Genomic DNA, 144,179 nt, shown 5'->3' with positions numbered 1-144,179 from the left:
TCTCCTAAATGATGGGATTACAAGTGTATGCCACCAAGCCCGGCTCAAAATTACATTATCTTACAGGTGAAGAAACAAAAACATTTTAGGTTGAATTGTGTCCCTCCCAAAAATTGTTAACCTTCAGTACCTCTGCATGTAATTGCTTGGAGATAAGTCTTTTTTAAAAGGTAATCGAATCCCGGGCTAGGGGTGGGCGGCCCTGCCTGCTCCCGGGAAGGCCAGCCCGCTCCTGGGATGGCCGGAGCTGGCTGGGGGCGAGCGGCCCTACCCGCTCCCAGGAAGGCCCAGTACAGGGCCGGGGGCAGGCGGCCGGTCCGCTCCTGGGAAGGCCCGGTGCCAGGCGGGAGGCTGAGCTCCGGGTATCAAGAAACTCAGCGCTGCTGTGCTGCGCAGGGTAGTGATGTGCTTAGAACAGCAGATCCTGCTCTGCTTGGTGAGGCTGTGGGTCTCCGCTCTTGGAAGGGAGAAAAATTCACTGCTACCGAGTGCCTGATCCCACAACCTCTTCAAAGCACACACACTGTCTTCTCTTATTCAAAATGAAAAAAGAAAAGAAAAAATATTGGAGAGGGGTCAAGATGGCCGCCGCAGCAGCCAGGATTCTGGAGATGCAGACGAAAACATATCTAACTGACCTGGAACTTTTGGATAAATTCCCAGTGAAGGGGGACTGCTTCTTCCTTACATACTTAAGAACCCTGGACATCATCTGTAAGGAGGGAACTCATCGGAGACCTGGGAGGAAGGCAGTGTTGGCAGCGGTGGCAGCGGTGGCGGTGGAGACCTGTATTTGGGAGAAGCAGAGATCTGATCCAACCCACCCTGATCTTCTGAAGAAATTGTCCCAAAGGTGGAATGCTACCATCGTGCATGCTCAGGAATGCTGGACAACATACAGTATGGGAAAATACTTTGGGAAAGAATTGAGATGGTGGAGGCAGCGGCAACAGCAGTGACCAGTACTTAGGAGAGGCAGAGATCTGATGCAACACACCTGGATCTTTTGAAGAAATAACCCCAGAGACAGAACGCTACCACCGTGCACGCTTGGGAACTTGGGACAACATGCTCTGTGTGATGAAAGTGCTCAGATAGAAGCCTGCTGAGGGGTAAGGCCAGTATCTGGGACAGCAAGGCCATAATCGGAGCCTGCCGTGAGGCAAGGCCAGTGCAGGGGCCTCCGAGACCGGGATCAGAGCCTGCCGAGGGGATAGGCCGGTACCAGGGCCAGCGATGCCGGGATCGGAGGCTGCCGTGAGGCAAGGCCGGTGCTGGGGCCTCCAAGGCCCGGATCGGAGCCTGCCGAGGAGTGAAGCTGGTGCCAGGGCCAGTGAGGCCGGGATCGGAGCCCGCCATGAGGCAGGCCAGTGCTGGGGCCAGTGAGGCCGGGATCGGAGCCTGCCGTGAAGCTAGGTCAGTGCTGGGACCTCCGAGGCCAGGATCAGAGCCTTCCGAGGGTTAGGTGTGTGCTGGAACCAGCAAGGCTGGGATCGAAGCCTGCCGTGAGGCAAGGCCAGTGTGGGGGCCTCTGAGGCTGGGATCGGAGCCTGCTGAGGGGTGAGGCCAGTGCTGGGGCCAGCAAGACCTGGATTGGAGCCCGCCATGAGGCAAGGCCGGTACTGGGGCTTCCAAGGCTGGGATCAGAGCCTGCTGATGGGTTAGGCCGGTGCTGGGGCCAACGAGGTTGAGATCAGACCGGGCTGTGAGGCAGGGCTGGTGCTGGGGCCTCCGAGGTCGGGATCAGAGCCTGCCGAGGGGTTAGGCTGGTGCCGGGCCCAGCGAGGCCAGGATTGGAGCCTACCTTGAGGCAAGGCAGGTGCTGGGGCCTCTGAGGCCAGGATTGGAGCCTGCTGACAGGTGAGGCTGGTGTCAGGGCCAGGAGGCTGGGATCAGGGCCTGCCATGAGGCATGGCCGGTGCTGGAGCCAGCGAGGTCGGGATCAGAGTCTGCTGGGTGGCCAGGCCAGTGCCAGGGCCATCAAGAGTGGGATTGGAACTTGCAATGGGACATACACAGAGAAATATCACAGAAAATAAAAAACCAGATGCTTTCCCTAATATTCAAAGTAGGAAGAAATAGGTAATAGGAGGAGATCTAGTTGAAGAAAGGGCCCTAGAGAGGAGCAATTAAAGTGACCAATCAGAGGGGGTGGGATGGGGGAGGATGGAATCTCTTTAAAACTCATGATGTACGTAAACAAATGTATCAAAGTTAATCACCAATCAAGCATGGGATTGAAGGAGGGGGAAGGAATGGTATGGAGATTGGATAAGGGCTAATTGGATGCTGTGTGCTTATATATTCTCACAAGCCTTGTATTCTATTGTGATGTATGACTACAGTGCATATATATATAATAAAAAGGTCATGGAGGCTGAGCATGGCGGCACATGCTTGTAAACCCCACAAGACAGTAGGATCGCACAGGTTCGAAGCCAGCCTCAGCTACTTCGTGAGGCTCTCAGGAACTCAGTAAGACTCTGTGTCCAAATAAAATAAAAAAATAAGTCTGGGAGTATAGCCCGGAGGTAGAAAGCCCCTGGGTTCCACCCTCAGTACCACTATGTGTGTGTGTGTGTGTGTGTGTGTGTGTGTGTGTGTGTGTGTAATGGAGAGGAAGGAAAGGGATAGAGACATGAAAAAGCTAACAGTTGAAATAAAGCTATGTACATCTATTAAATTACCAATGTAAATCTTAAAGACAAATACAGTGAAGGGAAGGAAAAGGGAGTGAGACCCAGAGAGAAATACTCCATGAACTATATGTATGCATATTCCTATTGCTCTATACAATTACAATGCACCAATAAAAGTATAAAAATAATTAATCCCAGCTGGGCGTGATGGCACACACTTGTAATCCCAGCATTTGGGAGGCTGAGACCAGAGGTCTACTAAGTGAGGCCCTCCGCAACTTAGTGAGACACTGTCTCAAAATAAAGAATAAAAAATAGAGCAGGGGCTGTAGCTTGAAGGTCAAATGCCCCTGGATTCCATTCCCAGACTCAATAAAAAAAAAATTAATCCCAAGCTATTTTAGTACACATAAGTGTTTGACTCATAAGCATTTTTTAAATGATTTTTTAAATTTCCAAATAAATGGCTTTACATTTTTAAAAAGAGGCAATTAAGTTAAACTGAAGTCATTAGGATGAATCCTAATCCAAATTGACTGGTATTCTTATTTATTTATTTATTGCGGTATTGAGGTTGGAACTCAAGGGCATTCTAGCTCTGAGCTATACCAGCAGCCCTATATTTATTCTTTATTTTGAAACAGGGTCTCACTGAGTTGCAAAGCACCTCGAACGGCCATCCTCCTGTCTCAGCCTCCCAAATGCTGAGATTACATGTGTGTGCCAGATGCCCAGCATTGTATTTATATTTAAATAAGGACATCTGGACAAATACAGACAGATGATATTAAGATAAAGTGAGATGAAAGAGATCTACAAACCAAGAAGGGCCTGCAACAGACTTTTCATGGAATTCAAAAAAAGACAACCCTGCTACTACTTTGTTTTTTTTGTTGTTGTTTTGTTTTTGTTTTGTTTTGTTTGTGGTACTGGAGGTGGAACCCAGGGACTTTTCTACCTCTGAGCTATACTCCCAGACCTATTTGTATTTTATTTGGAAATAGGGTCTCACTAAGTTGCTGAGAGCCTCACTAAGTAGCTGAGGATGACTTTGAACCTGTGTGATCCTCCTGTCTTAGCCTCCCAAGTGCGGGGACTACAAGTGTGGGCCACCACTCCCAGCTCTGCTGTTTTGATCTAGGATTTCTACCCTCCAGAACTGTGAGAAAAGGAATGTCTGGTTTTTAGGTCCTCCAGTCTTTGGTACTTTGTTATGGCAGCTGTGGAAAACTAATACAACCAGAAAGAGGCATATCTATCTTTGAGTTGTTTATGATAGAATGCAAGACTCTGAGGCACAGGTTTCTAGACAGAAATAAAGATGGCAAAACTACTCTTCATAGCATCAGAAACAAAACAACAACAATAAAAAACATCCCTCAAGAGGAGAAGGAAAATATCTATAAGGATTTTTGTGTGTTTGTATATGTGCTGCTGGGGATTGACAGGGAAATTCTACCTCCAAGCTACATCTCATTTTATCTTTATTTTGAAACAGAGTCTCATTAGGTTGTGGAGGACCTCACCAAGTCGCTGAACTGGCTGGGAACCTGCGATTCCCCTGTCTCAGCCTCCCAAGTAGTGGGCTTACAAGCGTGCACCACCACACCCAGCTATCATGCAGTTTTTTTAAACTGATAATTATGCAAACCAGAACTATCTCATATAGACCTTTACTCTTGGAAGTACCATAAAATAGTATTACAAAAATAAATCTTTCTAGAGCTCAAAATCTGTTATAATCATATACAGAAAAGTAGTTACCTGGGCTTTTCTTTTCTTTTTTTATTTTGTATAGCTAAAATAAAACTCAAAATAATTGGTAGAATATTTTAGATATTTCAAATAATTGAAAAACAATTCTCCTTCTTGAGGGACCTAACTGAGGGAGATGGGAGGAAGGGAGAAGAGTTGAAAAGGAAAACACCTCAATGGACATGATGTACATACACAAAATCATCTACGACCATCACTGTGCTGAGCACCAGAGGAGGGGAAGAGAGAAGGAATGGGATAGAAACTGGGGAGGCTCAACGAATATGTGCACATATGCCTCTACCATCCTGAACTGCATCAAGATTTAAAATGTACCAATATAAGAGGGGGAAAATTCTATTTACTTACTTACTTACTTACTTACTTACTTACTTACTTACTTACTTATCTGCCCTAATGGACATGTAGGGGTATCTTATTATGGTTTTCATTTAGATACCCCTAATGATTAAGCAGTTGCAGGATCTCTGCATGTGCTAACTTGTCATCAGGTGATCAGATGTCTTATTTGATGATATGTCTATTAAAATAAGTTGCCTAAGCCAGGTTTGGTGGCACATGCCTGTAATCCCAGTACTTGGGAGGCTGAGACAGAAGGATCACAGGTTCTCGAGCAGTTTCAGCTAATTGGTAAAGCCCTCTGCAACTTAGTGAGACCTGTTTCAAGATAAAGAATAAGATATAGGGCTGGGGGTGTAGCTCAGAGGTAGAATGCCCCTGGGTTAAATCCCTGGTACTGAAAAAAAAAAAAAAAGTTTCTATATTTGCCGGAGCCAGCCGGCAAAAATATGGGTTCTGAAGAGAGGCATGAGGATGAAGAATTCAACTCTTAGAATTTGATTCAAAGAATATTTAATTCTAACGTGGGGGAAGCACCAGCCTACTATCTCTACTGGCCAACCCTTGCTCCTGGGTCAATATCTCTACTGGTCAATGACTACTCCTGGGTCAGTATTCTATATTGGGCCGACAATGGGTTTATTTTTCTAGAGGTATTTATACAGTTACAGGTCAATCAATATCCTTGTGCTATCACCACCAGAACACAATAAAGACCAATCCAAAACACATACATTACAGGTAGGTCAATCAATACCCTCATGCCATCACCACCTGATCTTCCCTCAGACCTTTTACTGTGAACATCACCACCTGACCTTCTCTCAGACCTTTTACTTTAAACTTTCCATAACCCCAAACCTTTTTGACTCTGGGAAAAGGACAGTCAGCTGAGTCAGAAATATTCTTTTAGGGGAAAACCTTAATGGCTTCCCACATATATTTATTGGGTTGATTGTTTTGTTTTGTTTTTATGTGGTACTGGGTGCTGAAACCCAGGGGCTTTCTACCTCTGGGCTACACTCCCAGACCTATTTTATATTTTATTTGGAAACAGGGTCTCACTAAGTTGCTGAAAGCCTCACTAAGTAGCTGAGGCTGGCTTAGAACCTGCATGCTCCTCCTGTCTCAGCCTCCCAAGTGCAGGGATTACAAGCGTGCGCCACCAAGCCTGGCTCGGGTTGATTGTTTTATTAGTGAGTTTTAAGTTTATTTTACTGATCCAAGTCCTTCATCTGATATATGATTTGCAAATATTTTCTTCCAGTTTATGGTTTATCTTTTCATTTTCTTAACAATATCCTTTGAAGATGATAAATTCTCCACTTCAGTAAAGTCAAACTTATGAATCTTTTTCTCTTTTAGACCATACTTTTGGTATCATACCTAAGGACTCTTATTGTAACTCCAGGCCACAAAGATTATTTTTCTGTTTCCTCTCAAATTTTTAAAGTTTTATATTTTTATATAAAAATGTGATATACTTAATTTAATATTCATATGATATATAAATTATACTTTTAAAATATGGATATTCAATACTTATACACATTATAGAAGATTCTTCTTCCTCCATTGAATTATCTTCACACTTTGGTCAAAAATCTAATTGTCATAATATAGAGTCTTTTTTATTAGCTCTTTGTTCATTTTGACTTAATTTTTATTGTCTAACTTTATTCCCATACAGCATCATATGATTACTGTAGGTTTATAATAAATTATAAAAGTGGTATGATAAGCTGTGCATGGTGGCACACGCTTGTAATCCCAGTAATTGGGAGGCTGAGACAGGAGGATCACACAGGTTCAAAGCCAGCCTCAGCTACTTAGTGAGGCTCTTAACAACTTAGTGAGACCCTGTTTCCAAATAAAATATAAAATATGTCCTGGGGGTATAGACCAGAGATAGAAAGCCCCTGGGTTCCATCCCCAGTACCACACACACACACACAAAGAGGTGGTATGATAAAGCCAGCCTGCATCCATTTACAAGAGATGGTCATGTGCATCTCTTCCCAATTCCATGTTCAGTGATGTCATTTTTAGTATCTTGACAGTTGTGGTGTATTTATACCAAAATATTTCCAGAGAGCTGGTTGCTAAACATTTATTTTATTTTATTTTTTATTTTTATGTGGATCATATTGAAAATGGCATACATTCAGACTATGCTAGGTGCACTCCCCCCTACTTCCCCTTTCCCCCTTCCAACAATGAGTGTCCAGGTTAACCATGCCACATTCATACTTTTACACATATTTGAATGTAGCTTATCCATTAATTAACCTTACCCTTCTTCATCTCCTACGCTTCCATTTCAGCTTTGCTGAGGTTTTCCCTCCATTATCTGGAGGCCCTCTGGTATTACTAATACTACCTAGTTTGGGCATATTAGAGAAAACATATGTCCCTTCTCTTTCTGTGCTTGGCTTATCTCACTTAACATAATGTTCTCCAGATCTTTCCATCTTCTTGCAAATGACATGATTTTGTTCTTCTTTATTGCTGAGGTAGAATTCTATTGTGTGTATTTCCCATATTTTTGCAATTGATTCATCTCTTGATGGAGATCTAGGTTGGGACCATATTTTGGCTATTACAAATTGTGCTGCTATGAACATGGGTATGGATATGTTACTGTGGTTCTCTGATTTCAACCCCTTTGGAAATATACCCAGGAGTGGTATAGCTGGATCATATGGTGGATCCATTTCCAGTTTTCTAAGAAATCTCGACACTGATCTCCACAGCAGCTGAACTAGTTTGCACTCCCACCAACAGTGTAAAAAAGTTCCTCTTTCCCCAAATCCTCACCAGCATTTGTTGTTATTTGATTTCTTTATGGAATCTCAGCGTAGTTTTGATTTGCATCTCCCTGATGGCTAATGATGTTGAACATCTTTTCATGTACCTATTGGCCATTCGTATCTCTTCTTTTGTGAAGTGTCTATTCAATTCAGTTGCCCATTTCTTGATTAGGTTATTTGTTTTGCTAGTGTAGAGTCTTTTGAGCTTTTTGTATGTTCTGGATATTAGCCTTCTATCAGAATGATGGATGGTAAAGATCTTCTTCCATTCTGTAGGCTCTTTAGGTTCTTGATAGTTTCCTTTGATGAGAATAAATTTTTTAGTTTGATGCCATCCTACTTGTTAAATCTTGCTTTAATTTCCTGTGCTTTGGAGTTCTTGTTGAGAGAATTATTTCCTGTGCCTATATGTTGGAGTGTTGAACCTATGCCCTCCTCTAATAACTTCAGAATCTCTGGTCTAATTTCTAAGTCTTTGATCCATCTCAAGTCGATTCCTGTGGGTAAGGATTTAGTTCCATCTTTCTACAAATGGATAGCCAGTTCTCCCAGCACCATTTGTTGAAAAGGTTGTCTTTTCTCCAGGATGTGAGTTTGGCCCCTTTGTCAAAGATTAATTGACTATAGGTGTGTGGATTTGTTTCTGTATCTTCTATTCTGTTCCACTGGTCTGTATGCCTGTTGTTGTGCCAATACCACACTGTTTTTACTACCATTGCTCTATAGTATACCTTGAAGTCAGGGATTATGATGCCTCCTGCATGGTTCTTATTGCTGAGGATTGCTTTGGGTATTCTGGGTCTTTTTTTTCTCCATATAAAATTCATGACTGATTTTTCTAGGTCTATGAAGAATGTCATTGGCATTTTGATAGGAATTGCATTGAATTTGTAGATCACTTTTGGCAGAATGGCCATTTTGATTATATTTATTCTGCCTATCCATGAGCATGGGAGATCTTTCCATCTTCCAAGATCTTCTTCAATTTCTTTCTTTAATGTTTTATAGTTTTCAGTGTAGAGGTCTTTTATATCTTTGGTTAGGTTGATTCCTAGGTATTTTATTGGTTTTGAGATTATAGTGAATGGAATTGTTTTCTTTATTTCATTCATTGTGGATTCATTGTTGGCATATAGAAAAGCAACCGATTGATTTAGTATCCTGCCATTTTGATGAATTGGATAATCAACTTTAGTAGTCTTTTGGTTGAATTCTTTGGGTTTATTGTATATTACCTTAATGATGTTGAAATACATTCCTTCTATTTCAATTTTCTGCAGTGTTTTTAAAATGAATGAGTGTTGAATTTTGTCAAATGCTTTTTCACCATCTGTTAATATGATCATGTGGTTTTTGTTCTTAGTTCTATTTATGTGGTGAATAATGTGTATTGATTTGCATATGTTGAGCTAGCCTTGATTTTCTGGGATAAAGTCAATTTGGTCATGGTATGCAATTCTCTTGATATGGTTTTGAGTGCATTTGGCTAGTATTTTGTTTAGAATATTTGCTTCTATGTTCATCAAGAATATTGGTCTTTAATTTTCCTTTCTTGAGGTATCTTTTTTTGGCTTGGGGATTAATGTGATACTGGCCTCATAGAAGGAATTTAGGAGAATTCTATCTCTTTCAATTTCCTGGAGCAAGTTGTAAAGTACTGAGATTAGTTCTTCACTGAAGGTTTTGTAGAATTCAGCTGGAAACCCATCAGGGCCTGGGCTTTTCTTGATGGCAAAATTTTTATTGTTGTTTCTATTTCTTTGCTTGCTATTGGTTGGTTTAGGCTTACTATGTCCTCTTGGTTCAATTTAGGTAGGTTATATGTGCTTAGAAATCTATTGATTTCTTCCATGTTTTCCAGTCTACTGGAGTTTAAATTTTCAAAATAGTTTCTGATATCCTTTCAATTTCCCCACTGTCTGTAGTGATGTCTCCTTTTTCATTTCTATTTTAATAATTTGAGTTGATCCTCTCTTTCTTTTGGTTAGGTTGGCCAGCAGTTTGTCAATCTTATTAATCTTTTCAAAGAACCAGCTTTTTGTTTTGTTGATTCTTTGAATTTTTTTTGTTCCCTATTTCATTTATTTCTGCTCTGATCTTAATAATTTCCTGCCTTCTGCTGGCTTTAGGATTAGACTGTTGCAGTCCTTCTAGATCCTTGAGATGTGTAATTAGGTTCTTTACTTGGAAACTCTCTGTTCTTCTTATGTGGGCACTCAATGCTGTAAACTTTTAACACCACCTTCAAAGTGTCCCATAGATTTTGGTAAGTTGTGTCTCTATTTTCATTTAATTCCAGAAATTTCTTTATTTCTCTCCTAATTTCCAATCTTACCCACTCATCATTCAATAATGTATCATTTAATCTCCATGTGTTTAAATAGTTTCTTTTGGTCTTCCTGTTGTTGATTTTTACTTTAATTCCATTGAGGTCTGAAAAGATGCAGGGAATTATATTACATCTTTTTAATCTGCTGGTGCTTGCTTTGTGGCCCAGGATGTGATCTTTTTTTTTTGAAAAGGTTCCGTGGGCTGCTGAGAAGAATGTGTATTCTGCTGTTCCTAGTTGAAATATTCTGTATATCTATTAGGTCCATTTGGTTTATAGTCCTCTTTAGTTCTGAAGAGTCTTTACTCATCTTTTACCCTGAATATTGATCTAGTGGCATGAGAGATGCGTTTAAGTCTCCCAATATTATTGTATTTGGGTCTATTTGAGATCTGATGTCCTGGAGGGTTTATTTCACAAATGTAGCTGCACCCACATTTGGGGCATAAACATTTACTATCACTATACATTCTTTGGTGGATTGTTCCTTTTAATAAAAGGAAGTGCCCTGCTTTGTCTTTTCTGATGTGTTTTAGCTTAAAGTCTGTTTTGTTAGATATCAGTGTTGCTACTCCTGACCATTTTTGGTCTCCATTAGCATGATATATCTTTTGCCATCCTTTCACTTTCAGTCTGTGAATGTCTTTGGCTGTAGGGTGAGTTTCTTGCAAACAGCATATATTTGGGTTATGTTTTTCAATCCACATTGCCAGTCTATGTCTTTTGATTGGTGAGTTAAAGTCCTTTGACATTCAGTGTTATTAGTGTAATATCATTTTTGTTTCCTGTTATTTTCTATTCTATCTTCTGTTTGGTATAATGTTATTTCTTCTTTACTTAGATGCCCCGCTGATCAACTTCATCTCTTCTCTGGTTCTGAAATTTGCTTCTTTTTTCTTCTTTATGGTTTATTTCTTTAAGTATTGTCTCTAGTGTTGGCTTTGTATTCTCGAGTTTTCTGAGATTCTGCTTATCTTGAAACACTTTTGTTTCTCCGTCAATTTTGAATAATAACTTTGCTGGATATAGCAATTTTGGGGATTATGAGTGTGCGCCACCACACCTGGCACAGAGATATACTTCTAATGTTAAGGAAGGTAGTTACACTTCCTCTTTATCTACTTACCATTCATCATCATTCCTTATTTCAAAAATTTATGGACATCTGTTGTATATTTCCTATTTAATTCTTTTGTTCCTCAACACTGTTTTGGTGGAGTTTTTTTCTGTCATTTAAGAGGATCTCAAAAAAAATAACAGGAATAAACATCTATCTACTATGTTTAATCATGTTTAATTTTAGCTGATATTTTATAAGGGTTCTAACAGTACATTAAATTTTCAGATAAATCTTCATGTAAATCATGTTATTGAGTCTTATAATAACTCTCAGAGAAGTATTATTGTTTTAATCACCAATTTATAATTTTCTAAATAATATTAATACTTAATTTGGGTTACAAAGCTAGTATGGATAAAACCAGTACTTTTCTGACTCTGGGATAAAACCTATGTCATTTTTATTCAAAAGCCCATTTTTCAAATCAATTATGCAATCTTGCTAGTTTTCACAATGCTGAGCAAACTTTGGCCAAAATCTGGTCGGCTACTTGTTTTATAAAGTTTTATTCAACACAGCAATACCCATTCACTGACTATTATCTAAGTCTACTTTTGTGCTACAATGTTACAAATGTGTAGTTGAAGACAATCTAGCCCACAAACTCTAAAATATTCTGTCTCTGATCCTTCACAGAAAAATGAGGTGACCCCTGCCCTAGAAAATAACCTAATTACCAAATGTTGAGTACTGGTATCCTCAGATACTTAACTCTTTTATTGGTCAAAAAGAAGTCTCTAAACCAACTCCTTTGTGAAGTTTTCCCCTTATTTATAGTTATGCTTGCTCCCTTTTCTGGTCTTCTACCTCAGTTATTTTAATTATAGCATTTAATGAAGTTTGATTCACATAATAGTTACTAGTTGTGGTTCCCTGAGATCTAGTTAAGTGCTGACTCTAATTATATATTCACTTAAGAAGCAGCTCTTATTAAATACTTTCTAAGTGCCAGTGTTCTAGACACTGAAGATTAAAAGGTGAAGGTGGTAACTTTTGGTTCAGGTGTTTACTATTACTCAAGTATAGAAACAGAATGGAACCCGAGCATGGACTCTCAAGCTAATATCCCAGCAATAATTACAGCAGAATCACAGAAAGTGCTTGGGCAATGTCCCAGCCAGCTCTTCAGATAACTCTTACACAGAAGAGCTAGAGACCACATAGGAAAGACTGTTTCTACATGTGCAAATGTTTGAGAGTAAAAATAAACCTCACTTGAACCCCCTTAATATAAGCCAATTTCTATCAAAATGTAATCTTTGTGTTGCTCATTTCTTCATTCCAAGAGCTTAGTGGACACGCTTAACTGGAAACTGACATCACTCCTATCTCTTATTATATGTATCTTTTTTTTTTTTTTTACCACTGTGACTGCTATAGTTGGCACAGTTCCTGAACACAACAGATACCAATGATTTCTGTTGAACTGTTGAATATCCAGAGTAAAACCTCTCTAAATTGTCCCAAGTATGTAGAAATAGTTTTTCCAGTTTTAAACTGGAATGGTATGAGAATCATTTGAGAACAAGGAAAATAACACACCCAGGCAAATGTTTGGTCAACCTACACCTTGTTTCTCTCCCTCTAGAAATGCTTCCTTTTAGCTCTCAGGGCAACTACCCTTGTGAGGCATATTAATCTCTCCCCTCAAGGCTAAGCTAGAACAAGCAAGGCCAAAGGGACTAGTGTAAAAGGTCAGGTATTTTGGGATTCTTCTTCATGGTAGATCATCTATTTCTAGAATCTTCAGTCAGCACAGAGCCCTGGAATGGATTTTAAAAATGATAACCTACCTCTGAGGATAACAGACCACTTACTTACCTGTATCTACCAAGGGAGGCTTAACACAATGGACTCCTGCTATACCTGACATGGATCTACCCCTCCCACTAGAACTCTGAATTATTTTGCTGGAGGCTACAACATTCCTAGTAGTTTGTAGGGAGTTGACGGAAGGTGGGGTTAACTCACCCAGTACAAGCTTAGCAGAGTTGAGCAGCTGCTGCATGTTGGGCTAGCCTTTGATGCAGACTGGTAGGACGGGTTCTGGATCTACAGAAGAACCGGTTTGACTGGCCTGTTATGCCAACACATTCTGGTTTGATTCCATGTTCCACAGACGTAGAAACCTGCCCAGCCAGTTAAATGAAAGGCATATTAGGTTATCCATTGCACACAGTATATAGCTTAGATGCAGCAGAACTCTTCCACAAAGCAGTAGTGTCCAGCAAACTCTAGTGTGGTCCAGAGAGGTGGTGTCCACTGCTTTAAGTTCATAGCCTTAGGGAAAATAGGGAAAATAAGGAGTGAGACACCTTCTGCTTTTGACCAAGAGCAGAGGTTTTTCTAAATATATTGAAGGGTAAGTTAATAATTCTTTTATATTTCTCAACTTTCTAAGCAGTTTTGGAAGGTTAAATTAAATGATGTTTAAGAAGATATCTATTTTTAATATGGTAATACCTGCATTATACCTTTTCTATAAAGCTGGTTAGATATTGTTTTATAAAATTTGCATACATGGTCACTGATTTGTTTGGATAAAGTTATTTGGTATGCAACATGCTTGGGTTGTACTTTTTGTAAATTGGTTCTGGCTATACTCATATAAAAAGCTGGGTTGAATGATTTTGCTAAATATATTTTAAATATAAATGATTCATCTTAAGCTACCTACTTCTTTGATAATATCCTCTTATGTTTTATAGGCTATTACTATATGATAAGTCTTATGTAGTAAATATAATTGTAGATAAAAGAATAATTGCCTTTTTAGGTAAAAGAAAAAAGTATTGGCCTGCTTGGTGATCCTAGGTACATTAGAAGAACAACTCACAGCAAGAATTGAGGAGTGTGAAAACAAAGATTATGGACTCTGGTAACTGATTAACTCTCGGGGCTCACAAGCACTTGCTGAGCTGAATAGAAAGGAATGAAGACAGGTTTTGTCATGCCTATTAGGTCTGAAAAACTTTTTAGGTTAAAGAATACTTGGATCTTCCTTTCATTTATATTTTTAATTATATCTTTTGCCTCTCTCATTGATCTGCTTAATTTATTTTAGTAGTCTATGTCATTTAAAATGAAAGTTACTAGTCTCTTTAGACCGATTTTGGCTTAACAAATTATCCCTCAGTTATCAACATTAGAATGAATTGAATGTTCATGTCTCCTGGGGAATTTAACTTAATAGCGGACATGAATTTTTCTGAAATCGTCAGCTATCTAAGCAGATCTGCACTGAATGCTTCCTGACAGGAACTGTCTGAGGTCTCAGTGGTCCTCTACCTTGAAATGAGCACGGCTGAGGCTCTCTTCTCTGTGCCTAGTGTCATCCCTTAACCTGCGTGTTCAAGCTGGCAGGCTATATGAGCTTCTTTAGGATGTCAACAAAGAAACATTCAAATAAATGTTCAGATGAGATTTTATTTTTTGCAGGGAATCCTCTCGGATGCTTCTTGGTCCTTCTAGGCAGTTCTGCATAAAATTTTTGAAAATCAGCTAAACTTCTGAAAAGAAACATAGCTGCAAAAGGAATGTGCTGATTCAGCAAAACATAATTAATTTTATTCAGAGTGAACTGTATTCTGACAAGTTTTAGGTAATATGGGTTAAAACTTTCAGTTGGTTAAGTTTTCCTCTTTTCAATTAGTTTTCAAGTAAGATCTAGCTGTATATCAAGGAGGTATATTGTTGATGTTTCTGTTAAATATATTCCATTAGTAATTAATATTTTATACCATACTATGTTTAAAATGCTCAGCTTACTGTTTAAAGATAAACTTAATTTATTGAAACCTCTTTATATTTATGGTTTTGAGGAAAGTTATTTGGGAACTAGATACATGGATTTCATACAAAATCCATGGGTAAAATTTCAAACATAACCAGATTTTGGAAGGGGATTCTGTTCATTTTATATATATCTATATCTATATCAATATATAGATATAGATATACTATATATACTAAAATTAATATGACATATGTTTTCTTTAAATTGATTTCTTTAAAGTATTGTGGCATTATGAATATATTAATTTATTAGCCAAATTAAGATACATTCCTGGCCAGGCATGGTGGCACACATCTGTAACCCCAATACTTAGGAAGCTGAGACAGGAGGATCAGAGCCAGCCTCAACAACTTAGCAAGGCCCTCTGCAACTTAATGAGACCATTTTACAAAATAAAAAAAATATATATTCTCAGAAGTTGAATGCCTCTGGCAGGTTCAATCTCCAGTAACACACACACACACACACACACACACACACACACACACACACAGGGTGCATTCCTTTCTCTCTGTTCCTAGCCACATGATTTCACACGATTCTTTTTATCACCAATGCTAGCTTTCTTAACAAGTGCTCCTCCTTTTTTGCTAAACATCTACATATGTTTCAAACTACATGCACTTAAAATGGCATGTTTGAGTTATAAGGACTATTAAGAAATAACTAATAAATCTAACTTTTCATTTTTGAGTTTAGGAATGAAAAGCCCCAAAATGTAGATACACTACTGTATAATCTCAGGGTAGAGCTGGGGCCAAAATATCCAGGTTTCCTGAATACTAGCCCAGACTAATAGGTTTTTCACTACCCTTCATTCACTACTCTCTCCTGATTATTACATGAAATCCAACTTGTATTTTCTAAAGTATTTTTAAAAAGGTAAAATTGTATTGTATAGTCATTTTAATTAAACTTTGTTGAATAAGAAATTATTTGCTTTAGCAAGGTATGGTGGCACATGCCTGTAATCCCAGTACTTGGAAGGCTGAGACAGGGGATTGCTAGTTCAAGGCTAGCCTCAGCAATTTAGCGAGACCCTGTTTCAAAATAAAATATATAAAATAAGGGCTGGAGGTATAGCTCAGAGGTAGAATGTGCCTGGACTCAATCCAAGTATGGAAAAAAAAATCTTTTTTAGGAGAGGAGGAGGAAGAGGAGGAGGAAGAAAAGAAAAAAGGGAGGGAGGGAGGGAAAGAAGGAAGGAAGGAGAAAAAAAAGGAAGGTTGGTTTGCTTTAATATATTGATCTATAACATTATTGTCACTAAGCATTTTGGGACACAGTGGGGTTGCCATTAATAAAAGGTGACCCTGGTCTCTTAATGACATTATAAAATGTTTTTCTCAAACTTACAGGAGGACCTCATATTCTTACATATTTTCCCAGATTGTGAATCCTGCAATCATTTTTGGACTTAATATTGCTTTAAACTATCTCAGCTATTTATTTTCTTGGTATGTGTTATACATTTTTGTATTGCTTTAATCATTTTTATATAGATAGAGTGTAGGATTTGCCTAAGAGGTTAGAATTCCTGAAATTTGATGGAACTGATGGAAAAATTTCAACAAGATGTGAAGACCAGAACCGGAGGATTCAAAACTCATTTTAGAGATGACAGAACCTGTTAGTTAAGGGGTAAACACTTTAAAAGTGCTTTATTTGCAGAGCCAGGAATGGTGGTGCATGCCTGGAATCCTAGCTACTTGAAAAGCTGAAGCAGAAGGATCCTGAGTTCAAGGCCAGCCTAGAGAACTTAGCAAAGACACTGTCTCAAAATAAAAAAATTAAGAAAAGGACTGGGGATGTAACTCAGTGGTTGAGTGCCCCTGGGTTCAATTCCCAGTAATGCAAAATAATAATAATTATTAATAATAATAATAACGAAAAAGTAATAATAGAATAGAAGAAAAGGAGGAGAAGGAAGAGGAAGAGTGAAAGAGAAAGAAAAGTACTTAGCATACAAGTCCTCAAAAAAACGTTTTAAAACCTGGCACAGTGGCATATGCCTATAATCCCAGTACATGGGAGGCTGAGTCAGGAAGATCACAAATTCAACCAGCCTGAGCAACTTAATGAAATACTGTTTTAAAAACAAAACAAACAAACAACCAAAAAAATCCAGCACACCCCCCCACACACAATGCTTTGAACATTTTTAACTTGAGGAATTATTAGAAACTGAGATTATGGGAGGCTGAGACCAAAGGATCTCAGCTCCTTAGGGAGGCCCTCCACAACTAGTGAGACTCTGTTTCAAAATAAAGAATAAAAAATAGGGCAGGGGGTGTAGCTCGGAGGCGGAATGCTCCTGGGTTCCATCTCCAGTACAGAAAGAAAGAAAGAAAGAAAGAAAGAAAGAAAGAAAGAAAGAAAGAAAGAAGGGAGGGAGGGAGGGAGGGAGGGAAGGAAGGAAGGAAAAAAGAAGAAAGAAAGAAAAGAAAAAAGAAAAAAAGAAACAGATTACAGAAAGTTTGAGAGTCAAAGGCTCATGTTTTTTTTCTGATGTCAACTGTTAAATGTTAATCCTCCTAATCCCCATATCTTTTTGAGTAAATCCTACCCAAGCAATGCTTCTAAGTCTGGTAATTTTTGTCCTGTTCATGTGGGCTCCAAAAAATAAACACTTTTGTTTCTTACTTTACAACCAAGACAGAGGAGAATGTATTTAAAAAGTGGGTGTTTGAGCCATACTGGCTTAGGTTTGAATGTTGACTTTGCTACAAAATAGTTTACACTTGGAAATTATTTGACCTTTTTGGTTCTCCTTTCTCCATCTGTAAATTAAGAAAACTAAGTGTTGTTAGATTAGGGGTAGAGATGTAATTCAGTAGAAGAGTGTATGCTTACATGTATGAGGCCCTGGATTTGATTTGATTCCCAGCACATACATCACACACACAGAGAGAGCAAAAAATTGTTGTTGGATTGAGTGATACACCACAAGTAAAACACTTAATACCACTTCTAGAACAGAGTAGGTACTTAGCAAATGCCAGTAACCTTTTCACCCTTTTAAAAATATAATATATTTCAACAGGTACTTTCATAAGAAAAGCCAAACATTTCCTTAGAACATGCATTTTATTTTTGTCAGAAAGACAAAAAATTAAATCAGTAATCTTGGAAGGCATTAAGATTTAAAATTGGAGGACACTTTAACCATCTTAAATTTTAAGAACCAGAAGCCCATACCGTCTAATTCAATTAAAATCTCATGAAAAAAGACTGTCATAAAAGTATATTCACAGCAGTATACCAAACATGACTAAAAGGTTTAAATACTTTTTAATTATTTAAATTTCAATAATCTATACTAATATAAGGAAGTATAGCATGGATTATTCAAATACACTATATGTGCCTAGTATCTAAGGTTTTTGTTTTGGGGGGGTGGTACTGGGGTTCCTGGAAGCCCTTCTACCTCCGGGCTACACTCCCAGACCTATCTTTACCTTTTTTTTTTTTGGAAACAGGGTCTCCTAAGCCAGCGTGCATGGCTGGCGCGATCCTCCTGTCTCTGCCTCCCAAGCGCGGGGATTACAAGTATGCGCCACCACGTCCGGCTGAGTTTTTCGAAGGTTATTTCTATCTATTATCTCATATGAAGTCAAATTAGCTGGCCAAGGGTTTCTAGATTCTCTAAGGATTGTATTCTATCTACTACCAATTGAATTATTAATTCAGGGCTCTAGAGAGTCCCTTCTGAATTAAATTTATTACAGTTTAATACTAAATATATTGCATTCTCTTGATAGTAAAAATAATAAAGAGAGTCAGTTCAAAATGTATTCGGTATGAAAAGCAATGTAGGATAAGATTTGAAGCCAGGTATGGTAGTGTATACCTGTAATTCTAGTACTTGGGAGGTTTAGACAGGAAGATTGCAGGTTTGTGCAGATTGTGGTCAATCACTAGTAACACACACACACACACACACACACACACACACACACACACACACACACACACGGGGGGGGAGTTCAGAATAAGTTTTTGGGTTTTTTTTGTTTTTTGTTTTTTGTTTTGCTTTTGTTGGCATTTTACCTCTGAGCTACATTCCTAGCTCTATTTTATTTTTTATTTTGAAACAGGGTCTTGCTAAGTTGCTCAGGGTCTCGCTAAATTCCTGAGGCTGACCTTAAACCTACAGTACTCCTGTCAGTCTTCCAATAACTGGGATTATAGACATGTACCACTACATCTGGCTGACACTTGGCTTTTATGTGTGTGTGTGTGTGTGGTACTGGGGGTGGAACCCAGGGGCTTTTCTACCTCCAGCTATACTCCCAGACCTATTTTATAATTTACTTGGAAACAGGGTCACTGTGTTGCTGAGAGTTTCCCTAAGTAGCTGAGGCTGGCTTTGGACCTGTGCGATTCTCTTGTCTCAGCCTTCTAAGTGCTGGGATTACAAGTGTGAGCCGCCACGCCCAGCAACACCTGGCTTTCAATGAATGAAGGATAGGAAATAAATTATATAGGGATTAATGTTAGGATATTGATAAATATTAATATTATATACCACAAACTGATCTTACTGAGCTCTTATAATCGACTTTAGTTTCCTGAAAAATGTTTGCTATACATATAAGATTTCTGCTGATGCTATAATTTGAATTTATATCCATGATAAATGAACTTTGTTTTTCTCTTAAGTTGTAAGGTTTGTATGTAGCTGCTGTACTGAAAGACAAAAGTACTACTTCACTCATATAGCCCATATATTCTTATTAAACTACTTTATTAAACATAAAAGCAATTTAGCCTATATGACTAGTCATTACATCACTATTTGCTTTGCATTTCTTTCCATCATGTAGAGTGGATAGTACTATAAACATCTGAAAAGAAGGCAGAGAAGTAACAAAAATGTATGTTTTTTAAAATGTTCCCATATAAATAGCTTGTTTGGATAATCCAGGACTAACAACTGAACTTTCTATGAATCAAAACTAACTAGGAAATAGAGAACAATATAGTTTGTAGTATTAAAGATACATAGCCTTAAAAGTAACCAGAGCTGATCACCTAAAATCCCAAGACTTGAGAGGCTGAGATGTATCGCACAGTGTGCAGTAACTTAGCAAGACCCTGTTTCAAATTTTAAAAATTATAATAAAAATGGCTAGAAGTGTAGCTCAGTGGTAGAACTCCTCTTGGTTCAATCCTAGTACTATGCACACACATGTACAAACATACATACACACACACATATACAGTAACCAGATCCTGGCATGGTAGCATACACCTGTAGTCCCAGTGACTTAAGAGGCTGAGGCAGGAGCAGTACAAATTTGAGGCCAGCCTCATTGATTTAGGGAGATCCTGTCTCAAAATAATAATAAAAAAAAATCTGGGATGTAGCTTAGTGGCAGAGTGCCCCTGAGTTCAATCCACAATACCATAAACAACAACAAAAAAAAACCAAACAAATGAAACAAAAATTACCCAAAAATCTCTATTTTGGAAGTTATATACTAGTGACAACAAGACCCTTCAAACCCAACCCAAGCCCAACATGATAAAAAAATAATAATAATAACTTCAAATGCACGTGTTCAACCCATCTAGGGCCCAAATTACCATCCTTACAAATGAAGGCATATAATAGGCATGGAGGCATTTGCCTGTAATTCCAGCCCCACAAGAGGCTGAGGCAGGAGGATCACAAACTCAAGGCCAGCCTGGGCAACTTGGTGAGGTGCTATTAAAAAAAGTTCTGCCCCACTGAGTTTAATTCTTGGCACCCAAACAAACAAACAACAGCATACAATCATCTGCCTGTACTATCCTTACGTATGCAAACTTTCAAAATTTAAATTTTCTACCCAAACTAAAATATAGCTACATGGAAATCTTGTTCTCCCTCTTATCTCTTAGTGTAGGTTCTCCAAAGCAAGTAGAACCTGTACCCTTTGGCATATGCACAAGTTCTTCATTTGGAAAGTCATCCCAGCAACAAGAATGAGGAATTAGGGAAAGAGAGAAAGCCAATACAAAGATGCATGCAGTTTCATTTTCATTTGATTTGGTTTTTTGGCAGTACAGGGGTTTGAATCCTGGGCCTAGTGCTCAACCACTGAATCATACCCAGTACCAAGAGTGCATTCTTGAGTTTATCCCCTACTACAAGCAAATAAATGACCCAGCCCAATACAAGAGCCTTGAAACAACTCAGAACTGCCCGAGGACACAAGAGAGAGGAGCATTTACCTACTAGTTCTGACTACCTTCGGTTAAGGTTTCCTCTTGGATTGTTAATTTCTTACATTTTCAAGTCGTGCACTAGTTTCCACTAGCTTCCGAAGTCAGGTGAAGGGCTGTCAGGTTCCATTAGTACACGTCTGGGAGCCACCAAAATGGCTGGGACGAGTAAGGCCCAGTAAGTGTCCAGTACACCCATTTCACGAGGCAAGTAGGGTACAACTGCTTTTTCTTTAGGCTTACCATGATAATTTTAATATAAAGCAACTCAAAAGGATTCTCTGAGAAATAAGGAAAGCAATTTCAAATGGAAAGTGAGGAACTTTAGCCTATTTTTTTCTAATGGATTTGATCCATTCCCACAAAACCTGAGAGGCACTGAAATCTTATCTTCTGTGAGAAAGGCATTTTCTAATAAACTACAATTCATTTCCTGAATTTTGTTGCCAATTTTAAAGGGACAAACAGCAGCAAAATGAACAATTAATATATATTATATAAAAAACTATTATGCCCAGCATTGACCCAATGGCTTTATTATTTAAGTTTACATTAGTAAAACTGTATTAAAAACAAGTTGACTACATTAGAACCTCAAGAGACACTTCTCATTATAGTGAAACACTGAATTTTGAATAGTACAAGCTTGTCTTGGACAGTGTCCAAGAGGGTCTGGTTACAAGAAGTAATTCATTATAACCTATAATGGGATCCTGGAGCTTGGTTCTGAAGAATCCTTTATATGAAGGCTCCAGTCAAGCGGACTGAAAATAAAAAAACTGAAGATCAAGTCATGTGCTTTAATTAAGTAAATATCATAGGTGTATAACGCATAAACTTAGTTTGGGAAAAGTAAAGAAGAAATAGGTGCAAATAAAAAAAGAAATCTCATATAGCATATTTTTTTCATTTAACTTGAATTCTGATGGAATTAAGCATCTCATTTTTATAAGATAACTTACATGAATAAAGTAGTTAATGTATTGAATAAGGATAAGACAATCGAACTGAAAAGTATACAGCAATAAAAAAAGTGGTAACACACTGCTGAAAAAGCCCAATAATAACATAGTATTTTCAAAAGGAGAAATAAAATATACTCAGATCTCTATTACTACATTAGTTCAGGTCACAATATGTCAACATTTATGCCACTATTCCCTTTTTTGGGGCTTGAAGTTGGAAAGATCATACATTATTAAATGAAGAATTTCTTACAAACACTAATGAAAAAATGAATTAATTAGTTTATCCTTTCTAATAATTTTATGTTGGGCTAGATGATTTTTTAATTCTTTGGTATATAATGAAAATATATACTCATAATACTACCTGTCTTATCTAAACCTAATTATGTAAATCAAGTGAGATAATATATGTAAAATCACTTAAAATATAATTTAACCCCTTCCATTATGATAAATTTCTCACAATTTTCATATCATTTCAACAATTTCACTATAATTATATAATTTTAGTAACTGGGGAGATTAATCTGTCTCTGATTATCTGTAGGGGTGTGTGTGTGTGTGTGTGTGTGTGTGTGTGTGTGTGTGTTTTGCTGGGGATTGAGCCCAGGAACATTCTACCTCTGAACTATACCCCACACCCCTTTCATTTTTTTATTCTGAAACAGGATCTCACTAGGTTTCTGAGAGTCTTGCTAATTTGCTGAGACTGGCCTTAAACCTGCAGTCTTCTCATCTTAGGTGTGTGCCATCAGGCCCAGTTTAGCTGTAGCTCTTAAAGATATATACTAAACAATAGTTTCTGATGTTATTTGGGCACATATGTATGCCTCATTGAATCCTAGCAACAATTCTGTCAAGATCCATCACTACATATTTGCAGCTTCCTGAGCTCACGATGACTGCCCTCCCCCTCTTCCAGTAGAACTGCACACGCCTCTGCCACGCTGCTTTCAATAGGCAAACTTCAAACTTCTCTGGTCTTCTTTAAAAACTTCAATATATTATTTTATTCATACAAAAACCCCCTTGGGTAAATAAGCATTAATACTGCATCTTTCAGTGGGGGAGGACTTGTCTAGGAAGCATGCAGATAATCAGAGATAAGGCCAGAAGTTGTTTACCTCCATCCCCAATGTCATAAGGCTGAGGCTGTGGCTGTATGCGGACATTGACTGTAGATCATGATCACAGTACTTTGGAGCACTTTCTGCTCTTGTCCCTTCTGAGGTTGCAACATAATTCAAGGCTCTTTAAGCTATTAAATTTTAAACTTTGACACAAAAGAATCCACAACTCAGGGCTGGGAAAGCTAGTATAAACATTTTTGTTAATTCCATTAGGAGTCAATTTATAGTCATCTCATAAATGTACATTCATACTGAAAGGCAAGCAAAAGAGTATGTGTGCCAAAATTACTAATAAACAAATTGTCAATGAAAGAAAATCTAAAAAATTGAACTGGGATAGATCAAAATAAGTGCTTTACTCAAACCCTGAATGAAAGAGCCCAGATCATTTTTTCCTCTCCCATGAGACTAATTAAGTTGTTATTAAATATAAAAGTCATTAATCTCTTACAATGTAGAGCTTTCTGAAGTAAATAGGAAAATACACTTAGGCTGCAAATTAACCTTCCTGTAATAATTTCTGTCAAATTTAAAAACATTATTTTCTCAAAATATTTTCTAAATTAAAAATGGAAAAACACAGAATAAACTTTACATAGACTGCATCATTTTAAAATAGCATGGTGTACTGATTTATGGCCAGAAAACAGACAGTAGAGTCTCAGGTCTACGTATCTACTAGTTTATACATATAATGCTAGTTAAGCCACCTAATTTCTCAACCTCTGTGAAAAGATGAAAACTGTACCTGTTCTGCCTTTATGACAGCTATTTTTAAGTTCAAAAGAGATATACAGGAATACAGGAAAAGTACTTTATATTTATTTTTATCATTGTTAATTTTTTTTTGTTTTAGTTGTTGTCTTGTTTCACTTTTGTTTCTTTAACTAGGGATTGAATCTAGGAGCATTCTACCTCTGAGTTACACCTTCAGCCCAATTTTGAAACAGGGACTTGCTAAGCTGCTGAGGCTAGCCTCAAACCTATGATCCTCTTGCCTCAGACTACTTACGTACTGGGATTACAGGAGTGTGCCCAGTTTGTTAACTGTTCTTTTTTTTTTTTTTTTTTTTTTTCCAGTACTGGGGATGAAACTCAGGAGCATTGTACCTCCAAGATACACTCCCAGTCCTAGTTTTTTTGTTTTTTGTTTTTAAAACAGGGTCTCACTGAGTTGCCAAGGGCCTGCTAAGTAGCTGAACCTGTCCATAAACGGTGATCCTCCAGTCTTAGTCTCCCGAATGCTGGGATTACAAGCATGTGCTTAAATTAATATTTTATGGGTATTAAACAAATCACTTCTCAACTCGTAGGAATTTCAGAGTACTATGAATAAATCAAAAGGCATAATTTATGGCTTATATATGCAATAATCAAAAGAGAATTTAGGTTGGTCTGTATATAGGCGAGAAGGAAAAATTCCTAACTACAGAAGAGCATTTAAATCTTCACTTCATTATTAGTTTATATTTCTGAGTCCTAATAGCTTCGGAACATAGATTCATCACCCAAACCAGGGCATTATTTGAAAGCAAAAGTGAGACCTATTAATAATTAAAGTAGAAAACAGGCATTAAGCAGGACTGTTGCTTGGTATGCCAGGGCTTATGGTCACCTTGCATAAGAAGACTACTAGATAGGGGAAGAAAAAGCCTGTTTCAGCATTAGGATCCTAAATAGTCCACAAAAACAGTCACCAAGAGTATGAAAAAAATTAATACCTAATTTCAGTATAGATTTTTTATACAACTGATTAATACTTGAATAAAATTGAAAAAGTACTGGCTAAAATTCAGGGTCTCCATTAGAGGAGATTAAAATTTTGAGGCTATTTTTAATATTACATACATTATGGGATACAATATCATAAGTTAACATATGTATACAATGTATAACAATCACATCAGAATAACTGCCATTTCTATCTCCTTAAACATTTATCCTTTACACTGGGGACTCTTCTCTTCTGGTCTCTCTTCTAGTTCTTTCAGGAATAGGGGAGGATTGAATCCAGGGCTTCACACATGCCAGGCAAGCATTCCACCGCTGAGCTATATTCCCAGCCCATAAGGTCCTCTACAATCTCTTCGGTAGTCCTTCTAAGTGCCAGTGTTGGAAGGCCTTAGGCAAACTAACTACCTAACAATATCCTGGGCTTCATAAATCCATAGAATACACATAGTTATAAAATATTGCTAAAACATTCTCTGCATTATAAACGACTTAGAAGACCTATAATGTTCCTGTTCATTAATGGTACTTTTTTCAATTAACAGATTAGTAATATTCTTAGTCATCCCATTATTACTTAAATCTAGACAATTATGAATAAACTGCATAGGAACCTTCATTATAAAGCATAAAGAGATATACTAAATTGAGCAATTTATATATCCAGTAAAATTGCTCATTACTAATGGAAAATGAAACATCTCAGTGAATGATGTTTAAAACCAAAACTACTTTAATGCCTCATAGAGGAAAATGAAGAGGAAAATTAGGTCCAATGTAGCTATGGTTATATATTTTATTTTATTAAAATAAAGTTTGTTTATCTAAAGTTACAAACTGACCAGACTACATGAGATTATTCTAATAGAAAAGCTTTGTATAATCTTTAATGTTGGTAAGAGGCACTTATATGAACACCTAAGACAGTGTCAAAATAGAAACTCTGATATTGACACTCTCCATTAATGCTAAATAAGCCTTCTAAAACAATTATAAAACTGCTCAACCTAACTCAAATCTTGACTTTATCAAATCATAAACCAATCTTTTGGCATCTGAAACAAGATCACTGACTGATGTATACTCCCAACCATAAACACCATATACTAATAACTATAACAAGTTCAAACAAATCAAAGTGTTCACTCATATTGATACAAATATGGATAATTAACATAATTTTCTTTTGTCTTAAGGCTTTTCCTCCCTCCTGTCTCTCAAACAACCTTTTATCCTGTTCCTAAGATAGTTCTGACCACAGGTATGATAGCTCACTCCAATTTACCAGTGTTGTGTGTTCATGTTACAAGTGCTAGAAAGTATTATGTAAATAATCATAATGGATTTAATCTCTTACAGTTTTTTTAATCACTTAAGTTTTGAGTCTGAAGAAACAGGCACTTGATGTTGGGAAAAGAGGAAATAATGTGGGAAGTGAAGATGGGAAATGCTCAGAATAGTGGAAATAGCATTAGACTGAGACTCAGATACTATGTCCTACACCCAGCTCCATCTTTGTTCTTTAGGAAAATCATAAAGCCTCATTTGTTCACTCAACATTCATTTGTTCATTATATCACAGCTAGTCCAAACTGAGATGTGCCATAAGGATAAAATATATATTGGACTTAAAAGACTTATGATGAAAAATAATGTAAGAAGTCTCATTAATTTTTGTTACATGTTGAAATAGTCTAGATAAATTGGGTTAAACAAAATATATTGTTAATTTCACCTGTTTCTTTTTACTTTATAAAATATGGTTACTAGAAATTTTTTAATTGTGTAAATGATTCTATGGGATAGCACTGTACTAAGACTCTCTGGTAAGAACTAGGACAACTGAGACAAATAAAGAAAGTATAGTCTCTGACATCAAGGAGCCTATAGCCTAGAGAATATAAACACTTATGAAAATAATTGCAATATGATGGCATTAAGTGCACTGATAAACATGTACATGTATATATACATATATATATCTATGTATGTATTTAGTGGTATAGAAGAATAAGGAGGGCCATTTGTCAAAATGGGTAGGATGGAAGGGTGAATGAAGAGAGATATTAGGTTAATCTACTCAAGTATAGATTCCCAAACTTACTGGTTTAATTCTCCCTTTTCAGAAAAAGAAAAAAAAAACTCTCTGGGCACTTCCATCAGTCTTAGTTTTTATTCAATGCCTCCCACCATTTTTACTGGCGACTACTACCCCCCCCCCATGTTGGTCCAGCATCTCCCCAGGGTGGTATGGACTTGGGGATTTATGGGCTGAGTGGTATTATCTAAGCTAGTCTTAAAGGATAAGTAGTAACCTCCTGAAGAAATGATTGGATGAACTAAGACAAAGAAATAGCAAAAAAAAAAAAAAAAAAAAAAAAAAAAAAAAGAGAAGAAGAAGAAAGAAGAATTAAAAAAAACCTTTTTGTTGATAAACGGAAAGGGTAAAGTATGTGGTAGAGAATGTTCAGGGCCAAGAAAAGTTTCCGTGACATCTTAAAAGGGATTGAATTCTAACCTATAGGCAATAGACAGTTACTGAGTGGTTTTAAGCAGTTATAAGATCAGAAATAAGGATTTAGATCTCAGGCAGCTATGTGGAGACTCAAGGTGAAGATTGGAAACAGACAGGCTGTAGCTAGCTGAGAGACAGGGCCCAAGACAGGGTGGAAAGAAAAGCACTAACTCAGCTATATTTAGGAGGTAACAGGAGACTATAATGGCTGACTTGTCCTGACTCAATGGAAAGTAGTTTGGATCTCCTTCTAAGGTGATGAGAAGACACTGGGATATTCTGAGCAGGGGACTATGATGTTCCAGCAAGGTGTATTTTATTTTTGTCGTGGTGCTGGGGATTAGACCCAGGAGCATTCTACCTCTGAACTATACTCCCAGCCCTATTTTGTTATTTTGAAGCAGGGTCTTGCTAACTTGTGGAGGGCCTTGCTAAGTTGCTGAGGCTAGCCAAGAACCTGTGATTTTTTTCTGTCTCAGCCTCCCAAGTACCTAGATTACAAGTATGTACCACCATGTCTGGCTTAAAAAAAAAAAAAAAAAGTGTGTTCTTGATTTTCTTTGTTTTATGGCACTGGGGGTTGTCCCCAGAGGCATTCTACCTCCGAGCTCTACCTCCAAACCTATTTTATTTTTATTTTGAGACAGGGTCTCGCTAGGTTGATGAGTCTCACTACTTCTGAAGGTTGCCTCAAACTTGTGACCCTCCTATCTCAGCCTCTCAAGTACTGTTATTACGAGTCACCTGGCTTTTGGCAGGTTTTATTTATTTTATTTTTGGTACTGGGGATGGAACCCAGGGGGCATTCTACCTCTGAGATACACCCGAAGCCCTATTTTTTTTTTATTTTTATTTTTTGGTGGTACTAGGGATGGAACCCTTTTACCTCCGGGCTACACTCCTAGACCTATTTTATATTTTTTATTTGGAACCAGGGTCTCTTAAGCCAGAGAGGCTGGCTTAGAACCTGCAAATCCCCCAGTCTCAGCCTCCCAAATGGTGAGATTACAAGTGTGTACCACCATCCTTGGCTTCTGGCAGGTTTTAAATGGCTACTCTTACTGTTGTTGGAGAACACAGTGTAAGGGAAAATGAATTAAAAAAGAAATATAATTGGTTTAATTTTAAAATGTAATCCCAGTACTTGGGAGGCTGAGGCCAGGAAGACTGAAAGTTCAAAATTAGCCTTTGCAATGTAGTGAGACTTTTCAGTAACCTAGGAAGTCTTGTTTTAAAAACAAAAAATAAAATAGGGCTGGGGGTATAGCTCAGAGACAGAATGAACCTGGGTTCAAGCCCTAGTACCCCTCCCCCAAAAAAGTTAAATTGGTACCTATTGCTGTAAAAGAGGTTGATGGTGGTTTAGACCAAGGTAGACACAAAAGAGGGGTGAGAAACAACTGACGATAGGAAACGAAGCTTAAGAATGCCACACCAGCCAAATCCATTTGTCTAGTTTAATCTGGACTAGGTTTTCAGCTAGAAGTGAAAATACTGTACAGAAAGGCTTGAAGAAAATAGTTAAGGATTAGAAGACATCAAAGAAAATAGAAAGAGCTTTTTAAAAAAGCTTATTTTAAGCTTTTAGCTAATAGCTATCTCTATACAAGGCTTAAAACTGTTTAGTTTTAGTGTGCTCAGCCTAACCTGAGACATGATTTTCTCTTCACAACCTTCAGCTACCCAGCTGTAGGAGTTAAGCATGAACTTCAGAATCATCAGAGTTTCATTTGTAAAGTGATTTTAAAGTCAACATGAATTCCAAAATTCTTATTTTAGGCATCTTAGTCTTACTGCTGCCACACAATTTCTCTTTTTAAAAATTGCAAAATAAATATACATAACATAGAGTTTACCATTTTAACCATTTCACCACACAATTTTTCAACTGGCATCCTAACGCAGGGCCTTTAATAGGTTTTAGGTGTGCTGAGACAGCAAGTGCCAGCCCTGAAGGTGGCAGCCTGGGCCTGGAAGAGCTGGTATCCCAACTTCCTGTTCTCTCTGGATAGTAGCATTTTTATTCTGTAGGCCTGGTATGTAGGCAAGTGCAGATGCTTCTTGACATGAAAAGCCTATTATAAATTGAAAATATAAGTAAAAAATGCATCTAAAACACTCAATCTACCTAACATCCCAGCTCAGCCACAGTGCACCCTATAATGTCACTTGTTTTCCCTCATGATCACATGGCTGATTTGGAGCTGTGGTTCACTACTGCTGCCCAGCTTCACGAGAGATATAATAGGATACTTCAGATAGCTAGCCCAGGAAAAGATCAAAATTCGAGATAAGCATGGTTACTACAGAATCCATACCACTTTCATATCAGTGTAAAGTTGAAAAATCATAAACTGAACCATAGTTAAGTTGGGGGTTGTCTGTATTCATTTTCTAAGTAAGCCCAAATTGAAAATATTCGGAAAGTACGTTTTAAGCAATAAAATATGAAAAACCTAATATAATGAGTTCAAAGCAACTGCTTCTCTGAAAAAGATGTTTTCTCAGCACATAACTTTTGAAACTTTAAAATTTATTACACCATAGTTGGTCTTAAAGCTCCTTCTTGGAGAGGATGGTTAAATACTTATGAGTATGCCCAACATCCCCATAATGAAACTGACCATTATATAATCTCATAAAGAAAATCGAAGTGGGAGCAGTGGTATTTGGGAAGCGGAGACAGGAGGAATGCGGTTTGAAGCTACCCTCAGCAACTTAGTGAGACCCTGTTTCAAAATAAAAATTAAAAAGTGCTACAAGTATAGCTTAGAGAAGAATGCCCCTGGGTTCAATCCCCAGTGCAAAATTTAAAAGAGAAAGAAAAAAGGAAAGAAAAAAGATAGGAAATCTAACTTTTTTTGTATCCAAAGGTTTCACTTGGATGAAAAATAGGACTAGGAATCCATCAGGGATGCCCATTTGGTTCATTTATCCAGAGTACTGACTCTGACAGTGACTGGGTTAGTTTTTGGAGATAAAAAGGTGAACAAGATGTGGTTCTTAACCTCAAAAAAACTTAGTCTAGTGGAGGAAAGAAAAACTTAAGTTGGGCATGGTGGCACATGTCTGTAATCCCAATACTTGGGAAGCTGAGGCAGGAGGAAGGAGGATTACAGAGTTGAAGTCAACATGTAAAATTTAGCAAGAGGCTATTTCAAAATAAAAAAATAAAATAGGGCTGGGGTTTTATTTATTTATTTATTTTGCAGAAGTGCGTATGGAACTCAGGGGCATTCCACCTCTGAGCTACAACCCCAGCCCTTTTTTTTATTCTTTATTTTGAAACAAGGTCTCACTAAGTAGCAGAGGCTGTCTGAGAACTGCTGTCCTACTGTCTTAGCCTCCCAAGTACTGGGATTACAAACGTGCGCTACTACACCTGGCTAGGGTATGGATTTAAATGATGTTTTAGTAAGTAAAATTGACAAGGCTTGATGATGGACTGGCTATGGGGGTTAAAGAATGGGAAAGGGTCAAGGATTCTGGAATTTAGATTCTGATTTGCATAAATGGATTAGATTGTGAGCCATAAGAACAGGTTAGGCTGTCCGCTCAGATTTTCTTTGGAGCTCAAGTACTCTGTTCTTCCCATATACTGTTAAATGACAACCGATCCTGACAGTCCTTTCCATACACTACATATCTCCACTTAATCATAAACATTTATACAAGCTTTGCTTTGCCAATTATGCTTCATATGTTATACTAAAATATGACATAGTCAATTTTTCATCCGTTTTCTTTAAAGTGCTATGAATTAAGTCTTATAAAACTGGGAAATTAGTAAGTTTTGTTAACTTATGAAATGAAGTAATGAATTACTCATTATGTAATGAGTAATGAAGTTTCAACAGCTCTCTTCGAAAGACAAAAACATACCAATTCTTCTAAGTAGTACTAGGATAGAACAAAAAAAACCTGGTATGTCTAAACCCAGAGTAAATTATAATATTTACTCATCCTTTAACATCTGAAATGGGTGGAAATTACCTTTATACTTTATATTTATAATTTTCTACTGGGGACTGAGCCCAGGGGCATTCTACCTCTGAGGTACACCCCCAGTCTTAATTACTGAGGCTGGTTGTGAACCTGCAATCCTCCTGTTTCAGCCTCCCAAGTGTTGTGATTACAAGTGTGGGCTACCATGCTGGGCTGCTATTTAATTTTTAATTGTTTATTAAATTTATTAAATTGTTCCCTCTCCTCCTCCCAAGCCTTAGAAATATTGTAGAAAAGTACTGGGCTGATATAAAAGATAATGTCATTCTAGTTTTTCTTCAACTTTATTTGTAAAATTCCTAATGGTTGAAAAATCCTTCAGAAATCAAGATGAATAGGAAAACTCTCGATCTGAATATCCAGCCACAGCCATAGGAAAATGTGACTTTAAAAACAATTACCCTAAGGGCCAGTTGCCTCAACAATAGTCCTGTCGATTCTGATTCTTTCTCATTACCGCAGGTAACAGCTCTGAGGCCGAACACCGGCTGGACGGGTCCCTGCCCACTCCCCATCAGTTCCTCTGAACCCCGCGCGCGGTACAGGCCACGCCCAGAAGCTTCCCCGACGCGCGCCGGGTCGCCCGCGCTTTCCCGCGCTCTCGGGCCGCGGGCGCTCCTCCGCCCCGCCCCCAGGCCCGGCGGGGGAGGGCGGCCCGCTCGCGTGACGTCACGCGACGCCGCGGGGCTCCGGGCGGCCCTCGGGCCTCCCCCGCGCCTGGGCCGGCGGGAGGCGCGCGCCCTCGCCGCGGCTCGGCGGCCTGGTGAGGGAGCGGGGCGAACGAGGCGGAGGCCGAGCTGCCGTCCGCTCCGGCCCCTCCGGGCGGCCCGGAACGCTGTGAGTAAGGCCCCTCCTTCCCCGCCGGAGCGCGGCGTCCCGCGGCTACTTCCGGCGCGGGGCTGCGCGCGGGGCGCGGCGTCTGGGGAGCCCCGGGGCGCGGCCGGCCCGCGGAGACGCGCCCCCTGCGCCGCGCACGCCCCGCGCATGCGCCGAGCTGCGGCTCGACTTTCCCGCGCCGTCTTTGAAGCGCTCTTCTCCGACCGGCGCGGGCGGGCGCGGTGCTGAGGGTGCTGACCCGGTGGAGAGGGAGGGAGCCGCCGCCGCGCGAGTACGTGGGTGCGGCTAAGCGATGGCCGGGGACGGGTGCCCTCCAGCCTTCGACCCCCCAGCGCAACTTGGGAGGCGAGGTGTGCGTTGGGCGCCGAGGGAGGCAGGCTCCCGGCCTGCAGCGCCCAACGGATCGGTGCCCAGAGCCGCCGGCAGAGTGCGGGGCTGCGGGGCGGTGCCTGCCCCCCTCCCGGGCCAGAATCTGCGAACTGGATTTGATAAGGGGTCTTAGTGCTTTCTTTAAAAAAAAAAAAAAAAAGTTGTAAGTAGTTATAAAATGCAACTTAAAATTTGTCATTAAAGTAATTAAACCTTTAAAGATCTAGTGGGAAAAAATTATCTTTTTTCTCCAGAGAAGTATTTTTTTGCACCCATGACTTGAATCCTAATCCTGGCATAACTCAGTGACCGTGGGCAAGTCATTTCATCTCTTACACCTGTGTTCCCATCTCTCGAGTAATTTATAATTGTAGCTGTTTGATAAAGTTGCCATGAATATTAAGCATAATGATAAATATAAAGTAGTCCTATTATTGTTATTAGAAACCTAGTAACTTTTATTGGCAATAATATAGGCCCATTAATTAAGTTTTTTGTACTGGGGGTTGAACACAGGGGCATTCTACCTCTGAGCTATACCCCCAGCCCTTTCTGTTGTTTTACTTTTGAACTAGGGTCTTGGCACAAGCATGGTTGTGCAAGTCTATAATCTTCAGTACTTGGCAGCCAGAGACTGGAGAATTGCAGATTTGAGGTCCACCTCAGCAACTCAGTGAAGCCCTCCACAATTTAAATGTAAAATAAAAAATAAAATAGGGCTGGGAGTGTAGCCCAGCAGAGGGAGTGTACCTGGCAGAGGTAGAATGCCCCTGGGTTCCATCCCAGTACCACAAACAAAACAGAAATCCAAAACAGGGTCTTGTTAAAATTGCTGAAGCTGCCTCTAACCTGTGATTCTCCTGTCTCAGCCTCCCAAGTATTGAGATTATAGGTGTGTGTCTCCATGCCAAACTAATTTATCTTTCAAGTTAAAAAGTAGTAAAATCCAAGCTTCTTTGGAAACAAAACTATTAAAGTAGTGCTGCTAGTCTCATTTCTAAAATCTTTAATATGGAAATGAAAACACAAGAGAGACACCAGAAACCACTCACGTACACATCACACATCCATCAATTATGAACCCCCTCATATCCATCACTCAGCTTTAATAATTGCCCAAGTAAAACCCTTGTTTCATTTCCCCACCCTGCACTCATTTTTTATTTGTTTTAACTAAAGTATTTTCAAGCTAATGCCAGATAATATGTTAGTGTATATCACTTTGACAGAGAAGGTCCTTTAAAAAGAATTTAACAACTCTCTAATATCTGAAATCAGTACATGTTCAGTTTTTGCCAATTATTTGAAAGTCTAATTTCATTTGCTAAAAAGCTTAATAAAAGTATATATTTGTTTTGTGGTGCTTTACAGATTACAAAGTGGTTTCACACGTACTGTCACTCCCTTAGAAATTTTATTGTTTATTTTAGCTCCTTCATCAAATACCTCAATAAATGGTTAATAAGAGATATTTAAATCAGTTTGGGCCTTAGCAATGATTCAGCATTGACTCAGGAACCAGATGTGAGTTTAGTAAACTGGCTAATCATTTTACCTTTTTATTGATAGCTAACAAATGGTTTCAGTTTAGGGACATTAAAATATTTGTAATCCACTTGAATTTCTTAGAGTCTTTTAATTCTTTTCAGAGACTACATAAGTAATAAACTGAATCCTTTCCTTTCATTCTGAGACACAAAGTAGTTTAACCCTAATTTTCTGATACCTCTAAGTATATTTGTATCTAAATATGTCTTTCTGTATCTTACTGACTTCTCTTGATCTCAAGAAGATACACACATCTTTATGTGTTTTAATCTGTCACTCATCTGTATTGCTCTTCTGTAACATGTCTCTCTGTGTATGGATGTGTCCATGCTTGTTAACTCAGGGATATTTCAGAATGTTTTCCAGTTTCTGGTTCAGCATAATATTGCAGGTAAATAAGGAAAACTAAAACAGCTGGCCTTGTGTTTTGTCCTTATTTAAAATTACATAATGATAAATGCTAAGTTTATTTATGTTGTAATCTGTCATTTTAGGTGTTTCATTTGTCCAAAGACCTATATAATGTAACAGAAAAGGTCAGAAAACATTAAGCAAATACAAGTGTGGAGCTGATAAAGCAAGATGAACATCTCTGGAAGCAGTTGTGGAAGCCCTACTTCTACAGATACATCTAATGACTTTAAGGAACTCTGGACAAAACTAAAAGAGTGTCATGATAAAGAAGTTCAAGGTAAAATATTTTCTTAAATACGCATAGCAATATCTTATTGCAACTGTAATAGTAATAACTAACTTTGTATAACAGTTACATATTTATAGAAAGAAAAAATGATTTTTAGGTTCAAATTCCATGTTTCATTTATTATTGTAATTTTTGTGCTTTATTTTTATGGATAAATTGTTATGATTCCTTAAATAGCTTCTACTATAAATATCTACTATAGGACATAGTTTTTATGCAACTTATAGTTACATGTAATATGTAACAGGGTGGTTTAAAAAAAAGTGGTACGCCGGGCGTGGTGGCGCACGCTTGTAATCCCCGCGCTTGGGAGGCAGAGACAGGAGGATCGCGCAGGTTCGAAGCCAGCCGCGCGCGCTGGCTTAGGAGACCCTGTTTCCAAAATGAAAATGTAAAAATAGGTCTGGGAGTGTAGCCCAGAGGTAGAAGGGCTTCCAGGAACCCTAGTACCATAAAAAAAAAAAAAGTGGTAGATTTTATTTACTGAAGACCTGGATTTGAATTCTAATTTCATTTGTCTACTTGCTTTGTGATCTCAACCAAGTTATATAACCTCTTAACTTAATTTTTGACTATAAAGTTATTTGCAGGATTACTTGTAGATATAAAAACACTGCTTAAAGTCATTTGACAAACCTTTGTAATCTTGTTTGCTCTTAAGCACTGAGGTACATAAGTGGATGTCAGTTTGCCTTTGAAGATACTGTAGTCTAGTAGAGAGAGTCATGTAAACAGTTTATAGTACAGTTAAAATAAGAGCTAAAAAGGTTTATATGAACTACAGTGAGTATTGAGTAAGTATAGTGAGAGGACTGAGCATTTGTGGCTAGGATGAGTATATAAATATTTGTGTTAAAATGTACTCAATTTAAGTCAGGCATGGTGGTACATGCTTGTAATCCCAGTACATGAGAGGCTGAGACAGGAGGATCCGGGTTCTCGGCCAGCCCCAGCTACTTAGTGAGGCCCTTTGCAACTTAGTGAGACCGTGTTTCAAAAATAAAGAATAAGCCAGGTGTGGTGGCGCACGCTTGTAATCCCCGCGCTTGGGAGGCAGAGACAGGAGGATTGCGCGGGTTCAAAGTCAGCCGCTCTGGCTTAAGAGACCCTTTATCTAAATAAAAAGTATAAAATAGGTCTGGGAGTGTAGCCCCAAGGTAGAAGGGTTTCCAGGAACCCCAGTACCAACAAAAACAAAAACAACAACAAGAAAAGAATAAAACATTGGGGCTGAGGGTGTAGCTCAGAGGTAAAATGTCCCTGGGTTTCAATCCCCAGAACCACACATGCCAAAAAAAAAATGTAATCTATTTAAGAAATTTTCTTTTTTGGGAGGGATGGTCTGGGGATAGAACCCAGGGGCATTTGACCTGAGCTACACCCCCTGCCCTGTTTTTTATTCTTTATTTTGAAACAGGGTCTCACTAAGTTGCGGAGGTACTCACTAAGTAGCCGAGGCTGTTCGTAAACCGCAATAGTCAGGTCTCAGCCTCCCAAATGCTGGGATTACAAGTGTTCGCTACCACGCCCAGCTAGAAATTTTCTACTAAAGCTAGGTTCAAGGTTTGCTACTAAGTTTTTAAATAGTTTACCTAATTCCAGAATGTGAATGTTTGATACACTTTCCTTGTGTATGAGAAGTGCTTCATATTGCAAATCTTTTTCTTCTTTTTTTTTTTTTTTGGTGTGTGTGTATGTGAGAGAGAGACAGACTTACTGACCAGACCAATCCCAGAAATTGAACCAAGAACTCCTTGTGAATGTTATATTAGGCAAGTGCTTTATCATTGAGCCCCATCTCCAGCCCTTTTTATTTTTTATTTTGAGACAGGATCTTGCTGAGTTACCCAGAAGGGGTTCATACTTAAAATCTTTCTACCATAGCCTCTGCCCAAAGTAGAGGCTAGGATTACAAACATGTAGTATACCTGGCTACAGTTCTTTCTTAATCACTGTTGCAATAATTGATTTAATATTACAGAGATATATAGCTTTAACATTACACTGGAGTGCCGTTAAAACATAATCTGTGCAGGGTATGGTGATATACACCTGTAATCCCAGTATTTTTAGGTTTAAGGCCAGCCTCAGTATCTTAGACCCTGTTTCAAAATAAAAAACAAATCTTTTAAAAAGGGTGTCTAGGGATGTAGCTTGGAACTAGAATGCCCCTGGGTTCAATCCCTAGTATAAAAAAATATAATAAAGCTGGGTGTGGTGGTATATTCTTGTAATCCCAGCACTTGGGAGGCTGAGACAGGAGAATGGCACAGATTTGAAGCCAGCCTGAACTACTTAGTGAGGCTCTCAGCAACTTGGTGAGACCTTGTTTCCAAATAAAGTATAAAATAGGTCTGGAAGTATAGCTTGGAGGTAGAAAAGCCCCTGGGTTCCACCCTCAGAAACACACACACACACACACACTATACATACATACATATATATATATACACACACATATATATGTATACATACATATATATATAATAAAATGTAATACACCTTAATTTCAAGTATAGTCTGTAAGGCTGTCTTAGAGCTTTCCCATGCCAGGTGTAGTTTATGACATAACATAATATAGCCCCATTATTAATTAATAGGTTCTGAAATATGAGCCCCAAAAGTAATCTTGCTAGTGCCAGTGCTGGGAGACACTTGATTAAGAAATGAATATTGGGAAGCTGGGCCTGGTGGCGCACGCTTGTAATCCCAGCATTGGGGAGGCTGAGACCTGGAGGATCGCGTTTCTTGGACAGCCTCAGCTACTTAGTGAGGCTCTCTGCAACTCAGTGAGACCTGGTTTCAAAATAAAGAATAAAAAATAGGGCAGGGGGTGTAGCTCGGAGGTCAAATGCTCCTGGGTTCCATCCCCAGACCTTGAAAAAAAAAAAAAAGAAATGAATATTGGGTACCTACTGTATGCTGAACCTCATGAATAAGAACGAATCCTGAATAGTCCTAGTTTTAAGGGAACTTCTAACTTAAAAATTTAATGTAGTGTACTATGTTATATGTGAACATAAAGAATCACGGTGTGTGACTGTGGTTTACTGTTAGATCAGCCTTTACAATTGGCCTGGCAATAAAGATAGTAGTAGTAGGAGGAGAGGGAATTTTCTGAGAAAACAACAGTTGCAAAAGTCAGGAGATACAAACTTGATTTTATTCAAGGAATTATAGGCAGGTTGGTATAGCTCTAAGAGGAAATGGGGTGAGAGATGGGAGTAGATAGGATTTGATGCTAGAAGGGTAGACAGGTCCAGGTTAGTAGCATGTGCTATGCTGAAGAGATTGCCATCATGCCAGATTTTAGGATTAACTCTAAAACTTTCATCTTGAGTGCCTGTCTTTGTTGATTATGAGTGGATTTAGTACTATGTTGAGAAGAAGGTATAAGATACAGTAGTCAAGTCCATGAATTCTAGATATGAACTGCCAGTGTTTAAAAGCCAACTCTGTTATCTAATTTGAACAGAGATGGTGACTTTGGGTGGTTTATTTAACTATAGTATGTCAGAGTCCTATATAAAATAAAGATACTAATAATACCTACCTCATATGTAGAGCATTTGGAAGAATACGTAGCTCACATAAGCAACAAATGTTTGCCATTGCTTTCATTCTGAAGCAGCAACTATAATGTTTTCATCAGTTCCTGCTGTGGACTGTCTAAACTAAAGATAATGGAATACTACAAAAAAAATCCTTTTTTGTGTGTGGTACTGGGGATTCTACCTAGGGACATTCTACCTCTGAGCTACACTCTCAGCCTTATTTTTTATACTTTATTTTGAAACAGTAAGTTGCAAAGGGCCTCACTAAATTGCTGAGGCTGACTGTGAACCTGTGATCTTCCTGTCTCAGCCCCTTAGTACTGGGATTACAAGTGTGTGCCACCACGCCTGGCTCTTTATGTTTTTTTTTTTTTTTTTTTTGAACAGTTGGTCTTTAAAGAAATGGCAGTGACCAGTATAGCAAACAGAAAATTAAAATGGTTATGATATCCAGCAAAATTCTTAGTTTCCGTCTGTCTCAGTATCACACTTGTTTTTGGTACTGGGGTTTGAACCTAGGGGTGTTCTATCACAGAGATATACCTCTAGCTTTTTATTTTTGAACTTGAAACAGGATTTTGCTAAATTGGTGAAGATCTTGGTAAGTTGCTGAGACTGGCCTCAAACTTGCCATCCTCCTGTCTCAGTCTCCCAAGTACTGGGATTACAGTAAGGTGCCACTGTACCTGGCATCACCACATTGTTTTTATTAACTGTAGCTTTGTAGTAAGTTTTGAAACCAATCAGTTTTAAAATCCAGTTTTATTATTTTTCAAATTGCTTTGGCTATTCACATTCCTTGAGATTAAGTATGAATTTTAGGACAGATTTTCCTATTTCTGCAAAAAGTATGTTTGGGATTTTGATAGGAGTTACATTGAATCTGTAGATCACTTTGACAAACATTGACATCCTAACAATATTTAGTCTTTCATTCCATGAACATAGGATATCTTTCCATTCATTAGTGTCTTTTGTTTCTTTCAGCAACATTTTGTAGTTTTTAGTGTCCTTTTTCTCCTTTAGTGTGAAGCTTAATCATAAGCATTTTATTTTTAATGCTATAATAAATAGAATTCTTTGATTTCCTTTCAGATTGTTCATTGTTAGTTTATAGAGGCACAATTGATTTTTACAAGGTGCTTCTGTATTCTGCAACTTTTTATTACTATTATTTCTTAATTGTACTTTTTAGTTTATAGTTGACATAAATGTTAGCAATTATTTTTATTATGGATTGGAGTTTAGTTACCTTTCTTACTTCGCTTGCACATTTTACTGCTCTGTTATGCTTTTCATAATTGATTATATTGACCCATGTTCCTATTATAGCATATAGAATCACCGATGCAGCCAGTAGTATGAATAATAGTATTCATTTAGAAACTGGGTATTGATGGAATGGGGCTACTATTGTTTTTTTTCATTAAGTTTTTAATATTTGGAGTTTTTTCCTAAAATATCAAAGCACAAAGTAAACTGTCAAATGGTATCCCCCTCCACACAAATAACGACTTTTTTTGATAACAGAGGAAGTAACATTCTACCATCTTCAAGCATAATGTTAAATTCTTTATTCTTCATATATTTACTTTCTGATGTTTTTTGTTTGTTTGTTTGTTTTTTGGTTATTTTTTTTTTTTTTTGGTGGTACTGGGGTTCATGGAAGCCCTTCTACCTCAGGCTACACTCCCAGACCTATTTTTACATTTTTATTTGGAAACAGGGTCTCCTAAGCTAGCGTGCGAAGCCAGCACACGCCTGGCTTTGAATCTGCGCGATCCTCCTGTCTCTGCCTCCCAAGTGCAGGGATTACAAGCGTGCACCACCACGCCTGGCCTTTCTGATGTTTTATAACTGACTTTAAGAAGATTATTAAATTTTCATTATTCAGGGTTCTTATTCTCTGGAAAAGTGCTTGGCACATATAGTAAAAAAAAATCAGTAAATAGTATCTAAATGAGTAACAGTTCATAGCTAGATCAATGGAACATATTTTTGAACTTAATAAATTTTATTACATAAAAATATCAAACTCTGGGTATAAAATACATTCCTACTCATTTACCTGAATTTTTTTAAATTTTTAGGTATTTTCCAAAGTTGAGAAAGGGAAAATAAATCATCACAAAAGTGACATTTGTGTTTTTTGTTTCCTAGTCTTGTTTGTTTCTTTTGCAGTGCTGGCACATGCAAGGCAAGCACTCACTGACCTACACCACTAGGCCCCTCTTTCCAAATACTAAAGGAAATGCATGTGAATTTTTGTATTGTTGTGGTCCTTGTATATATCATTTTTTGATATTTCATTATCTAGATTTTACTTATTGCTTTATGTTCATAATTGTTACTTTACAATTTTTATACATTCCATTTTTATGGTTTTGGTACTTATCCCCAAGAACTTCACATTAAATGATTAGTTAACAAGATGATACTGGAGGCATGCCCTTGAAGGGGACTGTGGGACCCCGACCCCTCCTTTCTTTCGTGGTCTTGAAGTAAGCAGTTCACTCTGCCAAGTGCTCCCTGCCATTGCCTGAATGCCCACCAGAGGTCCACAACAATGGGTTCGCTCCATATGGGATGAGAACCTTCAAAACTGTGAGTCAAAATCCACCTTTTCACAGGTATATCATTATAAGTGGTAGAACACTAACACACATTTTAAAAACTAGACCAATCTTGTCGTTCTTTCTGTATTCATTTGTTTGTTTTATTTATGTTGTACTGAGAATGGTACCCAGGGGTACTCTACCATTGAGCTACATCTCCAGCCCTTTTTATTTTTATTTTTTATTTTGAGATAGAATCTCACTAAGTTGTCCTCAAACTTGCAATCCTCTTGCCTCAGCCTCTCAAGTGTCAGGGGTTACAGGCATGTGCCACCACGCCTGGCTCAGATCTTAATTTAACAAGAGCAAAATATTTGGCAGTTTTTTTAAATTTTTCTTCACTATCACAGGGCTTCACCAGATCTCTATTTATGATAAGGAAGCATCAAGAAAATAATATACTCTTTAATACAAATATGCCATATTCATCAAATTATGAATAAATACTGTATAGTAGATGATTCACAAATGTTACATAGTAGATAATTCTTTAAGTTGTATATTCATTGTGGCTATGCTGTAACAGTTATCTGCTGCCAGGAAAATTAATTTGTGTACTCTGGAAAGCTATAAGGGAGAAAGATAGTAGCAATTGTTGGCCTACATATGGTTAATATCCACTTGTTTTATGAAAGGTATGTGTTGGGTATGTATTTGACCTGATAGGAGAAGGTAATCTTTGGTAGAATAGAATATATTGATCAGGTTAATTCCCCAATTTCAGTTCACTTATAAATTCTTGAAGTTTTTAAATGAATATCCACAATTTTTTAAGAAGATTGTTATGTTATTTTCAAACTTTTTGGTTAGGCCATTGTAAATTTGCTGAACACAGGGCTTTTTAAAAATATTAATCCTTTGTCAATGTGTTTCACATAATTCCATATAAAATTAGATCCTCTAACTGTGATAACATCAAAGGCATGCCTGAAAGGTACTTACTTTTTTTAAAAAAAAGTGGGGGATCCACTTGGAAAAACCAGTATTAGACTATTTGCAAGACATCAAACATAGACTTGTCTGGACATTGCTGGTTTTGAAGTATATATAGGAATCACAATTGACTCATTGCTTTCAAAGCTTCATGTCAGTACAGACAAAGGAGAAATGTTATGAATGGTAGTACCTGAGATACATTGTTTTTACTTATATAGCCAAGGGAATCTACCTATAGAAACTTACATGCATTTAAATAACTATATGTAGAATTCTGGTGATTGTTTTTTTTTTTTTTCTTCTTCTTTGCTTCATTTGACCAACACATAATAAAATGATAGCAAAAACATGCCATATTAAAGTCAGTATGAGCACTTATTGCAATATAGTAAACTACATGCATTTCTTTGAATACTAGGAAAGAATAAAGTTTCCCATCGTCTGTTGAATAACAGCAATATGCAAACCAGATCATTTTGGGGGAAAATTCTGGAGACATTTGTGATCAAGTTTTTATATCTTTTATTTTTAAGATAACCGTTTCATTTCATGATTATTTGTTCTAATATCTTAAGTTCCCTTTATGACGAATGCTGCTAGTATCAGGGTTAAACAAATTGTTACTGATAATGTACAATCTTTATGCTTTGTATTCAGAATTAGCAGGTTGTTTTAGTAGAATTTAATAGGAATTTCAGAATATATTAAATTTTAAGTGTATTTATTTGGGTATAAATTTTTTTGGCCTTTTAAAGTCTCTTTCAGTACTAGATTTATTATTAAAAGCACAGTTAATAAAATAAAATAAAAAAGAATATTTACTTTTAAAAACATCATTTTGAGAAAGTTCTGGTGTCAGTATCTCAGCTAATACAGTTTATGAATCTGGTAAATGTAATTATGTTTACAGAACACTAGACATATTTTGGGAGGGGCAGAATTAGAACCCCCTTAAAGAAATAAAGTATAGGGCCTCTAATATAACAGGATACATATTTCTTAATTTGTTTTTGGATTGCTTCATTTATTTTCTCAGATATTTTACCAAAATTCCACATAGAGAACATTCACAGTAAGACAACACATAGTAGCAGTGAAAAGAATTATATATAATTTTTATCTCTAATAATCGGTGTCCTGTTTGTTATTAAGAATATTCTCAGTAGCTCTCACATCTGTTAATTTTTAATTTGCATTCATATCTGTAAATTCAATAAAGCCACAGAAATAAGTTTACCCATTTTGTGATAATTAAATATTAAGCAAAGTTAGCCTACCTTAAATATGGCAGGTTCATAAAGGTAGAGTTTCCACTTTGGAATTGAAATAATTTATTAGACAGTTATACTAGTAGTATTTTTGGTAGAAGTAAAATTATTTGATCTGTATATAAGCTATAATTTGTCCAAAAGGTTGATATTAGTTTTAATTCAAAACCAGGACACTGCACATTATTATAAATGATTTGTTTGGGGTAGAGAAGTAAAATGAGAAGTAACATTAGGAGTGATTTTTATTAATGTATAAGAAATTGAACTCTTGCTTCATTTCTGAACTTTTACTTAAACTTGTTTGGTGAATCATAACTAAATGTATGTGACCCTGATTATTTAATTTTCTCTAAAATTTATATTTGAGTAGGTGTAGGGTTAATTATAATACAGTGCTTGTCTTTTGAGCAGTTTCCTCAATAGGTAGCTCAGGTTGCCAGTGTTACAATCCCAAATACTTTGTTGAACAGCCTGCCTGTTCATACAGGAGCTGCATTGTTGTATCGCCTCATTCCTTCCGATGGGTGTGGAGCAGGATTAAAGTACACTTTATAGGGGTTCTAATTGTAGATGCCTAATTGACTTGATGAATAGCATATGCTAAAATTTAAACACACACACAGGCGCACACACAAACCTGTTTTGGAACTGATCTGCATGACAGAACAAATGCCTCCCAGGTGTTGAATGCTTACAAGATAAAAGGGTGGCCTTTCCTTATTTCCCAGCAATTCTCTTTTGAAGTTTATATGGATTTTCTATCTTACTGTTTCTTTTCTTAAAATGGTTGGTGGCAAGAATCCATTTCATCTTCAGCCACACATTTCACTTCTAAAGGCAGACCCAAGTTTTATAAGTCAGCTAAATTTATAAACAAAAAAATCTGTCAACAAGTAAAATTTCCCACATTTTGAGAAGGGAAGACAGAAAAACTGCTGACCTCTAGTATTTGGTTGAGTAGAGTCCCAGATTCTTCCTAATTCTATAAGAACGATTGGATGGTTTGCTGAGAACTTTCAAGTCTAATGAGTGTCATCAGTAGTAACTAAAAGAGAAGAAAGAATCAGACAGATGGAAAAGACTTTTTCAAAGATTGCACCAGTTTTACTTTTAACATTTTTGAAAGCTAAACTTTCCCATCATTTATATGTTGTATTAACAATTTTCCAGATCTTTTAAGGCAGATAAATTTCTTTTACGACAAATAAACTTCTTTTAAGGAAAATAAATTTCCTCAGAAATTGAGATGGTTACATTCTACTAGATTGCCCCAGTTTACATTACTAATTTGTGTATGTGTGTTTATTTAATTCTGTGCAACCCAGTAAGATGTGGATTCCTGTATCTACCACCAGAAATTGTTCGTGCTGGTTTTTAAAATTCCCAGCTACCTTCCTCCCACCCTATCCTTCCAACCTCTTGCCTTTCATAATCTTTTCCACATCTCTGTATAACTGTCATTTCAAGTTATATAAGTAAAATTATACAAAATGTAACCTTTTGAGATTGGCTGGTCTTATTCAGCACAATTCCCTTGAGATCTGGCCACATTGTAGGTATCAATAGTTTAGTCCTTTTCATTGCCCAGTATTACATGTGATGTATGGATGCACCACAGGTGTTTTGTTGTGTTTCTGTTTAACACATTATTTCTTGGAGGACATTTGGGTTGTTTCTAATGTTTGGCTATTGCAAATAAAGCAGTGGTATACTCTTTTGTGTCAGACTTAATTAAAACTAACAGTACATATATATAACATATCTTAAGGTAAAAAAGCCCCAGTACCCTTTAAGTGCTTTTCTGTGAGCCAGTTTGCTCCTAGTCCCGGACTTCCTGCCACAATCTAGTTTAATCCCAGAAAACGTGAACTTACATAAGTACTGTTGCTGTTAGCGAATACATAGGCTATGTCAGAACCTGGACCTTCATTTATAGTGAACTTTTAATTGTATGTTTGCCCTTGCTATTACAAAGGAAATAGCTCACTTTATTTGAGGAAATTTTCATTTATTTGGCTGTTATATAATAGACTAAAAGCAACAATGTTGTAAATATGCTTTTGTGACCAAAGGGCAATCAACTAAGGGGAATCCACTTACTCTCTACAAACAAATGGGACCTGGTCCATTATTGACAGCCAGAAGTGTAACATTTGATTCATAAAGGAACTTAGATAACTGTCTTAGAAATTGTAAAAATAAAATAAATAAAATCTGTGCTTTTTTAATTTTTCTTTTTACTTTTCAGGTTTACAAGTAAAAGTAACCAAACTTAAAAAGGAAAGAATTTTGTAAGTATCAGTATGTAACACTGATGTCTTATTTAAACATTGATGTCTTATTTATAAAGTACTTGATAATGATAGCCTATCTGTCCTTGGTATCTTATTTTAAAAATGTTTAGCTTTATCTAGGCTGGTTGACAGTGATTTTTTTTTAAGTTTTAACAGAAAAAGGATAATTATGATTTTAAGTATAGACTTTGTTAACATGTATGTTTACATTTTAATATGTCTTATGTATAATCTTTTTTTCATAGAATACTAAGATGAGAACTGATCTGTAAACTTATTTTGATTTGTTAACAACACTCCCCACAGCTGTGTTAACATCTGGAATTCATATTACTACAAAAGAGGGAGAAGAAGAATACTGAAATTGTCTCCAATTCAGTAGGCTCTCTCTTCACACTCTCTGGATTCCTTTGCTGTGCAGAAGCTTTTCAGTTTGATAGTATTCAGTTTGGGTTTTTTTGTTGGGTTTTTTTTTTTTTTTTTCAGCACTAGTGATGGACCCCAGGGGCATTCTACCTCTGAGCTACATCCCCAAGCCCTATTTTTTATTTTTTATTTTGAAACGGGGTTTCTCATTAAGTAGCTGAGGCTCTCCGCAAACCTATGATCCTTCTGTCTCAGCCTCCCAAGTGCTGGGATTACAAGTGTATGCCACCACGCCCAGCTTGATTCTCAGTTTTATTTTCTGAGCTGTGAGAATCTTATTGAGAAAGTCTCTACCAATGCCTATGTGTAGGAGAGTTCGCCCTATGTTTGTTTGTTTATTTGTTTGTTTGTTTTCAATAATTGCAGAGTGCCTGGTCTGATTTCTAGCCCTTTAATCCATCTTGAGTTAACACTTGTGCAGGGTAAGAGATTGGGACCTAGGTTCATTCTTCTACTTATGGATAACCAGTTTTCCCAGCACTGTTTGTTGAAAGGCTTTTTTTTCAGGGTATGTTTTATACTCCTTGTTAAAACTTGACTTCGTGAGGATTTATGTTTGTATTTTCTATTCCATTGGTCTGTCTGTTTTTATGCCAATACTCTTGCTGTTTTTGTTCCTTGTAGCTCTATAATATGATTTAAAAATCAGATATTTTGATGCCTCCAGTATGGTTCTTTTTGCTCAGGATTGCTTTGGCTAATTTGGGCCTTTGTTCTTCCATATGAATTGTAGGATTGTTTTTTCTAGCTCTGAAGAATAACATTGGTATTTTGATAGGCATTGCACTGAATCTGTAGATTGTTTCTGGTAGTATGGCCATTTTGATGATATTTGTTCTCTCTTATGTAAGAGAGATGTTTTTAAAAATATGCATTTATTGGTGCATTGTAATTATATGTCATAGTGAGGTTCAAAGTGTTAAAAACATCATGTAATAGCACTTGGTGTGATTTTTAAATTATGGTTTTAACTTATTCTTTCATTACCATTTTTATTTTTGTTATAGGCCAGCTAAGGATGGTGTGTTCTATCTGTCTGTGTGTCTGTTTTTATGATACTAAGGATGGAACCCAGGGGCCTTTTACCACTGAAATATATCCCCCGTTCTTTTTATTCTTTATTTTGAGACAGGGTCTCACTAAGCTGCTTAGGCTGGCCTCAAACTTGTAATCTTTTTGCCTTAGTTTAGCAAATGGCCAGGATTACATGTATGCAGCACTATATCAACTTAGTAATGGTTTTTTACAAATACTGTTAATCAGAAGATAAGCACTTGGTATGGTGATTTAATACATGCCAAACAAAACAGCTAAATTATAGAGGTTGGGGTTATTCTACAAATGACCCTTTGTATGTCTAGCAACAAAATATAGGAATTCTCCTTGCTTTGATCTTTTCTAATACCCAAAGTTTAATATTTCAGAGTTGATTTGTAACTATTCGACAGTGTTTAGTGTTGGAGCTAATGATCTTGTAAACAATAGATTAACAACTATTGATGAGAATGATATCCTTTAGAGTCAAAATGTTGTTGTTTCTAAAAAGCAGTACTAAAATCTAAGTGTGATATTTGATTTTACATTTTTAGACTATGCTTACTAAATGTTTTTGAAGGAAATTAGTTTTATTAAAGTAGTATGTAAGCCTAGTAATTTTCTTTTCTTTCTTTCTTTCTTTCTTTTTTTTTTTTTTTTTTTTTTTTGTGTGTGTGTTACTGGGGGTGGAACCCAGGGACTTTTCTATCTCCAGGCTATAATCCCAGACCTATTTTATATTTTATTTGGGAACAGGGTCTCACTAAGTTGCTGAGAGCCTCACTAAGTAGCTGAGGCTGGCTTCGAACCTGTGCAATCCTCCTGTCTCAGTTTCCCAAGCGCTGGGATTACAAGCATGCGCCATCATGCCCGGCATTAGTAATTTTATTTTCTTAAACATAACTTTTTTTTTTTTTTTTTTTTTTTTTTTGCGGGTCTGGGGATGGAACCCAGGGGCATTCGACCTCCGAGCTACACCTCCTGCCCTATTTTTTTATTCTTTATTTTGAAACAGGGTCTCACTAAGTTGCAGAGGACCTCACTAAGTAGCTGAGGTTGTCCATGAACTGTGATCCTCCAGTCTCAGCCTCCCAAATGCTGGGATTACAAGTGTGCGCCACCACGCCTGGCTTTAAAACATAACTATTTTAAATAGTAGTTTTATAGATATGAAATAGTATTTTGTATTAGTTTGTGTCAGAATCCTTTTCCTGCAGACTGAATGATCTGGCATCCTTAGAAATGATCTAGATTTTCTTATAGATGTAATTTGTATAGTAGATTTTTTATATAGAATGTGTTATTATATACCTATACACAACCACATTGAAGGCTTCTTAAATTTATAAATGAATGTTGATTATTTCTCAAAAATCTTTTATAGTATCTCTGAATATAAAAAAATAGAAACATAACTGGTTATACATTGATAATAATGACTTCATTATATATAAAGTAATTTGAACCCAGGGTCATTCTATTTCTGAGCTATATTCCCAACTTCTTTTATTTTTTAGCAAGACAGGGTCTTGGCTAAGTTATTGAACCTCACTAGGCTGCTAAAGCTGTCCTCAAACCACTATCCTTCTATCTCAGCCTCCCAAGCACTGGGAATATAGGCATGCACCACCACGCTGGGGATTAGCAATCTTTTAACATATAATTACTATATACCTGTGTGCTTCAGGTAGGTTATGGAGATTTTTTTTTATTTATATTAACAAGTGCTGTTAAATAACATAAACCAGTAAGTACATTTTGATAGCCATTTTGACAAAGTCAGTGGGCAACATCAGAATCCATTCCTTCCTCTGTTTTAGCATTGTGTATGCCTAGTACTTAGGATAACATTTCTATAACACTTAAAAATTATGTAAAACAAATTATAATTAAAATTTTAACTAACAAGATACTTAAACCTTGCCTTTTAAGTTATTGTGTTTTGATACAATAAGAGTGTGTGTGTGTGTGTGTGTGTGTGTGTGTGTGTGTGTGTGTGTTTTCATGTGTTCACATATAGGACCAAACTTTGAGGTTCTAATATTAGAATTATCTTTTTAGAGTACTTTTCCCCCAAAAAATATTTATTTCTTGACTTTTAGAGATGCACAAAGACTAGAAGAATTCTTCACCAAAAATCAACAGCTGAGGGAACAACAAAAAGTCCTTCATGAAACCATTAAAGTTTTAGAAGATCGGTGAGTCTGTTAAAATTTTAGAAGATTGGTGATTCCCCCTTAAAAGAGAGTACATTGGCTTTAGTTTGTAATCAGTTCTGGGATTGAAAATGATTTTTCCTCCAGCATTCTTTTACCTTTGAATTATTTATGACTCTAGGATATCTTCTTACAAGTTTTTTTTATTAATTATAACAATAACATCAATGTAACCTTTAAATGATATCTTTATTTAGTGTTTGATGTAAGATGAGTTTAAGGGTATCGGTGTTCTCATTTGTTTTGTTTTGTTTTGCGGTACTGGGGATGGAACCAAGGGGCATTCTACCTCCGAGCGACACCCCCAGCCCTATTTTTTATTCTTTATTTTGGAACAGGGTCTCACTGAGTTGCAAAGGGCCACACTAAGTAGCTGAAGCTGTCCACGAACCTTGATCCTCCTGTCTCAGCCTCCCAAATGCTGGGATTACAAGCATGTGCCACCACACCTGTCGTTCTAATTCATTTGAAGCTTTAATTCCATTTTTACTTCCAAGTAGGTGAAACTGCTTCACAATTCTCTTCTTGCTTTTTAAAAAATTCCTGCCATATTTTTTCTTTCTTACATATTTATTTGCTTCCAGGAAGTATTAAAAATTCTTCTTTCTGAATATTACTGAGATAATGCAGTCACTTAACTGCCATACACAGACTTGTTTTGCTGCAGATCACTTCTTAGTAGCCACAAACAATTTAGGATTATTATGTCCTTACATGTAGACTCTTAGTCATAAATGAAATCGAACTTATTTATTTATGTATTATTTAGTTATTTATGAGGCAGCTGGAGAGAAAAACAGAGCTTTTACTACTTCTCTGCTACATCTTCAAGTCTCCTCACAGAAGTTTTTTTTATTGATAAGTCTGAACAAAGCATATGTTAATGCCAAGCTCAGGATATACAGAAAGCAACTTGCAATATAGAGAAAAAAGGCTATTCTCAGCATACATCTAGGACAGACATAGTATAAAGAGGGAATGCCCATGTCTGATATCATGTCTGATATCGGGACCTTGAGACAGCCCTCTGTGCAGGAATCCCCTCTCCATAGCTCACTGAGTGTGTGCTGTTGAAACATGATTAACCTCAGGAGCTTTAATCTTTGATGGTCTGCAACATTGTTCCTTTTTTGTTTTGTTTTGTTTTGTTTTTTGAGTACTGAGGATTGAATCTAGATTTACCACTGAGCTATATCTCTAGCCCTGTTTATATTTTATTTGAAACAGGGTCTCACTGAGTTGCCAAGACTGGACTCAAACTTAAGATCCTCTTGTCTCAGCCTCCTGATTGCTGGGATTATAGATGAGTGCCACTGTACCTGGCCACAGACTTCTTTCTTTCCCATTACTATGAGGCTAATGCCCAGAATTAGAGAAGTCTCGAGAATTTGCTGTAATCCTTGGTGTGAACTATTAAGTGCTATTTAGGACTTTGAACTATATCTTACAGCAAACAATAACATCACTTTTTTTCTTTATTTTTTCTTATTATTTTCATATATGTTAAAGAAGGACTGACTGGTTTGAATTTGTCATTTTCCCTTTAAATAGTAAAATGATGTAATATTTTGCACATATGCAAACTGAAGGAGAGTACCATTATCTTCAACGACTGGCTTAGTGGATGCACACACACACACACACACACACACACACACACACACACACGTACATATATATGTATATTCAAATATATATTTATATATATTTGAATTTCAGTTTTATACTGGGTCCTTAATTCAGATTCAGCAACAAATATTGCAGTTCTTATTACATCCTACATGTTACTCTAGGAGGTAGAGATAACACTGTCAATATGTCATGGACCTTATTGTTAAAGGTTGGGAGTGAACTATACAACAAACAAGTAAGGTGAAGAAAATGAAATTGAGTGATGTAACTGAGTGACCACAGGTGGTGGGAAGTGGAAGGATATTGATGGATGGTCAGGGGTAGCCTTTCTGAGGCAGTGTTACTAAGTTTGACCTGAATGACAAGAAAGAACAAGTTATCTGAGGAACTAGAGACAAAAGGAGATAGAGCAGACAAATATAGAAGCCTCTTAAGTTTAAATTGCTTCTAGGTTAATGAGTAAAGGAGATAAGATTGCAAAGTTAGGCAATAACTAAATTATGCAAAGACCTAAGCAACAAGTTTAGATTTTAATTGTGATGGAAGCCATTGGGGGATTAAGCAGGAAAATGGCAAATGATATAATTGAATGCCAGTAGCATCCACATATCCAAATGGATATGTTAAATAGACTTGTATGTGAGTTCGAAGCTCAGTGGGCCTCCAAAGCACATCTTACGTATAGAGAGAATAGAAGAGGTCTCAGAGCTGAGTGCTTGGGCATACTAATTAAGGTTTAATGAAGAATGAGAACCTAGCTAGCAAAAAAGATTGAGAAAGACAGACTGTTGAAGTGGAGAAAAACCAGAAATATAGGATATGATGCTAACAGTATCTTCTTTGCAGGACTATTTTGATGCTTAAATGAGAAAATACAAGTAACAGTTTGTAATAGAAGTTTAATAATATTTATAGTATTTCTCTTTATTGGTGAATATGATTCCAACCTTCAGTACTCTGTCCTGTAGTATCTCGAGCTGAGATATAAGAAGCAGGAAGGCCATATTTCCTTCTTACCCTTCCCAGTCCAGCACTGAAGAAGAAATCATTAATTACTCTTCTACTATTGTGGTGAGAACTTTCCCTTCTCTTTTCTCTTGATAACATGTAGTTAGAGGACCGAGGAGGTAGAGTGGGGATTTTGTCTTTCACAGCCTCTAGTTCTCTAAGTGATTCAAGTGCTTCCTTTTCTTACTTTACCATCTTTTAATTTTTTTTCATCTCTACCTCTTCATCACGTTCCATAAGCACTGAAGTCTTCTTTCCTATAACAGAGGAAGTAATGGCAACAGATTAGAAAGTCTTTCTGTTCTGTAATTCCTATGTAAAGAAAAATTTAATGTCAGCATTAATAATTAAATATGGAGTTCTCTGAGAAACAGACACCAAGATGGATTTGGACATTGAAGAAATGTATTGGGAGAAAGACCTATAAATGAGGTGGAGTGTGAGGAGACTGAGAGAACTACCTGACCTCTGTGGATTTAGCCCTGTAAAGAAGAGAGGGAAGAGAGCAGGTCATGGACTGGTATGTGTGTGTGTGTTGCTATTCCTCTAAAATTATACCCCATCCCTATTTTATTTTTAATTGGGGAACAAGTTCTCACTAAGTTCTTGAGACTTAGTTACTGAGACTGGCTTCAAACCTGTGATCCTCCCGCCACAGCCTCCCGTATACTGGTATTAGAGGCATGCACCACCGTGCCCAGCTGTGCTTTATACTTTAAGAGCACTCTGGCTAGACTGATGGTGAGTCCTAGAGCCATAGTATTCTTGTGCTGTGCTCATTCATCAGCTGGGACCTGACCTTAGTATCTCTGTTGTGTTCACCTGTGTGAAACAAGTAGAGGATTTCAAAGCACAGAAGGTGAAGGTGGAGCTAGTGACTTCATTCCTCACAATAGGAGACATTGAGATAATTTTTTGGCTGACACACTCAAAGATTGATTGTATTCACTTCTAGTACCCTTCCTGTATAGTTGATCATTAGCAAGTTGTTTCCAGCCCAAAGTTAATACTCTGGAAAACATTTTAAGATAAAGTTTTCTTTAGTTGGGCTCAGTAGCACATACTTCTAATCCCAGTACTTGGGAGACTGAGACAGGAGGGTCGCAGATCAGAGACCAGCCTCAGCAACTTAGCAAGACCCTGTTTCAAAATAAAATATAAAAAGGACTGAGGTGCCCTGCCTCCGAGTTCAGTCCCCAGTACCATAGTTTTCTTTATGTTTTGCTGAAAGTGGCTTAATACAGTTGGCTCTCCATTTCTTCTTTAGGAGAAAATGTTCTTCTTAGCCCTTGAAGACCTTCTTTTTCCAAAATTTTCAAATGCCACACTCAGAGCTGGGCGTGGTGGTGCACGCTTGTAATTCTAGTGCTTGGGAGGCTGAGACAGGAGGATCATGCAGGTTCGAAGCCAGCCTCGGCTACTTAGTGAGGCTCTCAGCAACTTAGTGAGACCCTGTTTCCAAATAAAATATAAAATAGGTCTGGGAGCATAGCCCAGAGGTAGAAAGCCTCTGGGTTCCACCCTGGTACCACCAAAAAAAAAAAAAAAAAAAGAAAAAGAAAAAGAAAAAAAAGCCACACTCAGCTATGTCTATGTTTTTTTTAAAAATAGTGCTATAAATATTATATAGATAACCATGTCACTTTTTGTATTTTTCTTGTATTTCAAAATAGTTTTTTATTTTATAGTTTAGTTTGAGCTTTCAGTTCAGTTATCTTTTGAATCTTGAATTCCCTAAGTGAGTTTTTTTCTGTGGGCCCTTTCTAGGAAAAAATATGCCAATAAATAAGAGCCCCACCCTTTCTTTTGAAGTCTTTTCTAACTTATTATTCTTTAATATTAAATTTTTTAATTCTCTGATTTTTTAGAACTAGCTTTTTTATGATCTGTTCTACCTCTAATACAGGTCATGGTTCTGGAGCATCTAAGTCAAGATCGTATGTGCTTATTGTTCTGGGACTTTGAGGGTGGCACATAACAAAGAGTACATGGCAGCTGGGCATGATATTGTCACACCTTTAATCCCAGCTGCTGGGGAGGCTGAGGCAGGAGGCTTGCAAGTTAAAAGCCAGCCTTGGCTACTTAGTAAGACCCTCTCTCAAAGGAAAAACTAAAATGGGGAATGTAGCCTGGTAAATGCCCCTGGTCTCAGTTCCTCCTAGTAGGTCCCTTCTGTTCTCTCGGGCTCTCCTGGATGGTTCAGTCTCTTACCAGGAGGATGAGAGTGGCGGGAGCACATGGCAGAGTGAACTGCCTACGTGATGAGCAAGGATGACAAGAGAGGAGGCCTGTGGGCCCCACATTCTCTTTCAAGGGCACAGTTGCAATGATCTAAGTACCTCCCATGAATCCTTGTAAAGATCACAGCAACAATCAATAATGCCACCTGAGACCAAACTTTATAACACACGGACCTTTGGGAGAGATATTCAAACCATTGTAATACAGTAACATGGTTTTCCATTTTAGCTGTTTATAAACAGTTCGGTGCCATTACTTATATCTTACTGTTTTTCATTACTCAACAGAAACACTTTAACCATTAAGCAATAACTCCATTCTCCTTCCCCCTAGTTCCTGGTACTTTCTAGTCTACTTTTATCTTTATGAATTTGCCTATTCTAGTTTGTTTGTTTGTTGTGGTTCTGGTGATGGAACCCAAGGGTATTCTGCCTCAGAGCTACACTCCAGCCCTATTTTATTTTTTAATTTGAAAAAGAGTCTTAAGTTGCTGGGGGCCTTACTAAGTTGCTGAGGCTGGCCTTGAGCCTGCAGTCCTCCTCTTTGATCCTCCCAAGTACTGGGATTACAAGCATGCACCACCATGCCAGGCTAGATAGTTGTTATAAATGAAACTATATATGTGTTGTTTTATGTGTGATTTATTTCACTTAGCAGAATGTCTTCAGTATTGATCTATGTTGAAGCTTTTTTCAGAACTTCTTTCCTTTTTATGGCTGAATAATATTTCACTGTATGTATATACCACATCAGTTTATCAATGTACTTTTGGTTGGCACTTGAGTTGCTTCTAACTAGTTGGCTGTTTATAAAACGTTGAAGCCAGGCGTGGTGGCACACACTTGTAATCCCAATGGTTCGTGGACAGCCTCGCTACTTAGTGAGGCCCTCTGCAACTTACTGTTTCAAAATAAAGAATAAAAAATAGGGTAAGGGGTATAGCTCAGAGGCCAAATACCCCTGCTTTCCATCTCCAGACCCGCAAAATAAAGTAAAATAAAATAAAATGATGTTGAAATGAATATTGGTATAAAGTCTCTATTCAAGTCGCTGCTTTCAGTTCCTATAAATATATATGAGTTCAAGTGCAAATTATATGGTAGTTGTCATTTGTTCATTTGTTTTTCTTGTCATACTTTTGATGAAACCCAGGGGCCTTCTACCTCTAGGCTACCCCAAGCCCTGTTTTATTTTTTATTTGGAAACAGGGTCTTTCTAAGTTGCTGAGGCTGGCTTTGAACATGCAATTCCCCTGTCTCATCCTCCAAAGTACTGGGGTTATAAGTATGCTCTACCATACACAACTATTGTAGGCTTAGTTTTTTCCCCCCAAACATTCCATAATTTGCTTATTCAGCTGTTGATGGACATTTCAGTTGTTTAAAAAATTTTTAAATATATTTTTATTGGTGCATAGCAGTCAAATATCTTAATGGAATAACAAACTTGTGGAGATATACATGCACACATCACCCAATTAGCCCTTATCCAGTCCCTATACCATTCCCTCCCCCTCCCTTGTTCCCATGCTTGATTTAGTGATTGACTTTGATATGTTTAAGTACATCATGTGCTTTAAAGAGTTTCCATCTTCCCCCCTCCCATCCCCTCAGATATGTCACCTTAATTGCTCCTCTATAGGACCCCTTTTTCAACTAGAGTTCCTCCTATTACCCATTTCTCCCTAGCTTTCGCATATTAGGGAAAGCATCTCATTTCTTATTTTTTTGTGATATTTCCCTGTAGATGCCATAATTTTCTTTCTTTTTTTTTTTTGTTGTTGGTACTGGTGGTGGACCCAGAGGCTTTCTACCTCTGGGCTATACTCCCAGACCTATTTTATATTTTATTTGGAATCAGGGTCTCACTAAGTTGCTGAGAGCCTCACCAAGTAGCTGAGGCTGGCTTCAAACCTGTGCAATACTCCTGTCTCCGCCTCCCAAGCACAGGGATTGCAAGTGTGCGCTACCATGCATGGCTAGATGCCATAATTTTGCTCTTCTTTATGGCTGGGTAAAATTCCATTGTGTACATATCCCATAGTTTTGTAATCCACTTATCTGTTGATGGACATCTTGGTTGGTTCCATAGTTTGGGAACGATGAATTGTGCTTCTGTGAACATATGTACTCATGTGTTGGTTTGGTAGTTTGGTTTTCATTTTTTGGGTAGATACCCATAGTTGGTATTGCTGGGTCATATGGTACGTTCGTTTTCATTTTTTTGAGGATCTCCCATGTCGTCTTTCAAAGTGGTTGCATTACTTTGCAATCCCACCAAAAGTGCACTAGAGTTTTCACCTCTCCAAACCCAATCAATTACAGTTTATCTCTTCCTTGGAAGTTCTACTTTTATTTTCCACACTATTTCCCATTTGCTGAAATCATGGTAGTGAGTGGCTTTGACAAGATTATCCACTCACACCCAATTTTTTCATGGAGGTCACTTGGATCTGGAGATCCGCTGAGAGATGGGGTGAGACAGAGGCATCTTCAAGTCCTTCCTGACCGTACGATTGCAGGGACCCACTGGCCCTTTGCTGTGCAGCAGGCCACATTCCTGGCCTCGCTGCATGGCATGCTTCTATCCCTGCCTTGAAGGCCCCGGCACTGGCCTCTCCACATGGCAGGCTACGATCCCAGCCTCACAGGCCCCGACACTGGCCTTGCCGCATGGCAGGCTGCGATCCGGGCCTCACAGGCCCCAGCACCAGCCTTACCGCTTGGCATCCCGGCCTTGCAGTCCCCAGCACTGGCCTCACTATGTGGTATGCCCTGGTCTCTGTCACTGTGGGCAGGTTGTCTTAAGAAGATCCCATTTTTTCTTCCATATTTCTTTTTTTAAGTAGGAGAAAACAGTATGTGTCTTTTGCAATAGCTGGGAGCCCAAATACCTAGTAGCAATGAATTTTTGTCTCTCTCCAGAAGGCAGAGGTCCACAACTTCACCACGTAGAGCCAGTTCTGCTGCTCTGAGCACGCCCCGGCCCCCAGTGCTGTGCAGAGGAGCAGGCAGCCAGGAGTGCCGTTGTCTTCCAGGAAACATGGTGTGCTGGCCGACCTGGCTATGCAGGGCTCCCTCTGACGCGCCTCGAACATTTTTCTTACATAGTATGATTTCTTCAAAAGTTCAAGGTGGATTAGATTGGATCTGTCTGCCTCTCCCAAATGCTGGCTGCCGCCATCTTGGTTCTCCTCCCAAACATTTTTCTTACATATTATGTTGTCCAGAATCTCTGAGCACATGGGGCAGGAGTAGTCTACTTTCGGGGAGATTCTTTAACAGTTCAAGGTGGGTTGGATTGGATCTGTCAGCCTCCCAAATACTGGCCGCCACCACCATCTTGGTTTGTCTCCTTTCTCTCTTATTTTAAATAGGAAGTCATGACTGGAAATGTCTCTGTATGTTGTCCCAATCAGATATTAAACCAGAATCTGTTGTCCAGGGTTTCTTAGAGGAATACATGTCCTATTTAGCCGCTGCCAACTGTCACCGCTGCGGCCTTGGCTGCCGCCATCTTAAGTTTAGGTTTTTGAGCAATCACCGTACCATTTTCCATAGTGGCTTCACCCATTAGCAATGTACAAGGTTCCTATTTATATATCCTTACCAACATTTTTTTAAAATAACCATTCTAATGTATAAAATGTTATCTCATCGTGGCTTTTATTTGCTTTTCTCTGGTGATTAATGGTGTTGAGCATCTTTTCATGTTATTGACTACTTGTATATTTCTTTGGTGAAATGTCTATTAACTCTTGCCTATTTAAAAATTAGAATTTTTTTATTTTAAGTTATATTAGTTCTTTATTTAGCCTGGATATTAACTTCTTATCTGATACATGATTTGCAAATATTTTCTCCTATTCTTAGTCACTTGTCACTCTTATTTTGTGTTCTTCAGTATAAAAGGGTTTTTCATTTTAGTGAAGCTCAGATAATTATTGTTTCTTTTGTTGCCTATGCTTTGGTATTGTACCCAAAAAAATCATTGCTGCAATCAGTGTCATGAAATCTTTCCTGTGTTTTCTTTTAGAATTTTAGATTTTATTTATTTTTTTTTATGGTACTGGGGGTAGAATCCAGGGACTTTCCTACCTCCAGGCTATCCTCCCAGACCTAGTTTTATACTATATTTGGGAACAGGGTCTCACTAAGTTGCTGAGAGCCTCACTAAGTTGCTGAGGCTGGCTTTGTACCTGTGCAATCCTCCTGTCTCAGTCTCTGAAGCACTGGGATTACAAGCGTGCGCCACCACACCCAGATAAGGGTTTTAGATTTTACATTTAGGTCCATTTTAAGTTCAAGTTTGGATATAGAAAAACATAAGGATCCAACTTCATTCTTCTTTTAAATTATTTCTATTTCTTTTTTCTTGGTTCTCATAATATACTTTAAATTTGTAAAATTATAGACTCTCAAACTAAATATATTTTAAAGTCTCATTTAATTTGTGGATTACTGCACATGTGTGACCACCAGAATTTTCTGAATAACTTTTGTAAATAATTTATATGATAGGCTAGGAATGTGGCTCATGGTAGAGCTATGTGCTTTGCATATATTAGGCCCTGAATTTGATCCCCAGTACCACAAAAGAAAAGAAAACAACAACAAAAATCCTTATATGCTTTTCTAAATATGAAGTTTAGTTTTCTGAGTTTTGATGGGATTTAACATGCTACAATTCAAAACAAAACTTTTATCACTTTTTCTACTGCCAAAAGATGGCCCTGTGAGTGGAGCCTAGTCTTGATTTTAAACTAATGATTCTGAATCCTCAAATTGCAGGCCCTTTTATAAAAAATATTTTAGAATGTTTTTCTTAGAATTTTCAAATGAAGTTAATAAATACTATAATTTACCTACATACATAATTGCTTAGGAAAATTGTAATAATAATATATAGAGGAAAAATGGTTTTTAAGATGTATTTCAGAATGTAGAAAATTACCGATATATCTATTTTGAAAGATGAACTGACAAGATACTGCTTTATATACAAAATCATGAATATGACGGTCACCAGTATGTTCCTTGATGATCAAAGTAACATGAACTATAGTTTCATCATTTATATTATTTTCCAAAATTGTAAAGTTTCTTGGTAAATGGGAAGAATTCTGAAAAGGTAATAACTTTTTGTTTGTTTAATCAAAATTGCATACGCGTCTTATTTAGCTGGTAAAAGCACTGTATGTCTATGACCAGTAATTAACAAGAAAAGAAATAAGAAAAAATGATTGCTAAAAATTAAAAATTGAATTGTAGGCTGGAGGAAGAGCATCAATATCAGATGCCTTTTAGCCTTATGTCAACTCTTCTAAGTTGTAGTTTAAGTCAATTAAAATTGTGTTTGGGTATAGCAGAGCTGTACACCAGGCTGTGTAGATTCAGGTGGGAGAGCTAAGTGTGTCTCAAGTGCCCTTGAAAAAATGTCACTACAAGCCATGGATAGTTTTCATAATGTACTCCATAGTGAGTAGCTGGGCAAGTATAGATGTTGTAAATACTGAGGAATTTTCTGTAGCATTTACAGACAAAGGAGGGGAGTATAATCCATCTTAATAGATTTCCATTGTTATCAAAACTCAATTTAAGAATAAAACATGGAAAGAACATAGGGAGGGAAAGATGAGGATGCCTTGTTCTATATCTGTGAAGAAAATGTGGAGAGGAGATTCTGAGCAGCTCCTGGGATCCATCTTTGCAGATTAAAAATTCAGTAGGTCATGGTGGGACTTAGGAATCTTTTTCCTCCTTTTCTTTTAAAGCTGCGTAGATGGTTTTGAGAAATAGCAAGACTTGTGGACAATTGATCTTACTATTTTTCATGTGTTTTAATTACCTCCCAATTCCTGGGCAATCATCTTTTTATGTTTAAACCTGTCCAGTGACAAGTGAAATCACTACCTGCTTAGGAAGCACATTCCATCCTTAAATAGTTGGAAAGTTTGTTTTTTTTTAATCTGAGATGGAGATCTGTCCATATAATCTTTGCCCCTTGATCCTACTTTTTCCCCCTTAAATCATAAATCTCTTCCACAATATTGACATTTCAGATTATTTGAAGACAACTGCCAATTGCCCCGAAGTTTTCTTTTCTATTCTTGTTTTTGGCAAATATTTTGGTTTGTTTAAAGTTGTACAGACGTTTTCTGGGGTTGGTGGTGCATGCCTGTAATCCTAGTATTTGTATAGCTGAGGTAGAAGGATTGCGGGTTGGAGACCAGCTCCTACAACTTAGTAAGACTCTCAGCAACCCAGTGAAACTCTGTTTCAAAGCAAAAAAAAAAAAAAAAAAAGTGTTTGGCATGTAGCTCCAGGTAGAATGCCCCCTAAGTTCAATTCCCAGGTCAAAAAAAATTTTTGTACAAATCCATACTTTAAAGATTTAAATAGTTTTTTCAAGGTAAAGGTAAAAGAACAAACCAACTGTTCTCTTTCTCTCTAGTTTCCCCTTCTTTAAGTCTACATATTATTTTGTTCTTTACCACAAGATCTCTTTTTAAAATGCTTATATTACTATTTAAAAACTGTCTTTGGCTCAAGTATTTTTCTTTCCCTGCAATCTACATATATTGTTCCTATTCCTCCTAATATAGTTGATAATATTTTTATTAGATTACTATTTGTTTTTGTCTTATTATGATTATGTAAATATATTTCAGGTCTGAGACATGTTGCAAATGGTGATTACTTTCTATTCCTATCTACATTTTTATTGTCCATGTTTATACTAGATTTTTTCCATATGATTGGGCTTTTGCATACCAACCACTAATTCACCTGCAACTTTCCACCAGTTATCTAAATTTATCATGCTGTTCAGATGGATCAGATGTTTGTCGTTTCACTTTTCCGAAAGAAATCTGCCCTCGAGCCTCTGTTTGCTCCAGTTTGGACTCTGTCCTCTCTGCCTGGCACATAGTAATCATCTGAGGCTACTTTTATTGCCTTCCTGTTTCATCAATCTTGTAACTTCTCTTTCTTGATTTATTTTTCTGTATTTTGGGAAAAGTACCTTCTCTAGTAGATTTCTGAGACAGAGGTGTGGAAAACAAAATTTAGTTTAGGAGATTAAGCATATATAAAAAGTAGACATAATAAAACCAACTCTAATGTACCATCACTCAGCTTTAGCAATTACCAAGCATGGTCATATTCAGTTCATTTGTATTCTTTCCAGTCCCCTTATTACTCAGTATTTGAAAGACATTCCAAACATAAGATCTTTTCATCTAAATATTTCAATATGCATCTCTGAAAGATTGAGATTCTTTCACACACATATCAACAATGCCATTATTGTGCTTTTAAAAATTAATGATAAGGAGGCAAAATATTTGAGATTTTTATGTCTGGGAATTATTTGCTGCACCGATAATGAAGAAATACTGAAGTTAGTTTAATTTTCCTACAGAATTCTAAGTTTCTAGCTTCCTTGCTATTTAAATCCTGCATTATTTTGACTTCCACCCTTTCTAGATCTTTTTTTAAAAAAATATTTTCCTTCTAAAAGCTTTGTACTCTTTGTTCCTAGCATTCAGAAGTTTCATGTTTTTAGTATGGATCTGATAATAACCATTGTACTGAGAGCTTGGGTCTTTTTTTTTTTTCCTAGTCATTTAAGTACTAGGCAATTTTCTAAAATTCCTGATTGTTTTTTTCTCCAATCCTCTAACTTTATCTGAAACTCTATTTATATGAAGGACCCTCTAGGATAACCTAGTTTTTTTTTTCTTTGCATTTTTATACTACTTTTGGTAGAGATTTTATCAAATTTGTTCTCTCACATTCTACTTACAGAGTTTTGTTTTTCATGCTAATATTTTAATTTAAAAGATCTGCTTTTTCTCATAATATTTTTTATGGCATTTCTGTTTTGTTTTGTTTTGCGGGTCTGGGAATGAAACCCAGGGGCATTTGACCTCCGAGCTACACCCCTTGCCCTATTTTTTATTCTTTATTTTGAAACAGGGTCTCACTGAGTTGCAGAGGGCCTCACTAAGTAGCTGAGGCTGACCATGAACCGCGATCCTCCGGTATCAGCCTCCCGAATGCTGGGATGACAAGCGTGCGCCACCACGCCCGGCTGGCAATTCTGTTAATATATTCTAGTTTCAATACTTGCCTCTCTAGAGTATTCTGTTTGGTGATAGTGATGTTGGTGTTTTTGTTTTTATTTTTTCTTGTCTCTGCATAGCTTAGGTTTCTCTCAATTTTCTTCTTTTTTAATGCCCCATTTGTTTTGGTTTCTTTTATTTTGTTAGCCTTTCTCAGATGTCTGTTGATACTTTGTTGTTTATATTAAAGAGAAGGAGACAAAAGTTGACTGAAAACTGTGAGTTGATGGGTAGAGCTGCAGACTCTGAGCTTCACCATGGGGCGATCTGGACAGTCTTTTGTACTGATGATATCCTAATATTCCTATATTTTTAGATCTTTTTGATAGACTAGACAGATTATCTAAAGAAAAATCCTTAACTCTATTTTCTAGAATGTATTATAGGGCTAGCTATCAGTATTTTAGACACCAAATTGATAAGGAAGGCCTAGGCTGGAGTTTGAGAATTTGGTTGCAAATGCATTAATTTCATTGGTGTGCATCTACCCTTAATTGCACCTTATATTCCCCAGATCATACACTCTCTGTTTTAGATTCTAGAGATGAAGCCTCTGTTCTGCTACTATCATGTAAAAGAGATGAGATAATCACTGTTCAAAATATCAGAAAGAATGTGTTGGTGTGATAATTTCTTAAAACGTGCTTTAAATTTTGTTACCTGTGTTTGAACCTTTAGGGAATTGTACAGTATAAATCAGTTTGGGTCTAAATCAGTGTGCTGTCCAATAGAATTTTCTGTGATGATGAAAATGTACTATATCTGTATTCTGCAGTATGGTGGTAACTAAATACATATGGCTATTGAGCACTTGAGTGTGACTGAGGAGGCCAATTTTAATTTTAACTTACTTAAATTGAAATGATCACATGTGGCTACCTTACTGGGCAATGCAGTTCCAGACTTTTTCCACCATTTGTTTAGGATTCAACATTCTCAGGGTAGTTCCTCTTTGCCAGCTTCCTTGCTTTTATTTTGTTGTTTGTTTACTTTCTATTTTTCTCTGTCTCTGTGATTTAATATATCTCCATTATAATTTCAGGAAAGTTTCTTGGAGGGAACAAAATTAGATTCATCTTTATTTAGATGTTGTTCTTCATACTACATGGTTTCAAGACTCCTAATCATCCTAATTCCTATCTTTAGTTCAGTTAAGTTAAGCCATGATGCCTAACTCTTTGTCCTTTGTTCTAAAAAATATAATTCTATTAACACATTCTATGAACTCTATACATTTTACCTTCATATAAAAATGTCTAGGTTTTGTTTTTAATTTTGTTGTGTAAAGTTTTCATGTTCTATCTCAACTTTCTTTAAAATTCTTGGCGTAGTCACTCAAATACTTATCCTGTTAACTTAGGTTACTAAATTTAAATTATATTAAAATCTATTTCCTTAATTTTTAAGGTAGGGTATTTTTTCTTTTACCATATTTTAAATTATATAAACACAATTGAAGAAATTTTGGAAAATATGGAAAAACACTAAGAAGGAAGGAAATCTTAAAATTGTCAGCATTCTACTATTCTAAAGACTGACCATGTAACTTAGAGGAAGGTAGATATATTTGCTACATAGCTTTGCTCTCACATCACAGAGGTAAGAAGCCAGAGAGAGTGAGAGGATAAAAAGCCATATATAATCCCCAAGGCTGCAGATCCAGGGACTCACCTTCTCCAAACATCATACCAGCCAGGTCGCCAGCCACATAAATTCATTCCAACAGATTTATCTGCTGAGATTATACCCAGGCCTGCTTTGAACAGTGCTACCTGTTTCCATGAAGGGTAGGGAGGCATTCTATTTTCTAACCATTATAGTATTGTTATCTACAAGATACTATTAACATTTTGGATACACCTTTCTTTTTTATACCCCCACATATGAGTGCAATTATAGACATATATATGTATATGTATATACATACACACACATATATATATATTCACTCTTCAGCACTCAAAAATAATTAGTAAAAGCTACTTATGTCATTTTTATATAATAATATATTGTGAATATTTACTAATATTGCTTTCTTGAAGGCTGAAAGGGAAATAGAAGGTAGGTTTTTAACTTTGTAGTCCCTGGCCTTTAGTTAGTTACTCAACAAAAACAAAAAATTCTTGAACACCCAATTTCTGTCATATGTTATACTGAGAAAAACAGTTACAATGATGACATAATTTGGTCCCTTAGTGCTAGGAAAGGATTCATGTTTTTGACTATAGTAAATTTTAAAAAGGTTTGTTTCTTTAATTAAAAAATTCCTTTGGATATTGTTTAAAACTGACATAAATTTACTCAGAATTACCATTGTATAAAATAGTGCTGTGGCGTAATTTTAGAATATGTGCAAATATGGCCGAGCGTGGTGGCGTACGCTTGTAATCCCCATGCTTGGGAGGCGGAGACAGAAGGATCATGCAGGTTTGAAGCCAGTCTCTCTGGCTTAAGAGACCCTGTTTCCAAGTAAAAATATAAAAATATAGGTCTGGGAGTGTAGCCCGGAGGTAGAAGGGTTTCCAGGAACCCCAGTACCACAAAAAAAAAAAAAAAGAATATGTACAAATATGCTATAGCTCTAATATTAGGCATTATTAAACTAAATTTTCACTATATTTGCCAAGTAATGATTTTAGGCCTTCATAAATATAAACATCAAAAATGCAACTACCGGCTGATTGTCTCTAATCAAAAAGTCCAGAATTTAAAATGCTTTGAAATCCCAAAGTCTTGAGTGTTATGTCAACCTCCAAAAAATTTTAGATTTGGAGCATTTCAAATTTTAGATTTTCAGATTAGGTTTCTACACTTGATAAAATCTTCAAATATTCCAAACCCCAAGAAACTCTAAAATCTGAAACACCTTTGAAGGGTCCCAAGAATTTCAAGTAAGTGATGTTCAGCCAGAATAAGGAAATAGCTTTTAGTAAGCGAAAATTATTTTGTTTTGTTTCAGGTTAAGAGCAGGATTATGTGATCGCTGTGCAGTAACTGAAGAACATATGCGGAAAAAGCAGCAAGAGTTTGAAAATATCCGACAACAGAATCTTAAACTTATTACAGAGCTGAGTAAGTTTCCTTTCTTCATTTAGTATGTAATGCATAATGTATTATTGTTTAAAACCTATCAATGTATTGATAATCAGTGAACTACTATATTTTTTAGGTAAAAGTTCAAATGTCTTTTCACCCTTTTTTCATAGATTTAATTTTGTATTTATTTATTTATTTATTTATTTATTTATTTATTTATTTATTTATTTATTGTGGTACTGGGGTTCCTGGAAGCCCTTCTACCTCCAGGCTACACTCCCAGACCTATTCTTACATTTTTATTTGGAAACAGAGTCTCCTAAGCCAGCGTGTGCGGCTGGCTTCGAATCTGCGTGATCCTCCTGTCTCTGCCTCCCAAGCGCGGGGATTACAAGCGTGCGCCACCACGCCTGGCTAATTTTGTGTTTATTTTACTAAGAAATAGGATGAGAAAAGGTACCAAATGTACCTTTTATACTGTTTACATTGGTCTTAAAGTTTTACCAATTCTAAGACAAGAAGCAGATTTCTGGACATGTCAATATTTACTTCTTTGGTTTTATCTTTATTTCATATAATTTGACTATATAGGTAAGTAAAATACAAAGCAGCTTAGTGTTTTAAAAAAATGTATACTTTTGGTTTTCATGACATATTATTATGAGTATACTTATTCCTCTTAATCCACTTACTGTCAATTTTTCATATATTCTTGACTTCTCTTTTTTCTCTCCTAACATATTCTTAGCCTTCTTCTCTCTTAACTGTCGATATCTTATAGTGGCCATCACCTGAATTTCCCTAAACAACTCATAATCAACTTATCTGAAATCAAATTATCTTCTTTCTGAGACTATTTTTATCTTCTGTTATTTTTGTTTGTTTATTTGTTTTTTGGTTTTGGTGGTACTGGGGGTGGAACCCAGGGGCTTTCTACCTCCAGGCTATACTCCCAGACCTATTTTATATTTTATTTGGAAAAAGGGTCTCACTAAGTTGCTGAGACCCTCACTAAGTAGCTCAAGCCGGCTTTGAACCTTTGGTGTGATCTTCCTGTCTCAGCCTCCCAAGCGCTGGGATTACAAGCATGCCCCACCACGTCCGGCTATTTTCTGACTGTTTTGTTATTGTTAATTATATTGCTGTCCTCTGGTTACTTAGCAAGAATATATAAATATATGTTCATTATTTTAAAATGAGATAAGAAAGAATACAGTTTTACTCTGTGCCCAGAGGTAACTATGGTTAACATTATGATTTGAATCTTTCTAGGTCCAGGTTTAATGATTTTTCTGACCCTCATTTTACTCCTCTTTCTTAAATTTTAATGAAATTGTATTATACTTCTTGTTCTGATGTGTGTTATTTCATTTCATATTGTACCTTGGGAGTCTTGACATTGTAATATAGTTAGATCTATAGATTTTGTGGTGTGTGTGTAAATGTGTATACATGTTGAGTTAGGAATATAAGAATATTACTAATAGGTAGAAAACTATTAAATCTCAATCAATATAATTGGGAATCAGGAGTCCCCAAACTTATTTGGCTTATGATCTCCTTTTAAAAAAAAAATTTACTCAACATTCCTGTGGAAATTTGTTTTTTACTCAAAGGAACAGAAAGGTGAAGTGACAAATTTGCATTCTTTTATGTATCTGTATTTTGTACCAGCACCCCTGGGGCCAGTACCACCTATATTCAGAACCTGTGGTTAGCCGGGCGTGGTGGCGCACACTTGTAATTCCTGCGCTTGGGAGGCAGAGGCAGGAGGATCAAGGCCAGCCGCGCTGGTTTAAGAGACCCTGTTTCAAAAATACAGAAAATAGGTCTGGGAGTGTAGCCCAGAGGTAGAAGGGCTTCCAGGAACCCCAGTACCACCAAAAAAAAAAAAAAAAAAAAAAAAAAACCTGTGGTTAATACCCACAATCATGTTTTCATTAGTACCAGAAATAATCTCTAATAATGCTGTGTATCTGATAGTCAGATTTCTAGCAACTTTAACTGAAAAACTCCAAATGAGCAAAAATGTTTGTCTATAGTTTAAGAAAATATTCTTTTTAATGGCTTCACTGTATTCTGTAGTGTAGTTGCCCATTAGTTAGCTGTTTTCATATTAATGGACAGCTCAGTGTTTTTGTTTTTCAGTGTTTGAGACTCTTTGTTTTCCTACATCCCCTGAAGATTCTGGTAGTAGTAGTGTATCAATAATATTCAGTATAGTGAATGAAGGATAATTTTTTTTTTTTTTTTTTTTTTTAGTACTGGGGATGGAACCTAGGGGCTTTCTACCTCTGGGATATACTCTCAGACATATTTTTATATTTATTTGGAAACAGGGTCTCACTAAGTAGCTGAGGCTGGCTTTGAACCTGAGCAATCTTCTTGTCTCAGACTCCCAAGTATTGGGATTAAAAGTGTGTGCCACCATGCCAGCTGAAGGATAATTTTTTTTTTTTATATTGGGGGTTGAACCCAGGGGCATTCTTCCTCTGAGCTACACCCCCCAGCCTTATTTTATTTTTTCTTTTTAAACAGAAGCTCACTAAGTTTCTGAGACAGGCCTCAAACCTGCATTCCTTCTATCTCAGCCTGTAAGGACTGGGATTACAGGACTGCGTCACCATGCCTAGCTCCTAGTAATACCTTTTAAAATTTTTTAAGTTCACATTGTCTAATACTATTCAAGTCAAGTGTCTCTAAGTCACCTTACTTATTCTTCATTCTTTTTAATTAAGAACTCTGTATGTAAGGAAAGGACTTTTAAACCATTGTTATGTATATTGCGCATATATTTGCTATCTCATCATCTATTGTTTGTTGGCTTCATTTTGTAGCTAATATTAGCATATAGAAGTGTTGTCTGATTTTAATATTATTTGGGAAAGATTTCTTTATCCCAAGAATATAAAGATATTCTCCAGCTTTTGTACTATATATATGCACGTGCGCACACACACACACACACATTTTTATAGAAATTGGATATGTAGGCATTCATTCTCAAGCTTAGTGTTTCATTATGACCTAGGGGCTGGTAATTTTCCAGGCCTCATGATTGCTTCAGACAAGAAAAAGAAGAAATAGGCTGATATGGGTGTGCTGGGATAATATTTTTTAAAGAAAAGATTCTTGAAATGCCCACTTAGTAACTTTTGCTTAAATCTCACTAGCTAGGATCCTCTTTTCTATCCCCTGTCTTTGTAAGATGGCTAAGGATTTGAAACTTTGTGTCAACTCTTTACTATGAGTTGTGTAGATAAAACTACTCTATGCAAATAATGACATATTTTTCCTCTCTTATTTTTGGTTTCTTTTGGTTGTTACTAATGTTTTTCTCAACATCCTGCATTAGCTATGAATTTTAGAATTTTAACTATGAACTACTATGTACTGCCATACATAGTAGTACTGCCATACATAGTAGTTGGCAGTGAAAAGAAGACTATAATATTTCATTTTTAAGTGCACTATGAACTTCTGATAGATACACATAGCCAAGTTAAGGCTATTTTCTACTGTTCCTCTTTTATTGAGAGTTTTAGCTAATCATGGTTTATCAAATTCTTAACATCTATTAAACAGCCATAGGGCTTTTCTCTTTTAATGTGTTAATATAGTAAATTCTACTTATTGTTTTGTAGGCTGAGCCAGTGTTTCATTTTTACAACAGAAATTTTTAATATGTCAATATTTTAATTAGGGTGTATACATTTATATTGTTATATTGCTAGTTTTGCAAGATTCCTGCTATCAAGGTTATATTAAGATCAGAAAATGAGCCAGGTATGATGGCACACACTTGTAAGATCAGTACTTAAGAGGCTGAGACAGGAAGACCACAGGTTCATGGCCAGCCAGCCTTAACTATTTAGTGAGGCCCTCCGCAACTTAGTGAAACCCTATTTCAAAAATAAAGAATAAAAAGAGGGTTCTTGGTGTAGCTTGGAGGTAGAATGCTTCTGGGTTCAACCCCTAGTAACACACACACACACACACACACACACACACACACACACACCAGAAAATGACATAGGATGCTTTTCATCGATTTTTAATAGTATATTTTATGTAACCTGAAAACGGATAGTCCTTGAAGATTTATTAAAATATATCACATAATCTAGGATTGATGCTGATTTTAAAACTGGATCTTTGACTACCTTTTGATTTCTTTGGTGGTTATTATTCTTTTTAATTTTTTATTAAGTCAGTTGTAACTTAATTTTATAGACTATTTATTTAGATTTTAGAAATGTTTTGTATGACATTTCTGATATTTTTGTTTTGTAAAAACTACATGAGTATTTTTATTCCTTTTTATCTACTGATATTTGCCATTTTACCCCCTTAATCAGACATGCCACACTACTGTTTTAAGACACTTTGTGTAAACAGAACTAGGAAACAAATAGATAAAATAACTTGTGGCTTAAAAACATAAAACCAACAACAGTAACTTGATACTGAGAATTACATTAACTTACCAAAAAATTAAATCTGCACAAATTACCACCTTTTATATGCTAACCATAAATCTTATTGCTGAGAATTGCTTTGCCTTAAAAAAATTATAAAAATCCTAAGCTTTTTTATATACCAACCATGAATCCACTGAAAAAGAAAACTGGAAAACAGTTCCATTACAATAACCTACAAAATAATAAAATACCTAGGAATAAATCTAACAAAGAGGTAAAAGATCTCTACAAGGAAAATTATAAGATAAAACACCAAAGACGTTGAAGATCTTAGAAATCTCCCAGATAGGCAGAATATCAAAATGGCCATTCTACCAAAACTGATCTATAGTTAGTGCAGTCCCTAGTAAAATACCAGTATCATTCTCACAGAGCTAGAAAAATTAGTCCTAAATTTGTTTTATTCTTTGTAAATTTATTATTTTGTGCTAAGTTCCCGGGGAATCACTTATGAAATGGTAATTCTGTATTTAGTTACATTTATTCTGCTTCTATCCCTTTTATTAAGTTTTAAATTTTTTATTTGTTCTTTTTCATGGCAGTTATTTTTAAAAAATGTATCAGCTTTCAAAATATTTCTAATATCAAAAATGATAAAAGATATCATTTCTATATTAAAGATACTTAATAGAAAAGTAAATTCTTCTTTTGACTAGTTTTAATTTTAAAAGTTTTTAGTGTTAATAGATTTTTATGAGTGTTGTTTCTTCCTTGTCTATAATTGTAGATATCTCTTACACTGATTAGTTTTGATAAATGCAGTCTTATTTTCTTCATCCAAAGGAGAATTCCTGCTTTGCTGACAGTAAAACCAAACCATACAATAAACCTCTGATTTATGGATATCCTACTTCAAAGGCTGAAAGGGGAGGGGAGGATACCAGGCTGGAAAGAATTTTTATAGGCTATCTGAATAATTTTTCTTCTGAGTATGAGGGTGCCTTCTCTGTTACTATAAGTTACTTTGGAATACTATTCTGATTTTCTTGTCTCAGTATTTATGGAACCTGCTAAGTCAAAACTTCTGGAGATTTAACCTCTTGACTTTGCCTTCAGGGCAGCTATTTGCCACCCTATACTTAACCTATTCAGCAATTTCTCCGGCCTTGCTGCCTCTGACATTGGAATTGCTATGAGGTTCTGCCCTGAGAACTCATTTTCTTTTAAAGTCCCCTTTTGTTGGATTTTACCATCGGTCTGAGGCTGTTTTTAAATCAGGAATTTTTCATAGTTCTAATCTGCTGGTGTTACCCTTTCTGGCTTTTCAGTTCTGCAGTGGACATATTTTTAGAGTAGTTTTATCATTTCATTTGAATTTAGAGAGTTATTAAATACTACTGAATCTTTATCTGTAACAATTCTACCTGTCCTTACTTCCTATTTCTGCACCTCCCATGTTGGTATAGATACTCATATCTTTTAATGATCACTTGACTTATTGTCTTGTCAGTACTTTCTCTCACTTCTGTATATACCATATGTAGCAACAAATCAACTTACACATTATTTATCTGAAAAATATTACTTGATAGTCTTTAAGAAAAGTCATGATTTCTTATCCTGGAACCAAATAAGTCCTCCATTAATATACCAAATCTTTCTTATTAGTCAGCTTTATGTCGTTGTGACCAAAATACCTGAAAAGAATCAACAGTAAAAAGAAAAGATTTATTTTGGGTCACAACTTCAGCGGTTGCAGTACATGGTTTGTGGCTTTGGGCCTCAGATGAGGCAGAACATCATGGCAGAAGGCTATGGCAAAGAAAAGCTGCTCAGCTCCTGATAGCCAGGACGTAGAAAGGGGCCAGGGGTGGATATGATTCAGACAACCCCCAAGGACATACCCCCAACTGGGCCCTACCTTCACAGTTTCCACCACCTCCCAGTAATGCCATCAGGTATTAAGCCACTAACACAGTCAGAGCCTTCATGATCCAGTCACCTTCCCAAACCCAGGAACAAAGCTACATAAGGGACCAAGCCTTGGGGGACATTCCAGATCCAACACCATAATACTTTCTTTGTTCTGCTAATTCTCTGCGTGGAATAGTCTTCTATCCAGCTTAGTTATCCTTACTTTTGTTTGGGGGTTTTTTATTTTTATTTATTTTTACTGTAGGATTTGAACCCAGGACATTCTACCTCTGAGTTACAACCCCAGCTCTTTTGAAACAGGATCTTTCACTAAGTTGCTGAGGCTGGCCTTGAACTTGTGATTCTCCTATCTTAGCCTCCCAAGTACTGGGATTACAGGCATGCATCACCACACCTGCCAATTATCCTTACTTTGATAAATTATTTTCTTATCTTCTCAAGGGTGCAAAGTAACCTTTTTTTCCATAGAAATTTCTTAGCACTTTGTACATCTCTAATGCTGTTGTCCTTTCAGTTGTATAAAAACCTCTTTATATAGCACCATGTGTCTCTTATTAAACTATACTTTAGGTCCATAGCTATCCATAGCTTTGTTTTTGGATTTTGTTTTTAATTTTTCCTAGAAGATAGTTTAGTAAGCTTACATATCATAGATAGTTCAAAAATTTATATTTATTCAGTGTAATAAAATGTTTAGATTTATAAATTACCAAATTTTTTTTAAAGAGGTTCTTTTTTTTTTTTCTTTTTCTTTTTGGAACCGGGGATCGAACCCAGAGTTCCACACCTATAAAGTAGGCACTTTACTACTGAGCTGCATCTCGACCCCAATCACCAAATTATTAACAATTTTTTTTAACTTTTTATTGGTGCATTGTAATCATACATCTTAATGGAGTACAAAATGGTGGAGGCATACATATAGACATCGCCCAATTAGCCCTTACCCAGTTCCCTCCCACTCCCTCCCCTCCCTCCATTTTCTTCCTAGCTTTCCATATTAGGGAGAACATCCAATTTCTTATTTTTTGTAACTGACTAATTTCACTTACCATAATGTTCTCCAGTTCCGTCAATTTCCCTGTAAATGACATTGTGTTTTTCTTTATGGCTGAATAAAATTCCATTGTGTACATATCCCATAATTTTGTAATCCATTCATTGTTGATGGACATCTTGGCTGGTACCATAGTTTGGCAGTTGTGAATTGTACAAATATGAACCTAGATACACATGCATTAGTTTGGTAGTTTGTTTTCCTATCTTTTGGGTAGATACCCATTTGTGGTATTGCTGGATCATATCATAAATTTGTTCCCATTTTTCTGAGGATCCTCCATACAGTTTTACAAAATGGTTGCACTAATTTGCAGTCCCAGCAGCAATATAGTAGATTTCCCACTTTTCCATATCCTCACAAGCATTTGTCGTTGTTTGTGTTTTGAATGATTGCCATTCTAGTTGTAGTTAGGTGAAATCAGGGTATTTTTGAATTGCATTTCTGATTGCTAATGATCTTGAGTGTTTTTTCATACATTTATTGGCAAAAATCTCCCATTCTGTTGGCTCTCGATTGAGGTTCTTGATAGTTTCATTTGCTGTACAGAAGCTCTTCAATTTCATGCAATTCCACATACTGATTGACCTTTTAGTTTCTTGTGCCTTTGGAGTCTTGTTGAGAAAGTTTATATCTGTGTGTCTCTGTTGCAGTGTTGGACCTATGTCCTTTTCAAGGAGCCTCAAGGTCTCTGGTCTCATTTCCAAATCTTTGATCCATCTTGAATTGACTTTTGTGCAGGGTGAGAAAGCAGGATTAATTTTCATTTTTCTGCATATGGTTAACCAGTTCTGCCAGCACCATTTGTTGAACTGGCTATCTTTTTCCAGTGTATGTTTTTGGCCCCTTTGTCAAAAATCAGTTGGCTATAAGTGAACAGATTTGTTTCTGAGTCTTCTCTTCTGCTCCATTGGTCTATGTATCTGTTTTTGTGCCAGTACCATCCTGTTTTTATTACTATGGCCTTGTAATATAAAGTCAGGTATTGTGATTCCTCCTGCATGTTTTTTGTTGCTGAGAACTACTTTGACTATTCTCAGTTTTGTTTGTTTGAAATGAATTTAAGTTCTGGTTTTTCTATATCTGTAAGAAATGACCTTGGTAATTTAATGGGTATTATGTTGAATCTGTAGATCACTTTTGGAAGTATGGTCATTTTAATGATATTTATTCTCCCTATTCATAAACATGGAAGATGTTTCCATCTTCTACGGTCTTCTTCGATTTCTTTTTTCAATATTTTATAATTTTCTTTGTAGAGGTCTTTTACCTCCTCAGTTAAGTTTATTCCTAAACATTTTATTTTTTGTGGGATATCCTAAGTGGAAGTGTTTTCTAGATTTCTTTCTTAGGGATTTATGTTTGGTATACAGAAAAGCTTCCAATTTTTTAAGATTGATTTTAAATCCAGACACCATGCTGAATTTGTTGATAAGTTCTATAAGCCTTTTGGTTGAGTTTGTTGAATCTTCTAAGTATAGTATCATGTCATCTGCAAATAGTGAAAGTTTTATTTCTTTTCCTATTTATAATCCTTTAATTTTCTTTTCTTGCCTTATTGCCCTGACTAGACTCTCAAGTACTATATTGAAAAGAAGTGATAATAGACATCCTTGTCTTATTGTTGTTTTTAGGGAGAATTTTCTCAGTTTTTCCCCATTTAATATGATGTTGGCTGTGGGCCTATTGTAGATTGCCTTTATGATGTTGAGGTATGTTCCTTCTATTCTGATTCTCTGCAGTGTTTTTAGCATAAATGGATGTTGGATTTTATCAAATGCTTTTTCAGCATCTATTGAAATGATCATGAGATTTTTGTCTTTGGTTCTGTTTATGTGATGAATTACATGGATTGATTTTTTTATATTGAACTAGCCTTGTGTCCCTGGGATGAACCCTACTTGGTCATGGTGTATGATTTTCTTGATGTGGTTTTTGAATGCATGTTGCTAGTATTTTGTTTATCAGTTTTGTATCCAACTTCATCAATGATATGGGTCTGTAGTTTTATTTCTGTCTTTATTTGGTTTTTGGTATTAACATGATGTTGGTTTCATAAAATGTATTTGGGAGAATCCTGTTTCTTTCTGTTTCACAAAATAGATTGAGGAGTATCAGAATTAACTCTTCTATAAAGGTTCGATAAAATTCACTGGGAAACCATTTGGTCCTGGGCTTTTCTTTGATGGTAAGCTCTTTATTGCTATTTCAATCTTTTTGATTGTTATTGGTTGGCTTAAATTTTCTATATCTTCTTGACCTGGTTTAGGAGAGTTGTATATATCTAGAAAGTTGCCAATTTTTTTCAGATTTTCCAGTTTGTTGGAGTTTAGTTTTTCAAAGTAGTTTCTGATAATCCTCTGGATTTCTACACTGTCAGTGGTAATATCTCCTTTTTCATCTCTTATCTTCATAATTTGAGTTGATTCTCTCCCTTTTTTGCTAAGTTGGGTAGTAGTTTGTCTATCTTGTTACTTTTTTTTAGAAACCAGCTTTTGCTTTTGTTGATTTTCTGTATTTTTTTTTAATTCTCTACTTGGTTGATTTCTGCTCTGATTTTAATAATTCCCTGCCTTCCACTGGCTTTAGGGTTAGACTGTTCCTATTTTTCAAGGGCTTTGAGGTATTTCATTAGGTTTATTATTTGGTGGTTTTCTGTTTTTCTTATGTGGGCACTCAGTGCTATGAATTTTCCTCTTAATACTGCCTTCAAAGTGTCCCAGAGGTTTTGATATGTTGTATCTCTATTTTCGTTTGTTTCTAGAAATTTCTTGATTTCACCTCTTATGTCTTCTATGACCCATTCTTCATTCAGCAGTGTCTCCACATGTTTATGTGATTTATCTGGGCCTTCTTATAGTTGGTTTCTAGTTTCATTCCATTATGGTCTGAAAAGACAAAGGGAAGTATATCACATTTTTTTGAATTTGCTAGTGCTCACTTTGTGACCCAAGATATGATCTGTTTTGGAGAAGGTTCCATGAGCAACTGAAAAAATGGGAACTCTGCTGTAGTTGGGTGGAATATTCTATATGTGTCTAATAGGTCCATTTGGTTAATGGTGTTCTTTAAGTCTGAGACATCTTTACTGCCTTTTGTTTAAAAGACTGGTCTAATGGTGTGAGAGCGGTGTTAAAGTCTTCTAGTATTATTGTATTGGGACTTTCATATGATTTCATGTCTCAAAGAGTTTGTTTTATGAAAGTAGCTGTACCTGTGTTTGGAGCATAATTGTTGACTATTGCTATTTCCTCTTGCTATATTGTTTCTTTTACCAGTAAAAAAAAAAAAAAAAAAAAAAAGACCTTCTTTGTCTCTTCTAATAAGCTTGGGCTTGAACTCTAACTTGTCTGATATCATAGTTGCTACTCCTGCTTGTCTTTGAGTTCCGTTGGCATGGATTACCTTGCTCCAGCCCTTTACCTTTAGTTTGTGACTATCTTTACTTGTAAGGTGTGTTTCTTGCAGGAAACAGATAGATGGATTCTGGTTTTTAATCCATTTTACCACCTTATATCTTTTTATTGGGGAATTGAGGCCATTCATGTTCAGTGTGATTATTGAGAGATAGTTTTTAATACCTAACATATTGAGATTTAACTTCTGTTTGAGGTAGTGTTTGTTCTTTGCTTAGTTGTTTACTGGGTGGAAATTTTTGTTTCTCTGGTTCTGACATGTATTATTTCTTTTTTGCAGTTAATCTTTTTGAGTATTTTCTCTAGTGCTGGTTTGGATGACATAAATTCCTTCAGCTTCTGTTTGTCTTGGAAGATTTTTATTTCCCTGTCTAATTTGAGAGATAGTTCTTCTGGGTAGAAAATTTGGGGCTACAATTTTTTTTTTCAGAGTTTGAAATATGATATTACAGGCCCTTCTGGCTTTCATGACTTGGTTTGGTAAGTCAGGAGTAATTCTAATTGGTTTGCCTCTCAATGTTACTTGGTCTTTTGTTTTTGTTGCTCTTAAGATTTTCTCCTTGGCTTCTACATTGGTCAGTTTGACTATTATGTGGTGTGGTGAACCTCTTTTCTGATCTTGTCTAAAGGGGGTTCTATAAGTTTCCTGTATCTGTGTATCGACCTCTTGTTCTATGTTTGGAAATTTTCTGATATTACTTCTTTCTAAAGATTGTTGATCCCCTGGTGTCACCTTCTATTCCCTCTTCTATGCCAACTATTCTTAGGTTAGCTCTTTTAAAATGGGCCCATATTTCTTCAATGTTCAATTCATGTTGTCGAATCCTTTTTTTCTAAGTTATATACTATGCATTCGTTTTTGGAATGATCATCTTCTAAGAGTGAGATTATATTCTCCATGTGGTCTAATCAGTTGTTTACAGTTTGAATTGATGCCTTCACTTCAATAATTGTGTCCTTTATTTCTTTCAGACCCTCTCTCTAAATTCCTTTTGAAAGTCCTGTATTATTTCTACAGTTACATTCCTGATTTGACCTTCTGGAGATCTCTGCAATTCTGTGTTGTCAGGTTCTGTTATTGTGGTGTTGTGGGAGCTCATTGCTTCCTTGTTATTCCTCCTTCCTGTGATTTCAGTAGCTTGTATCTGTTGCTTTTGGTAGGTTTCTCTCAGTCTCTATATCCAAGGGCAAGTTGTATTCAACAGTGAAGGATGAATGAGGAGGGAAGTGAAGTCGTAAATGCAGAAATAGGATAAAGCCACAGATAGAATCAAATAGAAAGAGAGTATGAGTTTGGTAAGGTAGTATATAGTAGAGATTAGAGATGGTGAATATTTAATAGTATTCTAGTAACAATGTAGAATTTTTAGTATAGTGGTATGAAGTGGATTTAATATAAGACAAAGAAGAGTGAAAAAAAATGAGAAGAGATGAAGAGAAGAAAGTAAGTTTGTTCAAGGGAAGAAGCTTGGGAGAGGTGTTGGGAATAGAGCAATCAAACAAGCATACACACACACACACACACACACACACACACACACACACGCAAAGCAAAATGATTTAACCCTACAAATACATGAATATTCAGCTGACTTGGCCTCTGCAGTCTTTCTCTGTGCAGACACCAAGTGCCACCAGCACCTTTTCTGCTGAAGCCTGATTATCTGAGTCTTTCTCAGTCTATGCAGATGGCAGGTATCAATGGGGCTGGATCTGGTGTTAAGTGTAGATAGTTCTCCAGGCTTTCCACAGATGTGGAGTCTCTGTCTCTCCCTGCCTCTGTAGGTGGCAGATGCCTCTGAGACCAAACTCTATTTAAGAGTCTCTTTTCTGCACACCTAGGACTAGTCTGGTCTAACTTCTCCCTGTTCACTTTCATTGGGTGGTCTGTGGTAATCCCGGAGATCCTACTATTTGGATCTAGTGTTGAGTATAGGTCTCCCCCTTTCACCTGACTTTCTACTGATGCAGAGCCTGAGTCTCTCTGAGACTCTGCTATGTCTTCCACCTTCACCAGGTTGAACTGCAAACTCTCATACCCAGAGCGTTGATTGTGGCTGCTCAAGTCCATGGGGGCACCGCTCTGGACATGCTACCACAGGGATGGCAGTTCACTTACTGACGGGGATTGAGCAGAATTGCTGAGCACTAGTCTGGATCTCTGGAGGGCATGGTGAGCTTAGTCGTCACTGCTGCAAGTTGTAGTCGGTGTTTACACAGGAAGAACTGATGACTTATAATTCCAATAATCTATAGCTGCTTACTTCAGGTCTTTGATTGTTTTCCTGTTTTCTCTGGAGTTGGGTACAGTGAGACAATATGGTGCTTCCTCGGTGCCCATGGCTGCAAGGCAGGCAGGTTTCTTTTCTGGTGTTATTAGTGCCACTCTGGATCTCTGGAGGACATGGTGAGCTCTGCCGCCACTGCTGGAACTTGTAGCCAGTGTTTGCACAGAAGAACTGATGGCTTACAGTTCCGATGATCTGTAGCCACTTTCTTCAGGTCCTTGATTGTTTTTCCATTTGTCTCTGGAGTCGGGTGCAGTGAGGCAAGATGGTGCTGTTGTGGTGCCTGTGGCCATGAGGCGGGTTAGTTTCTTTTCTGTTCTTTGATCAGTCTTCTAGTCCTTTTTTTTTCCTGTCACCTTTTTTTTTTTTTTTTTAAGTTGTAGTGTTTTCTGGTTTTTGTAAGAACAATGTATTTAAGGCAATGGAGATCAAGTATTAGCAGGACTGATATGTGTTGCTTACCTCAGTCGCCATCTTCCCAGAAGTCTTAACAATTTTTTTTAGAACAGATTATGATCAGCCTTCATTGGTAGAAGTGTTTTTTGTTGTTGTTGTTGTTTTTGTTTGTTTGTTTTTCAGGCATTCTGCCTCTGAGCTATATCCCCAGCCCTATTTTTTTTTATTTTTAATTTTTATGTGGAACATATTGAAAATGGCATATATTCAGACTGTGCTTGGTACCCTCTCCCCCCGACACACTTCCTCTTCCCCTCTCCCAACAATGAGTGTCCAGGTTAACCATGCTATATTTATATTTTTACACAAATTTGGATGTAACTGCTTCATTAATCAACCTCAGCCTTCTTCCTCTCCCATCCTTTTATTCTAGCTTTGGTGAGGTTTCTCCTCCATTGTCTGGAGCCCCTTTGGTATCCCTAATACTCCCTAGTTTGGCCCAGCCCTATTATTTATTCCTTATTTGAAAACAGGGTCTCATTGAGTTGTGGAGGGCCTCACTAAATAGCTGAGGCTGGCTCTGAACCTGTGATCCTCCTGTCTCAACCTCCCAAATACTGGGATTATAATGTGTGCCACCACACCTGATTTGAATTGTTTTTGATGTCTTGAATATGTTATTCCTAGTGAAATCCATGTTTAACCAGTGATATATACAAAAGGCCATGGAAAAAATTTTGTTCCAACACCAGTGGAAATTATAGCCCCAAATTGGATTTCTGCTATATAAATTAAATTAAGATAAATGGGAAGATGTAGTGGAGGTAAATTCAAACACACATCTTCAGCATGCTAGGCAAGCACTCTACACTCCTAGCCCTTTTTATTTTTAAACAGGCTTTCTAAATTGCCCAGGCTGGACTCAAACTTAAAATCTTCCTGCCTCAGCTTCCTAAATACCTGGGATTAGAGGCATGCACAACCACACCTGGCAGTGTTATTTTATGATCAAATTTATTTAAAGATAAGTAGCTTCCAGAAATGTTATTTAAAATAAGTAGGACTGAGTAACCAGATGAGTCTTTCTTGTCCTCAGTGTGAATAGACTATGCTTCCTAATATATAAGGTACTCTTTTGCTACAAGTATTATGTAAAATTATCAGCTAATTAATTACATAGAAATGACACAATATAAGAAGTAGTAAATACCACCCAGTAACCAATTAGTTTTGCACAGTAGCATTTACCTTGAGTAATATTATGACTTAAAATTAGAAATTCTAATTTCTTCATAAATGTTGACATTTTAAAAGCCTGACATGAATATTAATATAACTATATTTTATGCCTTTTTCACATTATTTTTAAGTGAATGAAAAGAATACTCTTCAGGAAGAAAATAAAAAGCTTTCTGAACAACTGCAGCAGAAAATAGAGTAAGTATTTTTTCTAAATTGCAACAGAAAATATTTTGCTCCAACTTTTCTTTCTTTCTCTTATTTAGCTATATAAATTTAAAATATCTTAAGAGTTATAGATTGCATTTTTAAGAATTGGGAAATTTTCACAAAAATACAAAGAAAAATCACTCTTGTGTTTTACTCATTAAGGGTGTATTCATCTCAAGTTAGTGTGTGAGTATCGAGAGGAAGTATTAACATTTCAATTAATGTATTTTAGTTTTATAATGGTTTACTATAAATAACAGGGAAATTATTAAAATACTTACATTTTAAATAAATATATATTTGAGTTTTGTCACCTTTCTTCCATCCCTGTACCAGAAGCTTCATAAAGCAAACTGAATACATATTTCCTCTTAAAGAATTCTTTGGCCTGTAGAATTTCTTTCTTCTTTGTTTTTATCTTCTATCCCCTACTTCTCTTAAGAATTAAAATAATATCCTATGTGCTAGTTGCTCTTCTATGTTTTTATTATTTCTTATCTTTACTCTGGTTATGCAGAGTAGTTTTATTATCCCTCCTTCACAAATAGGGGAACCAAAGCTCCTCCTTCACAAATAGGGGAACCAAAGCTCACAAACTCAAGTAACTTGCCTGTGACTTCATAGTTAGCTATAACAAGACAATCATTCAGATCCATGTCTTCTGATTTAAAAGCTTCTTCCTTCTCATGAAACTCTCTCAAAAAAAAAAAAAAAAAAAAGTAAGCTGGATGTGGTAGCACATGCTTGTAATCCCAGTATCGTTCCGGAGCCTGAGACCGGAAGATAGAGGTTTGTAGCCAGCCTCAGCTCTTTAGTAAGGCCCTTTGCAACTTAGTGAGACCCTGTTTCAAAAAATAAAAGAATAAGAAAACAATCGGGCTGGGGGTCTAGCTTAGAGGTAAATAAATATTTTTCTGATATGGTCTGATTTATGCAGGGGAGAGATAGGGCTAGCTTTTAGTTCCTATTTACATAAAGATTAATTATATAGTAATTTTTTACTTATTTTACTTATCTTTGAGATATTTCTCTGTTGCCCAGGCTGGCCTTGAACTTAAGAATACCAAGATGCTCTGCTCCTGTAGTATTTTTTTTTTAATGTAGGGTTTCAGATAGTCCTGATGATGTTATAGGGGATTAAAGATCTTGGTGCATGTGAGTAGGCATCTATAAAATCTTTGGTTAACTATGCAGATATAACATGTTATTTGGCTTGGAATAATTATCTGTGTACAAACATGTTTCACAAGTGGAATTAACATTATCAATGGACTTTTAGGTAATGAATGTCCAGTAAAATTTTGCTATTCCTCCCTCATGATCAGTCCACTGAATAGTATGCAAAGGGAATTTTGAGGAGAGATAATAGGTAAGAAAAGGAAGCCATGGAATCAACTGAAGCTATGAAACATGTATATAAAAATGCCAATTCTAATTTCACTCATGCTCTATAATGAAAAGGCACCAAGACATAGACCCGTAGTCTTTTCTCTATGATTCCAAAACCCAAAAAGTTTTTTTTTAAGTGTTATTGAAATCTGCATTATCTCAATTGCTAGGACATTATTTGTAGTTTTTATCTCATTTCATGTGAATATTTGTATGTTTTGCTATGAAAATATCAATATATTTGATTATAGGATGATGCTGCAGACTCTGCTGGAAGTGTTATGTAATAACCTATATATGCTCTCTTACTTTTCATTTTGAAAAATCTGAATTGTGCGTGCTATCTGATTCCAGAGATTTCCAGATAAGTGATTGTTGAGCTATATTTATGTTATGTGAAGTGATTTAACACACATAGCTTATGGTATTTTGAACACATCAACCCTGATATTTACAATAGCAATGATAAGATACAAAGTATATAGAGGTCAGTACAAAATTAAATAGGTGATTGCATCAAAAATCAAGGTGTAGAAAGCATATTGAAACTAAATTGTCATTTGCTTGATAGAAGTATGAATTCTAATTAGTTTAGGACTTATTTTTGGTGTTCTTAATTATACACATTTTTCCTGTTGAAGCACATTGATAATTTTAGGAAAGAGGTAAAGGTTATATTAAAGTAACTATATAGACAAGCTTGGGGAGTGTATACTTTATTTAGGACATGCTTAGGAAGTAATCTATTGTATGTTTCAGTTCTTTTATGAAATTTGAGATCACCATGGTTCTCATGAGCCAGATTCTTTTGTAATTCACTCTCTTCAAACAATTTCCTTTTATTTGGCAGTTAAAAAAAAAAGCAAGTATCATCTTGTAAAGGCAATTTAATTTCCTCTGACTACTTAAATTACTGTAATATTATGCTACCAATGTCTGAAATTCCCCTGAACTTTAGAAAAAAAATATTGACTTACACATCTGCTTGTTAAGTGCAATAATTTTAACTCTATTGAGCTGAGTGTTTCTCCCCCACTATCCACCCATCCAGTACTAGGGAGCAAACTGGGACGTCAAGTGTGCCAGGCAAGTACTTTTCATCTAAGCTACATCCTCAGCCTTTCCTGAGTTGGCTTTTATGTTATACATGCCTTATATGGTAGAGTAGTTATTAAATGAGAAATCATTCAATAAAAACTTGCCATTATAAAGTTAAAAAATAAAAGAGAGTCAATCTCTGCCAGTCATGGAGAGAAAATAATTTACCAAAGTATTGCAGTCATGATTTTCCTTGTATTAGAAAATAGATGTTATAGGTCAGTGAAAGTTTACATTATACTTCAAAGAACTGTAGAATTTGTTTCACTTAACCCTTGTCTCCAAAATTGCTTATACAACTTCTTTAACAAATTACTGTTTACTGTTTGCCAAGCCTGTTTAATTATAGCAAGATGAAATTATTAGAAATATATCCCCAGTCTTGCTTAGAATCACCCTACTTACAGATTATATTTGTTGATTCTGATTTTCTCTTCTGAGACAATCTAAAACATCTTTTATTTCATGTCCCTTTTGATACATGATGACAGCTGCTTTGGCTCTCCTGATGTATCTTCTCTAGAGTAAATATTCTCTGTCCTTTAATATTTCCTTTTGTGCCATGACTTCAAGACTCCTCAAAGTATGATTTTTTAAAAATTTTTTAGTATCTTAAGAATTCAGTGGTCTGGGTATATAGTCTGACCAACGCAGCAATACTGTCACTTCTCTTTTTCTGTATCTACGTGTGTGTGTGTGTGTGTGTGTGTGTGTGTGTGTGTGTGTGTGTGTGTGTAATTTTATGTTGATGACTATTGAGTTTTCAGTTAACTGAAACCATTAAGTCAGTGTCTTTTCTGCCCTCTACTTGTAAATTTGTTGTTATAGTTTTAAATACTGGACTTCAAATTTGTGGCTTCATAAAAATGTGTTGAAGAAACCTTATATCAACCAGGTATGGTGGCATACACCTGTAATCCCAATACTTGGGAGGCTGACACAGGAGGATTGCAAGTTCAAGGTTAGCCTTAGCAATGAACCTAGCCTTACCCTGCAACCTACTGAGACCCTGTTTTAAAACAAAAAAAAATTTTTAAAGGGCTGGTGGTATAGCTTAGAGGTAGAATGCTGTGTGTTTGTCCCCCAGTACCAAGAGAGAAAGAGATCATTTAGCCTACTCCTTCATTTAAAGTAATAGCTCTATTTATTAAATACCTACTTATTTTCTGGGCATTGTGCTGTATTTTTGTGTATGTTATTTCTGTTTGTGTATATGTGTGTGTGGGGGGGTGTTCTAGGGATTTAACCCGGGGGCATTCTACCTCTGAGCTATACCCCAGCCCTGTTTCTGTTGTTGTTTGTGTGTTTTGTGAAACAGGGTCTCACTCAGTTGTAGAGGGTCTTGCTAAGTTGCTGAGGCTGTGAACCTATGATCCTCTTGTCTCAGCCTCCCAACTATTGGGCTTATGGGCATGTCCAACCATGCCTAGCTGAGACCTAATGTTTTAAAGAATAAACTTGGTTAGGACATAGGAGTCCCCCTCACCCCTTCTATGACAAACAAGGACAAAGCTAGCACTTATTTATTTAAAGTGGGTGCTTCTAGTTAGAGCTAGTTTGGAGTTGGAGTTGGGGTTGCCCTCCACCCCACCCCCATGATCTTGGCTACTTTTATATTGACACTGCCTGGAAACTAGTTTCTTCTCGTGACTCATTCATGTTGCAGGTTGAATTTTTATGACTAATAGAAAAGCAGGCTGTGATGTGATTAGTTAAAGCTAGGTCAGATAGATTTCACACTCCATTAATTTGTAAGGCTTTCTCATATGATTTTAGCTTACTCTTTTTCCAGAGTAAGGGTAAAATTGCAGGAAGAGATTCAAAATTAGATATTAAAGCACTGCATAGAAGGGTGACTAGAACAAGTAAGTCAATGTAAGATGTTTATATATATATATATAGTACTGGGAATGGAACCCAGGGGCATTCTACCTTCAAGCTAGATCCTCAGTCCTCTTTTTTCTTTTTGGTGGTACTGGGGTTCCTGGAAGCCCTTCTACCTCTGGGCTACACTCCCAGACCTATTGTATACTTTTTTATTTTTTGAAACAGGGTCTCTTAAGCCAGCAAGGCTGGCTTCGAACCTGCGCGATCCTCCTGTCTCTGCCTCCCAAGCGCAGGGATTACAAGCGTGTGCCACCACTCCTGGCATCCTAGTCCTATTTTTTATTCTTTGTTTTGAAACAGGGTTTCACTGAGTTGCAAAGGACCTCACTAAGTAGCTGAAGCTGTCTGCAAACTTCGATCCTCCTGTCTCAGCCTCTCAAATGTTGGGATTGTATGCATGCGCCACCATGATAGCTTACATTGTATATTTTGAAATTCCTAGAAAAGTAATTTTGGAGTGTGTGTGTGGTACTGAGTATTGAACCCAGAGGCATGCTACCTTCAAGCTACACCCCAGCCAGATTTTTTTCTGATTAGGAAATAGGGTCTCACTAGGTTGAGTCTCACTACTTGCAGAGGCTGTCCTCAAACCTGCCATCCTCCTGTCTCAGCCTCCCAAGTACCAGGGTTACAGGTGTGCATCACCACACCTGGCATGAAAAGTAAATTTAAATGGTATTACCTCATAAAATAAGTTTGTGAAGTGATGAATTTGTTAATTAGCTTGATATAATCATTCTATAATGTAAACATAAAAAATCACAATACCCATAAATTTATACAATTCTTATTTGTCAACTTAAATAAAAATTTAAAAATTAGATGTTAGCTCTAAATATTGTTCTTTAGCATAGAATATAGGATTATAAACCACAAGTAATATTGATATTATCCAGGAAATTAAAGTATAAGTCTTTCTAGAGAACAATTTTGTCTTGTAATTTTTTTTAATTTATTTTTTTATTGGTGCACTGTATTCATACATCATAATGGGATTTAAAAAAACTTTTGTAGACATACATGCACACATTGCCCAATTAGCCCCTACCCGATCCCCACCCCGTTCCCTCCCCATCCCTCCTTCCCATGCTTGGCTTAGTGGTTGACATCTAGTATTATAGCAATTTATCCAAAATTAACAATGATAATCTCACATAACAGTTTCATTTGTCTGATACCAAGCTTTTTATGACTTAAAGATTTTGCTTTCTTTCTTACCAGAGAATATTTTTTTCTTTTTTTTTTTTTTGGTGAAACTATCATACATTTATTTATTTATTTTTCAGAAAAAATCTATCCTAATATGGAATATGGACTCTAGATACCCAAAACGATCTCAAAAAAGAACAAAACTAGAAGATGTATATTTTCTGATTTCAAACCATATAAAGCTACAATAATTGAAACAGTGTAGTAATGTTATAGAGGCAGATATATAAACCATTGGAGTTAAATAAAAGCCTAGAAATAAATTCTTCCATATATTGTCAAGTTATTTTTGACAAGGTTTCCACGAACATTTGGTGGAGGAAATAATAATCTTTTAACTAAATATTGTTGAAAAATAATAATTACATAAAAAAGAATAAAATTAGACCCTTACCTAACACCATATACAAATATTAACTCAAAATAGATAAAAGACCTAAGTATAAACCTTAAGACTATAAACTTTTAGAAGAAAATCTGGGTCATTAAACCTCACAACATTGAAGTTGGCAGTGATTTCTTGGATATGATTTCAATGGCACAGGCAACAAAAGGGTATACAAACTCCCTAAAAAATTAAAAGCATATTGTATATCCAAAGACAATGTAAACAGAGTTAAAAGTTACTGATAGAATGGGATAAAATATTTCCAAATGCTATATCTGAAGTTATATTAGTATTCCAACTAGAAATCCTAAAAATTAGCAGCAATAAACACAAACAATACAATTTAGAGATAGGTAAAAGACTAACATAAATAATGAATCTCCACAGATAACCAATCTTAGTTGTCTGTTGGATGGAAAATCTTGTTTCTCTGGTTCTGATGTGTGTTACCTAATTCTTCTTTGTAGTTAATCTCTTTGAGTATTTTCTCTAGCGCTGGTTTTGAAGACATAAATTCCCTCAGTTTCTGTTTGTCACTGAAGCTTCTTATTTCCCCATCTAATTTGATAGAAAGTTTTGCTGGGTAGGAAACTTTTGGCTGGAAGTTGTTTTCCTTCAGAGTTTGGAATATGTTACTCCAAGCCCTTCTGGCTTTCATGACTTGGTTTGGGAAGTCTGGAGTGATTCTAATTGGTTTGCCTCTGAATGTCACTTGGCCCTTTGTTTTTGTTGTCTTTAAGATTCTCTGCTTGGCTTCCACAGTGGTCATTTTGACAACTATGTGGCGTGAGGATCCTCTTCTCCGATCCTGTCTAAAGGGAGTTCTATAAGTTTCCTGGACCTGTGTATCAACCTCTTGCTCTATGTTTGGAAAATTTTCTGCTATTATTTCCTTGAAAAGATTGTTGATCCCTTTGGTTTCACCTTCTTTTCCCTCCTCTATTCCAATTATTCTTAGGTTAGCTCTTTAAAATGGGCCCATATTTCTCCAATGTCAGATTCCTGCTGTCTGATTTTTTTTTTAATTTAGAAACTATGCGTTCATTTTTGGAGTGATCATTGTCTAAGAGCAAGATTCTATTTTCCATGTTGTCTGATCGGTTGTTTGTACTTAGAATTGAGGCCTTTACTTCATTAATTGCATCCTTTATCTCTTTCTGGCTCTCTCTGAATTCTTTTCAAAACACCTCTATTATTTCTACAGTTATTTTCCTGATTTGATCTTTTAGAAATCTCTGATTTTCTATTTTATCGAGTTCTGATGTTGTGGGGTTGTGGGCATTCATTGCTCCATTGTTATTCCTCTTACCCATGATTTCAGAACTTTGTGCCTTCTCTGGATTCTTCCCTTGGGTCACTAAGACTTCACTTAAGGTGCTCTGGATCTCGAGTCTGTGGTATCTCAGTCCCCACTACTCCTTTACTAGGTTGCATGGCAGAGTCTCAGACCCAGGGAGTCAATCGAGGCTGCTTTAGACCATGGGGGTGCCAGATTGGGCGTTCTTCTATGGTGTGATATCTCTGCCACCACCACTCCACCACTGGGTCAAGTCCCTGGGGGTGCTGTACTGGGATTTCTTCTCTAGGGGCTGCAATTTGACTCACTGTTGTTGAGTGCGCTGATAGAGCTGTAGTGGACTTGGTGAATTCGCTGCTGCTCTCGCCGGTGGCAATATGACGCCATTGCCACGCCCTCAGCCGTGAAACTGGCGTATTTCTTCTCTGGTTTTGCGCTCTACTCTGAGTCCCTGCAGGGTGTGCTGAGCCCAGCCACTGGGAGCTTTAGATTCTCCTTGCGCTGAAAAATCTGCCAAATCCCACCTGGCTGTTCTGCAGTGGCTCACCTTGCCTCGCTGTCCTCCGCTCCTCTCTGGAGCCTGGTGGGCTGTTGAGTGCGTTGGTCTGGTGCCGTTCGATGAACTTGCCGCTGTCGCTGGCAGTAAGGCGCTGCTGCCGCGTCATCGGGCGTGAGGCCGACGTGTGTCCTCTGTGGCTCTGAGCTCCGTTCTGAGTTCCCCTCTCTGGGGTCTGGTACAGCAAGGGAAAATGGCGCCCGCCGCTCCACGCCACGGCTCCAGCCACAGCAATGCGATCTGGATTCTTTCTGTGTCGCATTTTTCCAGCCCTCTTTTTCTCTGTCCCTTGTAATTACATTTTTTGTTTCTCTGCTGATGGTGTTTTCTTTTTTTTTTTTTTTTTTTTTCAGGTTAATGTTACGTTTCACTTTATTTTTTTTTCTTGCCAATATTTATTTTTTTTAATTAATTTATTTTTTAAATTGGTGCATTGTAGTCATATATCAATCACATTGGAGTACAAGACTTGAGAGGATATACAAGCACACATCATCCAATTAGCCCTCCTCCAGCCCCCGTCCCATTCCCTCCCCCTCCCTCCATCCCACACTTCTTTGGTGATTTACCTTGATACATTTGTTTATGTACCTCCTGCATTTTAAAGAGGCTCCGTCCTCCAGTATTACATACCCTCTGATTGATCACATTAGTTGCTTCACTATAGGGCCCTTTCTATAGCTCAACCTCTTCCTGTTGCCCTTTTCCTCCTAGTTATTGCTGATTAAGAGAAGCGTCTGATTTATATTTTCTGCGATATTTCTCTGTGCATGCTGTGTTGCAAGTACCAATCCCACTCTTGATGGTCCCAGTAGTGGCCTGGCTACTCAGTGGACTGATCCGGACCTCGCTGGCTCACGCAGCGGCCTTGCCTCATGGGAGGACCCAGTTCTGGTCTCGCTGGCCCCTGAACCGGTCAAACCCCTAATCTGCTGATGGTGTTTTCTGACTATGAAAGGTGCTGATTTTGTAGTAATAGAGATTGGTTGTTAGCGGGGCTCATAAGCCCTGCTTTTCTCCGTCGCCATCTTCCCGGAAGTTCCGTTTTTTTCTAATTTTTTAAATTTCATATTTTACAAAATTCTTACTATGTAGTTCTTTAATAGATTATTGTACATTGATATGAGTATAATAATAAAGACTAATATGGTCATATAAAGACTCTTCTGATAGGGACTACTACCTAGAATATATAAAAAACTTTAACCCAATTAAATAATGGGAAATTGAACTAAATAGACACTAATCAAAAGAAGAAATACAAATAGCCAATAAATATATGGGGAAATGTCCAGCATCTTTAGCAACCAAGGAAATGCAAAAATAAAACTACATTGAGAATCCATCTAACTTCAGTTAGAATGGCAATCATCAGGGTAGTATAGCGATATGTGCATAGCCATATTTATAGCAACACAATTTACAGTAGCTAAATGATTGAACCAACTGAGGTGTCTGTCAATAGATGAATGGATAATGAAAATGTTGTATATATGCATTAGAGAATTTTGCTCAGCCATAGAAAACAACAAAATTATGTTATTTGCAGGTAAGTGTATGGAATTAGAGACTATTGTGCTAAGTGAGATCAGCCAGTCACAAAGTTGAGGGTGGAATGTTTTTTCTCAAATGTGGAGCTAGGGAGAAAATAGGTAACAAAAGAGACTTTATAGATAATTGAGGAAAGTGATCAATAGAATAGTAGAAGAGAAAGGGGAAGGGTGGTGGGAAAGAGAAAAGGAAGAACTGTTGAAAGAAACAGCACAAATTATGTTCAGCCCATGTATGAAAGCATCACTACCAATATCACTGTTAGGAATGGGAGGGGCGGGTAGCAGAGTGGAATGTGAAGAGAAACTTCAAGACCTGTGTGCATGTTTGTATGACTTTGAGTCTCACTAAGATGTGTAATTACAGTGTACCAATGAAAGTATGTATTTTAAAGACTAAATGGCTGACAGAATGGTATGAGTTGGTTGGCCAGTAAGGTCAGTAATGATTTGACATGGGAAAGTCAGTTAATGTAAATTTACTCAATAACCATAATTCAATCCAAACCCAGTCTTTAGTGCCATTGGGTAAGAACATATGCTCAATATGGCAGACTTCTTTGTTTCTTGAAAACTGGGAATGTTTCATATTCAGTGAATCTGCAGTACCTATTAGTTGCCTAGTATTGTAGGTACTTGTGATTAAATACTTTGTTAGAAAGCATATTTACAATAGATAAAGTAAAATAACCAGATATAAGAAACAAGGGTGGGGAAGGGAATTATAATTTAAGTATGCATGTATGTGTATTGTTAGGGATTGAACCCAGGGGCATTCTACCTCTGAGCTATACTCCCAGTCCTTTTTATGTTTTTGTTTTGAAACAGGGTCTCACTAGGTTGCTACAGGTCTTACTAAATTTCTAAGACTGGCCTCAAACCTCCAATCTCTCTGTCTCAGCCTCCCAAGTACTGGGATTACAGATGTGCACCATTGTGCCCAGCTTAGGACTTGCAGTTTTAAATATTAAAATTCTCAAAAAGACATGAAGGAAAAGAGGTGATGAGCCATGTGGCTCTCTGGGAAACAGCACATGGTACAGCAAAATCAAAAAGAGTAGGATTATGCTTGGTGTGCTTGAGGAAACTCAAGAGTGTGTGGCTCGCAGATTCTGCAGGTTCTTGTGAATTATTCAAAGGATTTTGATTTGTATTCTTAGTGAAAAGGAGAAATGTAAGCTGGGCATGGTGGCGCACACTTGTAATCCCAGTGGAGGCAGAGACTGGAGGATCATGGTTCATGGACAGCCTCAGCTACTTAATGAGGCCCTTCACAAGTCAGTGAGACCCTGTTTCAAAAATTAAAAAGACTAAAAAATAGGGCTGGGGGTGTAGCTCAGAGGTACAATGCCCCTGGGTTCCATCCCCAGTTCAGGGGAAAAAAAAAAAAAAAAGGAGAAATGTAGCAGAGTTTAATCAGAGATTTAATTATTATGACTTAAGTTTTAATAGGATTATTGTGAATGCTCTTTTGGGAGTAGACTATAAGAGGGCCTGTTTAGAAGTAATGATAGAAATTAAAATTTTGAAGCCTATGGTAGTTGGTCACTAAACTCATGGTATATATACACTAAGTATAATACAGTGAATGTTTAACATTAGAGGTCCCCAGAATCTCTGCCAAATAGGTGACTATTTCTAAAACTTTAAAATGTGAATAATAAAACTATCTCACACAGTTGTGATAATTAAGTAATACATAATAGTTCCCAGCAATGTAAATACACAACAAAGGTTGATAGTTATCAGTGTCAGTAGTAGATGTTTCAATAAAGATTTGCTGAAATTGTTTTCTTTCATTTGCCATCTTCATCTAGGAATGGTCAACACCATGAAGCAACTGAGCTTGAATGTGAGGAAAATGTTATTCCAGATTCCCCGATAACAGCCTTTTCATTTTCTGGCGTAAACCGCCTACGAAGAAAGGAGAATCTCCATGTTCGATACATCGAAAAAACACAGAGTAAATTGGAGCACTCTGTCTGTACAAATGGTAAGGGTTAAAACTGTATTTTAGTCACCTCCTTTTGCTTTTTGCTTTTGGTGGGTGTGTGTATGTGTGTGCGTGCGTGCGTGCGTGCGTGTGTGTGTGTGTGTGTGTGTGTGTGTGTGTGTTGTACTGGTTAGAACTGTATTTTAGTCACCTAGCTTTGCTTTTGGTGGTGGTGGTGGTGGCAGCAGCGGTGGTATGTGTGTGTGTTTGTGTGTGTGTATTGTGCTGGGAATGAATCCATGGGTGCTGTACCTCTGAGGTCCCCCCCCCAGCCCTATTATATTTTTGTATTTTGAAACAGGGTCTCGCTGAGTTACTGCATGCTAGTTACCTGGTTTTGTAAAAATGTATTTGTCTATTTTTACATTATTGGATCTAGTAAAAGGAACACAGTCATTGTTCAAGTGACCCATAGTACAACTGTGAATTTAACTTCAATTAATAAAGTGAATGAGAGGGCATTTTCTGCTTGGATAGACACATATTGCTCATTTGATTATGCAAGTACTCAGCATTTTACAAATATGGAAAATTATTCTCCTTTTTCTTTTAAAAATATTCTTAACGTGTGTATAACTGAGTTGGAAAGACACTTAATGTTAATTTCTACCTCCTGTGTTGGAAGTATTAAATGCTGGTTTGCTTATTATTCACAACAAGCTTATTTTAATTCACACAAGCTTGTGAGGTAGCTATTAGCTCCTTTGTTTAATAAATAGAGATCTGTTTAGAGAGGTTAAAAAGTCAACTCAAAGTCAACTGTCAAATAGATAGCTCAGTCAAAAATAAAGTATTCATTGTACTGGTTCCAAACTTTACACTTTGCAGGGCTTACCCACAGATAGTCATGCCATTTGAAGCTGTTTTTAACTGGTTATATTTATTTATTATAATTTTTAGCACTTGGTGGTAATAAAGAAATAGCTTTATAATGTATATCCTTTGTAGACTATCAGTAATCTAATTCCAGCCCAGTTTACCATTTCTAAGAAATACCTTAAAACTACCTCTTCATATAAACCTGAAATGTGACATAACAAAATGATTATTCCTTTTAATGCTAACCTAAACTAAATGGTAAAGACTTTAATTTTTAGCCTAAGTTGTTTGTAACAAGTAAAGCATTTGGAGAAAGGAGGTGCACAAAGTTCTAGAGGTGTTCATATAATGCAGTACATCGTTGATAGTAGCTGTGCTTTCAAAAGAATAAATATATCTTTATTCATTGATATTGAAAAATTGGCACAGTTCTCTATTTTATGTGAGTTTGTATCTCCATCTAGTGGAAAACAAAAGAACTGATTCAAAGCCTACATGTAACAAGGAGCTAAATAATAATACAAGATTATAGATCTTGATGAATGAATATTCATTGACCTTTTAGTTGGCTACCAGATAGGATATGAACTATCTACATAATTTAGATAATGTTTAAATCTATGTATATGAATAGCCAGAAAACAAGCCACAGCAGTTTTCTCTTTTAGAAAAGTCTTGTGTATCCATCATAAATGCTTTTTTTTTCTTCTTCACTGGATAAGAGCATCATATAACTATTTAAAAACTTAATTTTAATCTTGTGGTAATCTTTTGGTGTGTGCATATGTATGTGTGTGTGGTTCTGGAGAGCAAGCCCAGGGATGTTCTACCTGAGTTCCACCCATAGTCCTATTTTACTTTTTAATTTTGAAATGGCCTCACTGAGTTGCTGATGGCCTCACTAAGTTGTTCAGGCCGTCCTCAAACCTGCAATCTTCCTGTCTCAACCTCCCAGGTACTGGGATTACAGGTGTGTGCCACCATTAAGTTCTAATAATTTTTTATTTGAACTCTTAAATTTTAGTTTTAAGATATAACTTTTGAGCAGTGCAAATTATTTTAAAAGTTTTAAATGATTTAATGACTAATCCTGTTCTTTTGTTTTCTTGTTTACATTAGATGTATAGTGCTTTACATATATTATTTTCAAGTTATAATTAAATCTCTATTTTCCTTTTTCTTTTGTTTTTCTTTGAAGAAAATTCTTAAATACTAGAAATATTTCTTATAAAGCATGTTTCAGGGTTTCCTTCCAGAAGATAAAACCCAAATAAAAGTTATGGAGATACGTGCTATAGTACACATTTTAAATTTAACCTGATTTTCAGCAGATACAGAAAGAAAAGAAACATTAGAATACATTCAAATATTTCTGCTTAGACAACTTAGGTCAGAAGAAACCTGCCCTAGTTCTCTATCCCATCACTTTCTTAACTTTTATCTTTGTTTCTTAGTACTACTCAAGAAATTTTCCTTTCTTTCTTTCTTTTTTCTTTCTATTATTATTATTATTATTATTTATTTATTTATTGCAGGACTGGAGATGGAACCTAGGGGCATTGTACCTCCAAGCTACAACCCCCAGTCCTATTTCTTTTTTTTTTTTTTTTTTTTTTTGAAACAGGGTCTCACTGAATTGCAAAAGGCCTTGCCAAGTAGCTGAGGCTGTGTGCGAATGGCGATCCTCTGATCTCTGCTTCCCAGATGCTGGGATTGCAAGCGTGCACCACCACGCCTGGCACAAGAAATTTACTTCTTGAAATATGAGAATTAGCCGGGCGTGCTGGCTCACGCTTGTAATCCCAGCACTTGGGAGGTTGAGACAGGAGGACGCACAGGTTCAAAGCCAGCCGCAGCTACTTAGTGAGGGTCTCAGCAACTTAGTGAGACCTTATTTCCAAATAAAATATAAAAAATAAGTCTGGAAGTATAGCCCGGAGGTAGAAAGCCTCTGGGTTCCACCCCCAGTACCACCAAAATATATATATATGTATATATGAGAATTATGTAAATAAAATAGTTTTTGTAATTCATTTAAAGACAAGTTTGTATTGGCTTATTAGAATATTATAATTTTTCATTACTATTGTTTGTTTAATTATGTGATCTCTCCTCTTTTGCCCCTTAGAATTAAGAAAAGCATCCAAAGCTTCATCTCATTCACAGCATAAGCCTAATGAAAATGAAATTCTAGTCGCTGACACCTGTGATCCAAGTCAAGCTCCAATGACTAGTAAGATACTGAGATTACTTTTTGTGGTTGTTGGTAGGCAAGAATGACCAACAGTCAGAATCAGACAAAATTTCAAAGATATTTTTCATATAATTTTGTTTATACTTCTAGTTGCTTAGAAGTCTTTTCATATTAGAAAGCAGTATTATCCTAGTAATAATTCATTTTAAAATCTACATCTATATAAATACAGATTGCTAGTGATTTAAGTAAGGCTTTACTGTGGTTTACTCATTAATTCAATAATTAAGTGTCTACTATATTACCAAGCACTGAACCAAACAAAACCCTTACCCCTGTGGAATTTACAGTCTAGTTGAGGAAGAAAGAACATAAATATGTGTCAGGTAGTGTCAGGTGTTCTGAAGAGAAATGAAACAGGCTGAGAGGAATATTAGAAAGCTTCACGCATAAAGTGACATTTGAGCAGAGACTGAGGGAAGTGTTTGAATATCTGGGAGATAGCAGTAGCTAGCAAGGAAATGGGTAAGAGAATTTATTTTTTTTCTAGTGGTACTAGGGATTGAACCCAGAGACATTCTACCTCAGAGCTACACATGTACCCCAACCCTGTTTTATTTTCTATTTTGAAACAGGGTCTCACTAATTTGTTGAGGCTGACCTCAAACCTCCAATCCTCTGTCTTAATCTCTCAAGTACTGGGATTACAGCATTTGCTGCCATTCCTTTTCCAAGAATGGATGTTTAGCTTATGAGTGCAAGACTGATTTTCTAGAAGTTACAGGTTATCTTATATTAGTATGTACATAGAATTAGGTCTATGTGTGCTCTTCCCAAGTGCACACAGCCTATGTCTATAACAGGGTGCTCGGGAAAGAGCACTGAGTGTTACAGAACGAGACAGAGAGAAAGAAAATACATTTGCACACCTTTTTGGTCACTCATTGCACTAAAATTCTTCCAGCAAAAGTCACCAATGTTGCTGATCCCTAATAAATGTGGTTCTGGACCTGTTTTTTACTTTCTCTTTATGAGGGATCTCACCTAGAGTCAGTACTCTACCACCCATACGCTAATAAATCCCAAATCTATGTCCCTGTTCCAAGATTTTTATCCTGTATTCCGAACCAATGCATCTGCCTGCTATTGAGCATCTCTACCTGGGTAGCCTTCACCTTCAGCATGTAAACAATGAAATTAAGAAAAATAGACCTATCCTTTTTCTGAGATTTAAAACCTCTGTGAATTGCTGGGTATGGTGGCGCATGCTTGTAATCCCTGCGCTTGGGAGGCAGAGACAGGAGGATCACTGTCCTTTTGGCAGGTTCGAAGCCAGCCTCGCTGGCTTAAGAGACCCTGTTTCCAAGTAAAAATATAAAATAGGTCTGGGGAGTGTAGCCTGGAGGTAGAAGGGTTCCATGCCCAGTACCACCAAAAAATTATAATAATAATAATAATAAATAAAACCTCTGTGAATTACAGTATACACATCTTTTAGGTTACCTAAATCAAGCTTTTAGTCATGCTAGACTCCTGCTTCTTCATCTCATGTTTCTAAACAACCTCTTAACTCTCATTTATTCCACCTCCTAATTGTCCAGTCTACATGTTCTTCTCCACCTCCATTATACTTATTTTGGTCTTCAGCATTCTTATGCTAAGACTGTTGTAGTAATCTAATGAGTCCCCCTGTCTACTACTACTAGTGATTGCTTCTTTTCCAGAAGCCTTTCACAGCCAGAATTCCATTTTCAATTCTACTATTATTGTTTCTGTCCTCCCTTTAAAACTTGGATTTCTTTTCATGGTCTACTGGTGAAATTCTAAACTCCTTAGCATAATCTGACCCCTAACTCCCCTAACTAAGCTTATGTCCTGCTAACCTCCATCTGTGATTCAGTGTCTAACAGTTAAACCACATGTAGTTCCCTATACACAGAATTTTGTTTCTTGTGTTTATACCCTTAAACATACCTAGTATCCCACTTTTTGCCTCCGGTCTACATAACTTGCAAAACTCTACTTTCTCTTTAGGGTCAGTTGGGGCATCACTTTGTGTAGTTTGCTTTCATTTCCCAAGGCAGAGTTAGGAGTCTGTGTTTAAGTCACTCTTTTTTTTGGGGGGGGGGGTGGTACTGGGGTTCTTGGAAACCCTTGTACCTCCGGGCTACACTCCCAGACCTGTTTGTTTTTTATATTTTTATCTGGAAACAGGGTCTCTTAAGCCAGCACAACTGGCTTCGAACCTGCGCAATCCTCCTGTCTCCGCCTCCCAAGCGCAGGGATTACAAGCGTGTGCCACCACGCCAGGCTTAAGTCACTCTTTATATGTGCCTTTATGATGTTTCTCACATTCTACTGCAGTTTTATTTTTATATTTCAACTATAGTCATAAGCTCCTTGAGAACAAGAACTTTTTCCTTTGATCTAGTGCTTAGCATAATACCTGGAACACAGTAAATGCTCGGTAAATACTTGATGATTTATAGAAACTATATGTATAAAACTTTATAAAGTACTTAAATATAGATGATTATTACTATGTAGATAATATGTTAGTTACCTTAAATTTTTAAAATACAGTGCTAAAAACCTTTCTCATACATTTATGAAACATACAATAAATATAGTTTAATTTTTCTGCTTTACCTTAGGACAAAATAATCTATTGAAACCCCATTTTATGATTTTTTCCAGTGTTAATAAGAAAATTAATTTACTTACTGCATTCTGTTCATTTAAGAAAAATAGAAAACCTTGCTGAAAATATTTAGCAAGTATAGATGCAAAACACCTGCTAAAATTTATTGCTACATATAGTAGATATTTTTACTTTGGAACAAAACTTAAAAATTTATCCAGTGTCATCTTATGAAGTGTTTCTTTGAGCCTTTTCCTTACTTTTAATAATTTTTTTATATATGTAATTTCTACAATTATATAATTGGTTTATTTTTTCATACTTAGAAACACATGGAACAAGCAGTTACCCCACTGATAAAACATCTTTTAATTTGGATACAGTTGTTGCTGAAACACTTGGAATCAATGTTGAAGAAGAACCTGTACGTATTTAGTTTGATGATAATATCAATTACTTCATAAGTACATTTATATCCATTTTTAGAGAACTGAGCAAGAGACAAATTATTTTATCCAAAGGTAATTGAACAAAGACATAGAACAAAACTAGTGTTAGAAAGGTCTATTTATCTGTCTCATGCAGTCCCAGAAATCAAGTCTTAAATTTATTTATTTATTTATTTTTTTGGTGGTGGTGGTACTGGGGTTCCTGGAAACCTTTCTATCTCCAGACTACACTCCCAGACCTATTTTATACTTTTTTTTTTTTAATTTGGAAACAGGGCCTCTTAAGCCAGCATGGCTGGCTTCGAACCTGCGCTATCCTCCTGTCTCCACCTCCCAAATGCAGGGATTACAAGAGTGCGTCACCACGCCTGGCTAAGTCTTAAGAATTTTTAGTATATGATTGAGTCAGAATTATAGGGGATGACCCTGGCCTGGTGGTTCATACCTATAATCTCAGTACTTTGAGAGGCTGAGCTAGGCAGATTGCAAGTTTCAAAGCCAGCCTCAGCAGTTCAGTGAGACCCTCTGCAACTTAGTGAGACCCTGTTTCAAAATTAAAAAAAAAAAAATTAAAAAGGCTGGGATTGTATCTTGGAGGTAGAATGCCACTGGGTTCAATCACCAATATAAATTTTTTTTAACAGAAAATCAATGATAGCATAGGGGATTTATTTTGTAAGTCCTCTCTCTTGTCCCCTCTTTCAAGTTCCCTCTCTACCCTCATTCTATCTAAGAAAAGATATAGACCTTTAGGTTGATTTCAGAATGTATTGGGTCTGTTTTATATCCTTTAAATTGAAGTTTGATTTAGAAAAAGAAGACTGAATTATTCGGACTACCAAGAAATGCCATTCCAGGCACACCTAATTCTTAGGGATTAGATCAGAGATTGTCCCTGTGATATTTTTTTCCTTCAGTCCTTCATTATTACATCAGGCAAGTTTACTTTTTTTTTTAATTTATCCCTAGAAAATTGAAATCTTTAATTTTAAGAAGTTCTGTTTTAGTACAACTTTAAGTATTCTTTTTGCTTAACTTAGCAAATGTATGTGTGGTCTTAAAAGGTCGTCTTATTATTGAATTCCCCAAAACTGAAATTTTTATTATATATTTTTACCTTTTCATATCAATCCTCAACTGATAGTAGGTAGTTTTTAATGTTTGAACTTTAAATGGTTAATGATTTCTAATTAACTCCTACCTACAAACCTGGCAAGTCAGTAGTTTAAATACCAAATGTATTAAAGGAGTTGATATCTGAAGACTTGCTGCTCTAAGTGTGATCCATAGTTCAAAAGCAGTTGTAACACTTTTGAAGTTTGTTAGATATACAGAATATCAGACCTACTAAACTTATATTTTAACAAGATATAAAGTCAATTTGTATGCATATTAAAGTTTGAGAAGCCCTGTTTTCTAAAGGATCCTATTAATTCATTTGTATTCTTTTTTTAAAATTTTTATTGGTGCATTATATTCATACATCATATTGGGGTAAAAAACTTGTGTGTACATGCATGTACACATCACTGATTTAACCCCTACCCAATTCCCACCCCATTCCCTCCCCATCCCTCCTTGCCTTGCTTGGCTTAGTGGTTGACTTCGATATGTTTAAGTACATTGTGAGCTTTAGAGATTTTCCTCTTCCCCCCTCCTTTCTCCTCCTTTAGGTTGTCTTGTTTGCTCCTCTATAGAATTTCCTCTTTCAAGAGTTCCTCCTATGACCCCTTTCTCCCTAACTCTCACATATGAGGGAAAGCATCTGATTTCTTATTTTTTGTGATTGACTAATCTCACTTAGCATAATGCCCTCCAGTTCCATCCATTTCCCTGAAAATGATGTAATTGAGTTTTTTTTAATTGCTGAGTAAAATTCTATTGTGTACATATCCCACAGTTTTGTAATCCATTCATCTGTTGATGGACATCTTGGCTGGTTCCATAGTTTGGCTATGGTGAATTGTGCAACTATGAACATAGATACAAATACATTAGTTTGCTAGTTTGGTTTCCTATCTTTTGGGTAGATACCCAGAAGTGGTATTGCTGGATCAAATGGTATATTTGTTTCCATTCTTCTGAGGATTCTCCATACTGTTTTCCAAAGTGATTACACTAATTTTCAGTCCCACCAGTTCCCACTTGTCCACATCCTCACCAGCATCTGTTGTTGTTTGTGTTTTGAATGATGGCCATTCTAGTTGGAGTTAGGTGAAATCTCAGGGTAGTTTTGTTTGCATCTCTCTGATTGCCAGTGATGTTGAGCATTTTTTCATGGATTTATTGGCCATTTGAATTTCTTCTCTTGTGAAGTGTCTATTTAGTTCTTTTGCCCATTTTGTATTGGATGCTTTGTTTTCTTAGTGTTAAGTTTCTTGAGTTCTCTGTATATTCTGGATATTAGTCCTCTATCAGAGGTAGAGGTGGCAAAAATCTTCTCCTATTCTGTTGGCTCTCGATTGAGGTTCTTGACAGTTTCCTTTGCTGAACAGAAGCTCTTCAGTTTCATACAATCCCACGTATTGATTCGCCTTTTAATTTGTTGTACCTTTGGGGTCTTTTTGTGAAAGTGTTTATCTGTGTCTATGTGTTGCAGTGTTGGACCTATGCCCTCTTCAAGGAGCTTCAAGGTCTCTGGTTTGATTTCCAAGTCTTTGATCCATCTTGAATTGACTTTTGTACAGCATGAGAAAGTGGGATTAATTTCCAATTTTCTGCATATGGTTAACCAGTTTTGCCAGCACCATTTGTTGAAGAGGCTATTTTTTTCCAGTGTATATTTTTAGCCCCTTTGTAAAAAAATGAATTGGCTGAAAGCGTGTGGATTTGTTTCTGGGTCTTCTATTCTGCTCCATTGGTCTATGTATCTGTTTTTGTGCCACTACCATGCTATTTTTATTACAGTGGCTTTGTAGTATAGTTTAAAGCCAGGTATTGTGATTCCTCCTGTGTAGTTTTTGTTGCTGAGAACTACTTTGGCTATGCTGGGCTTTTTGTTATTCCAAATAAATTTAAGGACTGATTTTTCTATGTCTGTGAGGAATGATCTTTGTAATTTAATGGGCATTGCGTTAAATCTGTAGATCACTTTTGGAAGGATGACCATTTTAATGATATTTATTCTGCCAATCCATGAACATGGAAGATCCTTCCATCTTCTAAGATCTCCTTCGATTTCTTTTTTCAGTATTTTATAATTTTCTTTGTAGAGATCTTTTACCTCCTTGCTTAAGTTTATTCCTAAGTATTTTATTTTTTGTGGGAGATCCTCAGTGGAAGTGTTTTCTGAATTTCTTTTTCAGTGGATTTATGGTTGGTGTACAGGAAAGCTTTTGATTTTTTAAGATTGATTTTGTATCCAGACACTTTGCTGAATTTGTTGATCAGTTCTATAAGCCTTTGATTGAGTTTGTTGGGTTTTCTAAATATAGTATCATGTCATCTGCAAATAGTGAAAGTTTAAGTTCTTTTCCTATTTGTACTCCTTTGATTTCCTCTTCTTGCCTTATTGCTCTAGCTAGAATCTCAAGTACAATATTGAAGAGAAGTGATAATGGACATCCTTGTCTTGTTCCTGTTTTTAGGGGAATTCTTGAAGTTTTTCCCCATTTAATATGATGTTGGCGGTGGGCTTATTATAGATTGCTTTTATGATGTTGAGATATGTTCCTTCTATTCCAATTCTCTGCAGTGTTTTAATCATAAAAGGATGTTGGACTTTATCAAATGCTTTTTCTGCATCTATTGAAATGATCCTGTGATTTTTGTCTTTGATTCTGTTTATATGATGAATTACATGGATTGATTTTCATATGTTGAACCAGCCTTGCATCCCTGGGATGAACCCTACCTGGTCATGGTGAATGATTTTCTTGATGTGGTTTTGAATGCGTGTTGCTAGTATTTTGTTTAATAATTTTGCATCCAAGTTCATCAGAGATATAGGCCTGTAGTTTTCCTTCCTTGAACTGTCTTTATTCGGTTTGGGTATTAGTGTGATGTTGGCTTCATAGAATAGAATGTATTTGGAAGAGTCCCACTTTTTTCTATTTCACGAAATAGTTTGAGGAATATTAGGGTTAGCTTTTCTATAAAGGTTTTATAGAATTCACTTGGAAAACCATCTGATCCTGGGCTTTTCTTTGATGGTAAGCTCTTTATTGCTGTTTCAATCTCTTTAATTGTTATTGGTTGGTTTAAGTGTTCTATATCTTCTTAACTCAGTTTAGGAAGGTTGTATTTATCTATGAAGTTGTCAATTTCCTCCAGATTTTCCCTTTTTTGGAATATAGTTTTTCAAAGTAGTTTCTGATAATCCTCTGGATTTCTATACTGTCAATAGTAATGTCTCCTTTTTCATCTCTTATCTTCATAATTTGGGTTGATTCTCTTTTTTTTTAGTTAGGTTGGCTAGTGGTTTATCTATCTTGTTAATTTTTTCAAGAAACCAGCTTTTGGTTTTGTTGATTTTCTGTATTTTTTTTATTGGTGCATTGTAATCATACATCACATTGTAATACAAGACTTGAGAGGATATACAAGCACACATCATCCAATTAGCCCTCATCCACTCCCCCATCCCATTCCCTCCCCCTCCCTCGATCCCATGCTTGTTTGGTGATTAACTTTGATACATTTGTTTATATACCTCCTGAGTTTTAAAGAGGCTCCATCCTCCCCTATCCCATACCCTCTGATTGGTTACCTTAATTGCTTCGCTATAGGGCCCTTTCTATACCTCGACCTCTTCCTGTTATCCCTTTCCTCCTGGTTATTGCTGATTAGGGGAAGCATCTGGTTTTTATTTTCTGCGATATTTCTCTGTGCATGTCACGTTGCAAGTACCAATCCCACACTTGACGGCCCCAGTAGTGGCCTGGCTACCTGGTGGACTGATCCAGACCTCACTGGCTCAGGCAGCGGCTTTGCCTCATGGGAGGCCCCAATTCTGGCCTCGCTGGCCGCCACACCGGCCTAAACCCTCGGCTGGCTCTGATCCCGGCCTCGGTGGCCCCAGCACCTGTCTTGCTTCAAGGCAGGCTCCGTCCCAACATCGCTGACCCTAGCACCGGCCTAATTCCTCGGCAGGCTCCGATCCCGGCCTCGGAGGCCCCAGTAGTGGCCTTGCCTCAAGGCAGGCTCCGATGCCGGCCGCTGGCCCCGGCACCGGCCTAACCCCTCAGCAGGCTCCGATCACAGCCTCAGAGGAGGCCTCAGTAGCGGCCTTGCCTCACGGAAGGCTCCGATGCTGGCCTCGCTGGCCCCAGCACTGGCCTAACCCCTTGGCAAGCTCCGATCACAGCCTCGGAGGCCTCAGTAGCGGCCTTGCTTCACGGAAGGCTCCAATGCCAGCCACTGGCCCCGGCACCGTCCTAACCCCTCGGCAGGCTCCGATCATGGCCTCGGAGGTCCCAGCACTGGCCTTGCCTCACGGCAGGCTCCATTCCCAGCCTCACTGGCCCCGGCACCTGCTCTAATTTTAATAGTTTCCTGTCTTCCACTGGCTTTGGGGTTCAATGTTCCTGCTTTTCAAGGGCTTTGAGGTGTGTCATTAGGTTATTTATTTGAAGATTTTCTGTTTTTCTTATGTGAGCACTCTTAATACTGCCTTCAAAGTTTCCCAGAGGTTTTGATATTTTGTATCTCTATTTTCATTTGTTTCTAGAAATTTCTTGATTTCACCTCTTATGCCTTCTATGACATAAGACTCAATGAACTTGCTGCTGCCGCTGCTGGCAATATAGCACCACTGCCATGCCCCCGGCCATGAGGCTGGCGTATTCTCTGGTTTTGAGCTCCACTCTGAATCCCTGCAATGTGTGCTGAGCCCGGCCCCTGGGAGCTTTAGATGTTCCTTACGCCAAAAAAACTGCTGAATACCACCTGGCTGTTCCGCAGCTGCTCACCTCAGCTCGCTGTCCACCCCTTCCCTCTCTCTCTCATTTGTATTCTTTTCCCCTCATCTTGATAATGTTTTTAGAATTGGGGTTTTATATACCAGTTGTATAATATACTTATAAAATTTTAAAATTTTGATGTTTTTTCTTTCTTTAAACTTAAAACACTTCATATTTTTATTTGATAAGATTTACATAACAAAATTAATCATTTTAAGGTGTACAATTCAGGGACATTTAGTTCATTCACAGTATTATGCAACGATTACCTCTGTGTAGTTATAAATCATGTTTGTTAGCCCAGAAAAAAGCCCCATACCCCTGAAACATAATGTGTCCATTTCACCCATCTTTTTGTAACCCCTGGTAGCCACCAATCTCGTCTCTGTCCCTTTGGATTTACCTATTCTAAATATTTAATGTAAATGAAATCATATATTATTTGGCCTTTGAATCTGGCCTTTTTAGCACTATATTTTTGAGGTTAACTTACAATGTAGCATTTTTTTTTTGGTACTTTATCCCTGTTTAAGGATGAATAATTCCATTGCATGCATGTGCTTCATATTTTACTATTGAAGGAATCTCCAGGTCCCATGAGCCCTCTTCGTGATGAGCTCTACCACTCTCTGGAAGGAGATCACAAGAAGCAGCCTTTTGAGGAATCTACAAGAAATGGTGAAGATAGTTTAAGGTAATTTGGAGCACTTTGATTAAATCTTATAAATATTGATGAGATCCCATTATAATTAAACCATTTAATGAAACCCTTCTTAATGAAACCCTTCTTTCTTAGCGTAAGTTTGGTTTTCTTCCTTTTTTTTTTTTTTTTTTTTCTTTGGTGGTACTGGGGTTCCTGGAAACTCTTCTACCTCCAGGCTACACTCCCAGACACCTATTTTATATATATATATATATATATTTTTTTTTTTTTTTTGAAACAGGGTCTCCTAAGCCAGCTAGGCTGGCTTTGAACCTGTGCGATCCTCCTGTCTCCACCTCCCAAGTGCAGGGATCAAGCGTGCACCACTACACCTGGCCCTATCTGTTTGTTTTTTTGGGTTTTTGTTTGTTTGTTTGTTTGTTTTGGTGGTACTGGGGTTCCTGGAAGCCCTTCTACCTCCAGGCTACACTCCCAGACCTATTTTATACTTTTTTGTATTTGGAAACAGGGTCTTTTAAGCCAGTGCGGCTGGCTTTGAACCTGCGCAATCCTCCTGTCTCTTCCTCCCAAGTGCGGGGATTACAAGCGTGCGCCACCACGCCTGGCGTTGTATTTTTGTTTTTAAAAATGTCTCTTAGCCAAGCCTAGTGGCGCACGCTCGTAATCCCAGCATTCGGGAGGATGAGACTGTAGAGGATCATGTAGAGGTTCGTGGCCAGCCTCAGCTACTTAGTGAGGCCCTCCACAACTTAGTGAGACCCTGTTTCAAAATAAAGAATAAAAAATAGGGCAAGAGGCATAGCTTGGAGGTCAAATACCCCTGGGTTCCATCCCCAGACCCACACAAAAAATAAAAAGTATCTTAATGAACAATTGAGCTTTTTGCATTATAGTAGAGAGGTGGGTGTTATTTTAAGGACCTTTTTGTACATTCTCAAGCAGTATTTAAGATCTCCCAGCCTTGTTACTCTACTCCTTTTTAGACCAAATCATCACTTCTGTTTTTATCTTTCCAAACACTACCTATTATTCAAAATATAAGCTTGGACAAGCTTCCAAGATTGTGTTGCATCTCACTTTTTTATTAATTTCAAAATATTCATTAATAATAATATCTATATTAATGTAGCAAATTGCTTGGTTGGTATATATATATATGTATATTTATGTGTTATATATATCACATTTAATCTGTCATGATAGTAACTCATTAAGGTAGGTTTTACTAACCCCCAACTCCTTCTTTTGGCGGATGACAAAAACACAGCTCCAGAGAGGTTCGGTGTCTTGTTTAAGGCCACTTAGCTATTAAGTGGTAGACCCAGCGTTCTTACCTGTCCCCCAGCCTCAAACTTAAACCTAGTATTTTTTTTTAATACTATCTTCTTTGCTAAAGATAGGATCTTAGTTTATATTTAGTTCTATAGTATAAGGATTCCGGAGGCTGGAAGTGTAGCTAAGCAGTAGAGTGCTTGCCTCGCAAGCTGGAAGCCCCAGGTTTGATGTCTAGCACTACCCCCCCCAAAAAAAAATTTTTTATTTATTGGAATTTATTAAAAATTTTTATATGTTGAAGTTATTTAAGTTACTTGGGGAAAATGATAGCTGAAACATCATGGTATTGAGACATTTTCTGTTTCATTTTCCTCTACATTTTGTCTGCCAAATGAAGCAAAGTCAAGGGCTATGCTGTATCTTAAGTTTTTTTTAACCATTTGCTCTGATATGTAGGTAAAACCTTACTATTCTGTGTTAGCAAAAACATTTTTAGGATTCTTTTCTCTTAATTTTTATACTATTCCTTTAGTAGAAAACAAATTTTATAACTTTTTAAATTTAGATTTTCAGATTCTATTTCAAAGACGACACCTCAAGAAGAACTGACTACTCGGGTTTCATCTCCTGTGTTTGGAGCTACCTCAAATGTGAAAAGTAGTTTGGGCTTGAATACAAGTTTGTCCCCTTCTCTTTTAGACACTGGGGGAAAAAACCATCTGAAGACAGCCCCTTTTAGCAACACTTCTGTTTCTAGATCAGAGAAAACTAGATCAAAATCTGAAGATAGTACTCTTTTCACACATAGTCTTGGATCTGAAGTGAGTAAGATCATTAGCCAGCCATCTTCTCATAAGCAGAAACTTAAAAATATAAGTGAATCCATAAGTGAACAGAATAGTACTGATCATATTAAAGATGCTATTACTGATAAACATTTGATGCCCCTGAAACCATTGGGAGGCAGAACATCAAAAAGGAAGAAAACTGAAGAAGAAGAAACTGAGTATGAAGTAAGCTGCCCCCAAGCCTCTTTTGATAAGGAAAATGCTTTTCCTTTTCCAATGAATGGTCAATTTTCCATTAATGGGGACCATGTGATGGATAAACCTCTGGATCTCTCTGATCGATTTTCAGCTATTCAGCGTCAAGAGAAAAGCCAAACAAGTGAGACCTTTAAAAACAGATTTAAACAAGTGACTCTTTATGAGGCTTTAAAGCCCATTCCTAAAGGTTCTTCGTCAATTCATAAGGCCTCGGATGGGAGCTGCCCGTTACCCACAGATTCTCCAGAGGAGCCCTGTTTACAGGAGTGTAGCTTCCAGTCCTTGAATAAGTCCTCTCCAGATAATAAAGCATGGCTACAAATAAAAGAAGAAAATCCTATCTTCAAAGTTCCTCTCTGTCCACATGAAAGTTCAGAGACAGAGAATGTTTTTGATGACATGAATAGTACTGGTTCTAACGAGCCAATAAAAATTAAAAACAGGTCAGTCCATAAAGGTTGTGAACTTGCATCAGTTCTTCAGTTAAACCCATGTAGAATTGATAAAACAAAGACTCTTCAAAACAACCAAGGTATGTACACCATAAACAGAATTTCTGCTTTTTAAAATTACCTTAAGTTGGATATTATTTGCAATCTTTGATTATGTTAAATTGGGTTGGACATGGTGGCACACATGTGTAATCCCAGTACTTGAGAGGCTGAAACAGGAGGATCACATGTTTGAAGATAGCCTCAGCAAGTAGTGAGACTCTCATCAACCTATTGAAATCCTGTTTCAAAATAAAAATAAAATAGGGCTGGAGATGTAGCTTAGAGGTTGTGTGTGTGTGTGTGTGTGTGTGTGTGTGTGTGTACGTACATTGTTTTAGACAAAAGTTTTTTCTCTTTCTGCATGTTTCTGTGTGTATGGGATGGTTCTCAATGGTTTTGTTTTACCTGTGATTTTTTTGCTCTTATGCTTTTTGAAAAAATGAATCCAAATATCTGCTTTTATAAGCAATTTTGTGAGTAATTTTATATAGTCAAAAGATTTAAAATTTTAAACTACAGAATTTTTTAAAATGAAGGAACTTTCATAGCTAAAACTTGTTCCTCATCCTGTCCTGCCCTTTTTCTGTGCATTTATGTTTATCTGTAAATATACTCATGTATGCATTTGTATAGGTTTTTAAACTTTTTATTTGAGAACATAGTTTGCCCTAAGATATAGATAAATCTTTTCCTAAGTTTACTGTGTTTTAAAGGAGCCCCTTTGTTTTTAGACATCAAACATTTCTGTAATTGAGATACTATATTTTAATATTTTTATTGGAGCATTATAGTCTCATGTCATAAACATGTTCACAATGATAGCGACCTACATGCACACAGTACCTAGTGAGTTTCCCCCGGCTTTTTCCCCACTCCCCTGCCTTCCTCATCCTAGACACTGAGATTGGCCTTGGTATTCTCCCATATGTACAAAAAAGTCAGTGGACGGGCTTCTTCATTAATTCTCTCTCCCCTCCTCAAAGCCACCTCTCTCACTCCACTCGAGTTTCTCTTCTGTTATCTGAAGTCCCTCTTATATCTTACTTGGCAAATTATTCAGGTGGCAAATTATTCTTTCATTTTGGGCTTTTTCTTCCAACAAGGGTTTCAGTCTTTTATGAAAAAAAATTTTTTTTTACTTTCATTCCTCTTTTTTAGCTTTTTAGATTTTATGATTACTCTAGGGATTATTATATTCCTAATTAACTTTTTATTACATTTCATATAGCTGTTATATCTACATAAAGTACATTGAAAATCCTCTAGACAGTGTTATAATTTTAACTTTTTTTTTTGGTGGTACTGGAAACTCTTCTACCTCCGGGCTACACTCCTAGACCTATTTTTTTTATATTTTATTTAGAAACTAGGTCTCTTAAGCCAACGAAGCTGGCTTCAAACCTGCGCGATCCTCCTGTCTCCGTCCCAAGTGCAGGGATTATAAGCGTGCACCACCACGCCCGGCATAATTTTAACTTTTTAGAAAACATTTTTATTGATTCATAAATCATATACCATTAGAATCACCCATGAAAGTGTCCAAATCAGTGGTTTGGGTATGTTCCTAAAGTTGTACAACCATCATTATATCTTAAGTTTAGAACATTAATATCACCCTCTTTTTCTGTTTTTCTTCTCCCATCCTAAGCACAATTAATTTACATTTTATCTCCAAAAATTTAACTAGTCTAGATGGTTCATATAAAATGACATTTCATATATTGTCTTTTGTGTTAATTTTTTACTTGGTGTAATGTTTTCCATTTTAACCATATTATAGCATATATCAGTATTTCATTGTATAAATATATGATGTTACTTTACCTATTCATCAGTTGATAGAAAGTTGTTTCCACTGTTTTGCTGTTGTGAATAATGCTGCTGCAAACATTTTTGTACAAGTTTTTGTATAGATATGGGTTTTTTTTTTTTTTATACCTAGGCGTGGGATTACTATGCCAACTCTGTGTTTAATTTTTTGAGAAACTCTTTATTTTCCAAAGCAGCTAAACTATTTCATATTCCTACCAACATTGTGTGCATGTTCCATCTTCTCCATATCTTCACTAACCCTTGTTATTTATCTTTCTAATTCTAGCCATCTTATGGGTGTGAAGTGGTATTATGATTTTTCACTTTTCTAATGGCTAATGGTGTTGAGCATTTTTTCATATGCTTGTTGGCCATTTGAATTGCCTTTTCAGAATCTTTACTCATTTTTAATTGGGGTGTTTTATCTTTAATTATGTGTTAAAATTTTTTCTGCCATTCTGTGGTTCCCATAACATTTTTAAGTGATGAGAATTTTCTAAATCAAGTATTTTTGTGTGTATGTGTGTGACATTGGAGATTAAACCCAGAGCCTTGTGCATGCTAGGCAAATGCTCTACCACTGAGCTATTATATTCCCAGCCCTATCTCTTTTTTTTTTTTTTTTTTTTTTTTTTTTTTTTTTTTTTGTTACAGAGTCCACCTAAGTTGCCCAGGCTGGCCTCAAACTTGTGATCCTTCTGCTTCAGTCTTCTCAGTAATTGGGATTACAGGTATGCACACCATGCCCATCTTTAAATCAGTGTTTAATTGCATATTTTTTCTCCTTATTTAAGATGCATCCTTTGAAAATATTCAGTGGAGTATAGATCCAGGAGCAGACCTTTCTCAGTATAAAATGGATATTACTGTAATAGATACAAAGGTAAGTTAAAAGAAATAAGTGAAATAAAACCAAAACCCATTATCTTATTCTAGTGAGTTAGTCAACCTTCCCTCCTGACCCACTTTGTGGCCTTGAGAAGGTTAAATACTACTTAAAACCTACATCTGTTCAGAAAATAAAGAAGTAAAGATGCTTGTTCTTCCAACGTCATGGTATTTTTGAAAGAGTAATAAGACTTTCAGAGTTTTAAAAGCCTTTTGGAGACAGGCAGCTGGAGGAAAGCCCACCAAGTGCAGTGTACATGTGTATCACTATCACTGTGATGTGACTATGACACTGATGTGACTATGATGCACCAGAAAAGTATGTGTGTGTGTGTGTGTGTGTGTGTGTGTGTGTGTATGCAGCTTAAAGAAGCAAATAACATCTTAGCTGAAAACATTAATATAGTTTTAAAATAATGCAAATTCTAGTTACATATTTTAAATAATTTTTTAAATTTTTATTGGTGCATTGTAGTGATACATCTTAATGGAGTACAAGATGGTAGAGGCATACACATACACATCACCCAATGAGCCCTTACCCAGTTCCCACCCCATTTTCTCCCCTCTTCCTCCTCATGTTTGGCTTAGTAATTGACTTTGATATGTTTGTTAATGTACATCATATACATTAGAGAATTTCCTTCTTCCTCTTCTCATCCCCCTCAGTTGGGTCGCCTTATTTGCTCATCTGTAGTATCTCTTTCCTCGTCCTATGACCCTTTTCTCTCACATAAGAAGGAAAGCATCTGATTTCTTATTTTTTGTGACTGACTAATCTCACGTAGCATAAAGTTCTCCATTTCCATACATTTCCCTATAAATGACATAATTTTGTTCTTCATGTCTGAGTAAAATTCCATTGTGTACATATCCCTGAGTTTTGTAATCCATTCATCTTTTGATAGACATCTTGGCTGGTTCCATAGTTTGGCGATGGTGAATTGTGCACCTATGAACATAGATACGCATGCATTAGTTTGGTTTCCTTTCTTTTGGGTAGATACCCAGAAGTGGTACTGCTGGATCATATGGAAAGTTCATTCCCATTCTTCTGACTTTCCATACTGTTTTCCAAAGTGGTTGCACTAATTCGCAATCTCACCAACAATGTACTAGAGTTCCAACTTCTCCACATCCTCGCCAGCATTTGTTGTGTTTTGAACAATTGCCATTCTGGTTGGAGTTAGGTGAAATCTCAGGGTAATTTTGACTTGCATCTCTGTGATTGCTAAATATGTTGAGCATTTTTTCATACCTTTATTGGCCATTTGAGTTTATTTTGTGAAGCTGTGAGAGCACATGACACGAGGCCAAGTAGACTCATTTATGGTCATTGTATTTTTTTGTTTTTTGGGGGGGTTGGTGGTACTGGGGTTCCTGGAAACACTTCTACCTCTGGGTTACACTCCTAGCCCTATTTTTATATATTTCTTAAATTTGGAAACAGGGTCTCTAAAGGCAGCGCGGCTGGCTTCGAACCTGCACAATCCTCCTGTCTCCGCCTCCCAAGCGCAGGGATTACAAGCATGCACCACCACGCCTGGCGTATGGCCATTGTTTTTGATCACCCTGTGCACTGAAGGATTCGAGCCTAGGAGGCAGTGCTAAAAGCAGAGGCATTTCTGCTTTCTTCTTTTATGTGAATTTTCTTCGTTTAGTTCACTTGCTCATTTTTTATTGGGTTATTTTCTTAGTGCTGAGTTTTTTTAGTTCTCTGTATATTTTATTTATTTATTTATTTATTTATTTATTTATTTATTTATTTATGGTACTGGGAATGGAACCCAGGGACATTCTACCTCCAAGCTACACCACCAGCCCTATATTTTGTTCTTTATTTTGAAACAGGGTCTCACTGAGTTGCAAAAGGTGTCATTAAGTAGCTGAGGCTGTCTGCAAACCGAGATCCTCCTGTCTCAGCCTCCTGAATGCTGGGATCTCAAGCATGCACCACTACACCCAGCTATCTGTATATTTTAGATGTTAGTCTTCTATTGGAGCGTTAAATAATTTTATTTTTAAATCTTAATGTGTCTTGACTAGCTTTAAAGTAGTATACCACCAAGAAAATAAAATCATTTCCCCAGTTGACTACCTTTTTAAAAATGTTGTACTTTATTTAATTAAAATTCATAGCAGAAATATTTGCCTCTAGGTTCTATATAGTTGGAGAAATTGCCTTTCACTTGGTAGCAGAGTGATAAAACACTTAATAGTTACTATGTATATATACATAAATAAATAAATTTATTGAAATTGTCTCAATGTACACTGACATTTGTCACTGTGAGGCAGATTAGAGAAGAAGACAGGAAAAGCCCAAAGGATTTCAGTGGTAAATAAGACTCTCTCCCCTTGGCAGCAGCCCTCCTTTTTCTGTGCTTGAGAAAAGATGCTCATATATTAAACCTAAAATGTTTTTTTTTGTGTGTAGGGGGGGTACTGGGATTCCTGGAAGCCCTTCTACCTCCGGACTACACTCCCAGACCTATTTTTACATTTTTATTTGGAAACAGGGTCTCCTAAGCCAGCGCGCGCGACTGGCTTCGAACCTGCGCAATCCTCCTGTCTCTGCCTCCCAAGCGCGGGGATTACAAGCGTGCGCCACCACGCCTGGCAAAAGCTAAAATGTTTTATGGTTAATGAAACCTAAATCTGTTCCTAGAGTATAAAAGTAAATAAACTTAATGCTTAGAAATAGTAAAAATTTCTTATGTGTATTTTACCATAACTTTTGGTAAAAATTAAATATGAAGCCATAAAGAAATAAGAATTAAAATTTTGGATTTTAAAAATATTTATTCAGGATGGCAGCCAGTCAAGATTAGGAGGCGAGACAGTAGACATGGACTGTACATTGGTCAGTGAAACCATGCTTTTAAAAATGAAGAAGCAAGAACAAAAAGAAGAAAAAAGTCCAAGTAAGATTTATCTTGTATTTGTTTTTTATTTTAATAAAAATTTGGAATGAATTTTAATCATACCATTATACTGATTAACACAGTGACCTCTTCATCATAAACCAGATTTTTTTTTCCTGCTCTGTTAATTGTATGTTCCTCTTAGGAAAGCGCACTTTCAGTATTTCAGGAAAAAAAAACTTAAGCCAAAATAATTTTAATACAGAAAGAAACCAAATTGATTCTAGGAGTCAACAAACTACATCTAGCTGCCAGTTTTATAAGTAAAGTTTTGTTAGAGCATAGCCTCATTCATTTGTTTATATGTTGCCTCTATTTGCTTTCTCTATGTAAGGGCAGGATTGAGTATTTGGTGCAGAGACCTTATGGCTTCAGAAGAATAAATTATTTACTGTCTGACTTTTTAAGAAAATGTTTGAGCATGAGTGTAGACAATTTTTCATGAATGATATAAAGAGTCCTGTGTTATAGTTGTGATTTTCTAAAGCAAATTGATAAGAAAAAAGAATAATTCTAAGAAGTATTTGTAGGAACCTATTTCAAAATAAAGAATAAAAAATAGAGCTAGAGGTATAGCTCAGAGGTAGAATGCCACTAAGTTCAATTCCCTAGTACTACCAAAAAAAAAAGTATTGTTTTCTAGATAGCACTAAGAAAAACAGTGCATATGCTGAGTTAATCTGCCTCTCTAGATAAGGGAGTTCAGTCAAAACAGATCTAACAGCTCAGACTCATTCATGGCCTTTGCCTTTGATCACCCTGTGTATTGAAGGCTTAGAATTAGGAGGCAGTGCTAAAAGCAGAAGCATTTCTCAGTAATCATCTGCTAGAAACTGAGGACTTTTAGGCAAGATGTATTCTGCCTATTTGGGGCCAAAAAATAAAACACCTAGTCTTGTCCAGCTTCTTTTGAATTAACTGCTCATTTGTTGCCATACATGCAATGAGAGAAAATTTCACTAGTTTTTTGGTTTGGGGTTTTATTTTTGTCTTGTATGTATGTGTGTGTGTGTGGTACTGGAGATTGAACCCAGGGGTGTTCTATCTCTGAGCTATACCCTCAGCCCTTTTTTCATTTTTTATTTGTTAATGGTCTTGCTAAATTGCTGAGGCTAGCCTTGAACATGCAGTCCTATGTCAGCTTCCCAAGTACTGGAATTGAAGATGTGTGCCACCACACCCCAGGCAGTACCACATTTTAAGAACAACATGTAGAATAGAAGACATTGTTGAGACCGTAGTTTGAAAAATCTGTCCCATAAAGTAAACCTTTTTAATACTTAAATTGTTTGAAAATGAAACATACCAATAAAAATTCCCAATTACTGTTAATATTTTAATTTTTTATGTGGATCATATTGAAAATGGCATATATTCACACAGTGCTTGGTACCCTCCCTTCCCCACTTCCCCTTTCCCCTCTAACAGTGAGTGTCCAGGTTGACCATGCTACATTCACACTTATACACATATTCTAATGTACCCTACTCTGTGTTAGACTTACAAAGTGCTGTGATAGAAAGATCAGTAAGGATATAGTATCTATCTTCAAGTATTTTGCAGTCAGAAGTCAGACCAACAACAAGAAAATAAATCAACAATATTGTATTTAAAGCATAGGCACAGTGTTTTGGGAATGTGTAACATAGAATCTGGTACATAGAAGTTACAGTTTATTTACAGATTTGCACCTCAGCATGAAAAGTAAATATTTAATTTAGTAAATACCAAGCAAAAATTCTGCACCAGGAAGGAGTTTAGGAATGGGAATAATGAGTAAACAAAAGTGCCTCTATAATGGAACTTGCATTTTAATCAGGGAAAAGAAAACAAACAAGTGTATAATGTATGATGGTAAGTAAAGGAGAAAGATAAAGCAGGATAAGAGTGATAGAGCAGTATGGATTGGGAGAGCTGATCGTTATTTTATAACAATTTACTTGGTCATTGTCCTGTTGTATTTGTTAGCCAGATTTCTTAAAATCTATATTTTTAAAATGATTAGGGAGCTGGTTGTAGTGGTACAAGCTTGTAATCCCAGCATTTGGGAGGCTGAGACAGGGAGGATCAGTTTCATGGCTAGCCTCAGCTACTTAGGCCCTTTTATTCCTAGGGATGGGACCCAGGGGCATTCTACCTCCACACCACACCCCCAGCCCTATTTTATTTTTATTTGGAAACAGGGTCTCACCAGGTTGATGATAGTCTCACTACTCGCTGAGGCTGTCCTCAAACCTGGTATTTTTCATCTTTTATTATATTTTCTGTTCTTCATACCTCCCTTGTAAGACTTCTTTTGGTTTGTATGAATATACATGAACTGATAAAAATAATGTATGTAAGGGATTGATTTTTATAACAGTAACAAAAAGTAGCATTCTTTTCTCATGAGTAAAAGTTATGCAAAATCATAACAAGTACATAGTAACTGCAAGGACCTGAAAGTTTGTTTATTTTTACTTCATGCAGAAATTATTAGTATTAAACCTCATCATAATAAACAATTTAAGAAGTATCTATATCTTATTTTTATTTTCTACAAATTTGTATAAGGATTGAAATCAGAGGCATTCTGCCTCTAAGCTATACCTTTGGCCCTTTTTATTTTTTATTTTGAAACAGGATCTTGCTAAGTAGCTGAGGTTGGCCTCAAGCCTAAGGTTCACTATGCCAGGCTAAGACTGTTTTTGTTTTTGTTTGTTTTTGTTTTTTTTATTTGTTTGTTTTGTGCAGTACTGGGGATGGAACCCAGGGGCATTCTACCTCTGAGCTACACCCATAGCCCTATTTTTTATTCTTTATTTAGAAACAGGGTCTGAGTTTCAAAATTCCTCATAAGTAGTAGCTGAGGCCACCCACCAACTGCCATCTTCCTGTCTCAGCCTCCCAAATGCTGGAATTACAACTGTGCACCACTACACTCGGTTTAAGACAACTTTTTATAACATAATTATTATAATATAGATTTCAGGCCTAGTTATGAAAAGTGTTCATTCATTGAATAGACATATGTAGTGATGTGTGTGGACACATGTTAAAAAGATGATTCTAAAAAATAGTTGTAAACTGTAATGTTAAGAGTGTTATTTCAGAAATTGTAATATATATAATGAAGTATTTAAAGGCAGTTCTTGCCAGGTGTGGTGGCACACTCCTCTGATGCTAATACTTGGAAAACTAAGACAGGAGGATCTGAGGTTCAAGGACAGCCTCAGCAACATGCAAGACTCTTCAGCAACTTAGCAAGACTCTTGTTTCTAAAACAGTCCAGTACCACCATCAAAAATAAAAATTAGAAGCCAGGCATGGTGGTGCATGCATGTAACCCCAATACTTCTGAGGCTAAGACAAGGAGAATCGCACAGGTTCAAAGCCAACCTCAGCAGCTTAGGGAGGCTCTCAGCAACTTTGTGAGACCTGTTTCCAAATAAAATATAAAAGAGGTCTAGGGGTATAGTACAGAAGTAGAAGGCCCCTGGATTCCATCCCCAGTACCACAATAATTAATTAATTAAAATTAAAAATTGTGTCTTTTTTTTTTTTGGTGGCACTGGGGCTCCTGGAAACCCTTCTACCTCTGGGCTACACTCCCAGACCTATTTTATATTTTATTTGGAAACAGGGTTTCTTAAGACAGCTGAGTCTGGCTTCAAACCTGCGCGATCCTCCTGTCTCCACCTCCCAAGCTCGGGGATTACAAGCGTGCGCCACCACGCCCAGCAAAAATTGTGTCTTTATACACTTCATTACATGCATTGTAGTTTGTTACCCATTTATATTCACTGAATTAACACTCTTAACAAGCCAGTTTACATTTCTTCATCTTTTACATGTCTACAAACAATTCATACATCTATTCACTGAATTGTCTTAAAGTCCTTAGTCCACTTGTGAGACTTATGTTGTAAAGAAATGTCTCTACAGACCTCATTTCATTATTTTCTGACAGTTACCACAAGTTGCCTAGAAAGCAGAAAGCTTGCTTATTGTTCTAAGCCAATACTCTTTTACATAGATGGAGAAAGAAAAATGAATGACAGCCTGGAAGACATGTTTGATCGGACAACACATGAAGAATATGAATCTGATTTGATAGAGAATTTTCCTCAGGTACCAGATGAAGAGGAGGAATTGTCCACTCCCACAAAGAAACCAAACAGTAAGCATATCTTTTCTTTAATTATGGCTAAGTTTAGTAAACCAAGTCATCAAGTGAACTAACAGATGTTTGATATATTAACAAAGTTCCAAGTTTCTTGAATAATTTTTTTCTTTTTGCTATTTTTTTATTTTATTTTGAAATAATTTCAGATTAATAGAAAAGTTCCAAAAAATGATTAAGGGGAGTCTCCTATAACCTTCACTCAGCTTCCTTTTATGTTAACTATAAAAAATATTTATCAGAATTAACTAATCTTGGTATAATACTGTAAATTTTTTATAATATAAAGTTTTTAAATTTTTAATAAATTTCTGTTAATTATTGTAATAAAGTCTAAGGACAAGATTTTATAGAATATTTATACCTATTTTCTGCTATGAATGCTTTAAGAAGTAAATATAAAGAAGATATTTGAATTGTAGATATGCAGCTAAAAAATCTAGGCAATATAACTAATTCAGAAATTGTAATATATATAATCAAGTATTTAAAGGCACTTCTTGCCAGGTGTGGTGGCACACTCCTCTAAAGCTAGTACTTGGAAAACTAAGACAGGAGGATCTGAGGTTCAAGGACATCCTCAGCAACATGCAAGACTCTTCAGCAATTTAGCAAGACCTTGATATATATATATATAATCAGTCTTAACATTAGTTACATTAGAAGCAGTAATTTTATATATAGGGTAGTAATAAAAAAATAGTACTACAATTGCAACTCTAAGTAAATAATCTGAATTGAGAGTTAAAATTCTTGCAGCCAGGCATGGTAGCTCATGCCTATAATCCTATACTTGGGCGGATGAGACAGGAGGATCACAGGTTCGAGGACAGCCTCAGCAAATAATGAGACTCTCATCAACCTATGAGAACCTGTTTCCAATAAAAAATAAAATTGGCTGGGGGTGTAGCTCTAAGGTAGAATGCCTCTGGGTTCAGTCCCCAATACCACCAAAAAAAGAAGAGAGAGAGAAAGACAGATAGGAAAACTTAAAATTCTTGCTAAATGTCTCTTTTTTGTTGTACTGAGTAAAGCAGTTAGAATTCTTAATCTGATGCACAGATTCCTTCATACTGGTTTAAATGAACACACTTCCATAATAGACTAGTTCATCTTGAGTATGCTTTGCATATGCTTTATCAGATTTTTTAAATGGCAGCTCCCTTAGCTCCAAATGAATGAGACTCTAACCAAAGATACAGAACAGCAGGCATTTGCTTGCTCAGTCCATGGCAAAAACTTGATCAAATAAATTTTGTCACAAAAATTTATAGTTATTCAGTATGCCTTTTTCTCCAAGAACATTTTGTGAACTGACTTCAAAGAAAAAAAAATTTTTTTAAGTTGTTCTTATTAATTTCTGTCTTTATTTTAAAGTTAGGTATGAGACTGATTATCCCCAATTTTCTTCCTATTTTGCCTTTGTGAACATGTACTATTCTTTAATCTCTGACTTTCTTCTAATGTCTCCCAATATTCAGTCTTTCTCACACATCATTTTCTGTCACAGTTTTTATTAACATCTCCAAAAATTACTCTGAATTTGAATGTCTGGGTTTGACACTCTGATGTTACATTTCTGAGTAATTGCTAGATAACTTTTGTATCTCTTTAAGTTAAACTTACCATGTCTAAGCCACATCTTATTTCCTACCAAGTTAATTTTTATTTTTCCCAGTCACTCGGGCATATATTTTAGGATTAGTTTCCTTTTCTCAACTCCAGTATCACAAAGTACATCTGGTCTTATTTCATAGGAAAGAACAAGTTTGGAGGGAATATATCAAAAAGCCCAATTCTAATATTTAACCTGACATTCAAGTGGAAGTGTTTAGTGGGCAGTTGGCATATGTTTAGAGTTTGGACAAGAAATCCAGAACATACAAATAATTTGAGGGCAGGAGATCAACAGCAAGTAGATGGTGCTTAAAACCAATAAAATAAAACTGTTAATACTACTTTGGAAAACAATCTAACACTACTTTTTTTGTTTTGTTTTGTTGTTTGGGGGTTTTGTTTGTTTGTTTGGTACTAGGTATTAAACCCAGAAGCATTCAAACTCCAAGCTCCATGTCCAGCCCAATTTTTTATTTCTTATTTGGAAATAGGGTCTCATTAAATTACTGAGAGAGGTGTCTCACTATGTTGCCAAGGTTGGCATTGAACCTTTGATTCTCCTATATCAGCCTCCCAAGTCTGAGATTACAAGTATGTGCCACCACACCTGGCTACAGCTTCGTTTGTTTATTTTTAATGGCTTTAAATAGAGGTTTGTCAGTTTTGTATATATCTATCCTATTACTCAGCAATTTGAATGCTAGGTGTATATTACTCAAGAAAAATTAAAACATGCTCACAAAAAGATGTGTTTAAGGATATCCATAACTACATTATTATAATAGCTCAAAGCTAAACATCACTTCTCGGCCTTTTGGGTAAGATCAAGTGTAATGGCTCAAAGCTAAAAAACAAGCCAAATGTCCATCAACAGGTGAATAATGTGCTACATTCATTTAATGAGGTATTACTCATCAACAAAACGGAAAGAACTACTAGATCCAGTAACATGGGTAAATCTCCAACTTGGGCAGCTGAAAAAAATACAAATGATAAACAAGCATACTATGTCTGTAGTTCTAAAATAGGCATATCAAAGCTGTGGTGGAGGAAATTAACATCTCTGGAAAGTTAGGCTCCTTCTCTTGGACTCCAAGCCCTTTATGATATGGTACTTGCCCACTTCTCCAGCCTCAGCTCCCCCAACACTTTCCTTTCTTTGCTAAATCTCAGCCTCACTGACCTTCTCATAGTTGCTATATTTCCTATAATATACCAGACTTTTTCCTACTCCAGACCTTTACCTACAACATTCCCCACCCCCACCTCTTTTTCATGGCTGATTTTTCATTCATCAGTTACTACTTTTCATTTTCTTTCTCAGATAAACCTTCACTTAATGTGTAATGTTTCTCACTGCTTAATGTTCAGTGTTTCTACTTGTTTAATATCTCTTTCACTTAACTAATATAAACTCCATGAGGATAGGAGATCTGGTCTCCATTGCTCTACATTGTATATCCAGAACCTAGCACAGTAAATTCTGATTCTTTGAATAAATGATAACAGTTGGATGACTTTAATCTAGATATGTTGCAATTTATACCCCAGGTTCTGAGTTCTAGTTCTTAATTTTTGTCACCAGTTTTCCAATAAAATTCTTTAAACTTTATTTTCTAGTCATAACCTACTTTGAAGACATTATAAAAATCCACAGGACAAAAGTGGGGCATACTAAAAGCTATGTTTTGTTGTTTTTTGCCAGATGACAGTAATGTACATTTGAGTAATTCTTGTAAAGTCTAACATGCTTTTCAAGATATGATTCTGAGCTGTTTAATAACCGAGGTGAGAGAGCCAGTATCCTCTTCATTATGCAGATGAAAAAGAGAAAAAAAAATAGTGAAAGTTTCAGTGAGTTGCCCAGGGGCATAGAGGATAAAACTCAACAAAAAGAAAAGTTTCAATGTATATATATATTTTTTTCAGACAAGTTATTTTTTCTCATAAAGTTTTATACTCAATTTGTAATGTGCTTGTTTTATTTATAGCACATGGTGATAAACAAGATAAAGTCAAGCAGAAAGCATTCGTGGAGCCGTATTTTAAAGATGACGAGAGGTATGTGGGTCTTGATTAATACCAGCAATATTGGATGAACAACATATCATATCTTTGTCAGCAGATCTCTCAGCTACTAAATTGCTATGTTGATTAAGACAGAATCATTTACTTTATGATCAAAAAAGACTCAAGAAATTGAAGTGACAACTTTACAAATGAGGAAATTTTAACCAGCACCACTCTTTTTTTTTTTTAGTTTCTCTGCTTTATTAGAACAAATACTGTAATTATTTTATTTTGAACTTTGAGAATTTCTTATACCATATTCTTTTAACTTCTATATAACATAAGACTTTAGGTGATGAGCCTTAGATTGTCATTGCTTCCAAATTATTTTATGAAGATTTTTAATCCTTAAAACAACAACTTTAAGCATCTTGATTTGAAACTAATACTATTTTCTGCCTTTTATTACAAGGATTACAAATTTTTTTACTTTCAGTCATGTTGTATTTGTTCTTGAAATTAATTTAAGGCATAGTAATTTACCCAAAAAAAAACTTTTTTGCCTTTTTTTCTTTGTGATATGGCAAAATGAGTCACTCAGAAAGTTATTCTTTATACTTTTATTTCTGCTGAGAATTTTAGAACTCTGATAGGCCAAGATAAATTTTTACTGATTCCTCTGAGAGTCTAGCAGGTAAATGTCATCATTTTATTATGAAATCCTTTATTTGGGGGCTGGGGTATAACTCAGAGGTAAAGTAATTCCATAGCATTTACAAGGCTTGGCTTGATCCCGGCACTAAACACACAAAAAAAGCTTAATTCTTTTCCTTTATTTACCAGTGTTCCAAGAAAATGGTACTCTGTGATCCCCAAGTAACGAGGTAGCCTTTTGTTTGTCTTCATGAACTCATGGATTTAATTTTTTATTTCTTTTTATGTTTCAAGCAATTGCAGGATCTTTCTAGGTATAGTAACAGTCCCCATTTATCTCCAGGGATTGCATTCCAAGACTCCCAGTGGATACCTGAAAACACTACATTTTTCCTGTACATATATACCCATGGTTAACTTTAACCTTTTCACTTAAAGGAAGTACTTTACAACTTCTTTCTAGCATAACCAAATTACCAGCACCATTATGCTGTACTTGGGGAGCATTCTTAGGTTAAAAAAAGGGTTCCTTGAATACAAGCACTGGGATATCACTTCAGTCAATTAGATAGCCAAGATGGCTACAGAGGATTAGTATATGTAGGATGCATACACTGACCCAAGGGGCAGTTTACATCAAGGGTGTCTGGAGTAGTACAGTGTAATATTTCACCATGCCGCACAAAATTACATCCAATTAGAAGCATATAAGTTATAACCACAGATAAGAAACTACAGATAGTGAAACTTCAGATAAGGAGGGAGTATTGTATTCAAATTGCCTTATCTTTAACCCTTAGAAGTCTATGTGAATGGACACTACCCTAGTCATTTTTCATAGCTTCCTGTTTTTGGTATGATAAGGTGTTCTAAGGTCTCTTACACTCTTCCTGCCCAAGCCCTAAAATCTGCCATTTCTCCGTGAGCTCTAGTTCCTTTTAGGGCAAAATGACATTTAGACGACAATCTGAACACTAACATTGCTCATCGCTATGGTTAGTCATTTCTTTAAACCTTCTAGGTGGAAAGAGTTAAAAATAAGTTTTTTAATTTTATTTTGTTTTTCCAGGATGAACTGTACTCATACTGATAGCTTCAACTCAAATTCAGGACTACGGGATTTCTATATAACCTTCTCTGCCTTTCTTTATATTTTTCTCTCTACTGAAAACCCCTCTTCTCAATGCTACCAACATGATTTACTTTATTTCATAATATACAGAGAGTACTCTCAGAATAATGATTAATGAAAAGACTTTAAGACTTTTTTGTGTGGTTTTTTGTTTTGGGAGTTTTTGTTTTTGTTTTTGTTTGGGGGGGGGGGTTAAGATAGATCCTGTTAAGCCAGGCATGGTGACACAAGCTTGTAATTTCAATACTTGAGAGGCTGAGACAGGAGGATCACAGGCTTGAAGCCAGCTACTTAGTGAGGCCTTCCACAACTTTGTGAGACCCTGTTTCAAAATTAAAATAAAAAAATAGGACTGGGTATGGTGTAACTCAGAGATAGACTGCATCTATCTATCAAATTCCCAGTAACACCACACACCCCCACACACAAAGATATATCCTATTAGAGATGCACAGTCAAACCACTGTGTTTTAAAGTCATTTGAGATAATTCTTTCTATGTAGCTAGGCCACCAACTCATTACCCAAGTTTTTATTTTGCATTTAATTGTTTTCTTTTTATATTTCATTCTTTTTAAATTATATAAAGACTGTACATTGCAACAAAACTAGCTTCTGTCCATGTCTACTTTAGTCCTTAGTTCTCTATCCCTGTAGGTAACGCTTTAAAATTTATAGTTTGTTCTTCCATTAAAAAGTAAAATAAAAGCAAATACATACATAGGGTCCTACTCTCACACACACCCCTACACACACCTTAGACAAATGATAAAATATTACATAAACTTTTTTTCATTGTGCTTTTTTTCCTCTAACTATATATCCTGGAAACCACTCAAAATATATATAGTAATATTCTTTTTTTTTTTTAGCTACATAGTACTTATAAGTGATTCCACCATGATTTATTCCTTATCAATGGATGCTTGGACTGCCGACAGTTCAGCTAGCACATGTAGTGTGGCAATGAATAGCCTTGCACTTTCCCTTTATATTTTTACATCTTTGGGATAGATTCCTAAAAGTAGAACTCCAGAGTCAAGAACTATAATTTTAAATGTTTCATATTAGAAGTTCACTTCTAATATGTGTGTGTGTGTGTGTGTGTGTGTGTGTGTGTGTGTGTGTGTGGTACTGGGGTTCCTGGAAGCCCTTCTACCTCTAGGCTACACTCCCAGACCTATTTTATACTTTTTTATTTTTGGAAATAGGGTCTCCTAAGCCAGCGCGCACGGCTGGCTTCGAACCAGCGCAATCCTCCTGTCTTGGCCTCCCAAGCGCGGGGATTACAAGCATGTGCCACCACGCCCAGCTGAGGTTCACTGATTTTTTTAAAAAAATATATAAGTAGTTTTACTTAGATAAACTATAGGAATGGTAAAGGTCTCAAGTTAACTTGGTTGCTTTCTCCACTGAGAATTCTAGGAAACCCTAGAAGATGCATTGTGTTCTCTCAGGGACAGGTAACTCAGTGACCTTTAAGGTGATGCTTTGCTTGAGGTCTGCTGCAGATGCCAGTTTACTAGTGGGTTCTCTGTTGCATTACAGGGCACTTCAGAATTGAATGGATAATATTCAGGCTTTGACCCTTAATAGGCTTCCAGTCGTTCACTATAGGGTCTGATCCATTTAAAGAGAAGCACAAATGTTCATTATGCAAATTATTTTGGAGAATTCAGGGAAGGTGGAGGCAGCAAAAGATTATGTTTCTTTTAGACAAAATGGCAAATGGCATACAAACAGATGAATCTGTTCTTTGGGAAGGAGTGGGTTAATACTGAAATCTGGGTTCTTAGTACTAGAAAACTGAGGCAGTATTTTTTTATTTATGTTATACAATACCAATTCCTGAGCTTAATAATAGAATATATATGTCAGGCAAGGTGGTGCACACCTGTTATCCCAGTACTTGGGAAGCTAAGATAGGAGGGTCATAGGTTCAAGGACAGCTTCAGCAATATAGTGAGACTCTCAACAACCCAGGAAGGCACTGTTTCCAAACAATAAATTAGAAAGTGCTGGGGAGGGGGTCTATAGCTGAGAGATAGAATGCCACTGGGTTCAATTCCCAGTACCATAAAAACAATAATAATAATAAAAGAATATTCATTTTTAAATGCCTCTTATTTTACTTCCTAATCCTTATTATTTTCTTTCAGAAGCAAAAATAAGAAATAATAGTTATCTTTTTCAGTTAAACAACTACCTATAAAAACTTACATGGCATATAATAGACATTTAATATTTGGTGAAGAAATGCTTTTTAATATACTTTTAATATTTTAATATGATACATACATATATAAAATATAATATGCTAGCCGAGTGTAGTGGCGCACACTTATAATCCCAGTACTTGGGAGGCTGACATGAGGATTGCAGGTTCATGGACAGCCTCAGCTACTCAACGAGGTCCTCTGCAAGTTAGTGAGAACTTGTTTCAAAATAAAGAATAAAAAATAGACTGGGGATGTAGCTTAGAGGTAGAATGCCCCTGGGTTTCATCCTCAGTATTGAAAAAAAATAAAATAAAAATAATATTCTAAATATAATGAATAAGTGTTCGGGGATGACTTCTCCTTTGAGCTCTGACCTTTGCTAATAACCTTTGCTCTAACCTTTTCTAATCTTAAACCAAAGATCTTTGTAGTAACAAATAGGTTAATTTAAGTTTAATTCATTTTTTTCCCCAGAGAGACAAACTTACAAAATTTTCCTCATATTGAGGTTGTTCGGAAGAAAGAAGAGAGGAGAAAATTGCTTGGACACACATGTAAGGAATGTGAAATTGTAAGTATTAATGTAAATACTGTTGGTTTTAAGTATGGCTTCATAGATCATAACTGCATGATTTAAAAATCACAAATAAAACCATATTTGTATCCAGAAATTTTGTTCAAGCCAGAAATAATGAATAAAAAGTATATTGGTTATGACCTGAGATATAAACAGATAAAAATGAAAGCCCTAAATTTCTCTCAGATTAAGCAAATCTGAGGCCTAAGACTTGGTTGGTAACACCAGTTTCAGACACTCATGCTATTTTTCTTTTCTGTATTTATTTTAAAAGCCTCCTATACATATACTATGTAGGTAAATTTTTGATATTTCAATAGGAAACATAGTATAACATTTATTCTGTTCACAGGCTCTCACAAAAATTTAGATATAATGTTTTTTAAATAATTGGTACCACCATAACTTTTTTCCCCTAAACAAAATATGATGAGTAAGCTTTTCTTCGTCCTTAAAACACATTTTTCCTTTTGTGTTGAAGTGGTTAGTGCTAATTAGACGTTGAAGAAGTTAACACTAATTGTCCTATTACTAAATTGTTCCCAGCAGGTTCTAAGTTTTCTTAAAATGTGCAGTTTTTATTTCTTTCCTTGCTCTCCATTAGTTATCAGATGGATGCCTCCAGGCATCTCACTTACCTACCTTAAAAATGTCCTTTTTAACAGCTTTGGGCTATGTGTTAGTCAGCTGTCCATCACTGTGACCAAATCCCTGAGATAAGCAACCTTCAAGGAGGGAAGGTGTATTTTGGCCCGCAGTTTCAGGGTCTCGGTCCCTGGTCACTCGGCCCTGTTTGGGATGTGATAAGGCGGGAGCATGCGGTGGCGCAGAGCTGCTCACCTCACAGTGGCCGGGGTGGGTTGCTCCTCAGAGCACATACCCTGTGACTGCTTCCTCTAGCCAGGCCGCCTGAAGGCTTTGTCGCCCCCAGTAATGCCCTTACCTGGAGACCATACCTTCACAGGAGCTCGTGGGAGAAATTTTACATCCAAACCACAGCCAGGTGTGGTGCCATATACCCATATAGTCAGAGCTTCTCAGAAGGCTGAGTTGGGAATATCACTTGAGCCCAGGAATTCATGACCAGCCTCAACATGGAACACATCTCAAAAAAGGAATAAAGGTTCAAACCATAATAAGCTAGAAATTTTGGTAACAAAGAGTGTTAAAATTACATGTGAAAGTATGACTAACTTGCCATGCCAGTAAGCATTTGATGAAAATATACATTCACAATGGATATATAAATTGGGATCACTTTTTTGAAAAGCAATCTGGCAATATAAACAAAAACACCTATATTGTGAGTTTTTATGACACAACTTAAATATATCACATTGTATTAACTAAAGAACTTAGTCTGCAAAGTAAGTTTCCAATTTTTAGTTATAACCATAACCTGTTATGATCTAGAACTAATCCACTATTTAAAAAGGAACTCTTGTGCTAGAAACACTGTTAATTTGCTTTCCTTCTTAGTTATTTTCAGCACTATTGTTCAATCTTTGAAAATCATTGTTTCATACCTTTTATATAGATTTTTAGTTACAGTAGGAAAGTGAATCATTCCCTGTTACTTTAGACAAGATGTGAAAGTGCTGGTCCCGTATAATTAAATACTGTCTATATACTTATAGTTACTAAACTATCCCATTTCCTGCTTCACCTGTGGAATGTGTAATATGCTAGTGGCTGTGTGATAATGATCTCAAGTTTCACATGTCCAAAAGCAAATATAAAAATTCTACATCCCTCACTACTGAGTCTTCTGTATAGTCTTTTTTCTTTTTTCTAGTACTGGAGATCAAACTCAGAGGTATTCTACTTCTGAGCTACAGCCCTACCCATTTTTTATTTTTTATTTTGAAATAGGGTCTCACTAAATTCTTGAAGCTGGTTTCAAATCTGCGATCCTCCATTCTCAGCCTCCCAAGTACTGGGGTTATAGGTGTGCGCCACCAAATCTGGCCATATTCATTTTTATAGTTGTTTAAACAAAAAATCTTGTATTTTTTTTCCTTCTCTTTTCTTGCACATGTTGATTTTACCTTGAAAACATATTCCATTTTTACCCACTCATTATTTCTACTACCAATGCTCTGGACCAAGTCTTCTCCTTGTCTTTTAATTTTTAATTTTTTTAAATAAACTTTACTTTTTGAGCAGTTTTAGAGTCACACCAAAATTAAGCAGAAAGAAGAGTCCCAAAAATACCTGCATCTCCATTCTTCTTTTCCTTCCAGTAAGTCTTCACAATGTAGTTTCAACACAGCAATGAATGAGTGTGTATATGTGTGTATCCTAATGATATTTTTAGAGTAAAAGTTAAATTATGTTATTCCTCTGCCTAAGACCTTTTGGTGTCTTCTCAGCTGACTAAGAACTAGAACCCAGAGTCCTTAACAAAGACAGCAAACTGTCAGCCCACCTCCTCTGACCATGTGTTATACACACACTCTGACATGCTTGCTGCGTTACAACTGCTCTAGCACTATAGTTTCTCAAATACCCATTAGTTTAGTGGCAATGATTTTTCTAATAAAATTTGATTGTCAGCTGGGCACACGCTTGTAATCCCAGCATTCAGGAGGCTGAGACCGGAGGATCGCGGTTTGCAGACAGCCTCAGCTACTTAGTGAGGCCCTCTGCAACTCAGTGAGACCCAGTTTCAAAATAAAGAATAAAAAATAGGGCAGGGGGTGTAGCTCGGAGGTCAAGTGCCCCTGGGTTCCATCCCCAGACCCGCAAAAAAAAAAAAAAAAAATTTTGATTGTCTAAGATCATCCCATCCCAAATCCCAGACTAAGATATAAAAGTTTACCATTAGGGCATTGAGAATGAGGAAAAAGATACCCAAAAAATAATGTTTTACAGATTCTCTGAAAACCTTTAATCTATGTAAAATTTAAATGTATCAAAAATCTTTAAGCCAGGCATGGTGGTGCACGTCTATAGTCCCAGTATTTAGGAGGCTAAGACAAGGAGGATCACAGGTTTGAGAAAAGCCTCAGCAACCCCTGTTTCTGAATTTAAAAAAAAAAAAAAAATAGAACCAGATGTAGTGGTGCACGCTTATAATCCTAGTACCTGGGAGGCTGAGACAGGAAGATTTCAGGTTTAAGGACTGTCTCAGCAAATTCTGAGACTCATCAAACTAACAAGACCCTGTTTCCAAATAAAAATAAAGTAGGGCTGTGGTTGTGGTTTGGAGGTAGAATACCCCTGACCCCCATCCCCACTGCCACACATACACACACACACACACAAAAAAAAAAAACTTTTTTAATTAAAACAATAAATAAAAAGGGCCGAGGGTATAGCTCTGAGGTAGAATGTGCCTGGGTTCTATGTCCAGTACCAAAAAAATAAAAGAAAGAAAAAGAACGCCGGGCATGGTGGCGCACGCTTGTAATCCCAGCATTCGGGAGGCTGAGACCGGAGGATTGCGGTTTGCGGACAGCCTCAGCTACTTAGTAAGGCCCTCTGCAACACAGTGAGACCTGGTTTCAAAATAAAGAATAAAAAATAGGGCAGGGGGTGTAGCTCGGAGGTCAAATGCCCCTGGGTTCCATCCCCAGACCCGAAAAAAAAAAAGAAAAGAAAGAAAAAGAAATCTCTACTTCAAATTTAAATTCTAGTCCCAAATCTGTCACTTCTAGTAGTTGATGTTTTTGGCAAATTATTAGTTTGATATTGATCTCTTCACGTTTAAAATGAAGAAATTGAGCCGGGTGTAGTGGCGCACTCTTGTAATCTTAGTACTTGGAAGGCTGAGACAGGAGGATTGCGGGTTCACAGCTAGCCTCAGCTATTTAGTGAGGTCCTCTGCAACTTACTGAGACCCTGTATCAAAATAAAGAATAAGTTGGGCGTGGTGATGCACGCTTATAATCCCAGCATTGAGGAGGCCAAAACAGGAGGATCATGGTTTGCAGACAGCCTCAGCTACCTAGTGAGGCCCTTTGCAATTCAGTGAGACCCTGTTTCAAAATAAAGAATACAAAAAAAAAAAAAAAGGCAGGGGGTGTAACTCTGAGGTAGAATGCCCCTGAGTTTCATCCCCAGTACCGCCAAAACAAAGAATAAAAAACAGGGCTGGGGGTATAGCTTGGAGATAAAATACTCCTGGGTTCAATCCTCGGTACCACAATAAAATAAAATAAAATAAAGAAATTGCCAGAATTATGTGACCTTATCATCTGTATTCTCTTAAGCTATGAATATATCACTGCTTTGATTTCTTAGAGACCTGTACAATTTTTACATACAGTTTTTATCCATGTTTCTATGAAGTTTAAATTCTTTATGATAACAGTTGCAAAAAATAGTGTGCCTTTGATCCTAATTGAAAAATACAACTTTAAAAGGGAAGCCATGAATCCTTTAAGATCAAAGTATAAATTTTTATTTAAAAATTTTCTAGAGGCAAAAAACTACTTTGAAATATACATATTACATTCAAGTACGAGTTGAAAAATTGCAGACCTCTGAATGTTGTTATTGATGGGTCAAAAATGAGTTTGTACTGGTATATAAATCAACTATGTCACTAAGTAGACTATAAAGTTAAGCTAGCATTTGGCTTTCCATTGCCTTTATTAATGAAGGAGACAGTATGTTCATTTACATTATGATACAAGCTCACTTTCTCTTTAGTGAAGCAAAAATTTCACAGAATTTTTATTTATCAACACTGATTACTATTAATAATACTATCTGTAAATTTAATTACTGTTATCAGTGAGTAGTAAGTTTCCTTAGAATGCTGAATGTTGAAATAAATGACTTATTTAGCTTCTAGTTTATAATCAATAAACATGACTTATATCTAAGTGGAAAACTTTTCAATTTTTATTATTAGTATTATGCAGATATGCCAGCAGAAGAAAGAGAAAAGAAGTTGGCTTCCTGCTCAAGACACCGATTTCGCTACATTCCACCAAACACACCAGAGAATTTCTGGGAGGTTGGGTTTCCTTCCACACAAACTTGTATGGAAAGAGGTGAGAGTATAAATTGTAACACTGTAGAATTAATTTTTCATACTGTATATACCCAAGCCTGGGTTAACCTTTTATCTCCATGATTCTGCTGCAAGTTGGCTGCTGGTTCTATTGACATAAAAAGAAATTCCTAAAGATAATTTCATAAATTCCTAAAGTAAACTCTTCTGATAGTTTAATTGGGCTCAGACATTATTTATAATCACTTTATTGAGATTACATAAGTATCATCATGGCTTGTCATTCAAATTTCAGAAAGCAATATCTCCTATCATTGTATCACCAGAATGATTGACTTTGCAGAAGTTAGCTGCACAGTTATGTTGGCGCATGCTTGTAATCCCAGCATTCGGGAAGCTGAGACCAGAGGATTACGGTTTGCAGACAGCCTCAGCTACTTAGTGAGGCCCTCTGCAACTTAGTGAGACCCTGTTTCCAAATAAAGCATAAAAAATAGTTCTGGAGTATAACCCATAGATAGAAAAGCCCCTGAGTTCCACCCCCAGTATCACCAAAAAATAAATAAAAAATAAATAAATCTACTGCTACTATAAAGTTTAGATTTTAAAACTTCACTTATCCAGAATGCTGCATATTTATAAACCATTATCTAAATAAAGAAAAAAAGGATGTTAAATTGTTTACATATAGCTGGCTGTCTCCTTCAGGGTACTTCTATTTAATATAATTGAGAATACACTCAGCTTTTCCTTTTTTTTTTTTTTTTTTTTGTGGTACTGGGGATGGAATTCAGGGACATTCTACCTCCAAGATACACTCCAGCCCCCTTTTTTATTCTTTATTTTGAAACAGGGTCTCACTGAGTTGCAAAGGGCCTCACTAAGTTTTAGCCAAGGCTGTCCTCGAACCGCGGATCCTCCTGTTTCAGTTTCCCAAATGCTGGGGTTACAAGCGTGTGCCACCACACTCAGCTACATACTCTCATTCTGCACTTAGGCAAGGACTATCGATCTGGTCATTTTCAGTACCATCACATATTCCATAACATTTCAGTCAGCCATGAGTCACATACCTAACAGTGGTTACTTAAGATTATATGGCCCAGTATTATGGTTCTCATCTTAATTTGTATATATATGCTCTATGGTGTCCACATTACAAAGTTGTCTAATGTATTTTTCAAAACATGACCTTGTCATTAAGGTATACATGACTGTATTTGGGCAGTATAATCATTCAGAGTCATTAAGGTCTGAACTCTGTTATTGAAATGATTGGTTTAACAAGAGCTTTTAACCTTAAAAAAGCTATTCATATAAGCAGCATCCATTCACAAACTCGTGAAAGTATTTCAGGGAATTTATTAGAGTATTAATGTGGATCACATTGAAAATGGTATACATTCACACAGTGTTTGGTGCCCCCCCCCCACTTTCCAACAATGAGTGTCCAGGTTGACCATGCTACATTCACAGTTACACACATATTTGAATGTAGCTCCTCCATTAATTAACCTCAGCCTTCTTCCTCTCCTACCCTTCCTTTCTAGCTTTGTGAGGTTTCCCCTCCATTATCTGGAATTCCTCTGGTATCCCTAATACTCCCTAGTTTGGGCATATTAGAGAAAACGTATGTCCTGAAGGTACCTCTTTAATTCAAAATTTTATTTCCCACATTACTGCATTCTTAGACTTTTTGGGGGCACATATACTTCAAAACTCATTTGCTATTGAAGGAGTATTTGCACATTTAGACATTTTTAATAAGAGAATGTACTCTTATGCCTTATGAAAATATTTTAATTCAGAATCATCCTAAAACTTACAGAATATTCACCTTACTGCAGTGTATTGTGTTCTAAGTATATTTCAGTGAAAAAACTGTTTACTAAAAAGCCATAAGAGACAGAATTTATTAGCTAAGTAGAATTTTATCTGAACTCTATAGTATATTTCATTGTTTTCAACATGATTATTGTTTTCATGGTTACAGGCTAAATCTTGTGGCTTTAATTATTGAATTTTATGAAAATGTGATATGTATTTTGACATATGACTATGTTTAGAGTATGTATAATTTGACCTTCAGATTTATTATAGATTTAATTAATGGTAGCTTTCAGGTCTTAGACCTATAAGTTATAGATAAACATCTAAAGGTTTTACCTGTAAAAGAACATATAGCAGTGCTGAGTAAACATTACCTGGTAGGATTATCACCTAGAATTTCAGCTCAGCCTTGCCCGTTATGCTATTCTTAAGAGTCCTGGGCCCAGATATTTGACTAGCAGTAAGGGGTAAACTTTCCTCTTCAGGTTTTTTTCTTCTTCTTCCTTTTTTTTTGGGGGGGGGGGTTTACTGGAAATTGAACCCAGAAACATTCTACCTCTGAGCTTCGCCCCAGCCCTTCTTTAATTTTTCATCTTAGACAGGGTTTCCCTAAGTTGCTGAGGCTTGTCTCAAACCTGTGACCCTCCTATCTCAGCCTCCCGAGTACTGAGATTATAGCTTCATGCTATCACACCCAACTTTACATATTTAAGTGTATGATAGTTTTTCAAAAAAAAGCCTTGGGTAGCTATTAATCATATTTTTACTCTTCCCGATAACAAGTCAGATTAAATTCCCTCTGACATGACATCTCTCCACTGGGTCACCACATAGAAGCAGATAGTCTGGCTAGAGCCTGTTTTTACCCCTAGTAAAGGCCCAGAGGTATGACAGAGCCTTGTCCTCCCCTGGAAATTATATCAGTAGAAACACCTTGGGAGAATCTTAACAGTCTGAAAAGTATAGAAGTATGTCATCCAGTAAAACAGCTACTGCAAAAAATAAATCTTTTTAATAGGAACCTGCAATTATTCATCAAAATAAGCATTCATACTGGGCATGGTGACACATCCCTGTTATCCCAGTACTTGAGAGGCTAAGACAAGAGGATTGCAGGTTTGAGGACAGCCTCAACAGTGGTGAGACTCTCATCAATCTAGTGAGACCCTGTTTCCAAGTAAAACTAAAATAGGGCTGGAGATGTGGCTTAGAGATAGAATACCCCAGGGTTCAATCCCCAATGCCACACACACAAAAAAGTAGAATTCTTGTTTAGCAGTTGGTCCCCATCTATAACTTATGAGAGGCAGAATAGAAAAGAGTAAGAGATCCTCTCTAGTTCTGCAGTTAGAACCTCACAAGGTTCCAACCTTTCCACTTCCTAGCGTTTTGGACTTGAACAAGTTATTCCACTTTCCTGCGTCTTTTTTACTATAGACGAGGAAACATGCTAAGTGCCATTACTGTTACACAGCCACAAGTCAGAAGAACTGTGTAGACTGTCAGGTTCATTAGTCGTGGTGGCTTCTGTTCCTCAGCCCATATAGAAATAACAATGGATGGATAGATGGATAGGAGGGGGAGAGAGTGCCACTCCAGAGAAGGGTCGTGATGGAGAGCTCAGAATCCTGAAAACTCTGATCTTAAATAGGGTTTCTGCTGCCTTCCTTATCTCGGTTGCTATGCCGATGGGGTAGGGGCTCACTTTTCCCACAAATGCAGGTGCAGACAGCCCATCCTGCCCTCCAAGGCCGAGTCACAGCATATAATATTTCTGCCCAGGTGCAGAAAAAGGAGCTCTATTTTTGCATTCTTGCTTTCTTTGTACAAGGAACAGCCAGTCTGACATCTCAAATCAGGGTTTAGCGACTGAGAAGATATATGGTGTCTTTTAGTCCCCTTGAAGCTTCAAGGCCTGTCACTTTTGTATCTTGTTGCCATGTCGACCCAGCAGAGGATGAGAGTCTGGCCCTGTGAGAAGCTGCCTGTTTTAAGTCTTTGTGGGAGTGCAAACTAGTTCAGCCATTATGGAGATTAGTGTGGCAATTCCTTAGAAAACTGGAAATGGACCCACCATATGATCCGGCTTTACCACTCCTGGGTATCTTTCCAAAGGGGTTGAAATCCGAGAACTACAGTAACATATGCATACCCATGTTCATAGCAGCACAGTTCATAATGGCCAAAATATGGAACCAACCTAGGTCTCCATCAATAGATGAATGGATTGCAAAATTATGGGAATTATACACAATGGAATTTTATTCAGCAATAAAGAAGAACAAAATCATGTCATTCGCAAGAAGATGGAAAGACCTGGAGAACATTGTGTTAAGTGAGATCAGCCAAGCACAGAAAGAGAAGGAACATGTGTTTTCTCTAATATGCCTAAACTAGGGAGTATTTGGGATACCAGAGGGACTCCAGATAATGGAGGGGAAACCTCAGCAAAGCTAGAAAGAAAGGGTAGGAGAGGAAGAAGGCTGAGGTTGATTAACTGGAGGAGCTACATTTGTGTATGTGTCTAAGTGTAAATGTATGGTCAACCTGGACACTCATTGTTGGGAGGGAATCAAAGGGGGAAGCAGGGGGGCACCAAGCACTGTGTGAATATATGCCTTTGGCAATATGATCTACATAAAAATTAAAAATAAAATAAATGTCTGCTCTGCCTCAGAATAGGGCATGATCTGAAATTATCTTCCTGTTCCCACATCATAAACTTAGGAAAAATATTTACTGTTTGTATACCAAAAGAAATATCTGTTACAAATAGAATCATCTAAATTTATAATTTGCTTTTTTAGGTTACATTAAGGAAGATCTTGATCTCTGCCCTCGTCCAAAAAGACGGCAGCCGTACAATGCAATGTTTTCTCCAAAAGGCAAGGAGCAGAAGACATAGATGTTGAAGCAAAACCAGGATAGTTTTTTTCCCTTCAGTTATTTATAGTTACAGGTGGTATTAAACGTTGATTTTTGATCTTTTGTAAATTCACTTATAAATCAGTTTTCTATTAAAAATGTTTTTAAATGGTATTTACTTACCACAAAAGCAACTATTTAAAATGTGGATGTGTTTGTATTTTCTTGCTTTTGCAACCTTGAAATGATAAGGTGTTTCATTTTGCATTCTAACTTAAGAGTTGTTTATTTACTTTGGTAATTACAGTTTTGAAAATATGGTAGTAGTAGTAGTCTGTTATTCTTTGCAAATCTTTTCATTCTATCTTCTTGATATTTACATTCAGTAATGACTTCATGCTAATCATTACCGATTTTCATTCTCAAAATCAGTTGCTCTGTAGTAGGTCATACTTGTGCCTTACATTGTCTGTGTGTGTGTGTGTGTGTGTATGTGTGTGTGTGTGTGTGTGTGTGTGTGTTTTCAAGCTATTCCCTATCCTTTTTTTGTTGTTTCTTTTTGAAACAGGGTCTTGCTAGTTTGCTGAGAGTCTCACTACATTACTGAGGCTGTCCTGGAACTTCTGATTCTCTTGTCCTCAGACTCCTGAGAACTAGGATTATAGGTGTGTGCCACCACACCTGGTGTAAGACTCTTTTTTTTCCCCCTGTGGTACTGGAGATTTAACTTAGGGGCATTCTATCTCCAAGCTACACCCCCAGACTAATTTTTATTTTTATTTTTGAAACAGGGTCTCACTAGTTTGATGAAAGTCTCACTACTTGCTGAGGCTGTCCTCAAACATGGAATTCTCCTGTCTCGGCCTCCCATGTGCTGGGATTACAAGTGTGTGCCTGGCAAAGACTCTTTTAAGAAGGCTGAATTTTAATAATCTTAACCCGTTAGCTTTGTGCTTTTGGTGACTTGAAATGACACCTAGTCTGTAGTAACCTCCTCTCAAAGTGACAGCGCTCAGTGTGCTGTAAGTCCTCTGATCTGGTCGTAATCCTGCAGCTCTTCTCGTGTTTCCTTTTCGTCATGGTTCCTTTTTTTTCTAGTAGAGTTTTCAAGCTGACTTTATATAATTCTTCTTGCCCAAGTGTTCACATTCAGTTGTTTAATTTCTCTGGATTAACTCATTTTAGGAACTTTCAATTTGGCCTCAAAATAACTAACAGTTTTCCGTTACCCTAGGACATACTGTTTGTGTTGTTAAGATAACTGGCCACGTTTGTGCCATCTTTTCTAGTGTCATCATTTTGTTTACCCTTGTCTTTTTGCATGATTTTTTTTTATCCAGTACTGGGGATGGAACACAGGGCATTCTATCTCGGAGCTACACCCCCAGCCCTATTTTTTATTCTTTATTTTGAAACAGGGTCTCACCAAGTTACGGAGGCCTCACTCATTAGGAGGCTGGCTGGAACCTGCAGTCCTCCTTTCGCAGCCTCCCAGCTTAGTCTCCCTTGTTGATCAAGATTCTCGTGAATAAATGGCATCAGTTTGTGCTCTAAGACACAGGAAGAGAGATTAGCATGTTGAGCACTGTGTCAGAGTACTTACGCAGTTGTTCAGCTCTGAATAGGATTCTGAGGTTTTTACATCTGTGTCATCACTTCACCTCTTTTCTCCTTTTCTTTCTTTCCCTGTGTTTGATTTTCATTTTCTGCTGGCAGTCAACTAATCTCCCAGAAATAACAACAACCATTTATGGTTGCTTATTACATGCCAAGAACTGTGTTATGCTCTTAACACAGATTTTACTCTTTCAGTCCTCAAATAATCTTTTGAACTTACGTAATACTTAATGTTAAACTGCAAGATGTGGATCCATATACAGCATATTAAGCAGCAAATGACTGGCTTTATTTTTGTCACTTCATAAAGTCTGTAAGATGGCACTCCAAGGCTTCTGTTACAGCTCTGTTGTCTGGGACCCGCTTTTCTCCAGATCTCCGCTCTTCTATCCTTGGTGTGGAGCATTCATCTTGTGGCTGTAAGGTAGCTGTGCCATCTCTTGAACCATTTTCATGGTCATTGCAAAAAAGGGAATGGGGGAGAGTGTGCTCTTGTTTTTTTCCCCTTCAAATAGTTTTACAGAAAGCCGGGCGTGGTGGTGCACGCTTGTAATCCCAGCATTTGGGAGGCTGAGACCCGAGGATCGCGGTTCGCAGACAGCCTCAGCTACTTAGTGAGGCTCTTTGCAACTCAGTGAGACCCAGTTTCAAAATAAAGAATAAAAAATAGGGCAGGAGATGTAGCTCGGAGGTTGAATGCCCCTGGGTTCCATTCCCAGACCCGCAAAAAAAAAAAAAAAAAAAAAACAAATAGTTTTACAGAAAGCCCTACCCAGTAACTTTCCCTACAGTAACTTTCCGTACTTCTCAGTGGCCAAAATTGTCACATGATTATCTTTAATAGTTGGTAGAGCTAGACCCCAGTTGCCTGCCTCCAACCAGAGTATATATCCCCCATTGTATAGTGCCTCTACACACCAGGAGTTTGAGAGATACGTGGATTTGAACAGGGCACCATGGAATGTGTGTTTCCAGCTACACACTTCCCACAGATTTTTTGTTTTAAAAGGCAGCCTAAGCAGAGAGCAGTAGATTGTTTGTCCAATAATAGTATGTCAGACATCCAGTCAGTTTGTAACTAACATTTTTACTTTATCTTCAGGCACCCTGTGGGGTGGAGGTCTTTCCCTTTTTATTTGCTCTTGACCAGATCTTCTACTCTTAAATGGAATAATTAAATGCATACCTTTTTCTTTTCTTTTTTTTTCTTCTTGCTGTTATAGAGATCAAACCCAGGATCTTATACATGCTAGGCAAGCACTGTCACACTAAACTATACCTGCACTCCAGAAATAGACATTTTTTAAACCACTTAATTTAGAAGGATGCATTTAAATGCAAATGATACTTTATGACACATTTCACACACAAACTTTTCTTTAAAAAGATGATGTAAACCAGATGCAATAGTACATGCCTGTAATTCCAGTACTTGGGAGGCTGGGACAGGAGGATCATAGATTTGAGGCCAGTGCACGATTACTTAGACCCTCTTTCTTTTTATAATTATTTATTTATTTATTTATTTATTTATTTATTTATTTATTTATTTTGGTGGTACTGGGGTTCCTGGAAACCCTTCTACCTCTGGGCTACATTCCCAGACCTGTTTTTATATTTTTATTTGGAAACAGGGTCTCTTAAGCCAGCGAGGCTAGCTTGGAACCTGCGCAATCCTCCTGTCTTCACCTCCCAAGTGCGGGGATTACAAGTATACACCACCACACCAGGCTAGACCCTCTTTCAAAATAAAAAATAAAGTAGGACTGGGGGTAAGGCTCAGAGGTTCAATCCCAGTACCACACACAAAAGAATAATGTATATTAAAGGACTTTATATATTTGTATAATACGCATGTTAGATATTATATTCATTCAAATATGTTATTCACTGGTTGTGTATAATTATATATTATTTCAGGTTGCCTGTACGCTTTTATTTTTATTTTTATTTTTTTTTGTGTGTGTGTGTGTGGTACTGGGGGTGGAACCCAGAGGCTTTCTACCTCCGGGCTGTACTCCCAGACCTATTTTATATTTTATTTGGAAACAGGGTCTCACTAAGTAGCTGAGAGCCTCACTAAGTAGCTGAGGCTGGCTTCGAACCTGCGTGGTCCTCCTGTCTCAGCCTCCCAAACACGGGGATTACAAGCGTGCGCCACCACAACCGGCTGCCTGTACGCTTTTAAAGTTTAAGAGCTGTGCTTTAAACTTTGGAAACATGAAAAACCTATATTTCAGCACTTTAACACTTAAGTAACACCTTCCCTGCCTTTGATAAACAAATACTCCAATTAAACCATTTGAAATCTGAGGTGGTAGATGCTACAATTTGAATGAATTAATCATGGTTGCCCAAATTTATATAAAAGACATCATGTTACCTGGAGGAAAAAAAGCCAAATAAAATACAGAAAGATACTCTAAAACCTTTCATGCAGCAAAAAAAAATTCCCAAAGTCCAACTGGAAAGTCTACTGATGGTAGGTCTCATGTATTAGTAACACAGTTTAAACTGCATCTGACACATATATTTTAAAATACCTACAGTATATTCTTTTTTTTTTTAATTTTTTTTGCAGTACTGGGGGTTGAACCCAGGGGCATTCTGCTTCCGAGCTACATCCCCAGCCCTATTTTATTCTTTACTTTGAAACAGGGTCTCACTAAGTTATGGAGGGCCTAAGTAGATGAGGCTGGCCACAACCCTGTGATCCTCCCAAGTACTGGGATTACAAGTGTGCACTACTACGCCTGGCTCTACAGAGCATTCTTAGGCAATATTAAACAGTAACTATGAAAGACTATAAAGATTCTCCAAAAGATTGTCTTTAATTCCAATCCAGTTACAGAAAGAGTAGTGGTATGTATACCAAATAATACTTACTGTTTTTTAAATTTTGTCTATTGAAACCAGATTTCACTAAATTGCTGAAGCTAACCTCAAGGATCCTCCTGTCTCAGCTTCCCAAGTATTGGGATTCCAGGCATATGCTACCACAACCAACCCTAATTTGTTTATTTAACAAACACTCAGCACTTTCTCTTTACCAAGCACAATAGTAAGTGCCATGTCAGACTCAGGCAAAAATTGAAGCATTCTCTCCAAAGAAGCACACTCTTAAAGAAATATACTCAAGGATCTTACTCCATTGGCCCTGGCACATTAACAAAGCAAGCATGAATTTAGTTTTGAAAAATGCCACTTCAGAAATAAAATTGGGCTGAGTGTGGTAGCACATACTTGTAATGCCAGTACTTAGGAGGCTGAGATAGAGTCACAGGTTTGTGCCCAACCTCGTCTACTTCATGAGACCCTCTTTCAAAATAAAAAACTTCGAAGTACACCTCCTGGATGTGGTGGCGCATGCTTGTAATCCCAGTCCTTGGGAGGCTGAGACAGGAGGATCACAGGTTCGAGGACAGCCTCGGCAAGTAGGGAGACTCATCAACCCAGCAGAACCCAGTTTCAGAAATAACAATAGGGCTGGGGTGGAGCTCAGAGGTAGGATGCCTCTGGGTTCAGTCCCCAGTACCACAAACACACACCTTAGACCCTGTTTCAAAATAAAACAGGATTGGGGCTGTAACTTGGGTAGGATGCCTCTGAGTTCAATTTTCCCAGTGTCACAAAGAATAGATAAAAATTTGAAGTCTGTCTCACATTCTTCATTTAGCCTTTTGTTCTCTACATACTTAGCAGTTTGAGACATGTCAAAGTTTTCCTCTTTGTTAAATTGATGCTGTTAAAATGGATCTTTAGTAAGCTAAAGCGCTCTTATGCTTTTAGTTCTTAATTTTTTTACAAATTTTTATTGAACATATTTGGTTTACATTTAAGCTATGCTTGGTGCCCTCCCCCCCCCCATTTTCCCTTCACCCCTCCCACCAATTATTTTCCAGGGTAACCATGCCACATTCATAATTTTACACATATTCGGATGTAGACCCTCATTAAACAAGTTCAGCATTCCTCCTCTTTTATCCTTCCATTCAAACTTTGCTGGTATTTCCCCTCCATTATCTGGAGTCCCACTAGTATCCTCTATGTTCCCTACTTTGGGCATATTAAAGGGAACATATGTATCTTCTTCTGTGCTTGGCTGATCTCACTTAACATAATGTTCTCTAGGACTTTCCATCTTCTTGCAAATGATATGATTTTGTTCTTCTCTATGGCTGAATAGAATTCCATCGTGTATATTTTCCAAAGTTTTGCAATCCATTCATCAGTTGATGGAGGCCTGGGTTGGTTCCATATTTTGGCTATTACGAATTGTGCTGCTATGAACATAGGTATGCATAAGTTGCTGTAGTTCTCTGTATTCAACCCCTTTGGAAAAATACCCAGGTGTGGTAGAGCTGGGTCATATGGTGGATCTATTCCCAGTTTTCTTATGAATCTCCACACACAATCAAGCAAAGAATTAATAAAAACAGTCGTCTCCTGTTAACACCAGTAGAGGCCAGAAGAGAGCTACTTTTAGAGAAATACTCAGTTGGAAACTAAGGGATTAAGCAATCATTGAAATTTCTGGGGTAAGTAGGATGAGTTGGGTACCTTTTTTGCAGCAATGAAAGCTCATTGGACCAAAAGCTTTCAGCATACCTGTTACTGTAACAACAAATGGCAAAAGCAAGAATCCATGATCTTGAGATAAAAATACCAACAAATAATGAATGCCTGTCATTTAAGGATAGAAGGAAATATGTGAACCAGATGGCAGCACACACTTGTAATCCCAGTTACTTAGGAGGCTGAGACAGGAGGATCACACATTCAAGGACAGCCTCAGTAGTGAGACTTGACAACTTAGTGAGACGCTATTTAAAAATAAAACCTGGGAATGAAACTCAGGTAATTGAATGCCCCTGGGTTCAATTCCTAGTACCACAAAAAGAAAAGGGGAGAAAATGTGAGATTCTATTCCCCAGACATAGACATAAAAAGATGTATATGAGGTCAAAGGAGTTTAGGTTGAATGCCAAAGGATGACTAGAACCCAAACTGTGACTTAGGATAAATTTACCTAGAGAAACAGAAAGACAAGGCCATCTAAGTTTGGAAACTGATCTGATTATGGCACTGCTAAACTGAGTCTTCAGGGACCTTGGTAATAATTTAGTTCTAGCCTCTCACTATAATGAATGAGTGACCAGATGCCCCCAAAAGTAGTGTTTGCCACAGGCCTAAAGGGCCGGAACTAGAATGTAATATACCTAGAATCTCAGCTTGGTATTATTTTCCCCTAAGTTACGTCAAGGCTCTACAGGGCATTAGAAGAAGCAGAGCTGGGCATGGTGGTGCATGCCTGTAATTCCTGTACTTGGGAGGCTGAGAAAGGAGGGTTGCCAGTTCAAGGCCAGTCTCAGCAACTTAGCAAGGCTCTGAGCAACATAAGGAGACACTGTTTCAAAACAAAAGGGCTAGAGGTATAGCTCGGGAGTAGAATGCCCCTGGGTTTCATCCCCAGTACCAAAAAAATAAAGAGAAAGGCAGGAAGCTTGTGTCTTGAATATAAGACTGAGCTTAGAATTTGAATCTTAGCAGGCCTGGTGGTACACATTTGTAATCCCAATATTTGGGAGGCTAAGACAGGAGGATCACAGGTTTAATGCCAGCCTCAGCAACCTCATGAGGCCCTCTGCAAGCAACTTAGACCCTGTTTCAAAATAAAGAATAATAATAAGGCAAGGCATGGTGGCGTACGCTTGCAATCCCAGCATTCAGGAGGCTAATACCAGAGGATCATGGTTCGCGGACAACCTCAGCTACTTAGTGAGGCTCTCTGCAACTTAGTGAGACCCTGTTTCAAAATCTAGAATAAAAAATATGGCCGGGGGTGTAGCTCAGAGGTCGAATGTCCCTGGGTTCCAACCCCAGACCCACAAAAAAATAAAAATAGGGCTGGACATACAGCTTGGAGATCGAATGTCCCTGAGTTCAGTCTCCAGTACCACCAAAAAAAAAAAGCTTGAATCTTTATATCCCTGGTTTTTTCACACCTTCATACCTTTAGTAACAGATCCCTTTATTCAAACAAAGTCTTGGGAAAAAACCTCAGTAGACAGTGAGGTTTTAATGACCTAATTTTTTCCCCCCAGTACTGGGAATAGAACCCAGGGGCATTGTACCTCTGAGCTACGCCCCCAGCCCTATTTTAGGTCTTTTTATTTTTGAAACAGGGTCTCATTGAGTTGCAAATGGCCTCCCTAAATAGCTGAGGCAATCCTCCAGTTTCTGCCTCCTGAATGCTGGGATTACAAGCATGAGGCACCATGCCCAGAAATGACCTATTTTTAATCAAACTGGTAAATATAAATAAATACAAAATTGTGAAATGAATTATGGATGGCAGGTTATGTCTTATGTCACCTTTGTCATTCTTGATGTCCCAGTCAAATGCTTTCTGTACCCCAGACCAATTAAATATCAGAATCACCTAGAAGTCTTACTCAGCCACAGGTTACTAGGCCCCACCTCCAAGTCTTTGTTTCCATGGGTCTGAGGCCCTAACATTTACATTTTTCACATGTCCTAGATGGTGTCAATGCTACCAGTACGAGGGCCACAAGTCTAATCATAAGAATTGCCCAGATGGTCAGTAAGTAGAGACTCACCGACCCCTCCTGTGGAAATCTTGATTCAAGTATAATCTGAGCATTTGTATTTTTAACAAGTTTCCAAGTCATTAGTATAAGGAACATTAAGAAATAATACTGAGCCAGGTGTGGTGTCACATACTTGTAATCCCAGAATTCGAGAGGTGGAGACCTGAGCATCGCATTGCAGTTCGCAGACAGCCTCAGCTACTTAGCGAGGCCCCTCGCAACCCAGTGAGACCCTGTTTCAAAAAATATAAAGACTAAAAAATAGGCCCGGGGGTGTAGCTCAAAGGTAGAATGCCCCTGGGTTCCATCCTCAGTAACACACACACACACACACACACACACACACACACACACACACACACACAGAATACTGTAACAGCAGGGAAGACTAACAAAATGTTTAAAGCTTCAAGTTTCTCCTGGCCTAAAATATTTAGAGCCAGGTAGTAATGCACTGATTTAGACAGACTCGTCAAGCCAGAAATATAGAAAATAGAAATATAGAAAATGTGGGTTGGGTATAGTGTCCAGGATAAGAGTAATCTATTAAACTCAAGCAAAGAGTTTAGTAATCAATTATATTCCAAGTTCAAAGAGCACCGAGGTCAAGGTGGTGACAAGTGAAATGGAAAAGACATGAAGTGGTAAGAAGGGACCTTAAAGAGTAAGAATCAAGAACTGGACTAGGTCCCCCACTGCTAATGAGGAGGGACCCCTGTCCTGCACGCCAGTAATAGCTGTAATGCTTTTAAAAATTAAAATGAATGTATAATTCCAAATTGGACTTTGAAAAAATTTCAGGAAGAATTCAGGAACAATTACATAGTAGATAGTTGCCCAACATGTTACCCACTTAGAGATTTGCTTTACTCTTCCCCCTCTATTTATACTTCTTACCATTTATGTACTCAGATACTCATTTATTCATGCTTACTGACTCTCGACCCATTCATTGTTAGTATTTCCACCAAAGATTGGCACAACAAAAGATGAAACTCAACAAGCTTAGAGCACTAATGTATTTTGATAAGATATTTGAGAGGAAAAGTGGGCTCAAAATTTGAAGGAAATGGATTTCCAATGATCCAGACAAATATTTTCACAACCTAAGTCAGTAATTCTTAGGGAAATTGAAATGTAGTCTAGCGAGGGAAAACCTCTAATCAGAGAAGGATATTCAGGTTTCCAAGTAGGATAAACTGAGTTGTTGCAAACCAATACTTCTTTCAACAACTAGAGAGAAGCCAGATGCCAGGTAAGTTATATATAAAAAA

The 144,179-nt window shown here is 37.0% G+C and overlaps 1 protein-coding gene across 2 annotated transcripts; it reads left to right on the top strand.

The window, feature by feature from the left end:
- Nucleotides 1–34,704: 34,704 nt before the first annotated feature.
- RBBP8 (RB binding protein 8, endonuclease) lies at nt 34,705–134,717 on the top strand (the record flags this gene model as incomplete). Of its 2 annotated transcripts, none has more annotated exons than XM_080714418.1 (17): nt 34,705–34,813; nt 45,450–45,492; nt 49,059–49,154; nt 65,138–65,250; nt 80,098–80,164; nt 91,368–91,543; nt 94,491–94,595; nt 97,524–97,621; nt 104,128–104,240; nt 106,051–107,063; nt 109,632–109,720; nt 112,535–112,649; nt 116,665–116,808; nt 120,420–120,489; nt 124,917–125,013; nt 129,881–130,022; nt 134,620–134,717. In XM_080714418.1, 17 exons carry the CDS (start codon nt 34,705–34,707, stop codon nt 134,715–134,717), a joined length of 2,688 nt encoding a protein of 895 aa, XP_080570544.1. The 2 variants fall into 2 exon arrangements, with proteins under 2 accessions (XP_080570544.1, XP_080570543.1); XM_080714417.1 differs by having other exon boundaries at nt 91,368–91,549.
- Between the last annotated feature and the right edge of the window lie 9,462 nt (nt 134,718–144,179).

The sequence above is a fragment of the Muscardinus avellanarius genome (assembly GCF_963383645.1).
Source record: "Muscardinus avellanarius genome assembly, chromosome: 17".
NCBI lineage: Eukaryota > Metazoa > Chordata > Mammalia > Rodentia > Gliridae > Muscardinus > Muscardinus avellanarius.
The sequence above is the reverse complement of the archived record's forward strand: the minus strand, read 5'-3'. Positions and strand labels throughout refer to the sequence as shown.